The sequence below is a fragment of the Diorhabda sublineata genome, chromosome 6 (assembly GCF_026230105.1).
Source record: "Diorhabda sublineata isolate icDioSubl1.1 chromosome 6, icDioSubl1.1, whole genome shotgun sequence".
In the NCBI taxonomy this organism is placed as follows: Eukaryota; Metazoa; Arthropoda; class Insecta; order Coleoptera; family Chrysomelidae; genus Diorhabda; species Diorhabda sublineata.
The window spans coordinates 33,451,977-33,569,158 of record NC_079479.1 but is presented as its reverse complement, the minus strand read 5'-3'; the positions used below and the strand labels follow the sequence as shown (position 1 = coordinate 33,569,158).

General features: G+C 31.9%; 9 protein-coding genes across 16 annotated transcripts; 6 read left to right on the top strand and 3 right to left on the bottom strand.

Annotated features, from left to right (window-relative positions):
* Positions 1 to 28,334: 28,334 nt before the first annotated feature.
* LOC130445803 (nucleoside diphosphate kinase 6) lies at positions 28,335 to 29,298 on the top strand. The gene has a single exon (XM_056781687.1). The coding sequence runs from the start codon at positions 28,445 to 28,447 to the stop codon at positions 28,970 to 28,972; it is 528 nt and encodes a 175-aa protein (XP_056637665.1). The 5' UTR covers positions 28,335 to 28,444; the 3' UTR covers positions 28,973 to 29,298.
* Positions 29,299 to 29,450: 152 nt separating this feature from the next.
* Positions 29,451 to 33,518, top strand: LOC130445879 (uncharacterized protein PF3D7_0207100-like). Its single transcript, XM_056781766.1, has 4 exons — positions 29,451 to 30,114; positions 30,973 to 31,404; positions 31,594 to 31,977; positions 32,332 to 33,518. Exons 1-4 carry the CDS (start codon positions 29,451 to 29,453, stop codon positions 33,516 to 33,518), a joined length of 2,667 nt encoding a protein of 888 aa, XP_056637744.1.
* A 901-nt stretch (positions 33,519 to 34,419) lies between these two features.
* Positions 34,420 to 44,028, bottom strand: LOC130445796 (protein CREBRF homolog). 6 transcript variants are annotated; one of them, XM_056781678.1, is made up of 10 exons: positions 43,444 to 44,028; positions 41,641 to 42,044; positions 41,330 to 41,392; positions 41,219 to 41,266; positions 40,490 to 40,715; positions 40,175 to 40,395; positions 39,893 to 40,108; positions 38,816 to 39,049; positions 38,446 to 38,568; positions 34,420 to 37,463 (listed from the first exon to the last, which is right to left on the bottom strand). In XM_056781678.1, exons 2-10 carry the CDS (start codon positions 42,029 to 42,031, stop codon positions 37,366 to 37,368), a joined length of 1,620 nt encoding a protein of 539 aa, XP_056637656.1. In that variant the 5' UTR covers positions 42,032 to 42,044; positions 43,444 to 44,028; the 3' UTR covers positions 34,420 to 37,365. The 6 variants fall into 6 exon arrangements, with proteins under 6 accessions (XP_056637656.1, XP_056637654.1, XP_056637651.1 ...); XM_056781676.1 differs by having other exon boundaries at positions 40,490 to 40,754; positions 41,632 to 42,044; positions 43,444 to 43,922; XM_056781673.1 differs by having other exon boundaries at positions 40,490 to 40,754; positions 41,219 to 41,392.
* Positions 44,029 to 45,077: 1,049 nt separating this feature from the next.
* On the top strand, positions 45,078 to 52,820 carry LOC130445793 (centrosome-associated zinc finger protein CP190). Of its 3 annotated transcripts, none has more exons than XM_056781669.1 (17): positions 45,078 to 45,404; positions 45,614 to 45,911; positions 46,360 to 46,820; positions 46,873 to 47,017; positions 47,086 to 47,384; positions 47,989 to 48,322; positions 48,426 to 48,796; positions 49,078 to 49,378; positions 49,479 to 49,651; positions 49,781 to 49,917; positions 49,972 to 50,168; positions 50,263 to 50,444; positions 50,643 to 50,832; positions 50,915 to 51,118; positions 51,180 to 51,562; positions 52,326 to 52,454; positions 52,515 to 52,820. In XM_056781669.1, the coding sequence occupies exons 2-16, from the start codon at positions 45,632 to 45,634 to the stop codon at positions 52,419 to 52,421; spliced, it is 3,753 nt and encodes a 1,250-aa protein (XP_056637647.1). In that variant the 5' UTR covers positions 45,078 to 45,404; positions 45,614 to 45,631; the 3' UTR covers positions 52,422 to 52,454; positions 52,515 to 52,820. The 3 variants fall into 3 exon arrangements, with proteins under 3 accessions (XP_056637647.1, XP_056637645.1, XP_056637646.1); XM_056781667.1 differs by having other exon boundaries at positions 51,174 to 51,562; XM_056781668.1 differs by lacking the exon at positions 45,078 to 45,404 and adding an exon at positions 45,424 to 45,544 and having other exon boundaries at positions 51,174 to 51,562.
* An 80-nt stretch (positions 52,821 to 52,900) lies between these two features.
* Positions 52,901 to 55,434, bottom strand: LOC130445799 (protein farnesyltransferase/geranylgeranyltransferase type-1 subunit alpha). Its single transcript, XM_056781681.1, has 5 exons — positions 55,170 to 55,434; positions 54,976 to 55,099; positions 54,678 to 54,908; positions 54,409 to 54,609; positions 52,901 to 54,054 (listed from the first exon to the last, which is right to left on the bottom strand). The coding sequence occupies exons 1-5, from the start codon at positions 55,303 to 55,305 to the stop codon at positions 53,754 to 53,756; spliced, it is 993 nt and encodes a 330-aa protein (XP_056637659.1). The 5' UTR covers positions 55,306 to 55,434; the 3' UTR covers positions 52,901 to 53,753.
* Positions 55,435 to 56,226: 792 nt separating this feature from the next.
* On the bottom strand, positions 56,227 to 73,240 carry LOC130445794 (aminopeptidase N-like). Its single transcript, XM_056781670.1, has 13 exons — positions 73,123 to 73,240; positions 70,561 to 71,190; positions 66,954 to 67,259; positions 65,499 to 65,682; positions 63,521 to 63,683; positions 63,265 to 63,346; positions 61,501 to 61,675; positions 60,085 to 60,256; positions 58,730 to 59,192; positions 58,496 to 58,669; positions 56,836 to 56,982; positions 56,711 to 56,780; positions 56,227 to 56,477 (listed from the first exon to the last, which is right to left on the bottom strand). The coding sequence occupies exons 2-13, from the start codon at positions 71,181 to 71,183 to the stop codon at positions 56,274 to 56,276; spliced, it is 2,763 nt and encodes a 920-aa protein (XP_056637648.1). The 5' UTR covers positions 71,184 to 71,190; positions 73,123 to 73,240; the 3' UTR covers positions 56,227 to 56,273.
* Positions 73,241 to 83,483: 10,243 nt separating this feature from the next.
* LOC130445877 (uncharacterized) lies at positions 83,484 to 96,608 on the top strand. The gene is made up of 3 exons (XM_056781765.1): positions 83,484 to 83,513; positions 94,983 to 95,657; positions 95,727 to 96,608. Exons 1-3 carry the CDS (start codon positions 83,484 to 83,486, stop codon positions 96,606 to 96,608), a joined length of 1,587 nt encoding a protein of 528 aa, XP_056637743.1.
* A 2,137-nt stretch (positions 96,609 to 98,745) lies between these two features.
* LOC130445805 (Bardet-Biedl syndrome 5 protein homolog) lies at positions 98,746 to 101,492 on the top strand. Its single transcript, XM_056781690.1, has 6 exons — positions 98,746 to 98,809; positions 99,330 to 99,478; positions 99,536 to 99,585; positions 99,743 to 99,870; positions 100,358 to 100,595; positions 101,088 to 101,492. Exons 1-6 carry the CDS (start codon positions 98,760 to 98,762, stop codon positions 101,490 to 101,492), a joined length of 1,020 nt encoding a protein of 339 aa, XP_056637668.1. The 5' UTR covers positions 98,746 to 98,759.
* A 1,783-nt stretch (positions 101,493 to 103,275) lies between these two features.
* LOC130445798 (inward rectifier potassium channel 18-like) lies at positions 103,276 to 112,406 on the top strand. Its single transcript, XM_056781680.1, has 3 exons — positions 103,276 to 103,465; positions 104,211 to 104,360; positions 111,342 to 112,406. Exons 2-3 carry the CDS (start codon positions 104,215 to 104,217, stop codon positions 112,387 to 112,389), a joined length of 1,194 nt encoding a protein of 397 aa, XP_056637658.1. The 5' UTR covers positions 103,276 to 103,465; positions 104,211 to 104,214; the 3' UTR covers positions 112,390 to 112,406.
* The last annotated feature ends 4,776 nt before the right edge of the window (positions 112,407 to 117,182 follow it).

The following is a 117,182-nucleotide window of genomic DNA, read 5'->3' as shown; positions in this document are numbered from 1 at the left end:
TATTTTCAGCATGTACAACTTAATTAGATTAAAAACACAAATAATACGGTGCCGAAGTACTTTTTGAGCTGCTTGCTTTGCAATTTCTTCGTAAACGTATTAATTTAAAAAATTCTAATTTATCGCAGTTTCTAACAATCAATAACATTTTAATTTTCGTGTAAATATATGTCACGTTCGAACAAAAAGTCCTGTATTTCACTTTTTCTATTACAGGAACCTAGTTACAACGTACAAGTGGGTTGTTTCAATCAACAGGACACGTAGGAAGTAGTACCATTTCTATTTGTTCTTATCCACAATTATACATAAATTATTGAGTTGGGTATTGGGGTTTATGATATGCTAATTACTAAATTTATGAGTCTTTTCAAGTCTAACAGTTCTAAAATGTATTAAGTAACTCACATGTATAATGTTTACTTAGCCTTCGCCGATTGGTGGTACCATTAGGCAGTGCCGGATAAATGGGAACTAAGAGGGATAAGCGGGCTATAGCCTCCCCTATCGGGACACAGGATAACGGAGAAAAATTTATAGATATGTCATAAATTGAATTGAAATTTGATAACTGAATCTCAAAACTTAAAAATAGTTGAAGATGTTCATAGAACCGAGTACTGCTAGATTATAACAAAACTTTCGATATCAATAAAAAAGCTTATAGAGTTTCTCATATTTGTAGAGCTCAAATTAATGACCAGTCTTTCCATAAATTCGACATAAACCAAAAAATATCCAGACTATAGTTACATGGTCTGTGATAAAATCACTTTGAGTAAATTCAGCAAGATCTTCGGACCGAGTATAGTCGAGGATCTTGCGAGCAGCTTAAGCGCGCCAGATTTTTCTTATTGTTTCTTATTAGTCATCTTCATTAGTCGTAGTAGCTTCCAAGTTATAGTAACTTCAAGTGAGCTGTATCAAGTCCATTTATAAAAACTCGAATCGTACAGTGTGCAAGCCTTAATTTCTCGGCAACAACCTGTAACACACGCATGTTTCCAGTGATTACTTGAACGTGTGTATCACAAAATACAGTGACATTTCGGAAGTGAGAGATTCCATTGGGAGTGTTGGAACGGTTTCCACATTTCTATCAGCCTGTGCTTACCTTGTCGATGAGCTAAAGAGAATGGATTGCAAAGTTTCGAAAAAACCGAAACTGTAAGTACTACGTCCTACAACATGGGTAGCGAAGGATAAGAATCTATTTTTTTATTATTGAAAAAGTAAATTTGTTAGATGTATTCTACGCTCTAAACACCTCTCATTGGCTGGTAAACTCTTTATAATCCTGCAAGTAAGAATAGATAAAATTCAACAACCTAAAGAGTTTAAATTCCAGTTTAGTAAAAAACTGTGAAAGTTTTTATTTCTTATTGCCATGGGTTCGATTACCATTTTGCCCAGGGATCATATAAATAAATCACGTAATGCTTTATCTGATACGCTAAACTCCTTTAAATTTGCATACAAGTTGTACATAAATAAAATCTTTCATCAACATTTTATAGGATTTATTAAAGTGTCGTTATCCTTCTACACGACATATTTTATTTAACACCATTCGACAAGATCATCCTCGTTAAAAATATATAATTACAAACGATTATTTCGTTTCTGAATTATTTATAAAAATGTTTCCACTAATTTTATTATCATCTGTTTGGAAAAAATGAATTTGATGAATAAAACTTGTGTGTATGTACTTGGTTTTTAATAACTCTTGTTTATTTAAACGCCCTTATCCAGCGATTTGATAAGTTTACAATGTTCAAAAAATTTTAAAAGTGCATTAATGTTTTTTTTGAATCGCGTTGTGTCGTAAATTACCTTGTTTTAAATCGCGGTTTGTTAAACACAAAGAAGCAGCAATATGCGGCTTGTCGAGTTATCATACGCCTCGGACAAGCGCATTACCATATCTAATCATGAACAGAGAAAGCCAGGAGGAGCCGAACAACCGACAGGACATGGACATTTCTTGAACAACAACCACGGACGTCAACAGTCGTACGGATTTAGGGTACGATCATCATTACGAATATAAATACGTTCAATCAAAATGAACTGGTTTTGCATAAATTATACACTTAGTATTAAAACAACCTTCTCAACTTCATTGAAATGATAATTTTTCATAATATATCTCAAAGACTCGGTTTGGGCAACATCTGTTAGTTTTTGTCTTCACTTTTACAGACTCAAAATTGTTAAACCGAACTTTCTTGGTCAGAGAGTTTTCTTTCCATATTAGTTTTCGATTTTTTTTATAAATATGGTGCTTATAGATGTTTCAATACATTTCCTCTACTATTTTCTGTGTTTTGCCATCTTTTCTCGAAAGTTTATGCCAGTTTCTTTATTTTTTCAATACTATTATCTCTTCGTATTTTCAAATTCAGCCGTTTCTTATTTAACTTTTCTATTATAAGTTTTCATTTTATTACTTTTCTTAGTATTGTTTGCTATAAAAATTATTGTTCATTTTTTTGATAAATCTGTCCTTTTGGTTTCCATCAATCATTTAAAACTTTTTATAATTTTTAATCATCCCGCATATTAAACACTCATTAGTTTCCAAATTTTGTAGTTAGAAGTTACTATAAAAACCACATCGTGGACATATATACCTCTTGAGTCCTTTGTGTGGTTGAACTCCAACCTGACAGCTATAGAACTGCGGAAAAAATAAAATGAGGAAGGAAACAAGAGCACAGATGGAGATTACTAAAAAAGAATCGAGTAGGTAGAACAGATTTGAATAAAAAGGAGCTTACCAAACGGAAATATGTTCTATTCTATTCGATCGGTACCCCAAATAAATAAAAAATACGAATTTACACGAAAACTATAATACAAACTTTGTTTAAAACAGAAGTACTATATATAAAGCAAAAAAATATAAGAAAGATCGAATATGAAGAATAATATCACTACAAATTTTATTTAATTTACTTTGATTTAAACGCCTTTTGAGTGTAGATAGATAGAGGACGATTCAGCAACGAAACTCGAGTTTTATTGGATGTTGTATATGGCTTCTTCCACTTTATCCCCCGTAATATTTTGTTAATTTTTTTCTGTGTCTCAAGAGTATTTCCGAAATCAAAAAATTGTTCATGTATATGGGTTGTAAAATTATTTTTTCATTCACAATGTACAGTTTAGAGTTTGGACGTTCTTATAGAAAAACGCATACATAATTAATAATAAATAGTATAAACAATCGATGAAATTTGATTTTTTGGACGCCTCTGAAAGAGTGCCGACTCTTTACAAGGAATGTCGTCGATTGGAGTACCATCATTATTTAATTGGTGTGAGAACGATTCTCCTGGGACAATATTGACGTACAAGTTTGAGCACAGTGAATATATTTGACATTATCTATAGAACAATTTGTTTATTTATGTAACCCTTTAAAGTTTGCATACAATTTAGCGGATAAAGAATAGTTTATTTTATGGTACTTTGATTATAACAAATATTGTGTACGTGTCGTTTTATTATACCTGAAAATATCAATTTATGTTGGTAGGAATGAAAAAGACAAAAAGTTTGACACCTTATTTGTGTATGTCAATGTCAGATTTGACATATTCACATCGGTGTTGCCATATTTCAAAACTTAAGTAGCAACCCTCGTACACTGACAAGCTCAATAAATTGTATGGTAGTATGATGTGAGATTGCATTTGTCTTTGTCTAGATACACGTCAAATGTTAACTGACTGTGAATAATGTTTAAATCTCACCTTGTGTACAAATTATTTAAATAAATTTACAGGACCGAAGTTGAGCCAGTGGTTCGAAATTTCTTCAGTACAATTTTGTTTTCAACGAAATCCACTCAACGCGTCACTGAATTTAATCAAGGCCATCTCTTATTACGTCATTTCGAGTGAGAAATCAATCTAATCATGAATCGACTATTTGATTTAAAGGCTTCGAATTTCCTCAATATTATACACCTGCAATTTACCTTATTAGAATATCGGAAACGATGAATGAAAAAATAGAGACATGAGTGGTAATATTTGCGGAATTTACGCGATTTTCGATCGAGCTATGTACAATATTCCTCCTACGATCCTCATAAAGCAAAATTCGCATATTTTCAAATTAATTTTATATCATTTACATAACCACCGTAATTCTTTTCATTTGCAACTGTTTTTCGATTGATTCTAGTTTGTAATATAATCCTTCTGATTCCATTAAAGCCCTAGAAGACACGTTTACAGTACGTGAGTCTCAAAATTGTCTAGCAGTAACTAAAATGTAAAGTAAAATTCTTCTGGACATATTTTCTTTGATTTTCTCTTTGCTAGTGATCGTTTGAATAGATTATTTGTTAATTCATTGTTAGTTGTGGTCATTGGATTGATTTTTGTATCTTTTGGAATAGTTCTTTATGAATTGCTTGGTTAGTAACGTACTAGTAGACTCAACTTAACATTTTTGAATTGAAATGTTTGAAGAATGTTTGCTGCAGCCCCAGTTCTATTTTCATTCTAAATCTAGTCAAGTTTTTAAAATGTAATCTGAATTATACGATCGTATCTAGTTGATATTTCTAAAAAGATTTGACGAAACAATTTGTCGATTTTACAATTAAAAACTTCATGTGATAAAATAATTGTGTAATTTAAGAGATGCTGGTTGTGTTGAGACGACTCTGTAGAATGTTCAATAACTCACTCTTCTCCATTAATTCAAAATTTATCTGATGGCGAACAGAAGGCTTTGCGTGCGAATTTTAATATAACCAGTCATGATTATGTCTCGATTTCTGCAATACTTAATACTACGCTGTAAATAAATGTCAAAAAGTTATTTGCTTTCAGTATAATTTACGAGTTAAAGGACGAAATTTCGAATTTTTCTTCTATTATATCATCAGATGGTTCATTTTGACCGAAACGTTTTTCTTCTATTTTGATGAAAGGCATCATCCAATCCCGCTCAATATTTAAAGAAACATTTCTTACTAAATTATAAGACACCCTGTATATATTCTCTATATAGTTCCAGGCGTATAATTTTCGAATTTGGCTCTAAATACTGAAAAGTTAAAAAGTGTCGGGTTAGGTAAAAGAAGCAGCCATTATAAACTGTAGATTTTTCCATTTTCCCACTATTTCCAATGTGGGAATGTTTTGAAAATATTAATTAATTCAATTTAAATTCAAAAGTGGAGTTAACTAGTACAAAAACATTCAGTTGTTGAATGAGTGAAGATTAATGAAAATGAATGAAATTTTGTGCATTTTTGATAATTCAGAATCAATTTTCCATCAATTTAAAAGGGAATTTTAGTTTATTTTACTGACGTATGGAAATAAAAGAATGTTTATTATAAAATACTGATCCGATACAGAAAGTAGTTTTCCAAATTTTAATAGCTAAACAATTCATTATTATTATTATACAGGTGGTCTAAATTTCAATCTTAAAAACTCAATCGGATAACAGAACACGACAATGAAATTAAGTACTTATAAAAAAATATTTGTTTGTTAATACTAACCAACTAATAAAAAATTACTCAAAAACAGATCTCTTCCTATTTTGGAATTAGATGATAAATGGTTTGGTCCATTAAAGCCGATTTAAATCGACAGACAAATTTATCATGTTTTATTGGCCAACAACAAGAAGTTTCATTTATTTCAATAATAAATACACTGAAAAAAATTCAATACATGTAAAGTCGCGACGCCAAACTGCAAGTAGTGTAAAATACAGAAAAACTGTGAATGAAATCAAATGAAATAATAAAAAAAACTCAATTGTCTATTCTAATCTTTCTTTGTCGAGCGTTTTTTATTCTCAATTTATTACATTGTAACCATAGACAAATTTTCTAAGCTTCTTTAACATTTTTTTTAATTGTAAACCAAGATTGGACTACTTAGTAAGTATTAGACACAAACTGACAGTCACGCTATTTTAGCCTTCAGAGCTTGCTTGGGAAGTGATGCCACACAAATGACGATGACCTTCAATCGCACCTGGTCCAGTTTTTTGCTGATAAGGACCAGAAATTTGATGAGCGTGGAATAATGAAGGTGAGAGGAAGATGGCAAAAGGTCATTGAGCAAAATGGAAAATATATAATTGTTTTAAAACGATTCTTTGTTTATTTAATACTACAAAACTGAAATAATTTTATCGCCAACCGATAAATGAGGCCATCATTAAAAATACTTCTTTAATTTGTGAATAATAAAAGCAATTATTGTATTTAGTCTGTTTATAAATTGTTGAATCGGTATTTGGCAACGTGGACAGTAAGTTCCCAACTCTGAGAAATATTAAACTTGATAGGGCTTTCAGATAATTAAAGAGTAGACAGATAAGTAAGTGTTTAGTCCTAGTCCGCCTACGTGAAATTCTTGGTACGTCGACTGAAGAAATGCAGTTAATATTCGAGAAATTTTCAATCCAAGAAGGTCAGTACCACTACTAATCAATAATATTTGTGGATGTTGGGTTGACGTTACGGAACAGCTCGAGATATATATATATATATATATTTTTTTTATTTAGTAATATCTATACGCCGCACTATAACTTTAGATTAGAATTAGAAAGTTGATTTCGTTAATGTCTGGAAAATTTCAAAACATTTAACGTTATATCGTATCTATAAAGCTACTTCCATGCTAAATCATATTAAAGAAACGTCTTTGATAATATGATACCACGATAGATATACTATCGAATGATGAAACCCCGGTTACATACATAGAGGTCACCGCTAATCAAATTTTCATAGTTAGGAAAACAAAAATAATAGAAATACCTTTCAAGTATATCAAATATATCATAAAAACCATACAAGGAAGCAACAGAAGCATTTGACGTAACATACAACACTAAAACTGAGAAATTTTCATACCTCAAATAGTGTCATAACTCAAAAAATTAGAAAATCTTTTATTGTATTATTGGTACCAGGAAATTACCTCAAAAAACGTCATGTAAATAGTTTTTATTGCATTAACTTTGTCAGTTTTTGAGTCATCATCAGAAAAATTACAATAAAAGCCGCTTGACATGGTGCAAGACAACGTGCAAGGTTAAAATATTGCCTAGATGAATATTGCACGTTGCTTGACATTACGCAAGGCTACGCAACAAATTCCTAACCTTAAATTTTATTTAATATTTTATAACTAGTTAAAAAGAACTATAATAAAGCTGATTAAACAAGAAAAAAGTTGCCAGTGGATCATATTATATCTGCTGCCGCCTTGGTTCTGAAGCCTGATGGACAGATTGGTTGTTAAGCCAAAAATAACTAGATTTCTCCCTAGAACTGCAGCTTGCACGCAATAGAAATGGCACCAAGTCGATAATGTTGCATTTGCGAGGTTTTTCTTGTATAAAACAATCAGCTGAACTTTATCTGCGCTTAATCAAGAAATATTGCATCTTGCGGTGCATCGCACGTTGTATCGCATCATGTCAAGCGTCCTTAAAGTTTTTCACTTTATACATCTATCTCACACAAACACGATTCACTGTCTTAATAATAAAGAGACAGAATGTATTCCATTGAGGTTGTGAACACTTTAGAACGGAATGATTGAGAAAAGATCTTCCAATTTGAGTATTTGTTTAGCTTACGTTTGTGGATTGTTATTACTTGAAGAGATTTATATTTGGGGATGATATTTGGAATGAGAAATTAAGATGATTTTTATTTTTATATCGGAATACTTCAAAAAGAAATAAATTAGAAAATGAAAAGCTTTGGGAACATAGAATTATGTATGTGTAAATATTTCTGAATAGTTTAACCTTGAAACTTTATTTTTTTTTACAAGAAATTATTTTAAAATGTTCAAGGCTATGGAAAACGATGGTCGTATTAAGTACTAAAAAATAAAAATGAGATATATTCAGAGTAGATTACACACATGCCTCTCATGTAGTATTTGCTATAAATGCTCAGTTTTTTTTTTGATACTGAGATTTTTATAGCTGTAAAAAGATTTATTAAAAATTCTTCGTCAACTGGTTTTAACAGATAACTCGTTTTATTGCTACTTTAATCAATTATTTGCTTTTTATTGTAGCTATTTTATTTAAACCTATAAATTTCCAATGGTATCTTTATGGGTTGATATTACCATTTAGAAATAATACCTACTAATTAAAGAATAAGAAAATTGAAAATTCGTAACCAATATATCAATACTTATCGTCTTGACTTTAAGTTTTTTCTGTTTTAAAATTAGTTTTTTTTATAATTTTTGAAAGGCGTAAAAATTTGACGTTCCGACTACTTCAATCGTCATCAAAATATGAATAAAAATAAAATCGAAATAGAAATCTGTTTCAACAGAAAATAAATAAGTTTTCCTTAGTTTTTACATCTCAAGACTATTTAGAAACATAAACATATATGAAAGGTTTAAGAAATAAAGACTTTAGGACTAGAAGATCCAGCTCCATTTTTCATTTCAATTCATCTTATATCCTCTATCTGTTTCTACACCAACATTCACAATTACAATGTCTGACGCGCGTTTCGATAACCAAGTTATCGTCTTCAGACACTAATGGTAAACAATTTACTTTCAGTCTCTGAAGACGATAACTTGGTTATCGAAACGCGCGTCGGACAGTGTAATTCCCACTAAGAATTTGAAGAAGTAGAAAGATATGCATGATCGGTTTAAAGGGAAATTTAGAAATAACTCCAAAAAGTTTCATTCCTTAGTATATAAAACGAGATGACAAATGTTTGGGGTTTGTAAAAAGTGCCTTCCATCCTTCCATTTTCCTGGTAAGCTATTTTTCTATTTTTGGTGATGATTTGAATTTGAAATATGTCGCCGAAAGCAGAAATAAAACTGTTGTTTCGATTAACATTTAGTACTGTTAATGATTCAAGAGATGGCGCTTAAATGAAAACTCGATTTGGCTATCTGAAGGTTGACATTTGACATTTGACATTTTTACACGTCCATTTTAGAATCAAAACAACTCTGTACGTGAATAGAATGAAAACGTTTCTGTAGGACTGAATAGGTGGAACAATGAAGTTTACAAATTGTTGGTAGACATCCACAATATTATGTCAACGCCGTTCCGTGATTTGCTAGAAGCCTTAGTTTCACCTAACGTCATTTTTCATCTGACTGTGGACACGGCTGTGGAAACTGCAAATGTGGAGTTGAAAAACTTCACGAGCATCTTTAATCGCGATTCACGCGTGAAATAGGATCACCTCTTATATAATATCTTCAATAACTACTTGTTTGTGACCTAAGATTCGGAAAAATAACAAATATTCGAAGCTCATGGCGACAAATAGAACAATTAATGAAAAACACAAAACAATCTTCGACGTCTCTTATTTGTCGGTCTTCAGTTCCCTGCTACTGCAAACTTATTTATTCCATATTCAATATCCGATATATTATGTTTTTAATCATCATGTACAACGCAGCAGCGGTCCGCATCTATTTCAACTGTGTTGCCGTAGTCCAGATCAATTACGTAAAAGCAATTGATTCTCCGCGTGTAACTAGTTATAACGGTAAATAGACACTGAAGAGGTAATAAATGTGTTGAGTTACTGACAAGTAACTCGGAACCCCGTCGAGATATCTACAATCGGACTGAATATCAACTAGCTATCAAACAATCGATTGTAGACGCATCTCGACAATTGTCCGCCACCCACAAAACACTGACGAACTAATGAATGTTTTGGATTAATTGATATATTCTTCAGGTGATAGTTGATATCGTTAGATAATGAAGAATCATAAAAATATTTGTCGGTTGAGCTTTAAATAACGTATTAATTATGTATCAGTTGAATGAGGGAGATCCAAGTATCCAAATATTTTATTTCTTGGCACGGTTATTGGTTATTGGAAGCGTGTAAATGATCTTTTCTGCTGAATCTTGGTTGGTTTGTAGCAAGTACTGCTACATGAACCGTGCATAGCCGGAGGTTGCGCAGAAAATATCTATAAACGCTTCCAATAACCGTTTTAAGTACCGTCCCGACTAGCAGGTTGGAACAAACCTCAAGTATCGAAAATACAGTCCTAGAAAAGGTTCACAAACTATATCTGTTGGAATTCGTAATCTCTATTGCGCAGAATCGTCACCGTACCAAGAACGGTTTTTCGATGGCTTGGAACAAACCTAAAGAAACGTGAGTAATCGGCTGATTATTATTTTCATTCCTTTCTTCAATTTGCTTCGTCGTCTGTTTGTGAGTGAATCAGAAATCACTTCAATCTCTATCCAATTGAATTGAATTGAATTCCAATATTGTGATCAAAAAAACTCACTGTAACCATGATAATTTTATCCAATTGAAATAAGCACAATAATTTTCACGTGAAAATACATATTTCTGAGGAACATTTCAAATTTAACAATTAATTTATATCGTATGTTTATGATTTATTCGATTTTCCACGGAATAATGAAGTCTGAGTTTTGAAATTGCTATCAGTTTTTGTTGGCAATTTAAATATTCTCCGGTGGTTAATATTGGATGTAAATTTAGTTTCTACCAAACAACAATGTTCGCTCAGTACTTGAGAAGGTGCTAATCCGTTCTAGGATGGCATCAATAACGAAGCAGAATGATTTATTCAACTGAATGTGGTGTTAGCAGGTATACTATTCTCTACATCGACAATCGTCTTTGGAGATGGAAGAAAAACTTATTTTTCACTTAATCCACTGGTGGATTTACCAGAAATTTGAGTAGATTGTAGCCTCGGATGGCAGATTTCAAGCGGCGGCAAAATGTGTCCAGCAATTTTTTTTATTTCCAATCACAAAATTGAAAAAAACAAATATTAATCAAACTAAGATGATGTTTTTGAAGAAACAGCGATGGAATTAAGCGTATATATAGAAATGGAAAGTGATTAGTTCAGAGTAAGACGTTTCTAGTTATCTCATATCTGCGTTAGTAAAACGAAGAATCCTATTTTCATTTTTTACAAAATTGAGTGAGTTGTTACCATCAATTCTAACTGAAATGGTCTAGAAACAAAATTAATAACTTTCAAAGCTACCTTTCACTTTTTACTTCGTATTGCTCTGTGTACAATAAGCGTAAAATTGTTCAGGTAAGAGAAGCTTTTCTTGCTGGAAAATAGTGAAAAACTATTTACTATCGACTTGAATTCAAAAAATGCTTAACGCTTTATATTAATCTGTCATGGTGATAATGTAGTAACTATAAAGATTCTTTCCCAAGTGGTATAAATGATTTAAGACTAGAAATAAGGGAGTCAAAGACAAAGAACTGTCGTGACGTCCTTTGACATTGATAGGTAGAGGTCACATCTTGTTTTGATTTAACCTATTTTTACCAACAAATAAACTTATTAACGAACTCATATACCCTCAATATTGAATTATAACAAGATGTAACTTGATTGGGGATCATATCGTTTTCAAAAATATTCACATTAATGAAATCTCGAGGAAACATCCACTACACTGTCTAGATCCAACTCTTCTTCTTTTATAGTATATCTAGTGCCATTTTTTCATTCCCTACGTGTAACATTTTGTATTGGTTCAGCTCTCTACATAAAAGAGCTCTGGAAAAGATGGAATTGAAGACAAAAGTGAATTAAAACAAAGATTTCAGTACTGTAACGTTTATGAAACAATTTGTAAATAAAACGGCTAGAATAATATACCAACAGCTTCCTTCTTCATTAGTATAAAGCGTCGCTATAACCTTTTTTATTTCTAAAACATATTATGTGAATATTATTTTAATCAAGCTTACAGTTCTGTGAGGATCGAAACGCAGAATGAATCGGTGACGTTTTATTAATTTTTTTACAAATTATTTGACATGGAACCCACAATTTGTCTCGAGTCATAGACGTAGAAAGCTTTTGAGTCTGCAACTGTGTGGTAAAAGCATAGAACAACGATAAAAAATTGACAATTGACAATTGACAATTGACAATTGACAATTGAGCTAAGATTTTCGACTTCTTCTGGATGTACAATATCTATGACTAGATTCTGAAAAGCTTAATGCTGTAGAAAATGAACATGCAACACCTTCTTGGATATATGCGATAATTTTTATGGAATTAAAACAGTTTATGAATACTTCTTTCATTGTTATACAATACAAAATATGTTTTAGTTTACACAAAACATTGGAAATAATCGATTAGGTCAAAACATTCAAAAATATACAACTAATAAATAGTTATGAGCTTTCAGGAAATTATAGCTACCTACAGAGAGCAAAACATACCTTTGAAATTGAAATTTGAAAATTCCAAGGGTACCCAGGTCCTCAAATAAGGGTTAACTTCAAAGCGACGTAACTAGTTATTGTTTTACCTCTAGTGATGTAGCGTCACGTCTAACGGGGTGTTATTATTTTAAACAACACTTCAATTTACATCAATATTTTGTTGTAAATTAAACCTCTTGTTTAATTTAAATCAAAGTTGTAAGAATTTGGTTGTAACAAACTTTTTATAAGAGTGAGCCCAACTACGAAATATCAACCTCTCCTATTTAAGCAGCCAAGTACAGTGAACTTCTATAAGTGCATAAGCAAACATTCAAAACAAAAAAGATGTTTGACTGAATAAATAGTGCACCGTGTACTTTGGTAAATACAGGTAAAGATCATTGAAACCTTCCTATTTTTATCTTCGTATATGGGGATAACTGGAGCAAAAGTTTGTGCACTATAATACATCCACAAGATGAAAAATGTTGAATTATAAGTTAGAATTTTTATTTATACACATGCCTACTAATTAAGTTTGAACTCTATAACTTAAACCGTAACCTAACTAACTCAATAGGACTAAATTTTGATCTTTCTTGGACTCATTTTTAACTAGAATATTTCTTTTTAGGAATATTTTTTTGAAATTCCTTCAGACAAGATCTAGGAATCCAATTTATTCATCAGATCTATCGAGCATTGTAAAACAAAACCAACAAAGTATGAAAACAGAAAATAATATTACGACAATTAGATTTTGAAAACACTCGTTTTTATGTTGAGTTAACTGATATAAGCAATTTAAAAGAGTGTAATTTAAAAACGCAGACCTCCCTGTAGGACCTAACTTAGCACAAGTATCGAAAATAAAGGTCTCTACATCATCTTCTTCTTCGAGCAAAGCACGATTAAAAGATAAGATCAAAATTCAATATTTTATAATATACTGACGTAATAATAAATAACAGTATATGAGTATGTGTTTCTAAGAATTTTAATTCAATGTCTCCAAGTTCTTCGGCTGGTTTGAATGTTTTTTAGTTTATATAAATGATAATAGATGGCGTTAAAGATAGATTAGATATTTGTTCTAATTACAAAAAGCCTTAATTAGTTTTAATTAGATTAGATATTAAGTCACTTTTCGTGTCGTATCGAAATAATAAAAAAAATTTTTTTTAAATGAATGTTTCAACAGCTATGTTTTCTTAATTCATCTCTTATTCAATAAAACTTGTTCTTAACTGAAAAAATACGGCTTTAAACCTATTAACAATCCATAACGAGCTCGGTTGATGTAAAGGTGAAGCAATCATATTGTTGAATCGGCTTAATTTACATGATACGTAATTAATCCTAATTAATCCTGCCAAAATAATTGCATTCGTATTATACGACTCGATCATTTGACATCTCATCCAAAACCGAATAATTACACCCCACAGACTGTGCACACTGTTAGACCAGTTCGTGATATTATCATACAAATAAATGACAGAAAAAAATTTTCTTCAAAATTGAAACGGTGGAAAAGCGTTTGATTGTGTGTTTATTCGTCGAAGAAAAATAGTTAACTAAAACATAATCACGCCTAGTACACGTCATCAGGGTTAAATACGCCAAAACCGAGAATGTAACAGGACCGCACTCCGCAATTAAGAAATAATTTGCGGTTCCATACAGAAGATTAATCATATAATAAATAAGTATACACAATTATTATTATAAAAATATGAAATACAAACGTTGAAGTTTGGAATAGATATAAAGTGAATGGCCAAAATATTCGTTTAAAAATTTAAAAATATGGTTTCAACCTTTTCCTGGACATGTAGAATATACTTTCTTCATGAAAAATATTTTTTGAGTTCACAATGGTTCGTAAAATACTTTTTTCGCCATTTCATGGATAATATTTGAATTGTATTTATTTTAATGGTCTCTAATAATTTGTTTCGTTTCATTAAGAAAGCCATTCTTGAATACCTGCTTTCCTTGTTGCCATTATTGGACTTTTCTCAAGTTTCCTCGTGTGATACAAAGAATTATCTAATACGAAAACTCTCTTCAAACTTCGGTAGAGTTTTCGAAAACCAATTTTCGGAAGTGACCCCGTCCAAATACCCAAAACTCTTGATTTGCACCAAATATAGAAACAAAAATATGAAACAATCTTTTTAGAGACAAGGTTTTATTCAAATGAAATTATGATTTGTAGGTAGCCTTTGGTCAAAAACTAAGAAAGTCTGGCCACGTCATTAGAATTGGAAAGATTAATAGAAAGAAGAAGTAATTGGATAGAAAAAATAAATGTGGCAGGAACAGGAGATAAAAAAAGAGATAGGATGGAAAAAAATGGAAACAGATTTGGAGACAGAATCCCACGCAATTTTTCAGCTACAATAATCTTATCTGAAAAGATAGAAAAGAATCACGATCAAGCAAAAGCTAAATAATATTCCACTCAAATTAGATATTAGAAAATTTTTCGATAATTTTGTGTACTACAACTTTGCCATTTCTGAGTTTTGAAATCTGCGCGCTCTCTAGCGGCTTAACTATACAACGTACTACAAAATGTCTAATGGTAAAGTTGGAGTAAATTTGATTATCTACAACTCGTCTCGGTTAAGTTTATCGCTGGGACGCATAGTTTTCTCGCAAAATAGTGAAATAAGTGCAAAATCAGCGATTTTTGATTAATATCTCCGCTCGAGATTGCGGTAACTCGAATTCGGTTTCATACGTCCATTTGAGTGGATTATAAAAGAATAATTTTTGAAATTAAGTTAAACGCCTCAAATTTCTATAATTACTATTGTTTCTTTATTTAATATTCAATCCTTTTCCAATTTCCTCGAATTTTCTCCGTTTACGGTATTTGTAATATTTCTAAAAATCTTTTTGATAGGTCTATACTATTACCCGAATTAATACGCCATATTAGCAGTCTCTTTTGACTTCGAGGCATTAGCGTGGGATGGTGAAAGATACAACATGTGCTCATCTTTGACGCTGGCAGACTTGTCTTGCCAAATACGGCGTACTCGCTCAGCGCCAGGGATCTCCTCTTGCAACAACATTAAATTATATTTATTACCTATGGTTAAAAATTCAATGACAGATATGCAAAGTACCGCATATACGATCGAAAAAAATTTCATAAATTGCACCGAGGATTTCTTAATAGCAACGGAGAAATTAAAGAAAAAACATAGAACCATATTTGGTAACACACAATATGTGCCTGCCTTAAACGTTCAAATATTTCGCACCCATTATTTTCAAAATACTTATAGCTACTAACAGCACTTAGCCATTATCTAAACCAAATTAAATTAGTTCATAAAACTGTCAATAAACCACCCCTTTTCCTTATTCTTACTCTTGGCGTCCACCCCTTTTGTATAGCGTAAATTCTATGAATACTTCGGTAGCTGATTTTCCTTTTTTCTATCATATAACTCACAACCACCCTCACTTAACCCTTCTTGTAATAATTTCAAACCCCCAAGCTAATAAAAACGAATCTCTTGATTGCGCTTATTAAAGAGACATTTCTGGAAAGCTGGGAAATTCATTTGATCAAAATTTTCACCACAAGTACTACTCGGTTTTTCTTTTCATCGTGTATATAAACTGAAGAGGTGTTTAGTTTTCTTCTTCACGTGAATACGTCGCTGTAAGAACTGACTTCCTCTTCTCCATCAATTCTTCCATATCTAAACCCACTAGCTCAAATTATACACGTTAAACATACTCCTTGTCATGCTCTACATACAATAATGTAACTCATTTGGTTCCTATCATATATCGGCTTTGAAACTGCTGACTAACATACCAAAGAAGCCTCCTTCGTTACCACAATATAAATTCATTAATTCTCATTCAACCCCTTTGTAAAAGTTCTTCCATCTTTGGCCAGTTACTAATTTTTAAGATACACAATATTATTAATCCCATCTATCACGTCATTAACTGTTTTGTTATCGTCATTTTGTTCCTGAAGTAGTTTAAGAAAGTCTTGATGCTTGTTGTAGATTCGTGTAGAAGTGGACTGACTCAACCACCATCCTCTTTTTCCAAGTATCGTCGTACGTGGATAATCTGCTGCTTTCCTTGTTTTATTCGTCAACAATATAAATACGAATGTCGAGGAAAAAGCTTAATCATTTGTTAGTCATCTCAGAAGAATTATACCAGAGGTAAATGCGATTCACTGTGTTATCCACCGACAACATCTAGTAAACAAAAATTTGAGTGATAGATTTAACAAATCGCTTCAATTTGTGATTAATACAGTTGACAAAACAAGAAGCAATGCATTGAATACACGATGAAAACTATTGCATACCGTAGACGCTGGTTGTCGAAAGATGTTTATCAATTTTTTTTTGAATTTTTGCGTATTTGACAGATTTGCTCAAAAAATTTGATGAACAAAGAGTGTATTTTTTATTGGTAGACGCGAATTTTCACAGTTTTCAAACTTGTCGCTGGTGGAATTCCTTGATGAAGACATTCAGACATAAGTTCAACATTCGATTGCCGTGCATGATGATTTCAAAATCAGATTTGAGGATAATCAGTCGATGGGAATACCACCATGGATCATAAATTCTTTTGATGGAATCCCAAGAGGTGCTACTCGAGCACTAATGAGGAACTGAAAGTGACATTTATCGCAAATGTTTCTGTTATATTGATAATTTGCTGTTAATCCATCAAGTATCTCATTAAAATCCTATATTCGATTAGCCAGATTTGCTTATTTGATATCCACTCACAGCACAATCAATTAAAATTTAATTGGAAATATGTTTAGTTAATTTGATTATCAAATAATTAGCACTATCAAGCAATCAATTCTAGTCTTCCCACTGTTAATTCGTCGTTTTAATTCAGCCACAATGCCGAAGTAACCATAGAATTGAAAGTTGGTAGTAATTTAGCTGAGGGGGTCCACCGGATCCGGCAAATTTTGTAATTGGTCTATTAAACAAAAAAGTTTGGGGAATAATGGTCTAAATAATGTTCTGTTAACGATATATTCTAAGTTTAAGTTATATTTTTATTCACAAAAAGACAAACCCATCGAGGATTCTAGTACTTGCGCATTCGCCATATTTTTAAATGCATTTTTCTGCGACAAAACAATGAGAAATAATGACAAATTGGAATATTTTGTTTAATAGTTGATGTACTAACGGTATGTCATCAAACTAAACAAAAATCTGGTAACACAACTAACGTATCGTGTTGAAATTTTTTTGAAAAAATAATAGATCTAGTATGAAAAATCCAAGCACTTGTTAATGACGAAGTGACTTGTCTTTTAAGTTAACACCCTGTATAATCAATATATCTCAACATATTCATTCCGTTAAGTAAGTAAAATAGAAAACAAAGACGATAATATACATTTAGCTGACGGGCAATATATATTTATTATCTCTACGCAATATTTCGCAAAAAAAGGCAAAAGATTAATTATATATGCTCCAGAATGACCATAAATTAATCAGTATTTACTTAAAGTTTTACATACTGATATCGCTTAATAGCTTTTAATCAGTTTTAATCAAGCAACAAGTTATTAAATTACTATAAAATGGCAGTCGGGCTTTCGACGAGACGAGATATAAAATGCATTCCTTGGTGGGCTCCAAGGAAATTTCACATATATTGATTACGACCACAAGTCAATAATTGTTGTTATTAATAAAAGGTGAATAAAAATTCATACAATCAAGAAAACATCGTTACTGTTAGAATGTTAAGAAATTGCAACCAACTTTCCTTTTATATCTACTCATTTAATTGACGAAATTTGCGTAAATCTTTTTGTTTCTTCAGTATTAGAGTCAAAAACAGTTCTAGTTCGAGAACTAGAATATGGAAATTTGGAAATTTTTAACCAGGGTTAGTATTACACATTTCGAATCAGGAAATCTTATAAACCAATCTGTATATTATTCCACTGATATAAATATCTCTCTTTTATTAATTCTGTAGTATAGATTTCTTAGGATAGGTACTTAAAAAGGACTTAAAAATAATTGGAAACACGTTTACGGCAATTGATATGCAAATTTTCTTGTAAGTGCAGGTCAAATACTTTCTGGTGTAGCTTCTTGACGAGCTGCTGCTTTGATTGTTTTTTCCTATTATCTTCATAAAGAAAAACTGAGGAAGAATGTTGTGAAGAAAATCTACATACCAATAAATTTTCTTTCATCGTAATAATACGCTTTAATCAAACAGATATTGAAGAAATTAAGAATTGGTCATGATTTACTCATGAACTATGTTAACTTTCGCAAATAGCACCACCGTAGATAATGAACCAAACCTTTTATTCACGTGTATCCGATACCAACATTTTCAAAATATAAATTTTTTGTCATAATTTATAATATTAGTGCGTTTTTGGGACTCGCCGATTACCAGGAACAGTTGAATTAAAACTATTGTATCTTTTTGTTAAGGACCCCAAACAATTTTTCTGAGTATTTATAGTAACATAAATTTTGTTTATAACTCCACCAACATAATTAAATATCATATAATATACTAACTGAATCTCTAATTTGACGGTTGAAATTAGAAGAAAGATATTTATGTATACCTTGGAAAATCAGGTAAGATTTTTAAGTTCCTTTGTAGTCTGTTCTAATTAAATCTTAAACAAACACATAGAAATCAATTTTGCAGGTGACTGTACCTGTGCTTTCACGCATTCCAATAGGTACGGTAGAAAGATGAAACACGATTTGTATTCTGCCGAAATTTGTTAGGCCTTTAAGCCGCAGTCGGGGTCCAAACATTTTTATTTCATATTTTTTAACAAGGTTCTAGAGACAAACGGAAAGTTTATGGTTGATTTTTTGAAGATTTTATAATACAATTTTCATTTCAAATGCTGAAAAAAATCCTTCAATATTACGGAATAAGAATTCAAAAATGTTTACGCGTCATTGCGGTGCAGTGCAATGATTAATTGAACTTCATTCTCAACAGAATTCATTCTTGTTTATCAATCTTCAACCCTGCATAGAAGCAATTCCCATATCATTGCCCACTCCAACAGACCCTCCTTCTATAAAAATTTTCCTTATCCTATCAAATTCTGTCCTAGCTTCTTACGAAATTTTCTCTTTCTCTTGGTGGTCGACCTCTACTCCGTGTTTCTTACCCAATCAAAATATCTACAGGGCTGTAAGACAAAAATAAACATTTTAATATGACCAGTGCCACAATTCCTTTTGGTATTGACCAATTTCTAAGTTCTTCCTTGTTCTATTTAGTGACTAGGCTGGACAGAAATGTTACAGCTCTTAGTAAGTCCCAGAAGATTGATGATATTATCAGACACGGCTTCATGAAGGTTATTCCCATATCGGTCAACTGCTGACACAAGTTTTTGCTTCAACACCATCTTCTCTACAGAACCTGCAGTCGCTGGTGGTTTTTATTTCCATTCTCTCGAGGTGTTGAAGGTAGTCTAGTCTTCTAACTGTATTCCAAATAACTTTTTGATCGAAAGATTTCGTTATCTGAGACTTTCCGACAATACTTCAAACTATTTCCTGTGGGACCACTGTGAATATTCAGGAATTATATAACATATATAGATATATTTGATCTTCTTCCACTTGGATGTTGTAGAAATTTTCTGCTACTGATTTATGATCAATGGGATTTGATTTTTACAAAAAAGATGCTATAATTAAGTTTTGTGAAGAGCTTCAATATATATATATATATATATATATAGAATTCCTTGACTATTGGATTAGATTGTGGCCTCGTAGATCACCAAGCATTTATTCATCTAGACGATTTTTGGAAGATTAAATTTGCTTATAACTTATTGAAAGACTAGCATTGGACATTAGAGAGACTATGTATTCCAATAATAATTGTTGTTGTAAAAGAGTTATAGATTTTAGTGACCAAGGACGAAATGCATAAGGAATATGTAGCATATGCTGATAATTTGTCATAAAATATAATATACACCTTCATTTGTGGTTAAAGACATAATGTAATATTCTAATTTTACCGTTGCTGCTGCTGTATATAAATAAATATTTATATTTATACGGTCCAGAATGATTTATATTTTTTTATAATACTTGAGGTATTTTATTGTCGGCTAATTAATCTTTTGACCGCCATAAAAATAAAATATTAATACATCCAGTTTTTTAAGAACCTGCTGATCATTTTTGAAACAGAGAAACATTTACGACAGTGAGATTAGAAGCAGATGGTCTAACTTTGTGAATAGAAATTATTATGAGATATAATTGAATTATTAAGTGAATTTTAAATATGGAACGTGTCAAGATTTTTATAAAAACCAAAACGAACAGAAGAAATTTTATTGTTTTATTGACCGTCATTTGAATTTTTGTTTCTTTGTAGCAATTTTTTCATTTTAAATGAATTTCGGATTTCGGTGTCATTTACAAAAATACTGTTTAATCACCGTTTGTTTTAATGCTTTAATAAAGACTATAAAATCTACCGTTGACAAAACCTCGCTCAATACTTGCAAAAGTTTGAAGTAATCTGGTAGTTCAGAAGAATTATTAGAAAAATTGTGATCAAAATTATTACATTTTATCTATTAACTCGTTAATAGTAGAGTAAAATCTATTTCCATACTGAGAACCATTTCAATATGTCAAAAAGTGTCCGTTAAAAGGAAGCTAAGTAAGGTGGCGCCAGTTAATATTATTCTAGTAACTTCTCATCATCAGCTCATAGTCGATATCTCAACTACCTACTCTATAGACTTATAAGTCTGTGTTTCAAACAGTGAACTTGACTGATCGTAACTGATTATAAGAGTAGGATAGTAAATTAAATTCTTATTTCATAACTATCTCAAAGAAACCATTAATATACAAATTCATTTGAAAATTGTACATAAAATATATATATCTGCTAAATCATATCGTTTTAGTGAGGATTTGAATAATAATTTGCTCTTTTCAGATAAGTACTTTTCTCCACCTCTACCCTACATAGTTTCTACTCATAATTCTGTCATCAGTCTGTCATCAGTTACGTTCAGTCAAGTTCACTGTTTGAAACACAGACTTATAAGTCTGTAGAGTAGGTAGTTTAGATATCGGCTATGAGTTGATGGTTTTATAATTTTATTGAGCATGAATTTTAGGAAAAAAACTGAATTGAGTATAAAAAAATTGGGAAAAGACAAGGATTTGTTTAAGAAAATACCTAAGTTTATTTATAAACTTACTCGAATAATATTTACTTACTGATATAGTCGATAAATTGTTTAGACAACTGAGTAATAATTAGGTATCATATATCGTACATTTTAATTAGTAATACAAATGAAGGCGCCAAAAAATATATAATGATGTTATATAGTAACTATGTAATAAATCCGTACTCAAATGTGTTTTTAATAGAGCAGACATTAACCACGTTGCCAAACTAGTAAATAGCTTAGCCAAAGTGTATCATACATAAAGCTTCAATGAATAATTACTTATATAAAAGTAACATGTATAAAATTACCACATTATATTAATAAATAAATCTAGTTACTTCAATGGATGGCAGATTTCAAATTGTGTGAAAATGTTGGTTATGCAACCACAATTACATTAAATGTAGGGAATCTTTTTCTATATTTAGCTACGATATAGATTTCAATTTATGTGGAAGACATTCGAATCGTTTATGTTAAACAAATACTGGCAATTATGATAATGAGGTGATTTAATATTTTATATTCCACATATTTTTGTATTTAAATTAAAACAAACAAAAATTACTTATGCTTATTATTAAAAATGAGCTCATTAGTATTGTATTCTTATGTACTTTACTTGAAATCACAACAACAATGTTTTTTTAAGCAATTTGTCATTTTTTTTTAGATCATTTTCCTCAATTTTCGAATACTTTATTTTAAACAGTGTTCTATACAAACAGGGTAAAAGAAATGAAAGCGATTTTTTTATTTAATTTGCATATGTTGAAACCCATCAAGATCTAAACTTTTTGTATTTATAGAAATATATTTTCAAATAAAGTTGTATTGTTCCAAAAAACTTTATTATAACTTATATACCTCTCAACAGTTCATTTTTCGATTAAGATTCTGTATCTTTTGATCTAACCAATGTGGTAAAATATATATATAAATCTCTTTATCATAATTTACCATAAAATGTGTATAGGATGGTATTTGGGTGCAGCAGCTACTCAAAAAGGGTGGGAATTGGGCATAAGGGCGGTAAGATACAAGAATGGTGAAATGTAAAACAACGTTTTAGAAAAACATTCTTGTTTTTGTACCATTTCTAATTTTGCATACTAACATAAAATAGTAAGAAGTTTCTTACAATGTTATACTGGCAAGTTTATACAGAATGTTGATGGAAAAAATTCGAGAGTAAGTAAATGATGTGACAATTTTCAATGGATGATTACGTATGTTGATGTAGTGTGATTGACGAAATAAATAATTCCTTGGCTACTATCGGGAGACCAGGGGCGGCTCATGCCCAATGGTTAACAATCCGTAGGGGACAACTTGTACAATTCAAAGTATTTTCAATGAAAAATCACAATTTATGATAATTTTCTTCATAATGTCTCTTTATAGCATGTAGAACGATCTACAAATCTCCTAAACGATAAATTTTATCGAGTTAAACAAAGAGTTTGCTTCTGTTAAAAAAAATTATGTACGAGAAAAAAGTTTTTATGTCACACCATTATTCTCACTCCCGAATTATTTATTATTATGTCCCGGAACACTCTGTATATCAATAAAATTTCGAATATTGTTGAAGGACTATTATACATATTTATAAATTCTATAAATTATTAAAGAAAAAAATTAATACAGTTTTTAACACATAGCAGTGATCATAATTTTGAAAGAATAAAAATAAACAAATAAGTGAATAGAGGCTCGCAAAGGTTGCGTTTTGAAGACGACCCGCGGTGCCGAAAATGTAAATCATGGGCATGGGTGCCCCACGATTCATTCCAATACCTTATGGATTTTATTATTTACCGGCAATTTTTGGCATAGCGGCGCCTTTGTTATAATGAACAACACTTATGAAAACGCATTAATATTCAAGCCTCCAGGAACCATTATGGGTTTTGTCTACATTTATCATAATATGTATTTTAGAAATAATTAATTATGGGGTCCTGTCGACGTATTTATATTTTCATCATTTTATTATTATTTATGAACAATAATGATATCACGTTTGAGAGACTTTGTTCTCGAAATGGAGTTTATTGTCTGTTAATTGAATTTCTATTTCTTTGTTGCAATTTCCATATTTTTAATTTAAATAAGAAAAATACAAGTCATTATTTTGTTATTAATAACATTATTTTAACTATTTACTTTCAAATTTACGAATACAACTGAATATTTTAATCATACAGATAATATGTATGAAATGACCACACTGTAGTAATAAATGAATTCAGTCACTTCAAGGGATGAGCAGATTTCAAATTGTGTAAAAAACACCTTAGAAATGTTGGTTATGCAACCACAATTACATTACACGTAAGGAACCTTTTCCTATATTTAACAGCGATATAGATTTTAATATAAATGGAAATCATGCGAATCGTTTATATAAAAAAATACTAGCATTTGTAATAATGATATGATTTGATATTTTACATTCAACGTATTCTTGTATTTAAATAAAAACAAACTTCTTCACCAATCTGTCATCAGTTACGGTTCACTATTCGAAACATAGATTAACCAACTTATAGAGTAGGTAGTCGGTGGTCTTGTTTGTGAAAAAGAACAGCCAACAGTAATAGTGGCCTAGTTTCATATCCAAAATCGATATTGTTATAGAATATGTACTACTTTAAAATTAATTAGAATAATTTGTCATTTTATCAAACATTCTTTGTAACGAAACCCGCGTCTGTCGAATTTATTATCTATGTAGAGGAAAAATATGCATCTATAAACGACCTTCCAAAGTAGTAGTACTTCTGTTTAATTTTTACTACAACTTAAAGTGTAACATCATGGTATGAAATGAACGTAAACTGGTTGTATTTGAATGTAGTTGGCTTTTGTCATCCCAAGATCTTTGACATTTCGACGCAGGTACATAAAAAATTCCAAGTTAAAGGTAATGTGCTCACTATCAAGAACCAAATCATTCCAAATACCTTTACACATCGTCCAACCCTTATATACCTTCAACACGTTACTACCAACATCTATTTCCTTGCCAATAGTGAATCAAACAAGAAATAGGCATACGATACATCCAGAACTATTGAACAAATTGTATTACCAAAAATTATCGTCTTCTCTTTGCAATTATTATTCTTCTGAAAAATACCAGAAGTACTTGAAAGAATACGTGAAGAAGCAAAAACAGATTCTTGTAGAATATTCTCTTAGTAATGATCAAAAGCCATCAGCGTCGAAATATTTGAAACATAGAACTAAATCACCTCCACGGAAAAGAATTAAAATTAAAAAAGTAAAACCTGAAGAATTCAAGCTGTATGAAACTGGAAAAGCAGATCCTAATCAGGTAGAGGTTAAACAAAAACCTAAAGGTGAGATAAAGTAAACTGATAAACTACCATCCTGTACCCAATATCCAGTTTTCTATCTTTTGTAATATTTGATGGTGCAGTAGAGCGTCTTAATTTCATTGTTTGTCCCTCCAATTTTACTTAAATCTAATTTTCTTCGCTCATATTTTCTTTATTTTTGGTAAGGTTATCTTAACTGCTTCAAAGACTCTTCCCAAATAAATAAAACACTGTTCTGTTATATTTTTGTTATCTGTTCTATAAAAAAAAACTACGTATGGTATGATCTACTCCATCTGCATCCTGTTATTCAACTGCAAAGGATGCTGAGCTTATTATACCTTGTGGCATAAGCGTCAAATTTGAGATATTTCTCAAAACAACTGAGTGGCCGTTTGAGCTGTACTTTAATATAATGGATTGAAGCAGCAAGCTGAAACTTTGTCTACAGCTTGTTCATAATGGTCACTGACGCGTGCAAGAATATTTTTACTCTATTTACTATATGTGGTCAAAAAAAATCGACTGAACTAGGTATTAGGAAGACATCTGTTAAATGTTGTGTTGTATTAGACGTTGACTTCCGTATTTAAGCAAATCGTTTGGTATTTTGTCTTGTCTTGGTCTTTCAGATTTCCTTTCATTCGTCTCAACTAGCTCATTGATACCTAGAAGATATTTTCTTCGAGGTATTAGCACTACTCCCTTGAGGAAGCTAAGCGTTTAATGTTAAAATGTCTTAAAATTATATTCGACAGAGCAGTGACCGATCACCAGTTTTATTTCGTTTCTGGACATCACTAGCAGTTTCTATAACTTAGCCGCTATGGTTATGAATCTTTTGGATTGTCTTGGGCCTAGAGCGTTCCTCCAGTAAAACAGTTGTCTAAATTTGTTTAAAATTAGTTTTTAAAACTGTTAGTTCAAGCAATGGAAACGAAAATAACCGACTATTATAACGATTGCTAAATATTCGTCACCTGTAATCTACTATTACATTTTGTTTCAGCAATTACGATTATAGAATTGATTCTTCGACAGAAAAGAGATGAATTTAAAAGAAGAAAAGGAGCCTGCGTCATTTGAAAAGGGAATATATCAATACACCAAGTGACATCATAAAATACAATTCTGTTCTTTTAATTTGGAAATAAAAAGATAATGATATTAATGTTGTAGCATTTATTACTAAAACTATTCGCTTTATCCTACAAAATGGCGTTATTGTTAGCGTAGGTAAAGGATCAGTTCCCAAACAAACTGTGTTCGTATATGTGTTTAGCGATAAATTTTGGAACTAATCGCGAGTTTAATGTTGTTATCAGACATCTCAAGAAGTTCCTCGGACTTCTTAACTGTTATGAATCTTTTGAATTGTCTCAAAAGTGTTTTTGTAGGAAGATTCCATCTGATCCAGTAGTCATCAGTTCAGTTCGATGTACATGTGACTTATGACACCGCAGCAGGACTATGGTCCAAAAGAGTATTGCCTGGTATTGTTGTATTGGTATTAATGCTTTCATAGTGCCTTCACACATTAAATAATTTAAAGCCGCTTGACTATGTACGAAAGTGCTTTCTGGTAAGGTTTCTATCTAGAACTCCTTGGCAAATACGTTTACTGCTAGCAACTCCTTGAAACATAATTAGTTCTTTTCCTAATTTTATATCGAGCTTGCATTCTGGTTCAAAAATACCCAATTCAGCTCCTTGCACTACCTTCGAATCATCATTATTTTGCGGAGATATTTATTGATTTATGATTGATGGTCACAGATTACCAGTTTAAATGGAATGTCTGTGTCCATCATGCTCCATAATGTCCATTATACTTCTCCGTATATTATAAGGTGAAGCTTCTAAGGCTTGTTGACTCAATGCTCAATTTATATTTTCGATTTCAAACATTGTATCTCTCCCACTATTGATATTAACAAACAAATTATAATCGACTAGTCCTGTAGATTGTGCAAAAATAGTAATTAATCGATGCATTTTACCCAGACTGCGGAGCATTTATTTTTGTGAAATTTATGACTGTCTTATTTGTTAAATAAATGAGTAGACCTTGAATTAAATGAAAAACAATAAATTAAAGAAACGTAGTTATTCCTACCTGGGGTCATATAATATTCTCTCGGAATCTGTGGGGCCGATAATTGTTTTCGACCGAAGTCTAAACGCTTCTGAAGAAGAATGGTGTTAATGGTAGTGCCTTTTTAATTTGAAAACAAAAAAAAAAGTTTTACGTCTTGTCATAAAAAGAAAATGTAAGTGAGAAATTATTTTTCTTTATATTTAAAGAACCCTCAGCACTAAAGTTCGTTAGTCTACAACTTCAATAAATAATATAAAAACCACATGGAACATGCAGTTAGCAGTTATTAATACAGGGTGTTCCAAGATTTGATACAAAAAATTCGGAAGTGATTAGATGACGTGAAAATAATGTTGTGGTTCATATAAACCTTGATCGGTCGATAGGACGTGGTAGTTTAATTATTTGGACACCCAAATCTCATATCTAGCTTGATTAGATTTTTATTTGTGCGGCCGTTTACACCAATAGACCGACGCCAAGAAATAATATGATCAAAAGGGTAATTTCAATGTCAAAACTGCTGTCCTACCCATCTGTCATGTATAAGAACATAATGGGAGGCATAATTTTTGTTAAACCTTCTATAAGAAGCTATTAATCCTCTTTAGAGGATTGCTATTGCTTTATAGTTTAATTTCTGTTACCATCGTATACTTACCTATTGCAGCTGTCACTTTCAGTACTTCAAAATATAGTGTACTCTGCACTAAATGTCAGTATTAGAAGAAATTCAAGCCATAAACTTCATCCTGTCAGGTGCATAATGAACATAGAGTTAATATTAAATATAGAGAACATGACATGTAAGAAGAATCATACTAGTGGAAGAGAGACAAAAAGCATCGGTATACCCATATATGTAATACCTCGTAAAGGTTGCGCTTGCTTGAGAATGCGCAGAACCGAGCTGGAGCCTCGAAGGATAGAGAAACCGTTATCAATATGTCTTTCTTACTCGGAACAACTTCCACTTATAGAAACTATCCATATAGAAGTATTAAATATATACCATTCTCTACCTCTCTTTACTCGCTTCTGATTGGTGTTTTATGTATGAAGTTAATCTTAAAGATCCAATTAGAATAAAGTGGAGAGAGAGAGAGAGAGAGAGAGAGAGTGATATACTAAAGTACTATTCTACTCTATGCTATATTTTGAATAATGCTGCTGTTAACATTATCAAAATTTGTAGAACGTATATCCAAGTAAAAGACATATTAATTATATTGATTTTTATTTATCCATATATTATGTATTTACGGGATAAATATGTATACAGATAACAGGCTACTAAAAAGCAAAACGAAGAACAGAAGTATGACATCAATGTAAACAAAGCACATATTCTATGGTAATAACTTCAAGAAGTGAGGTTAAATTGATGTTTACGTTGTTTTTTTAATAATTAATCTCATATATAATCACAGCAACTGTTATAACGATTAATACGATTTTGAATACCAAATGTGGAAATGACTGTTTCTTGTAAATTACAATTGACATTAGCCATAATCAAACCACACATTATAAAAAATCCAGTTGCGACATCTCAAATAAGGGAACTTTTGATATCGTCAAATTTCAAGATTATCAAATTTCTTAGGAAAACAATATCTCTAAAAGAAGCTGAAATTTTTTATAGTGAACATAAATATAAATTTTTTTATAACAGATTAGTTAGTTTTATGACGAGTGGTCCTAGTGATATCATGATATTGGCAAAAGAAAACGCTGTTAAAGATTGGCGAGAACTTATGGGTCCTACCAAAGTTTTCAAAGCACAATTTGAAGCCCCTAAAAGTATTAGGGGACAGTTTGGATTATCAGATACAAGAAATGCTAGCCATGGATCAGATTCTGAAGATTCTGCTAAGAGAGAAATAAAAATATTTTTTCCGAACTTTGATATTGATTATTGGTATGCACAATATGAACCAGTATTTCGTTCCAACAATATTAGTTTTGATACAAAAAATTTTTTGCACATTCCTTGTAGGTAAATAAAAGTAAATGTGTTATTTTTTAGTATTTATTTTATAATTTATTTCAGTTTTTCAACAACTGTGTTAAAAATTTTCATTCAAAAATTTAGACACAATTTTATTGATTTATTAATTGCAATAATGTAAACATGTATGATAAACATGATCTTTGTGTAAGTGCTTGATATGATTTGTTTTTTTAACAAAATTAATCCTCTTGATACAAAAAGTTCAAAGAGGCTTACAAAACATCATATCTACCAGTAAAACAGTAGAAAATCATTTTTGCTTATAATGTTGGATGATTATGTACTGTCTGTAAACTGCATGTCAAATTAATAAAGAACCGTTGTCAAAATGATATGTTGAAGATCAAAATTATTTGTGATTGTATTTATTCTTACAAATAAGAATCCATTCTAAGTAAGGATAAACCAGATTTATTTGGTAATGAAGATAGATATTAAGGACAAAATGGAAGTTTAGTATCTTGAATATGAAGTCCTTTGGTAAATCTTTAGTTACAGCTATTCAAAAAATCGATTCCATTTGCTCCCAAGGTAATTTACGAAATCCCACCAAAAAAATTCATGTTGTATCGAGAAATACTTCTTTTTCTAATGCTGTTCAATTGAGGAAAAAACGATATTTACAGAAAACAAAAAATCTGCGTACCATTCACAAGGTACTTTCAGAAAATTTGGAAAATTATCAAAGAAACTCTTCATGGGAGAATCTCCGAACGTATCTAACTGTATCAAAGGAGATTGATAATCTAGATTCTGTAGATTACTTAGATAAACCTCAAGTATCAAATTCGTGTATAAATACTGAAACAGGAAAACTTAACAAGAAAGAATTTAATGTAGAAAAATATACTAAAAGTCCATATTCTACAATATCTTTGGCAAAAGTTATGTCTAGCAACGAGACACGAAAAGAACCGAATTCTAGTCAAATTGCATATACAGTTTTAAGTAAAGTAAAAATTGTAGATTCTCATAACATATCAGGAGATATTAAGAAACGAGTGAAATATAGAGGACAAAATATGAATGAAAATAGTATACACTTAAATAATAGCAAAACAGAATTTAAAAATAGTTCAAAGTCTAGCATTCGCTCAACAAAAAGTGGACTAAAACCAGTAAAAGACGTAGGTGAAAATTTAAAATATGCCAAAATATCAAACTACAAAATAAATAAGACAGAATTAAATAAATATCAATTTTTACGTTCAAAGTATGATGTTAAAGAAAATTATAAACCATCCATTAATTTTAAGATAGATGGAACTTCAAAAACATCTATCAAACCGGAATTTCGATTAATAAAAAAAGGATTAGAACAAGATACTAGAAAAAATTTTAAGTATGTCAAACTCTCAAACTTGGAATCAAACAAATACCAGAATTTAACCAGTTCAAAAAATTGTATTAAAAAATTTTCGAAATCATCTACAAATTTAGATATAAATAAGAGTTCAAGTACACACATGAAACATAAACTTCGGTCAAAGAGAAAAGAATTAAATTTAGTGCCTATTGAACATTTGCAACGAACTAAAACCTCAAAATTAATACAAAATAAAACGGAATCAAACAAATATGAAAATTTTTCCCATTCCAATATTGCAAGGATTTATGAACCATCTATAAATTTAAAGAAAAACAAAACTTCAACTACATCTATTAGGCCAGAAACACCAATAAAAAAAGAATTAAATACAGGAAATTTCAAACATTCCAAAATTTCCAATTTTGAAACTAATAAAATGGATCTAAACAAATATTACAATTCTGTTCGTGGAAAAGACCATATTAAGCAAATTTTTAAATCATCTACAAATCTGGACGTGAATAAGCATTCAATTACATCAATTAAAAGAGAATCAGGAAAAGATACAGGCGAAAATTTGAAATATGCCAAACCCTCAGACTTGAAAATAAATAAAATGAGATCTAAAAAATATCAGAATTTTGTTCATTTGAAAGATGATATTAAAAATGATTTAAAAGCATCTACAAATCTTGGAATAAATAGAACTTCAAGAACATCTATTAGACCAGACCTTGAATCAAAAAATGAAGAATTGGAATCAGAAAAAGGTACAAGAGAAAAGTTGGATTGTGACAAAATCTCAAACTTTAAAGTAAATAAAATAGAATCAAAATATAATAATGCTATCTATCCAAAAGATGATTATAAAAGAAATATTAAATCAACTGTTGACCTAGAGAAAAATACAAAATCGTATACATCAATTAGTCCTGAATATCTTGCAAAAAAAGGATTGGAACCAGGAAAATATACCAGAGAAAATTTAAAATATACAAACTTTGGAATTAGTGAAAAAACAACAAACAAAGATAAATATTTTGCTCGATCGAAAGATGATAATAAGAACATTCATAAATCATCTACAAATGTAGAAATGGATAGAAATTTAAGTATATTTATTAAGTCAGAACGTCGCTCACAAAAAGAAGAATTGAAGCCAGAGAAAGATACTAGAGAAAATATAAAATATACCAAACTAACAAGCTTTGACATCAATAGAACGCAAACAAATCAATATAAAAATTCTACCTATTCGAAAAATGATAATAAACAAATTCATAAATCAACTACAAACGTAGAGATGAATAGAATTACACGTATACCCGTTAAGCTTGAATTTCACTCAAAAAAAGAAGAATTCGAAACAGAAAAAGACAATTTAAAATATACCGGACTCTCAAACTTTAAAATGAATAAAATGGAAACAAACAAATATAACAATTCAGCTGAATCAAAAGATGATAATAAAATCCTGAAATTAACTGGAAATCTAGAGATGAATAGAATTTCAAGTATATCCTCTAGGCCAGAACTTCGTTTAAAAAAAGAAGATTTGGAGCCAGAAAAAGATGGTAAACTCTCAAACTTTCGAATTTATAAAATGAAAGCAAACAAATATAATAATTCTGTAAAATTAGAAGATTATAAATCATCTACAGATCTTGATACAACTAGAAATTCAAGTACGTCCATTAAACCGGAAGTTCGAATAAATAAAAAAGAACTAAAATTGGAAAATAATAGTGAAAATTTGAGACAGACCAAAGTCTCAAACAATAAAATAAATAAATTGGGATCAAATGAATATCAAACTTTTGTCTATTCAAAACGTGATAATAAAAAGCTGTATAAATCAACTACAAATCTAGAGATAAATAGAAATTCAAGTACATCTATAAGACCGGGAGTTTTTTTGAGGAAAAAAGAACTAAAGTTAGCAAAAAATAGTGAAAATATAAGACACTTTAAAGAATCGAGAAAGAATTTCGCAAATTCAAAAGATGATAAATTTTTTTATAAATCTATTACAAACATAGATATAAATAGAAATTCAAGTCCATCAATTAGGAAGGAACTGCCCTTAATAAAAGAAGAATTGGAGTCAGAAAAAGATATAGGAGAAAATTATAAATATGGGAAAACGTCCAATATAAAAAAAAGATCAAACAAATGCCATACAAAAGATGATATTAAAAATTTTTTCAAGTCGTGTACAAATCTAGAGACATACATTAAGCCAAAACTTTACTCAACCAAAAAAAAGTTAGTAGAAGACAATAGTGAAGAGTTGAGGCAAGCCAAAGTCTCAAACTTTGATAAAAATAAAACGGAATCGAACAATAATAACGATTTTACTTTAAAAAATATTCATAAACCATCTACAAATGTAAAAATAGCTAATTCTACGAATTATATTAATCAAAATACTGAAAGGCAGTTGAAAGATGAACAAAAAATTGCACCACAAAGTGAGAAAATATATTCCAAATCAAATTTTAACAAAACCGCTTGTAGATTAGCATACGAAATGGCAATTGCTGAAGTTAATAACAATATAGAACAAGATTTATCCTCAAATAACCTAACGTGGGCAAAACAGAAAATAATTGCAAAGATGCAAAATTTGAATAAAGAATCCCATTATAAAAATGTAGCACGAAAGTGGAACAACCCGCAGATTTTACAACAAAACCTTCCACTAAATCCTAAACTACAATCCACACCTAAGTTGATCAACATTAAAAAAAATAAATCAGTAAAAGAATCATCAAATTTGCAAAGCCCAGTTGTAATAAACAATTTTTTAACTTTATACAATAAAGTTAAACATTCAAAATCCAATATGAAATATCAGGTTGTCTTGAGTTGCGCACAACCTACAGTAAAAATTAATGAACAATTAATATCGGATAATAAAGAAGCTGCTCAATCAAAACGAACGACAATATTAGAACTTATGCTAAAACATAAAAAAGAAAAGGATTGCTTCACCCCTGGTTATAGTTTAAAATATAAATTGTCCTCCAAATTTCACAATAATCAAACAAATGGTCAATTCTTCAAAAGAGATTCAACTGAAAGGTTAAAGGAGAATCCAATGATTGGTTCGAAAACCAGAACTAAAGGCTTAAATTTCTATCGACCAATAAAATCATCATCAGTTTTGGAACATATTTTATCAAAAAAAGATCCAAGGGTATATAGCAGTGCCAGTGATTGTTAAATTATGTGGAGTGAAAAATTTTGTTGTCTATTTGTAAATTTAGCTGATAATAAAATGTTTCTTCAACATATTTAACTATAATTCACAAATTAAAAATGGTACATTTCAAAAAATATCAACAAACAAGAAATTTATGTAAAAATATTTAAAAAAAAACCTCCTAATTTCTATTTTTGTTATTTATAATTATACCATGAAAATTGGTCTTAATTTTACTCTATTAAAACATTTGCAAATTACCAAAAAGAAGAAATACAGAAGATAATAGAAAGGTATAATAATCATAGAAACATATAGTGAATCTAAGTTGAAGTTAATGATAATAACAATAGGAAAATAGCAATAAGATGTTTTTCAATACAACTGAAGAACAAGTTCAAAGTTATATGTATCTAGGGGTAGTTTACAAGGAAATCGGTGACGAGGGAGGAAATGTAGAAGCAAGGATGATGAAGGGGAATAAACAGATGGAAGCAGTGAAAACGTTAACATCTTTCCCAAAAAATCTACAAATTCAGAAAACAGTTCAGTTAAACAGTGGATTCTTAACAAAGTAAAGAGAAGTTATATAGGAAAGGAAGAATACTGGGGGGTAAAAAGGAGGTAGAATTATAGCTGAGAAAAAATAATAGAATACAGAATTAATTTGGAGAAACAGAACTAAGCAAAATAATAAAATCCAAAAGAATATTGTTGTGAAGGTCGGTTACAGAGAATGCCAGATTGTAAAGCAACAATAAAATGATTGACATAGAACAAGAATGAAGAAGACAAGGGAAAAAATGAGACCTAAAAGAGAGAGTAATTCAGGACTGGTAAACAAAAGCAAAAAATGGAAGGGAATCACATCAAAGCTAAGGGTGTAGCATCTAGTCAAGTACAAAAAAAATTAAACTCAATATGTACTTAAACATATATTATAAGTATTTAAAAATAATTTATACATTTTAACGATTTACAAAAATAGGCATGTCTCAAAATTAATAAAACAATCAGGTTTCCGAATAAACAGTAACCGTTAGTACTTACAGCTTTCGAAATATTAGAAAACGAAAAGTAATATGAATTACTCATTCAATGATAAATCTATAAATAAACAATTATTTAAATATAAATAACTAATCAACATAATAATAGAAAATTTATAACAATAAAAATATTTTTTTTTGGTTTTACTGTGTTAGCAGCAGCCAAAATATAGAAAGATCTGAAAAAAACTAAAACTCAATCCTTCGTTTTACAACCATATTCTTCTTTAACCAGTGCTACGCTCCTTTTAGAACCAGGTACATTTCAACAATCCACTATCAATCCTTTCTGTCCTTGAGCATGGTGTCTCCAAGGTCGAACCCCTAACTAGATCAGATCCGCCTCAACGTCCTCCAACCAGCGAAAGCGCGGTCTTCCTCTTAGTCGCCACCAAATCTGGCTCGCCAAGCATCTATCTCAGCTCAGTATTTCTCCAGATCGTCCACGCACCGTTCTCGCAAACAGGACCAAAAATCTTTCACAGGATCTTATTTGTTGCCGTCATAGTCCATGTCTCTCACCCATGTGTGACTACTGGTATTGTAAACTGTGAGCTTTGATCTCCGTGAAAGTCGCTCTTGGACTGCCCAGAACCATCTGTTTCCCGCAGCAACTCTTGTTGTCACGCATCATCTTCAGTTATCAAGATTCCAAGATATTTGAATTGGTGGCACATAGGGAAGCGATGTTCTCTGAATTGGAACGTGGTTTGAGGTCCTTGAGGTTCTCATGTGCTATGATGTCAACATCATCCGCATAGACGAGGCGCTGTGTGAGCCTATTGCAAATAGTTCCTCCGGGATTCGTTCGGATGCTCCTTCCAACACCTTCCAGAGAGTGAAAAGTGGTTTTACCACCATAGGGGTGATAAACCTATTAACAATTTCTAATTTTATTTCATGGATTTCAATGTTAGTATAAATAATTTAGATTTGATGTTTTTTTATTTGAAAACATTGAATAATGTTGGACAGGACATTCATAAATGATCATGTTAGGTAAAAAAAATTTACATTGAAACAAACTTAAAGTCAAAAATGTATATAAGAACTAAAGAAAAGTGAACATTTCAAGAAATTTATATTAATAAATACATTAGTTGTTTGAGAAAGATTCAAACAATAAAAAATGTTACAAAAAAAACGATCTGCTTTATACAAATTCAAAGTATAATTCAAACGCTGTAAGTACCGTTACTAACAATAAAATATGAGTACAACTAAAAACATTTAAAATCTTGCATAACAGATATACATATAAAGTATGTCTAGAAAATCTCCTGCTAAATGGTGACTACATAACCTAGTCCCTATCAAGATTTTATTTCCCTAAATATCACTAAGCCCCTGTTTTTTCAATTTCGCATCAAAGATTATATGATTTTTTATATTTACCACATTGTCGCTTACTTTTAATTTGACGATCGTGCTAAGAAACATTTCTTTTCATTTGTTTAGGACTGCCAGATGAAATTAAAACATAATTCATATGATTGAAAGTGAAAATTATCACATTTAGTTATTTTTTTCTGAAAAAACTCAGTGCTTACAATCGTCATTTACTCATCGTGTCATAACAAATATATCACTTCTCACTAACACTTAACCTCAATTCCCAAAAAAATGTATGGATATCGGTAATAAAGGCTGTATTTACCAATATTAGATAGTTTCAATCTAAAATAAAAACACAGTCATTGAAACCCGGGACACTTTCCCCCGATTTTTTGACGCATTCATTTTCTTTCCTGTCCACATAACAGGAAGTCCTTTTACATAAGTAGTTGTAAATTTTGTTTCCTTCTTTCTGATTTGTTACAATTCCAGTTATGACACACAATAACAGTGGTTTTACTTCGATGGGACATACTGTTTTATTCGCCCATTTTCAAGAAAATCAAAATTGTTTTTATGTTTGAATAACATAATTTGAAATATTTATCTTATTCATTTAACATTATTCCGTTAAATGAATCAAGGTATGTAAATCTGAATTTTAATACCTTTATTTAAAAAAAAAGAAGAACTTTGATCAGACAAGAGGTTGAATAATCGATTAACTGTAAATGTAAAATTCTCTAACTAGATTCACACTCCCAGGTCCTGTTTATTTCAGAGAAAAACTGTTAACTATGTCTCAGCATAAATAAGCGCCTTTTCAAAATGGTTCACTTGTTTAGTCGTCAAAGTTTAATTGGATCTTAAATTGTATGGTATGAATTCATTTAAATCTAAGTACACAGCGATTTTGTTTAATAAGCAAATATGTAACTAACCTTATGTTTTTTGGGTTTTTGTAATATAATAACATATAAGTCTCTATATTGTATACTTTGTTAATTGTATTGTGTAAACATATAGAACCAATAAAGACGATTTATTATTATTATTATGATGATGATATTATTATGATTATGATTATTAATCCTTCATTTATTTATTTCACTGGAACGCTTGTTTATTACTATTAAATATCGAGCTTAACATCACTTTTTCAATAACCACAAGTTTAACTCAATTGCCGTCCAAAATAGTGACATCGAATGACTAATTTATGATATAATGACCAACAACAACCAAAAGCGCTTGAATATAATTAGTTGTTATTATTGGTAACGACCAGTTTATTCGTTTGAAACTTGTTTTAAAAAATGTGTGGTAAATAAACTTATTAAATAAACATAAAACGGCATCTAGTACTAGTAGTTTGGGTTCAACAAGGGATTTTCCAAACACTCTGTATTTGTATGTACCACAAAGTAGTTACCACAGAAAATGCACAATGAGATTTGGTTCATTCGTATACATTTTTTTTACATCTACAAATCTTCTGTAAACGTTATAGGTTGTGCATTGCCTTTAAATTTATCCAACACTTTGTTGACGTATTCTGTTGTATGACCTGCTATCTTTACCTCTGAAACAAAAAGTGTAAAGTACAAATTTTCAGAAACTAAAGGACTAATAGTTATTCATTTTCATATCTTGACAATATTTCAATTTTCAAAAATTAAAATACAGTATTATATAACAATTTTTTATCAATATTATAGAAAAAAATAGATTTTATAAAAAAGATTTTAAAAAATAATCTAAATAACAATGAATGAACCTATTTTAATAGCCATATTTATATCCTAAGGTTAACAGAGTCAAATCTCCTTTCCGATTTCATTTGAGACAAACATTTTCCATATATTAATGAATCTAACAACAAATTGTGATATGTGGTCAAGTATGATATGCTTGGAGAGTAAATGGGAGTGAAGGGGACATTATGTGATCCTAATATGTCAAAAATGTACTTTTGATCATCAAGATGAAATCTTTTGGTAGCCCTCTTCATTCTATTAGTGACCCACTACCATTTGTCATATACAGATTTCACAAAACTTTCGTTTTCTTTTCCATGTACTGAGACAAATAATGCGGCTACTGGTGGTCTTCCCAGTCCAACTGATCTCTAAGAAACTGTAGTCATGTTATTCAATGTGCTGTATAAAATGTTTGTGAATAATGTAGACATAGTAATCATTGGTTTTAGTGCTCGAAATCAACTCATGCAAATTGTGAGGCAACTACTGATTACATCCCAAAAAGTCTCGTTTAGTTCAAAGCTGTTACCTGATCATACTGTTGCTGAGATTTTGAACTCTTCAAGGTAATATTAGATGAGCAAATATCCTTTATGAAAGGGAGTGAAAGGTAGTTATGATATGTGAAAATAATACTTGTGTGTATTTAATTAAAATATTTTAATTATCACCATGTCAATGAGGACCTCCAAATTAATGCCACCCCATACCATTACTTGATGGTATTCGGTAAATGAAAAAAATATCAGTTGATTTTGTTGGGTAGTGTATTTTTATATATATATTTTTTTTCAGTGTACTTACTAGCTATATTTCTTAAATATTTTTCCACGTTAGCTGTGAGTTCTTCTTGTCGTTCTTGAGTGTTTTCTGCTAATTTCGCTGACAAAATAAGTTTGGCTTGACTGATGCTATTAATGAGGCGTTCTACAAAATAATTCCGAATTAAACATTTTGAAATATCTGGTATATATAGATAACACCCTTAGTTGAATAAAGATGTGAATCAATATTAAAATATTATTTTTCTTTATAGATTTCCAGAAACTTTTGAACTCCATTCTGGTTTTTCAATGACAATTCACTGAAAGTTTATTGGAAATTAGGACTGTTTATATAAAAAAATATTTTTAATGAACTGTAGTTTTTCAAAATTAAAAATAATTTTACTTACTGTGTTCATATTCCAAGCCATTTAATTTGATCTTGTTAGCTTCGTGCTGTGCCTTTTTCTTTAGTCTACAAGCTCTGGATGCTAACTTATTTTTCTCTTTTCGAGATGTAGGTCTTACGTTGAAAGGTAACTCACTAACTGGTGTCATATCGTTAATTATTTTACCAAGTTTTTCAAGCTCCCTCCCAATAACATACAATTTCCTTGCATTAGGTGTCAAGTCGTTACCATCACCTAATAAAATTTTTATATAAAAAAATAGAGGAAGATATTCTTGAAATTAAAAAAAAAAATTATACCGATTAGAAAACAATTTGAGGTAGGATTTGAATATTGAAGTAAATTTAAAACATTAAAAATTAATGCCAGACAAAGCACTGTATTAGAAAGAGGAAGTCAAAGAAAATTGATAAAGATAGTTATGAAGAGAAAAAGTTTGTATATAAACAATCCAAAGAAATATTTGAGAATAAAACAAGAATTGAAAAGAGGATGTGAAAAGTATGAATACAAATATGAAAAATCACCAAGAAATAAAGTAGAAAAAATGGAAAAAAATGAGATGAAATTTGAGCATAAACTAGGTAAAAAAAGCCAAAAAGAAGGTGAAATTTGAGAAAGTGTATGCAGTTTTAAATAAAAAGAAGAAAATAGCTAAAGATGGCGGAAAAAAGTGAACAAATATTTATATTTGGAAATTATTATGTTGAAAATTTAACATGAATTAATTTAGGTAATTGTTTTGTATGTATTAACAAAATTATTATTAAAATATCAAATAATTAAATCAATAAAAAAGCTAAAAAATAAATAGGTTAGGTTTTTAGGAGATTTTAAACAATAAATAGAAGTGAAAATGTATTAATAGATTCATAGAAACGATTTTTTAATTCTTATTTGGAATCCTCTCAACTTTAAATACCTTTGACAAGCTCTTTTTTGCCAACAGGTTTTTCCAAATATTTCAAGGCATCATTATTAAGGTAGAAGAGTAATTATAGAAACAGATTTCTTTTTCCTTTATCTGTCTGTCATAAAATTTTAACATGAAAATAAGGGAAATCAAATGCAACGAACCTTTTCGAGCCTTTCCGCTATGTTTGATACCTCTAACAGAGCAATCAGGACTAAAGACAGGATCGGTAACTTCATGGAGTCGATGAGGATCTTCCATTTTGCTTTTCATCACCAATCTTTGTCCTTTTGGTCCTTTAGCTTGAACATTATACTGCCAGAAGTATCTTTCTCTTTTATTCGAATGTTTGAGTTGCCTATCTTCATCCTCATCTGAATCTAGCATAAACAAAAATTGTTAATTTCTTTTTTGGTGGAGATGTTGTGGTATTAATGGAATATTACCATTTTCTGATGAAAAATCCTCATAATGGGCGTCGCTGTCTTCATCAGATTCTTCATCTTGAGATAAATCTGGCGGATCTGGGCTTAGTAGACCACCTGTCGACAACGAAGACGTCGAACCTGCTTCAACTAAAGAACTGGTTGATAACAAGTGCTTCCTAGGTTCGCGTCGTTGCCATATTTGTTCGAGTCCTAAATGAGTTGGTGCTGAAGAAGATAATCTGAAATCACGGTATTAAAAATATTTCTAAACATAATTGAGACAATTTTTTTTTTGATAAATAATAATAGAACTAAACAAATTTTGTTGCTTACCTTGAATTTGTCGTCCTACCTAATCTATTATGTACAGGAACTAATGTACGTCTTTCTGGAAAAGACTGTCCCAATATAGAATGTTCAGGTGAACCGTAGGGATCTTTGCTGACTAGAAGCTCTTGAAGCGTGCTGTGCTTTTTCGGAAAATTTGATACGTTCGATGGCGATGATAAGGAGTGAACAAGTGATGAGTTCGAACTGTTCTGACTCTCTGGAGACAATGCTGAAACCGGCGTTTTGTACTTGTAATTATCAAAATTACCTAGAAAATAAGCGATGCATACAATTAAATTAAGTACTAGAGCAGTTTCGACTAAACCACCCTGTAAATTATATAGATAAGTACAAATTTAAACTATCGATCAATCTTCATGACATTCATATTCATTCCCATTTCCTATCAAATACACAACAGTCATTCCTGATATTCCTGAAAACCTGCAGGATCTTCCATATTAAGTTATAGAAAATTCAAAGTCCAATAGAAACAAGTTTAAAAAATAAAAGTCTACAATACTTTCTTTTTCAATTTCTCTTTAACCCTTGAGAATTCACCAGATTTTTATCGCTGACTCAACAGAAAAATGAAAAACAAAAGAAATAGAGCAGAAAATTTTGATAAATAATAAAAAGTGTTAAATTAACTGTAATTTACAAAAAAATATTCATTTTTGACTAAACTATACCTTCCAAATATAATAATCATATTTTACTGGCCATACTTACTTGTAGGTACACTAGATGGTAAATCCAAGTCTCTGTGGTAAGGTATACCTTGAGGAAGGTAAGATGTAATAGGATTATTGTTAATATGGTGAGTCATATTCTGTGAATTACCTTTCTCCAATATAATATAAGTGTTTTCTTCAGGAAGCAATAAATCATCAAAGTTTAGATCACCTAAAAATTCTTAATTAGTTCTAATTCTATTCTTACCAGCAGCTATAGAAAACCATGCAAAAAACTCATCAATAAAATGAAAAAAAAAATAGAAATTAGTTTATTTACAAATGTTTTTTTTTCAAATTTAAAATATTCACTTAGAATAACGATTTGAATGAAATGAGTGTTGTGGTACTACAATATGTATTAAATGTATAATGAACAGATGACTTATTAATAAAATAAAAATAAATTACCATTTTTACCTAAAAAATTTTCGTCGTTGGCATTCAACTCTGCTAAAGTAGGTCCTTGGATTAAATCAGCCTTATCCACTTGGAAGATATCATCTTCATCCATATGTATAAAAGCTTCTGATTTAAGCATCTCATCATTGCTAATTAATCTACTCAAAGACCAAGCACTACCGTCATATACGCCAGGAGTTTGTAATTGAGTATTTAATCCCACATCAGAATATAAAGGTGATTGTGAGTTTTCAAAATCGGGATTAAAATCTCTGTAGTCATTAATATCTCTTCTTGACGGTATAGGAACACTAGCCGACATATTTATAGTTGTATTATCATTGAACTGTGGTTCTTGCTTTATGGTTATACCGGGATCAATGAAAAAATCCTTGCTGAAATCACTCATCGCAAAGTAAAAGCTAAAAATTAATAATTATCTTTCAATTTAACTTTCACAGTTGAAACATCAATCAAAACAAAATTTAAACCATAAACAAAAAAATTTACTTGTTATGTATTTGGATAATTCATTTATATTGCAACTACTGTATTAGTTTGTTTTACAAAACTCATCTTAATATATAAAGAAGGTTGAAGACAACAAGTAATCTACATGTATTTTTCAGTAAATTGTTTGTATAATTGATTACATCCTAAAACTGAAGCAACATTTTTTGAAGTTAAAAATAGCAAAAATACAATACTAGAGGTAGTATGGTTGGAGAAGAGAGAATAAAGAGATTAAATAACAAGCTCGAAAAAGAAAAAAGCAGATAAAGTTGCACTGAAGGATTAAATGTAACTAAAGATATTATATATCATTATAAAAACCTTGTAGATAACAAAACAGAATAAAGATCCCATAAAAAGGAATGCAAAGAAAGTTTAATGCTTTAAAATTGAATTATAATAAGAAGAGAAGTAAGTAATTACAACATTTTAAAATCATTCCAGTATATTTCATCGACTGCATTTGAATATCCTAAACATTAATTTTATGAACATTAGTTTCATTCTATCAAATATAAAAATAATAGTAATAAATATAAATGGAATATCAAGAGACTAGAGGCCTTCATGGATCTGGTAAAACCAAACTTGAGATTAAAAGGCTATAAAAGATACAAAGTCAATGTATTTACTATATCATTGAAGAATTTGTGAGTCAAATTCCAATCCTAGTTTTTATAATCATTTAGTTGTACCAAAAGCAGTAATAGAATTCAATCTAGAGGTTATTGTAGGGACAGTTAATAATTTAGGTATTATAGAATGTTTATTTCATTCATACTTTTAAAAATACCTTTTTGTAGATGTCTAATGGTTGTAACTAGTAGTGTATGTGAATATTTTGAAAATTAAGTTGTACATAATCTTAACAACATATTAATGGAATTTCTATTAGGTTTTCCACATTAATTGCATTTTTATTCAACAAACTGAAAAAATATTTTCTTCATTAGGTAAAAGAAGAACAATGAACATACATTAGTAATTAATAACTATGCTAGCTTTTTATTGTCGATGTAATAAATTGATGCAGCATACGCCACTGATCTGTATTCATACATTCTACACATTCCTTTGTTTATGTTTTTATTTAGTTTTGATTTTTTTATGTTATTAATATTTTCCAAAAGATTTAGATTCACGTACAATCAACAAAATTAATAATAGTCTTGAAAATCAATAACTCCTATTACATAAATGGTTTCATCTCACTAGTGACGGACACTACATAGAATGTAAACAAAAACATTATCCACGCGTTGAATGTCGTACACAACCTTCAAAAGTTGCAAAACGAAGATGACTTACCTTATTTTTATTTCGACAATATAAATATTTTACTATTTGTTCGCACAACAAATAACTAATTTATAAATAGTCGAAATCGGGAACACACTATCAGACTACATACAAATTTAGTCCACCATGCTTTTTAGTTGCTTATCATGACTCGACAATCTTTATAGAATATTATTTTTCGCAAATTCCTATTGCAAATTACAGATCAGTAGCAAATAAAATCCTCAATTAAACAGCTTTTGAAAGCTGACGTAACACTTTGAAATATTATCAATACTTAAAAATTAAACGAGTTTATTCTGTTTAGTTTATCACTTTCAGCTATAAAAATCTTGATAATTCACAAATTTCACCTCGACACTGTGATATTTAATTCGCGAATAATAAAAGCTGAGGAGGCTCGTGTACTGACGTCGAATATAACGTCAGTTATATATGTCCTTCAATTCGCACAAACACTGGCACGTGACAATAACAACTCGTCAAGTAAATAAGGAAAACGTTAGTCAATAAAAACATTTCTTCTTATAGAAGGAACTGGAAATTCTTTGAAATGACAGAAATGACAATAACTTGATAGAAATGAGGTAAAATGAAATCTACAGTGCTGCCATCTCTAATTTATTATACCCTATCATATCAAGGTAAAATGAGCCATAGGCGTTTTATAAAGAAAAAATAAAGGGCTAATGATTAATATTAATAGTATACTTGACATTCAAATCTTATGTGCATTTTAAAATTATAATGGTATTAGATTTTAAAATAATGTATACAAATTTCATATCCAAGATCAATATAAATTACAAATGTTTCTGTTGATTTTGACCGATCATATTGGAATATTTATTTTGATTAAATAACTATGCATGCTTGATACATAAAATCATTATATTTCCACATTTTCATCATTCATATATTACTATAACGAGGCTATTCTCCCATCCCCTGCCTTTGTCTATATTATTACACCGTGTTTTTGGAGTGCACTTAGGGTTCTACACTGCTGTAACTGTGTTTAAAGAGACTTCGATAAAATCAAAACGAGAATCTGATTGGATGTAAAAAAGCATGACAGGAGGAACTTTAGAAAATCATTCAAGGTTTAAGAAAGATATAAACTTTGATTTCTGTAAAATTTCTGAAATAAAACAATTAAAATCCTGCGGTGTGTTACAATACAAACTATAGAAAAAGGAATTAAATAGAAAATAAAAAATGACTTACAAGAATCGCAGTTGATTTAATTAGCAGTACTTATTTGTACGAGCTCAAAGATTGTGGTAGATCTGCAATTTTTACTGTGTCGTTAAACATTGGTAGCTTTAGCTAGACATAAAAACACAGCTTAAAAGTGTAATGTCAAATAATAATATGAGCTATGAAATAAAAAAGTTATTTTGATACATAAGTACAATTTGATTTCTTTTTAAAAGTAAACGATTCATGAAAGATACATTCATATAACATAAGTATCAGTATTTAACTTTATTATCGCCTACAATTATTGAATATCATTTTTTTATTGGAATTGTTATAAATTTACTATTTTAATTTTATAAACGCCATCTCTATTTTATAAACTTCACCAATCATTGATTTTTGACTAAATATGCGACGGAGCACTTCCCGCACTTCCATTATGTCGTTTCTTTTCGGTCACAATATGGCCGTCTTGGAATTAACTAGCAAATTCACATAAAATTTTTAAAGTTAAAAAAGTGAATTTAATTGGAAAAGAAATTAAATTAATTTTTGAATATACATTAGTACAATGTGCGATATTCGAAAATAATTACTTTTGGGTACAAGCATAAAAATAATTATTTTAAATGAAAAAAATTGAATTTAGCGGGTTATAAAGCACCACCTGGAAAGAGACATCGACAACAGATGCAATGGATATTTTTAGTTATAAATGTTTGGAAGCTTGTGATAAGATGGAGCTAATATTTTAGAGATAGGAAAAGGTCAGTTAATTTCAAATCTATAATTCGAAGTACCAAAATTTTGTAACTTATCGCAGTTGCTTCTATAAACAATGTGGTATTCACATTTACAATACACATTTGTTTCATAGGGTCACCTATGACAAGAGACGCCGACCAATGTATGCCATTTTACTCTTGTTTTTAAAAGAATAAATTCAAAATCAGTTGAAGTTTTAAATAAATTTTAGGTTAATATTTAAGCTAATATGGTTGAGCAGGGAAATAAACAGGTTAGAGTAGACAACTGGGGAACCTTTTTCCTTCAGCGTCTTCAAGTGTTTTTCGCCAAAACAGATTACTGCGATTTAACTTTGCAGTTTAATGGAAATGTCCAATTGAAAGTTCACAGATTGGTTATGAATGCCTGTACGGAATATTTTAGATTTCTAGAGGAAACTTGTCCTGCAATGGAAGATAACACTATAATAATGCCCCATGATCTTCAATCTGATGTTATAGTTCCGATAGTAAATTTTATGTATACAGGTAAGTAATTATTTGAGAATGAATTAACAACATCAAATTTTATAATCTAGATGCTTTTAAATATCAAAATAGTCTTGAAAGTTGACTCCTTTTAACCTTTTCATTGCTTTTTTACCAAACTTCCTTTGTTTCTCATTTGTATTCATTCCTACCATAAACTTTTCAGTTTAAAAGATATCAAAATAATGTAGATATAGAGTTTGAGTTATTCAGATTAGTGATTATCAGGACTATTAGTCAGGATACCTTCAAATCTCTCTTGATAATTTTTTTTGCTAATACTAAGATTATTTATTTGTATTGGATTGAATAATTGATGTATTATGCAATATTAAGTATATACAAAACCCTTTTTCTTTAAATGATTTGATTATCTGGATTTCTGATTAACAAATGCCAAACAACTATTAATATGGTCTTATCTCTACTGTGTTTAAAAACATTCTAGGTATGTTGGAATTTCATGTATCTCTCTATGAAAAACTATTCAAAGCAGCGGAGATAATGAATATACACATTTTAACTAAACTACTTGAGGCACAAAAAATTCCACAAAAATCTGTGAGGCCAAAATCTGATCCTCCTCAAATTAGGAAGCAGCAACCAATAAAATCACCTAGATTATTGGAACTTCCTACTCCTTCATGTTCATCAAGTAGGAAGATGTGGAAACGAAAACCAGTTCAACAAATTGGATCTCCTGTTCCTACAACACACCCTACTTCTCAGTTACAATTTGATCAGAAATGGTCTAATGTTGTATCTGATCCATTAGCAGATAATACTCCCAAACCTACAAGATTTGAGTGGCCTGATGACGATTTGCCGAATATGGGTTTATTAGATACTACTTTTGAGGATATTTCATATACTAGCAAGCCTTTACTAACCAAAGAAGAGGAGGAAAAAGTGAGATTTTTCATTTATTTCATATTTCTTCAATTGATTTTGATCTTTTTAGATTAAACCATCGTTCGATGATCTTAGAAATAATGTTGAGCTTCCCAAAAAGATGGTTACAAAACCCACAAGCAATGAAGTTAATTTAAAAGAAATGGAAGAATTTGCTAAAGAACAGAAAATTCGAAATGCCATGTTCGAAGAAGGTGAGACATTCTATTTTTGCTTATCTTTATTTTTAAGAGTGTTATTTAATAATTTTTTTTTTTTTTAGTTGGAGAATTTAATGATGTTGGACAAAAAAGAAAAAATGAACCAAATTCTCCTTTAAAATTTGCAGCAAAAAAAATTAAAACTAACAATAAAGAAAATAAAGAAACTACAATAAGTGTAGAAACTGTATCTACGACTGATATAGACCACACTAAAATAGTTACAGAAATATTGAAAAAGTATCCTGATCTTGTGAAGAAAAATAAAAACATAAAATTGAAAATTATGCCGGGAAATAAAGAAACTAGTGATAATAAGAAGATAACTGCTGTTGTTGAGCCTGCAAAATTATCACCACCAGTAAGTTTACCCCCTCAGCCATTTAATCCTTATTCACTCTTCAGAGTTTCTCATTTGTTCTTACTTATTTCATGATATCCAGTATCCTTAATTCACACTTATTGTTTTCATCTTGTTTATGTTGTTTTTGCTATTTGTTTTTCTATGTTTGTTTTGGCAAACAAAAAAATTTCCAGTCTTGAGTCCGTAAATCAAAAGTCTTTCAACTTATTATAGTTGTTTAATTTAATTCCAATGTGTTTACCAAATTGAATGCAAGAAACAGTGGAAGAAAGAAAAACTTTGTTGTTCAATTGAACCATATAACCATTATAATAGGTTTGAAAAGCAATATTCACGAAATAAAAGTCATTCAAGGAATTTTTGATGGTTAAATGTTTAATATGGAATACTTTTTGAGATGAATCTGTTGCACTTAATTGAAACAAAAGCACAAAATTATTTTTATTTAAATACGGATTACCCAAGTTTTTTTTTAATTTTTTGAAAACTATAAATGCACCTAATGTTTGATTTGCCCTTAAAACCCCTTATTTACTATATATTTTTGGTCACTTTTGACCTGAGCCAGCCAATTTCATAGTGGTTGAATTTTTTTTTCAAGGCACATATGGAAGTAAAGATACAGAAACATCAATATCAAAAACAACCAGCAAAAAAACCCAAACTAAAACCAGTCGAAGATGAAGATGAGGGTCCTTGGGTATGTAAAAAATGCCTTGGTGTTAATGGTGGAGTCCATGAGTTTGTACTTTATTATCTCTATCGCAAACATATGACTGATGTTCATGATGAAGTCTTCGATGCCCAATTATGTAAATATTGCGGACGTAGATGTCGAACTCATAATTTGATGGTGTATCATTTGTATACAAAACATACTTTAAAACCACCCTCTTCATATAACTTCCCTAAATGTAACAAATGCGCTTATATAGGTAAGACACTCCACTATTTATATTTAAAACTAGACATCATTAGGAATCAAATGAGCTGTTGTATATATTTTGACAAACTTTGTTTTTAATTTGTGAATTTTAGCCATTTCACCTGCTAAACTTCTCAAACACAAAGAACTCCACGACGAAAATGAAATGCAATGTCAAGATTGTCAATTGGCGTTTTTATCGGCCCAATACCTAGCCACGCACGTCAGAATGACAGGACATTATAGTAAACCCGGCAAAGTTTGTTACGATTGTCAGTATTGCATGAAAAAACTCCAATCTGGTATTGCTCTTTTTACACACGTTCGGAAATGTCACATAACCGAAGCCAAAAGAGATGGTATAGTTTGTCTAGATGAAGTAGAAAATCTTGAAGATTTAGAAGACGATGAAGATGATGATGATGAAACTGGGGAATATATTATTCGTGAAAATATCAATGAAAATATGATACAGAAAGACAAGGTACAATTATAATTAACTTGATATAGTTATTATTTATTTGCAGCTATTCAGGAAGTCCTAAAATTATATATTTATATTTGTATAGTTGTAAATATCGTAATAATGTTTTTAGTAAAAGAATTTTTTCAAAGCCTCAATCCACTTACTAGAAACATTTTAAGATAATCGACTCACCCTGTATGTTTATAATAAATTGTTCTGGTTAGTTTTGTTCCTTTTTCTTCTGTAATATGATATTTGCTTGTTTTGTATTTAATAGATTTTTAAAATATATTTTGTAGGTGAAAATAATATCGAACGTCAAAGTTTCCCACAATCAACAAAACGCACATGATGGTCAACAAACTCAGTTGGTACCAATTGAAACTAGTTCTGAAGCAGAAGCTTTAAATAACGTGGTGTCTGGTATAGGTACTGGATTGAATTTAGTGGACATTGTGGTTTTAGATGAAAATCAACAGTACATATTGCAACAGGATAGTCAAAACGAACAAGCTGAATTTATCATTCCAGATTTAGCACATGGACAACCTTTCTCTGGACAGGTTATCACCACACAGGATAATACCGTTATCCAACAAAGTGAGATTACAATATTTAATTTGATTTTAGTTCGAGAGGAAATTTTATTTCATCCTTATGATATCCTGGTAAATTATAATGTAATAACTTTCAATTCCAGGTATGATTCAGAGTAGTACTGGGGATATTACTTCAACTGATGAATTGGTTATGGTGTTGACTGATCATGATTATCCTGATGGACAAGAAGGAGAGAATCCAGATAATTCTAATATAGTTGTATTGTACAGCCACCCTGTAGACGGACAGGAAGGACAGTTTATTACATCTCAGGTAGTACTTTTGTACAACACTTGATATATTTGAAATTTATTAAACTAGGGAAGCATATAATTTAAATCTAGATCTATACCTATTTCCTTTTAGTATCAACTTTTTTGTATTGGTAAAAATTTTTTTCAGGGTAACTTATTGGTGAATTCACAAACAGGTATGTTGGAGCTTAGGAATTCTTCTGCCATTGCCTCAACAACATCGAGTCAAATGATTGTAACGAATTCTATAGATACACCAATCGAGTCTATTGAAATGATACAGAGGTAGGTGGAAAAATGACGTGCTTTAATCACTCTAAATTGAATGTTTGGTTATAGAGAAATTGATAATCATACAGAACTTAAGCAAGAACCTTACTATGAGGAAGAGAGAAAATCAAATACTCGGTGTGAAATATCTAATCCACCACAAAGTAACGTGCAAAATATCGATACTATTTCTGTTACTGAAATTGAACAGTTACCGACAACAGATAAACCTGCAACAGAAGAAGAATCCACAATAGTGGAAACAGGTATAATATTCAAAATTGTGTTACTTAATATGATAATACTGTTTATTTATATTAGGTTCTATTTTTTTTCATTTGATATTTTTCTCTTTTACAGAAATACCCTGTCAAGAGTCAATCGAAGAAGCACAAGAACAACATCAAGAAGTTTGTGAAGAAAAAAATACTGGAGACCAAGACCAAGTAGATAGTACTCTAGAGGTGAGTACTGAAGAATCTATGGAAGTCAGTGATGTGGAACATAAAACAGCAGAAACTGAATATCACGAAGAAAGTATGGTAAGTTCATAATGTACAGGTAAAAATGGAAGCAGGTTCATTTACTGCATCGATTGATTCAATTAATTAAAATCTGGGACTAACATAATAGGAAACTTTTTTCAATACAGGCAGTTTTTTGCTAAATACTTCTCAATTTTAGACAAACTGAAAGGAATTGATTATTAATTATTGATGTAAAATATTTTTTCCTTTTAGGAACATGAACAAACTATACTTCCTGAAAATGAAACAATTTCCGACACCCCACAAACAATTGAAACACCTCAGGAAAGCGAAGAACAAGATAACGGTTATGAAGAAAACACTAATGATGAAGAGGTCGATGTTCCTCCTGAAAAGTCTCTTAGTGATGACAACAATGAAGAAATTTTCAATGATACATCTAGTATGTTTACTTTTTGTGAATTTAGTATACAATTATATCAAATATTTTATAATGCAAGACGTAAACAAAAAATCTGCATTAGTTTCAGATGAACCTTTAAAATCCGACGAGGAAAAAGAGCAGTCAGAAGTGGAGTCGCATGATCAAGGCGAACCTATGGAAGTGGATGGACAAATAGAGAAGCTCGAACATATTGAAATTGTCCACCAAGATGATAATATAGAATCTCCTCAAAAAATACAAGCTGCAGACAAAGAAGTACAGGAATCTACAAATGAAGATCTCGGTAGTTTATATATTTATTTACTTATATTTTAATTTTAAAATGTTACAAATATTAGTTTTAGAACCTGGAGGTGACCAAGAGGAAAGTGTAAGAAATCCTGAAGAAAATGGACTAGATGTACAAGATAATACGTCAACAGTCGAAGTTGAAGACACTGAACATACTGAAATTGAAATGGAAGAATCAGAGAAAGAAACTCAAAATACAGAAGAAATCTCACAGACCACACAAGAAAATGGAACGATTGCAGAACAATCCCAAATTGATGACACAAAAACTAAAACTGATGAAGAATGTACAATACCTTCTTCTCCCAAACCAGTCCACAGAAAGACATCCACAGATATTAATAAAACAATTCTAGATGATTGGGAAGATGATACAGATTCTCAACAAAGCGAAAAAGTTGCCGAATGCGAATCTTCAGAATCGCAGGATGTACAAGTAAATATTTGTCAGTTAGTCCTACAATTCCATGAAATTTGAAATTTAACAACCTTCTAATATAATCTTTTGACAAGTCTAATGTAAAATACAAAAAATGATGTTGCTTAATCCAGTTATTTATAAAGATTTCCTTGTTTAGCTTAACAGTTGTTTCAATGATTGTTACGAGGTTTAAATTTATCACTAGAGGCGCAGATTTAGAATTAACTTTTCATATTAAATTACACTACTTGATTTGTGGCTTTAATACATAATCGTCATGGTTGAAATGTTTTCTTTACATATATATATATATATATATATATATATATATATATATATATATATATATATATATATATATATATAATATATGTATATAATATATATATATATATATATTATATACATATATATATTATATACATATATACATATATGTATATAATATATATATATATATATATATATATATATATATATATATATATATATATATATATATATGCCACAGTTTGAAGTCACTACCATACTACCATTTGATACAAACCACTGTTTTAGAAACTTTTTCTCCAACAACATAGTAACTAGATGAAATTTCTAGAACCGTTGGTGATATTCATACTGAACACACTGTGTAGACAGTATAATTGTAGTACTAAGACACCTTGATATTTTCTGCTTCAATCTGTTGGTTAGCCTATAAGATTCCCAACCATATCAAACGTGAATTTTTGTTTTTTTTTGTTTCAATATACTTTTTATGGTTAAATTTTGTTAGGTTTCTAATCAGGAAACTATTCAGAGTGCTGTAGATAACGTTAATAAATTAATGGATGATTGGGAGGAGGAAGATGAGGAAGAAAAAAAAGGTTAATTTGAGGAAACATTATTTTCGTCCTGTTATAAGGTAATCTAATATAGTGAACTTGATATTTACAGGATATTTTATAGATCTTATATTTTTTAGGCGAGTCGTCATAGTAGCTTGGGAGGATTTTTTATTTATAATCTTTTATATGAAAGGTCGTATTTCATATATTTTTTGCTTCAATTATACATCCACATATTTTTATGCTTTTTTTTGTGATTATGTAAAAATTTTACTTTTTGAGTTGATGTTTGAAAAAACAAATATTTTATCATGTATACATTACGCATTTGTATAGAATATACCTTTTCATTATTGTATATAGGATTATATTAAAATAATATGTAGTCCAATTACTTTTTTTTTGTAATATAAATGGATAAACCATGTGTGTAATTTATTTAAACTCCCAGTATCAATTCTATGTTCTTGCACTATAACAGGGTATTATGGAACATTAACCAAATAAAAATGAAAAAAAAACATTCCTCAACTGATTAAGTTTACTTTCTCACATTTAATTTCCAATACTTACATTTAATTCACAAACACCAATTGTTCAAAATATGCTTTAAAACACATAAATGTAAATATATAAAATTAGATGTTTAAAGTATGGTTGTTGAAAATATTGGTACAATCGATGCTGGCACTTAAGTCAAAACTTGTTTGTTGAAAGAGGGTCAGCGAGATTAAAACAATCTGTTACTTCTTTCTTCATTGATCATAATTAAGATTACTTGGTTGGACATCAGCTTGTGTAATAATCAATACCAGGGCTCATTTTGATGTAAGAAAATCAGTATCTGCTGATACAGTAAGGCCTGAATTCACAATAAACTTTAATTTGAAGTATGACATTAATATTCAGTTGAAAGCATTAAAGAAACTATAAAAAATTGGAAGTTGGACATAAAAAAATGAGATAATCTCAAATATTGACTCGATAGTACTTTTAACTTCAACTACAATTTGTTATTATTTCAATTTAAAAAAATATATATTATGAGGATGTAATGAGTTTTCAGAAAATGTTGCGACGACAAACAAAATCAATATTTGTTCTAAAAGTACATAAAAAATTGGTAGTTTTACCAACAGACCTGGATTTCATCCCACTGTACCAATTTTTGTAGAATATCCAGTGATTACAGTTTAAATTGAAACATCACATTTCTAATAATACAAGCCATCAAATTTTTGCAAACAAAATCATTCTAATTGAATAAGTATACCTGAAACTTTAAAAACTGATAAAATATGTATATACTAACTTGTACTGGAAATGTTTATAATTATTAATAAAGTTTCAGATTTACAACTATCAGTTTTAGTTCTTCAATTGCCACTGGTGCTCGCACCGTCATTAGATTTACCACTGTTCTGAAGCATTTCTAACATATGTTGCCAGTAATTTGCTCTTATAGTGTCATATTTGTTAATTAAATCTTCACACAATTGTTTGGCTAATTCTAATGTATACTTTGAATCACCAGCACCTTCAGTTATACATTCAAAGCACATATCCACAATTATAGCCAATAGAAACGGAGATCTATTTCCTGATTCATATAGAGTGTTACAAAATTCAGTAACTTTTTTATTTGTACTTAGTCCTCCTTTGTTATGCAGTAACAGCCTGTAAGTTAAAAACAGTGTTATAGAGAACAATATCAGATAATTGGACAATTAAAAAATAACAAAACCATAGAAGAATCGAATTAATAAAAGGAAAGAAATTAATTGAACTCATTATTCTGCCATTGTAGACCACTAGGTGGTAGAATGGTTTCGATACCTAGGAGATATATTAAAGTCAGTACACTTTGCCACAACACCACTACAAAAACACTTGTTGATAAGGTGAGATATGAAGTATCAAATATCTATTTAGTGAATGTCAATATTACTAAAATATACTCAATTCTTCAATAGTTCAAGAAAATTAATGTTTTCTTCGAGAATCTAAGCTTATATTTTAAAAATAAATTACCCCCTTAAATAATTCCATGCACTTTCATTTTCCGTAACATTTTTAATGTGAAACAAAGTGTAGTCTATTTCTTTATCTAGAATTTCTTCAGTAAATCCTGTGGTATTGTTTATAACAAAATATCTTTGATTCCAGGCTGAATTGTTTCTAACATCTGTAGATATAAGTTCATCGACATAGTCTAATTCCCCATCAAAAAGTCTAAAAAAATATATTTTCCATTAAAAACTGTCAATATTCTGACAATAATTCGAATATGGATTATTTACTTAAATGTTTTTATAACCCATTGTCTGTGTTGCCAAGCGTGGTAGTTCTTGGCATCTTTTAGTAATACAGTTTCTGTAAATGCTTTCTCCTTTGATGGATCTTGTAGAAGTTCTACAAGAATTTTCCTATGATGCCAAACTTGATAGTTCTTCGACTGCCTTAAAATAACTTTTTCAATGTAATTTAATTCTTCATACAAATCTTTTTTCAATCCTTTGAGAATATCACGTCTAAAACCAATAAAATATCTTGTGATTATAACTTTTTATAAATAAATAAATAAATTCGGCCATCTACCTATATTGCCATACAGTATAATTTGCAGGATTTAAACTTGCAGCAGTTTGTGTTAATTCCAGCGCACGTTCAGATATTTCTTTTTTCTGTACAATTGCTCGGAAATAATCATAGCAATCCATAACTAAAAGTATTGAGTTCATATTCAATTTAACAAGAAAAATTATTTCTTTAAACTTTGTAGGTTAACTTACAAGCTTCAGTATAATCAATTGCTACTACAGGTTCTTCAGCATCATCTTGTTTTAGAGGAGTTATATCTTTCCATTCCGGCCTATCTCGATATAAAATGTGATTTGTTTCATTTTCATCACTACTTACGTCGCTCATTTTTAACTAATAACAAATAGCTAATTTTGATTAGACTAGATTCGAATTATTAGTAATAATTGGCAAATGACGCATGTCATACTTGACAGTTCTCTATTCAGTTAATTAAACAGTCATGAGAACTGTTCAGATGCTATAATCTTGAATCAGGTAGATCACCTATCAGCCGATTGCGGAGCCTAACACAAACTATCATAGATTACTATCAGAGTTTCTATATATCACATTCCGTTTTCGTTGTAAATATTAAATTTAAAACTCCGCCTATAAAAACTTTTATTTTTTTTATTTTAATAGGTTTTTATGAAAATGAACCCAATCATGATCTGAATGTTCGAAAAGTAACCCGTAGATTTAGTTTTAAATTTAAAATTTCCACCGAAAACGTAACAAGACATTCGGACTAGGATGATTGAGGATCTACCTTACCTAATTCCGGATCATAGTTTATACTAGGATGCAAAGGATCCTAATGATTATCGACGCGATTCCTTTGATCAGCTTCTGAACGACATTGAATGTGATCCAGATTACTTTCCGAATAATCAGTTCATGATTGGCTTTAACCAGATCGTAATTTCGGAAAACTCAGTTTAATTTTAATTCTAACTCTTGATTCCATTCATGTTCTCATCTAAATGAAAGTTCATGATGATCGATTTATAAAAAACTCAGGAAAACTACACATTTTGTTTTCAAATCGCGACATATACTAAACTAGTACACACTGATAAAACAAGTTTAAATTGCTACACTGATAAAAATACTTGGTTTCTTATCTCATTTATAAGTTATACATATTGTTTAGGTATGTAAGACTGCTCAATTCACTATTGATATACCTTTAGAATAAAGGTTACAAATAAAATTAATAGATTTAAGGGTTGGGACCGTTTGCTACATTCCAAATCAAACAAAATATATTTGAACATTCTTTATTTACAATATTATGATAAATATGAACATGTTTACATAAAGATGACAATGCTTAGTAACAAAGAAATACACAGAGCAGATGTACTGGAAGCTGAGTTTGGTAATCCAAAATACTTCATTAGGTCTTTTTCAACAGTGGACTTGAATTTTAATTTTTTTTCTATCGTCTGTAAGCCCGACTTGATAGACGAACTTAGTGATGAGCTGTTTGGTTGCTGATTATAGAATTTTTGTACCTGAAAATGTTCACATACTTCTCATATTCATTCAAAAATTATAACCACTAGAAGACTGAAGGACCAGCTGAATAATTTTCTTCCCAAACTGCAGTTCACCATATAAAAATTATTTTATTTCTGAATTGTTATATTCATAACTGTATAAAAAATTAATTTACTTGTTGTCTTCTCTAAACGCGACAAGTTTAAGCAATTATTTAATAGTAATTTACATTATTAACTATACCAACCTTTGCTAGTTGATTTTGATTTGTACACATTGATACTATTCCACGGAAAAGTGACATTCCTTTTGTATAACTGAAAATAAATGGCAATAAATATTCATTAGAAATTTTTTATGATAACAACTTACTAATTCAATATCTGCTCATAGTTTTTAGTAAAATAATCGAAAGCTATATCTACACCATTCGGATTATTTTTACAAACTGTAGACCAGACCGTAGTGATATCTTGAAGTCTAATTACTGAAGATGAATTAATGGATTGAGTTAAGAATCTGAAATAATACAAAATTTGATACAGAATAACAAAATAAAATCTAGATTAATCCACAAACCATCTATTTATAGACGTTTCACGCAGATGGCTCAAGGTTGCATCATTTTTTATAATTCAAGTTCAGAGCCCTAGATGGATCTGCTAACATAACTATATATCAAGTTAGCGAATTGGATAATTTAATGTTGGTAGACAGTGTGCAGTTTCTCTTAATAACTCATTATTATTGTTTTGTGCTTTTGATTAGGTATGTTAGTAGTGGTTAATTATTAAAAATAATTTTAGATAAATGTTGTGTATAACTTTAAAAATCTATTAATGTGATGCATTTGTTCCCAAATCCTTATAAGGACTTAAAATGTTTCAATAGTTGGCTGCCGGCTGTAAACAATAGTAAATTAACTGCAAGGGACGTATTATCAAGTGATGGAATTTATTAAAATTGGGTCTAATTACTTTGTATATAACATTTTACTTAGCTTTTTTTGTAAGTAATATTTTGGTTAAAAATATTTATATATTTTCTTCAAGTTTTATTTTTACCTTTCGAATAAATACACATGTTAAGTTTAGATTATTATTATAATTTAAGGATTATCATATTACTTTCAAAAGCCTTTTTGTCTACATTTTACTTGAGTAACGAAAAAAGTGCTGTTGAAATAACTAAATAATATTTTTCTTGTAACAAAATTACAATTAATAAATTTCCAAATTCATTTTTTTTCATAATAGTTCTAAAAATTCCATCTTTTGTGATATTTATCTTGAAAATATCATTAGCAGCAGTATGAACTAATTCAGATAATTCAAATTACGCGTCACGAATGAAATTAAATTTACCAGTATTTTATGAAGAAAGTCAATTCGGTTAGAGCAAATAACATTGTCGTGATCCATCTAAATATAGCTGATCTGTGGATTTATCGATAATCGATTAGTCAGACATGGGAAGCTTGATGCTAGAACAACTGTACCCACCTAGTTGCTTACAGACCAATTTTTGAGCTTTACTTTTTAAAATAGGAAAGTACTTACAAGGTGTTTGTTTGCTACATAGACAGTTTGTGGTAAATTGAAATGCTGTTTGTACATATTCTTGCACCCGAGCGCTACGTGAGGTAGAAGCGCCTATGCATCCAACGGATAATGTTCAATTTATGAGTTTATATTTCAATCAAAGTGTTTTCAAGTTTTAAAGTAAGTATTCTCTATTATTTCTATATGATTTGATACTTAATAATAAAAGTTTCATACTTTCCCATTACCAAATTTAGTAGTATCTGCGAATTTGGCATCTCTATAACATCAGTTGTACAATTTGTACGTCAAAATAAAAAAATTTTGATTGAATATTAAAATTTTGTTGATATTGTTACGAACTCGTCCCCGACATGGACCGTGAAGCCGGTCCTGTCCGGTTATAATGGAAGTCTAAAGATTGGCGAATGCGGCGGCTTGAGTATGTTTTTTATAAACAGCGGCGAGTTGTTTGTATTATATTTACTCACGTTTCAAGGTACTTATTGTTACTGGTGCATCCTAAACTGTTTAATATGTCCCTAATTTCATGGGGTTGATCGATTTCGTGTAGTCTGTTCCATAAGAAATTCCAATCTTCTTGTATGTTTGAACTGTATCTAATAGCATTGCAATATACGAGATATCTTTGATTCGGGTGAATCCTGTAAAATATATTTTCGATGGAAACTTTAATTTTATCAGTTAAATAATAAATCTCTTACTTAATTTCATTACGTTTAAATTGTTGAAACAGTTTCGTAGTTTCTAATATACATTTTTCTTGTCCACTTGAACAAACTGTTGTCCACAACATGTTGAATTTGAGAACACTGATTTGGTTTATTGTCGTCCAATTCGTAAAAGATACCGAATTAATTATATTTTCGGTCAATTCAAGCACCATATTATTCATCTTTTTCCCCAATATGGAATCATTTCCAAAAATATTTTTTACTCCATCCAAACCTTTTATTGCCGCATACAATGGATAGTAAGATGTTTCGTTTTTCACGTACTGTAATATTTTGAATACTTCGGAATATTCCATTTTGGTTGAACTGGCCAAATTGAGGATATCATCTACTATTTGTGCTCTATCTAAATCTGAGAATTGATTGATATCAGATTTTAGTGCCGTCGTTAATCGCTCTAGCATGATTCTGTCGTAATGAACTCTGTAGTAACCTAAAAGAAATATTCAGTAGTTAAAAATTTGTGCCCGATGTACTTGAATCAACCTTCCCAGATGTACCGTTGGCACCACTGAGTTTTTGGCGGTATATCATTCCAAACAGCTGTTTTCTCTACCAAATAAACAACAAGTGATTTAAAGTAGTGGTGAACTTTAGTTTATTTAGGTATGTAATGAAGATTTACTACAAGTTGATGTTTTTGTTTAATTCGTTTAATTAAAATTAAAAAACCTTGTGGGTAAAGTCACTTCGCAGATCAACGGGGTTTCCTTGTCCACCTAGTTTTCTTGTTTAATCTTCATTAAGTTACTATTTTTGAATATAGGAAAAAACACTATGCTTTTGTATTTTTGTTCTCGAAACAGATACTCCACAAGAAAGAAGTGTTTTCCATTTTTTCCCAAATATTTGTCAAGTGTCTTCTAATTTTTTTGGTGTGTGTATTAAAGTTTTTATTTAACCATCCTTTATTTTCATTAGGTATTTTTAAAGCGTGATCTAAATGAGTTTATCGAAGTTTGGTGTAATTCAAGTTTATGAAGATTTTTCTATATAAAAATAAACTAAATGGAGTAAGTTTCAACCTATAAAGATAGGAAAATGGTGCGAGGGCAAATTACAGATGTATAAAAAATATTAATTCAGTAGTTTGGGATCATAGTCGCACAAATGATTTTTTTTCTGGAAAATCCATCTACAAATATCCGAAATTTCATTGTAAACCTCAAAAATTGATTGACGGTATTATGTAACTAGAATCGGATGATAATGTAAAGTCAAATAAATATTTACGCCTTCCAGTATTTTGTACAATTATGTAAAATAAGAATATAAAACATTTTACTTAACCAGTGATTGCATCAATTTATAAATGGATTACTAACCTTGTGAATTATGATTTATAACAATCCAACCGTTATCAGATAAAACATTACTCAACTGCAAGGATCTGTTTGGTTTCAACCAAGCTGTTTCAAACGTTTGACTTCCAGACAATTTATAAGTGATGGGTACATACCATTGCTTATCATCAAAGTTTTCATACGAAAATCTTTTCTGGAATAAATTTGATAATATAAATATCTACTTCTTCTACTGAATTATTATTTTTTGTATCCTCAGTATCCCATTCAGGAAACCTCAGAGTTGACAAAGGGGCCAAGCTTGGATATTCCAGCCTTGGTCATTCGTTGACAACCCAGGCTTGGACCAAGGTTGGGTCAATCCTGGTTAACCCACCCTTGGCCATTCATTGGGGACCCAAGCTTCGGTTGTGGTTAGTATATATGTTAATTTAAACATTATTATATTAAGGATTGTTAATTTTGTTGTAAATAGTCACAAAATTTAGTTAGAATTTTGCACAATCCATTTCTCCATGTTTATAAAAAAGTTTCTAAACAATCAGTCATACCATTTGTATGTCAACTGTACACTGTTCAGGTTTTAGAACTGTACCAAGTTTTTGTCCAATATTTTCTAACTGTTTACAATACGAATAATTTATTTAGCATAATCAGTTTTAAAAAATTTTGAATTTGGTGAATTTATTTCATCTAATGGGTCTTAAATGCTGGATTGTACTGTCTGAAGGACGTCCTGATAAAGATTGACGAAAATCCAATCTTTTTTTATAAAAATAATGAATAAATTGAAAGGAATGTATGCATTCAAGAATTCCTGTTCAGCAATCAATAGTTTCTGTTAAAAAAATAGAAACAAAACAAGGAGTTGCATTTGACAAATCGTTTAAAAGAAATAAAACTTGAGTTTAGGTTTCATACCTGTTTGTTCATACAATTAAGCCGGTACTACACGATGCGTCCAATGCTTCCAACGTTGGCCATTGAAAATCGATTTTTTGACTCGATTCAAAAGAGTACCTAACATTGAACTGAATGAACGAACCAAAACTTGTGGTACAACTACACACACTTCTTCTCCTTGTACGTTTTGTATGAAAAAACAATGTTGCTAGTAACATCCAGTTTATTTTGAAGGAATCTAGTTTAGGTGTAGTTCCAGTATTCCAAATGTTCAGCCAACGTTGGAAGGCGAATGTTGACGCATCTTGTAGTTGCAGCACCGCATCCAGTCTTCCTTCCAATGTCCAGCCGTACGCTGGAACGCGAATGCTGGTGCAAACGTTGGAAGCATCGTGTAGTACGGGCTTTAGATTAAAAACTTATCAGAAATATAAATATTGATACAGGGTAACAATTTGCATTTTTTCTATGAGAACAAACCTACTTACAAACAATGTTTTATATATCAAAAAATTATAAAAAATAGAACGTTACCTGAGTAAGAATGACATTACTACCGTTTGTTTGGACTATGACAATCGGATATCCGCTTTCTTCGATCCAATTTTTTATAAATTCAGTAAATGGAATTGATTCTCGTAGAGTTCCATTCGGTATAACTTGAGTAAAAGCTTCCCACAAATCGTCAGGAGTTGTGGATTCAAAAACACTGAAATTAAAATTATTTCGCTAATAAAAAATCAATGATATTGTTAATGATTTTATTGAAAACAATGTTTTATCTATCGCATTCTTCTCAATATCGGAAATGGTGTCAAAACTTTCTCTATTTAGTACATTTTTTTATGATTCGGGAGAGTCAGAAATCGAATAGTGCTAGATCTGCTTGGTAGAGGGGATGAGAGCTGATATGTCAAGTTTTAAGGACTCTATTTTCTGACAACATTTTGTAAAATTTCCAGAATGTACAGGTTGAGACTGTTTGAAGTTTAAAGACATTGTAATTGTTCCTTATCGTTAACCATCTCTTGTAAACAGTTGTTATCAACATAAACTTGATGCGTATTTTTTTTATCACACATTATAGTCAACGAAAAATTACACTACAGCCACCGAACTATAGAATATCAATGGAAAAATTGACACTTCAGGTTTTTTTGTTACATAAAGACATAGATTTTTTAAAAAAGTACAAAAATTACTAACACTTAGAGAAAATATTCTGGTAGGTCCCTATTAACATTCGTCTAAATTGAGTTATCCAAAGAAAAACACGTAAATTAGGTCAGAAAATTATATAAAACTTTCCCAAGACAACTGGAAGTGACTGAAACAAAATAATAATTTTTTTCTCGATGGGAGTACATCAAAACAAATAAAAATCATCACAAAGTTCGTGTGACAAAAATAGTGTTTACCAGTGTTATTTATGAGCTCTACAGTTGGCCAATAACCGTATCTGACATACAGTTATAACCAAATAAAATCGTTGTACGAAGTCTGGCTATTAAATAACGAGACTGTTTACGAAAAAGGGTTTCATTATAAAAATTATTCTACATTCGAATGCTCCCCTTCAATATACTCCCCTCCCCTCGCCACACACCTTTCCATACGTTTTTTTCTTGGATCGAAGCAGTGCTGGAAGTCTTCTATGTTGAGTGCCTTTAGGAGCTCTGCCTTTTTTGGCTTTACCGCTTCCATCATCTTAAATTGGGTCTCTTTCAAATCAGATTTTATCTTGAGAAACAAAAAATGTCGCACGGTGCCAAATGTGGTGAGTACGGTGGGTGTTTGAACACTGGAGTGCGCATACTGGGCAAATATTGCTTCCCAGATAGCGCGTTATGGGCAGGTGCATTGTCCTAATGCAAAATCTGGCAGTTCGAACGAACTCGTTCTCGCAGTGTTGCCAAAACTGACAAATGGTAAGTCTGGTTGACAGTTTGACTGTCAACTGTCTCACTAAAGCGCTTACACCACTCAAAAACACGCGCACGAGATAGAGAATTGTCCTCATAGGCGTTTTGCAACAATTTATAGCACTCAGTCGGAGTTTTTTTTCAATTTAACGAGAAATTTGAGATTAATACGTTGCTCCTGTTCGTTTCAAACCGCTACTGCACAAATACTATAATAGTGACGGAAACGTGTTTTGGGACGTGCATGGACGACGACATATCTAGACACCCAATGCTCAAACCTACCCGTCTAGGGCGCCCTCTAGGCGCGCAGTCTCGTTATTTAATAGCCAGACCTAGCAGAACGATATTACAATGTATTTATAAAAATACTTACTTATTTTTTATATACTGACGAAGAGCCGACTGAAAAATGTTTGTGCCAACAAGATTCTCAATCATCCGTATTATACATGCGCCTATAACAACAAATACTTCAGCAAAAGACTCAAAGGTTTGTTGAAGTTGTAGTTAATAAAAAAAGTTTGAAGAAATTCAAATCAAAGAGAGATTATAAATAAAAGCAGTCTAGGCAAAAACCTAGGGTTATAAAGGACAATTTACTACTAAAGATGTTAAAACACAACGCTTACCTTTATTATAAGATATTATATCGAATTTGTTGCTTATTTGTTCAGGTGTCCATGCTTCATGGATCAAAGAATTATTATTAGACGTCCCATCTTCTAGTAATGCGCTGTATTGTTGGTCAATAATAAATTGTTTATCCATTTCGTAAGTTCCCATACCATCGATCTATAAAACATTCTTATTAAAGGATATTCTGTATTATTCAAATCATTAACATGCCAGTGGATACTCGTGGTAACATTTATTTCAACACATTTAATTAACTTTGTAGTGGATGAACGAAAATTCGTTTTAATTTTCCCGCTCGATTTAGACGAGTGCGCATCCAAATGCCAACGGACGCCATGGAGCCTCCATTTTGATCTGTGTATAAGTTACAGCGTTGTCAAGTGTATTTTCTACTAGAAAGGGGATTATGCATCAAACGCTGTTGGGTTTGTTGTTACAGCTGATTTGATACAAACAGTATTGCAGATTATTTTCTGAGGCAAATTGCTCGTGTTTTCGAGATTTTAATTGCATTCGAGATTCGAGATTTTGCAGTTTTAAACCAGTACTTAGACCTATATTATATATGTACAAGGTTTTTCCGGAAAATACTGATAAAAGCTTAATAATAATTTGAGTATATTTTTATTATACCACATTACTTCATTTGACGCTCTAATTCAATGTTGAACGTTGAAATTCCACGTTAAAATATTCGACGCAATTGTCATAGTGGTTTATCAATTTTAAACTAGCTGACCCGGCAAACTCTGTTCCGCCTTAAAGTCAATAAATAAGCCGATTTTCGAATTTACTAAGTTTTTTTATTATGTCCGCTCCTGGCTCCTCTCCAACTCAACCGATTTAAATGGTCAAAAGCTCAAAAGAAAGAGGCTGTTTAGGCGAGTGTTCTTAAACCAAAACAAACTCTGTAGCTATATTAGAACCTGAGATATAGATCTTTGAATGTAGAAAAATTGCCAAAAACCTACAAAAATCCATAAGTCCACATTGAATGTCCGCGCCTAGCTCCTCTCCATCTTAACCGATTTAAGTGTTCAAAAACTCAAAAGAAAGAAGGTGTTTCAGCGAGTGTTCTTAAACAAAACGAACTCTGTAGCTATATTAGAACCTGAGATATAGATCTTGGAATATACAAAAATTGCCAAAAACCTACAAATCCATAACTCCACATTGAATGTCCGCGCCTTGCTCCTCTCCAACTCAACCGATTCAAATGGTCAAATGCTCAAAAGAAAGAGGCTGTTTCAGCGAGTGTTCTTAAACCAAAACGAACTTTGTAGCTATATTAGAACCTGAGATATAGATCTTTGAATGTAGAAAAATTGCCAAAAACCTACAAAAATCCATAATTCCACATTGAATGTCCGCCCCTAGCTTCTCTCCAACTCAACCGATTTAAGTGTTCAAAAACTCAAAAGAAAGAAGGTGTTTCAGCGAGTGTTCTTGAACCAAAACGACCTCTGTAGCTATACTAGAACCTCCTGAGATATAGATCTTTGAATGTAGAAAAATTGCCAAAAACCTACAAAAATCCATAACTCCACATTGAATGTCCGCGCCTAGCTCCTCTCCAACTCAACCGATTTAAATGGTCAAAAGCTCAAAAGAAAGAAGGTGTTTCAGCGAGTGTTCTTAAACCGAAACGAAGTCTCTATCTTGAATAGAACCTGAGATATTGAGGATAGAACGTGTGTATGTGAAAAACTCCCATAAGTAATGTACAGGGGGAAATCGCATTTGAGTATAACTTGAGAATGGTGAAAATTAGATGGAATCCGATGGTTGATGGCTGATCTGTGCGTCAATACCTTTCATAAAAAAAAAATCAAGCAAATCGGTTGGGTAGAACGCCTGAACGGACTCGGAATGGAAATAATCAATTTTTTTAATATATAAGATTATTGAGCTCAAAGTATCGTTTATTTTTTTAGATAAAATATTGTATGTTCGTTGAAATAATAGACTCACCTGATGTAATATGAAATATTGAAAATATCTAGCAAAACCCTCGTTTAAAAACACGCTATCCCACCATTTTGTTGTTACTAAATTCCCAAACCACATGTGAGAAAATTCATGAGATATTATTGATAGAATTTGTTGTTTATATATATCACCACTCAAATTTTCGTTCCACAATAGGGTTAATTCTCTGCAATATTAAAAATAGTGGGTCAGAATCAAATTATAATTAGAGAAGTTTTTCGATAAACTGTATATCTATTTCTGATAATCTAACATTGTTATCAAATGTGCCCAAATAAGGAAAATTGTGTTAATCTTCGTTTTATGGGGAATATTTTTCACGGTGTAAAACGACCATACATCAAATTTGATGAACCGTATACAATGTTTGTCAAAAAATAGGAATTTTACTTTTTATTTCGGAGAATATTGACCGAACAGAAAATTAATCAGCCAGATATCTGATATTATTTATCAACCACGAAGAATGATTATTTTTATTAACTCTAGATTAGAATTAGTAATATACTTGTGACTATGAAGGAGAAAATGTTGATGTACGAACTGAGAGGTGTACATACATCTACACCAGACCTACCCCAAGCTCATTTATTCATTGAGATCCACCCAGTACCCCTGATTCATTATTTCTTCGAGATTGCCTTTCCCTTGCTTTGTTATAGGCTTCTCTCTTGCCTATTCTGCCTATTCTTGTCCGGAAAATACGTAGTTTAACAATAACTTCATTTTATAGGCTACAGGCGCCGCCGCGAGACTGCACTTTTGCTGTAGCCAATCGCAACAACTTCGAGTCAGAGCGTGTTGGCTTTGAGCTCTCTCTTTATCATTTATTTATTGGGATTCACCCAATACTCTGATTTAGTATTACATCGGTATTGTTATAAGTTTCTTTCTGGTTCTATTCAACTTTTGTTTTATTTTATGTCGACATCTTCTCTTGGGAATTGTCTTCTTCCCATTCTTTGATCACTTCCTTGTCTTTAAGCATAAAGGCGTCCCATATCTCCCTATATTCGATGATTTTTCGATTATTGTCTTAGGGATAAGTTGTGCGAGATCTTCCGAAGTTTGCACACCAGTAGAAGTTGTATACGTCCTTGTCCTATCCATGTTTTGTCAGATAATAGTTTAAGTAACCATACTTTCTTTCTGCCCAGTTCTTCACGCTCCTGATTAAGCTGTGGATTCCTCGTCTTCTAATGTCGTTGTTTCATTTATTGTGTCATCTTCGTAGAATTTCTAGGCTAATGTTTTATATACCACATTAAATTCTTTATTCCTGGTATTATAATTATCGTCCGAAATGATTTTATATGACATATTTCTAATAATAAAGGACGTTCAAATTCACGCAATTTGTACTGATGCTAAATATAGCATTATCTTTAAAAGCGTATTGAACAACAAATCTGAACAGTACAAAATTATTATTCTTACCTGTACGTTATCATCCCCCAGTTTTCCATAGCACCCGCTTCAAATTCTGGTAAAGCAACTTGCCCCAGTTTTTTAATATTAGTTACATTATGATAGTAATTGGTCCATTTATCTAAAGTTTCTACGATTTTAATCCCGTATTCCAATGCGAGCTCTCGATCTTTAATCGTAGAGTTTCTCGAACAAACTTCGAAAAAAGTACTACCAACTATACGTGAAGTGCACGTGAATTTAGTTATTGTAAATGCTAACAAATAGGTTGACATGCGTAACGTTTCTGAAAAGGTTCTTGTGGCTATTTGATTTCTAAAATATCAAAAGTAAATTGAATATGGATACATTAGTTTACCAAAAAAAATCTAATATCTACTAAAAAATGTAATCATTGAGTTTTTAATGCTCTTTTCGATATTCGTATCCTAGAAATCCCGATAGAGCTGTCTGCTTTCCCTGCACTTTGCTTCCTGAATTTTCCGGAAAACTATCGAGGTGCCTATGGAAGAAGCGGAGCTTTCGTCCCCCTATTGCACCCCAAATTTTTCAATTATAGCAAAGGATCCTCTATAAGTTCGATACAATTTTTATTTCTGAGTAAATTCTGCATAGGGTAAACCAGGCAAACGTGCCCCACTCGCGAAACTCAGTGAAGCATTTTAAATTTGGCGCTTATTTGATCCTAGCTTGTCAGTGTTCCAAGTATGGCCGCGATGTAAACAACACTGTGCTGGTTTTTATTTAGTTTTAGTGAGAAAAAGTGATTAAAAGGTTTGTATGACTACATGAATTTGTTTTATATCTATTTTCACGTTGATTAAAAGTATTTGCTCCATATTATTTCGTGTTTATAAAGTTTTTATCGAAAACTAACCTCATTTAACTTTTATTTGCCTATAATTACGTTCCGTTTTTCGTAACAAATTTCAGAATTATTTAAGTGGGGCACATTACACTGTACATCGTCTAATGCGCCCCGATTTTTTTCGGCTAATGTGCCCCATTTGGAGATAATTCCTGAATTCTTATTTTGATTACTTTTTAATATTTTTTTAGGAAATGGGAAAGGTTAAAGCTGTTGATCCAAGAAAATGGACGGAAAAAATATGCAGAAGGCGGTGGAGGATGTAATAAATAAGAAAATGGGAGTAAATGAAGCGAGTCGTTTATATGAAATACCTTCGCGCACATTGCGAAGACACATCCTCAAGGGTTGGAGGTCTAAGCAGAGAATTGGAAGACCTTCTGAATTGGGATATGAGAACGAACTAAAACTTGTAGCTCACATTAAAAAGCTTGAATCCATCGGATTTCCCTTGGAGCCATCGAGACTGCAGTCTATAGCTTACGACTTTGCTGAAAATCTTCGATTGCCACATCGATTCAATAATGAGAAGAAGTCAGCAGGCTGGGATTGGTTTCAAGGATTTATGAAGCGTCATCCAGACCTGAGTAAACGTAAAGCAGAAGGCCTGTCATTGGCAAGAGCTAGTGGTATGAATAGACAGGATGTCGATAAATATTTTGAAATGTTGTTGAAGGTATTGACTGATAACGATTTGATTAGTAAACCAGAAAGAATCTACAACATGGACGAAAGCGGAATACAAGTTAACAATAAAACTGGACGCGTAATTGCTAGCAAGGGTGCGAAATGTGTAAATACTGTAACCAGTACCGAAAAAGGTGAAAATATATCTTTGATTGCGTGCTGCAATGCGGAAGGTACTTTCCTTCCGCCTATTTTGATACTGAAGGGTAAATACAAAAAACCGGAATTTTGTGAGGTTCTACCACCTGGCTCAAATGTATACATGAATCAGAAATCATCTTACATCAACGCTGAACTATTTTTGAAGTGGATGAAAGAGCATTTTATACCACGAAAGCAAGATGGCAAGGTTCTTCTGATTTTAGATGGGCATTCTTCGCATTCCAATTCATATGAAATGTTACAATTGGCATCTGAAAACGATGTGATTATCCTCTGTCTACCAAGTCATACTACTCAGGCTCTTTAACCATTGGATAGAAGTTTTTTTAAGCCATTCAAAAGTTACTTGTCTAAAGAAGTTTCCACTTGGTTTATCAACAACAAAGGCCGACCTTTTAATCGATACCACATTTCAAAAATGATTGGTGATGCCTGGTTCAAGTCTGCTATACCAGCAATTGGCGTTTCAGGATTTAAAGCGACAGGGATTTGCCCTTGTGATCCCAATGCTGTGCCTGAATATTTCTTCAGAATTTCTGATGCATCAATGGGAAGTATTCAGAATAATGATGATTCGCAAGCAATTAATAATCATTCATGATTTTTATTTCGATTTTTCGAATAGTGGGGCACATTTGCCTGTTTTACCCTACCAAAGGTTTTAGTAGCTGAAATTTTACTGAGAATTTCTTAACACGTGTGCAAATATATTTATCAGTACTAATATCTTCATACCCCCGTCGTTATTATATAATTTGTCTTTAGGGATTTTTTAATAAAACATTTTTATTTATTAATTGTTTAGAACGTATCTTCTTCATAGATCTGCAAAAAGTATTTGACCGGGTTCAGTTAGAAGATGTTGTACTACAGATGAGTAACTCATACCTTAATCAAAGTCATAGAGACTCACTGAGTCCACTCCTTTTCAACATAATTATGGATGAAATAATAAAGCAAGTACGCAGATTGAAAAAAAAACGAAGACGACCTCCAAAGGCTGTTATATCGCTTCAATTGCACGCCAAAATCTCTAAACACGATTGTTTCTGCCTCCAAAACAAAAAGCCTGACAATATCAAAAATATTTCTCAGATGCAAGCTGGTCGTAGACGACAAAATAATCCAGCAAGAAATGGAATTCCGGATATGGTGATATTGATTTAGAGGTAAGGCAGCAAACAATAAAAGCAGCCGGATGTCTGAACGACACTATATGGAAAAACAAATACTCAAGTATCGAGTCTAAGTCAAGTAATATGAAGTAGGAAGAAGAAGAAGTAACTTCTTCAGACATTTTCCTTCTGTCGATCACCCTCAACCTTCGATCTTGCCCTCGATTAATAGTTGCAGAAATTAATAGTTCGTATTTCGGATTCTCGTTGTTTGTTTATCAAGTCTTTGTGTCTCTTCATTTGCTAGTCTAGCGGTCCAGGATACTCCAAGGATTCTGCGGTATATCCACATTTGGAAAGCCTCTAATAAATTAAATTCTATCCTTGTTCGATTTCCATTATTCCATACTATAGAGAAGCTCCGAATACATAGTATTTGATGAATTATAATCGTAGATTATGATCGAAGCCTTTCGGGTTTCTTCGATGTGGCATTTCATGTCCAGTTTCCAGAAAGCCTCATGCCCGAATACTTAAATTTTTGCTTTTTTTACAAAATCTACACCATCTTCTTATGCGGTGTCTTCAACTCATACATTGAAAAAAGCGAGTTACTTCATTCCTATTTAGTTTTTTGTATACTGACCAATTACCAAAACGGATACATCGGTATCTAAATAATGAGTTGATCTATAACAAGTTTCATTTGAGACTTATAAATTAGGGTTGGCAATGGCAACAGGGGTGAAATATAAAAGTTAACATTTAACCTTTTTTTACTTACTCTTCATCAAAATTATCCACAAACCCTGGCGTATTCGAAAAAGCTACGAAACCCATTGGATACGAAATAGACAACGCAAAAGTAGCTTTATACTGAGGTTCGTCAAAACACGGAAATACTCTTCTGGCATTTGTCGCTTCGAATTGTGTAGCGAGTAAGTATTCTACTGTACCGTTTACCGTATATTGACCCACGTACAATCCATGTAAATTGACTGTTTCCACTGTTCCAAAGTACTCTATCTCTAAATCATAATCTATTCCAACCGTTATGTTTTCCGTTAATTTTACTGTTAATATATCGGTAGTATAATTAGTAGAAACATTATTAATAGCTACCGTGACATTTTCATTGTATTTCAAAGACATGGAGGAAATATTAACAGCAGAATGAAGATGCACAACATCTGTTGGTTTAGTCACTTGGAACCTTATAATTACTGCACCAGTAAACGTGTTACTTTCTCTAGTTAATACTTCGGTAGGTATTGAAAGCATAATTTGATATCTTGAAGGGATGGAAGTATTTGGCAATCGATAGTTTTCATAGATACTACCGTAAACGTCATTTCCAGTAAAGAAAATTATGAATAACGTGATTAAACGCCACATTTTCATATCCATCTATAAACTGTAAACGAAAATCGTACAAAAAATAAATAAAACCAAAAAAAAAAGTTTGACAATTAAATTTAATTAGTTTTACTTTGTCTATTTCTACTTGAATTTTGGTACTGAACGCTTCTGTACTTTGACGACATTTTGATTTCTTACTAAGGTATTAAACTAGTAAAATTTTCTACTTTTGTTGCGTGGATGTGTATTATAACAATCCTTCGAATAAAAATAGGTAAAGTAAAAGATTTATTATTACAGCAGCAAGTATTTAAATTGTTATTTCCAGGTTGGTTATCTTTAAGTGAAGAATACTTATTGTTTCTTCTAAATTTACTCTTACTATTATTTATCGTTTCTCCCTTGAATTGTCATTCCAACGTCATTCACCACAATGGTAATTTATTTCTAATTATCTCAATTCGGTCTTTTGAATTTCATTTGAAACGGTTAAGTGTGAATCCATCCCTGCTTGTCAGTTTCTTACCACAGCCGCTTGAGGCGCAATTTCACAAGTGAAGTTTGAACCTCAAACGTCAGTTTAAACTTCAAACGTCAGTTTAAACCTCAAACGTCAGTTTAAACTTCAAACGTCAGTTTAAACCTCAAACGTCAGTTTAAACTTCAAACGTCAGTTTAAACCTCAAACGTCAGTTTAAGCCACAGATATTGATTTTTTTCTCGTTTTGTAGGTGGCGTTTACAAATACACTTCGTTTTTAAACTTGTGTTTAATATGAAAATATGAATTCTAACCTAGCTTTCCCACATTTTCCACGTTTTTACAATATTAATTCGAGGAAAGTGCTTTGATTTTGCTGAAATGATTGATTATACTTCATATTTGATCGACACGATGATGGTAATGATGACGAAATTACCAATATTTTTTGTTTATAAACCTTTCTTAAACAATTAAAATTGAAAAGTGATATAAACCGTTTTTTTTTGTATTCTCTATTTCAACAGATAAAAAATGTTTAAAATAGAGTTTAATCCATGGTTTAAACTTCAATCTAGTTTAACCCCAAGTTGTAAAATAGCACTTTAGTGAGCGATTTGGAAATTATTCAGTCAAGGACGGATCGTGTTATAAATTCGCTCAACTGCATATTCCTCAACCTCCAAACATTCTTGCCTTGCGAGTATTTCATTCTTATACGAGTGTTGATACATCCCAAGTAACAGCCGATGCTTTTTCAATCCTTCAGCTACCAGCGATAGCCCCCGAGGTTTTCCCTAATAATTACCTTGCCATTTTGAAAATTCTCCATCGCTATTAGGTGAAACCCTCTTCTATATCCCACCTCGCCGATGTTGCTGATTTTCTGCGGTTTTCCTGTAACCTGGTGAACCCGATTATCAACCAAATGGCCGACTTCAGTCCACGCTACAATACCCTCAGAAATCCACCACAATTCCTGCCCCGCAGACGTAATTTTTTTTTATATTAGGGCTAAATCTTTAGTATTTCTCACTCTACAAGAATAATGCTTCATCCCACTCAAAAACAATCCAACGAACGTCTCTTATGTTTGCTAAAATAACTGCCTTTTCCACCAGATTTAACATTGGTTGAAATTTGTAATAAAAGTGAAACAGATAAAAGTCATTGCGAAAAAAACCTTCCAGATATTTTTCCAATCAAATTTAGTTAATTAGAATAATCCGTATGTTTGTGATTTAGTTCATGACCAACCTTTTTTGGTTAGTACAAATATTAGAATGTGAAAAGTGTCTCCAGCTGAAAAGGTTTCTGTGTGAAATATTTGAAATTTGCGCCAAATAAAAATAAATTTTGATAAAGACCGAAAAAGTCGAAACGTCAATTTGTACCTGTTCTTTTAAACTGATTTTCTGTCGAAAGAGACCTTAAATTGAGACGATTCTTAACAAAAAACATAAGAAAAGGACTAGTAAGTGAAAAGTTGTGGAAAATTAAGACTTACCTAACAACCAGGACTCTACTAAACGACCTAATAATCAAACAGAATGAAGGTAATGACAGTACTGCTTATCTTATCTAGAAATAAGAGACAGTTGTAAATATCGCATTAAACATTATACAAACTAATTTAATGCAAATTTCGTGAGGTATTCATAAATAAAAAAAATAAGTAAAATATTTTGAATATACAGTAGAACTCCAATTATCCGAACTCCGACTATCCGAATCGCCGATTATCCGAATCACTTTCAGAAAAAAATTTGTCCAAAAAAAGTCTAAGTGACGCTAAGACGTGCGTGGAATAAACTGAAAGGCCTACCGTCTGAGAAGAACAAAAAAAAGAATCTGAAGAAAATGAGAAACAAGAAAATGGAGAGGATGAAGATGATGCAGATGCGTTGCCACTAGAGGAAATAAGAAAAATGATTGTAAAAATTCCTGGTTGTACAGAAGTAAGTGACACCTCTGACCCCGGTTTTCAAATTCTCAATGATGATGAAATTGTTGAAAGTGTGAGAGAAGATGTTGAAGTGGAAGTGGAAGAAGAACTTTCTGCTGATGTTGAAGTAGACGCTGGACCATCAGCTAGTGAAGCATTTGCCGGCCTCGAGACTGCTTTGAAGTGGATGGAGCGTCAGCCCGAGTGTGACCACTTGCAACTGCTCACCGTCAAGCGAATGCGTGACCTGGCTGCCCTAAAACGGATGAAGAACGCAAAACACCTTACATTGACGGAGATGTTTGAAAAACAATGATTTTTATTTCTAAACTTGTACATAAGTACATTTTATTTATATTTAAAACATGTGAAAATATCATGTTTCTTTCATTTAATTCAATAAAAAAATAGTGCAATATCAAAACTCCGATTATCCGAATATTTGATTATCCGAATGGGTCCCGGTCCCCATTAATTCGGATAATTGGAGTTCTACTGTAGTAAAAATATCATTTTAGTTCAGTAAACAGAATGTCCATCTTCGGAAAAGAAAGTTAAACAAAATTTGGAGGTTATAAAAGCAGATAATAATGAAGTTTTTTTACCGTAATTTTTAATGCCCAAACTGTCTAGTTAATAGAAATAAAAACATATTATTGTCAATAGCTGTGCGTCATTTTTTTACATAAAATGCCTAATTAAATGTGCGAGCTGGTCTTGATTAAACAACACATTCTTCTTATCCGTTTTTGCCTGATGTCTTCGCTCAAACTTTGGAATAAGTTCGCATAATACTCGCCGTTGATAGTTTTTGCTTTCCCAAGATATTCAACGAAAATTATGCCACGCGAATCTCAAAAAACCGACGCCATGACCTTGCTTGCAGATGGAACGGTCTTTGCCTGCTACCAAACAAATACTAGACAACGTGGCATCTTCAAACTTGAAATTTATTATGTATAAATTATGTACCTTCGAATACGGTGGTATTTTTCAACCACAGCCATCTCTAGGTCAGATCAGGTACTTCGATAAATTTCACTTCATATAATTTTATTTAATCCACTTAATAAACTGAATTATAATGTTTTTTTCGAAACCAAAACATACACATCCTTAACAATACATTTTAATTTGGTTATTTGTTTACTTGATAATGTAAATAATTTGATAAAACTTACTAAACAGATTTTTATTATAGCAATGCTGTTTATTATACAAATAAAGACATTAGACAAGTAAATTCATACCAATATGTACACAATTAATACAATGTTTGAATATTTGAACTCATTTATTACGAAAATTAGAATTTTCAGTCTAGTTACACTGCCATTATCTCATTAAAAGTATCAAAAATCATTCTATAACTCCATTCTTCAATAACTGAAACTAAATTGGTTGGTTGATAATTTTTTAAACGTCCTTGAAACTTCATATTCCAGGATACGTTGTCCTCAAAATATCTTTCAGCATAATCGAAGTTTTACGAACGTGTTTCTGCCGTAGAGCCGGTCCTGCCTAGATGTAGTGAAATTCTAAAATTCGGCGAAGGACAATAAATCGCGGAATCGCGGAAAAGCGATTTATTTGAATGATTTCTTTCAAATAATTTTGTTTTGTTTCTTTATTTTTTCTAGAATACTTAAGAATTTCGTTTGTACATATAAGCGAATTCGTTCAGTTCAGTATATAATAAATAATCGTAATGGACAAAACTAATTTGTAAACTAATCGAAGAATTTCAATAAATTATTTTAGTGATAGTGATAAGTGAATTGTTATGAGTTAGTTAAGTGTATATAGTGTTTGAATAAATTAACAACGTAAGAGAAATTATTTATTAATTCGTTGTGTCAATCTTTTTTGTCCATGTCAAGCGCCCTTAAGGCCCATTTTAATTACATGCGAGCTACAATACTAGTAAATGTTTGTGGTGAATTTAACCTTTTTGGTTGACTCGTTATTTTTAATTATGGAAGGTAGAGGTAAGGAGAACTCTTCCTTATGGGGTTTAATCCTCAAATGTGTCTGTCTGGAAGCGAAAAATAGTGTATGGACTTCTGAAAACGGGAACCCATCGATAGACTTCAAATTTTTATCACACACTAAATGATTGTATCTAAAAGGATTTTTGGCGTCTTGTAAGAAAAGGGAAAGGAATCAAAACTCCACAAACTCCTTCATCCATTATTTTGCAATATCTTTCTTTAGGTAAAAATCCGATTTTCTTGCACCTTGCATCACGATTTTTGAACTTGTTTCTGCGAGAGAAATGAATAAATTTTATCCACCAATTTGATTATTATTTATCACTGAATATTTATTATATTCTTCTTTTAATTTTCAATTTTGTACTTTTATGGTTTTATAAAAAGTTTTGAATTTCCAAGTAAACTGTTATTCTTAAAATATTCAAGTGGAAATCTTTTGTCTATATATCAATTTCGCATCTCCGATGTCGTCACTGAAATTTCGATTTCTTTCACTTTCATAGCCTTGAGCGGTATCGAAATTTATTGTTTTTTATGCTGTCTGGCTTGGGTTAGGTACAATGTGACATATGACATTATTTCTCGAATATCTAGTGTTACATATCTTTGTGGTTTTCACAAGATTAATAACAATGATAAATGAATGTCAAATATCTAATCCTGTCGAGACAATAGCTAACAATATGACTATATTATCTAAAAAATTGCAAATTAAAGAAATGATATTTGATGTTTTGAAACAGAAAAAAGTAAATAGTGAATCAGCATTCTAAAGGAATGTAAGGTGCCCATAGATATGATCACGGATCCCATGTATTCCAATATAAACAACAATGGACAAATGCATTTTCCCAGATACTCACTAGTATTGATGGCTCGAAAATGGAAAACGGAAAAGTTGGGACGGGAATATATGGCACAAGGACCAATTGGATCAGAACGCAACTACGGCGATGCAAAGATATTTATCAGATAGCAGAGCAGCCCTTCGAGTACTTGAATAGTTAAAATTGAATCAAAGTTAGTACAGGACTGCGCCAAATCTTTGAACTCACTGGGAGCAATTAATTAAGTTACTCTAATGTGAATTCCTTGACACACCAGAGTGAACGGCAATGAAGAAGCTAAACTCCTTTCATAGGATCACCAGTTATAAAAAATGGGAAAACGAGAAGACATCAGAAACATGTATAGAGACCCCAGGTCTGAAACTATCGAAAATATTTCTTTCTTATTCCATCAACTGATTCCCAAAGGTTCTTTCTTGAAGCAAATATGAGTTAAGGAGAGTAACTGATATTCTCGTTGCATATTGTCAAATGAACTACCATCTGAAGAGAAACTCCCGAACCAAAGGAATCTGTGGAACACCTCCTCTGTGAGTGCGAAGCTATCCATCAACAATCGAAGATATTTCTTTCTTATTCCATCAACTGAATCCCAAAGGCTCTTTCTTGAAGCAAATATAAGTTAAAGAGAGTAACTGGTATTCTCGTTGCACATTGTCCAATGGACTAGCATTTGAAGAGAAACTCCCGAACCAAAGGAAACCGGGGAACACCTCCTCTGTGAGTGCGAAGCTATCCATCAACAGTCGAAGATATTTCTTTCTTATTCCATCAACTGATTCCCAAAGGCTCTTTCTTGAAGCAAATATGAGTTAAAGAGAGTAAATGGTATTCTCGTTGTACATTGTCCAATGAACTACCATCTGAAGAGAAACTCCCGAACCAAAGGAATCTGTGGAACACCTCCTCTGTGAGTGCGAAGCTATCCATCAACAATCGAAGATATTTCTTTCTTATTCCGTCAACTGATTCCCAAAGGCTCTTTCTTGAAGCAAATATGAGTTAAAGGGAGTAAATGGTATTCTCGTTGTACATTGTCCAATGAACTACCATCTGAAGAGAAACTCCCGAACCAAAGGAATCTGTGGAACACCTCCTCTGTGAGTGCGAAGCTATCCATCAACAATCGAAGATATTTCTTTCTTATTCCGTCAACTGATTCCCAAAGGCTCTTTCTTGAAGCAAATATGAGTTAAAGGGAGTAAATGGTATTCTCGTTGTACATTGTCCAATGAACTACCATCTGAAGAGAAACTCCCGAACCAAAGGAATCTGTGGAACACCTCCTCTGTGAGTGCGAAGCTATCCATCAACAGTCGAAGATATTTCTTTCTTATTCCATCAACTGATTCCCAAAGGCTCTTTCTTGAAGCAAATATGAGTTAAAGAGAGTAAATGGTATTCTCGTTGTACATTGTCCAATGAACTACCATCTGAAGAGAAACTCCCGAACCAAAGGAATCTGTGGAACACCTCCTCTGTGAGTGCGAAGCTATCCATCAACAATCGAAGATATTTCTTTCTTATTCCGTCAACTGATTCCCAAAGGCTCTTTCTTGAAGCAAATATGAGTTAAAGGGAGTAAATGGTATTCTCGTTGTACATTGTCCAATGAACTACCATCTGAAGAGAAACTCCCGAACCAAAGGAATCTGTGGAACACCTCCTCTGTGAGTGCGAAGCTATCCATCAACAATCGAAGATATTTCTTTCTTATTCCGTCAACTGATTCCCAAAGGCTCTTTCTTGAAGCAAATATGAGTTAAAGGGAGTAAATGGTATTCTCGTTGTACATTGTCCAATGAACTACCATCTGAAGAGAAACTCCCGAACCAAAGGAATCTGTGGAACACCTCCTCTGTGAGTGCGAAGCTATCCATCAACAGTCGAAGATATTTCTTTCTTATTCCGTCAACTGATTCCCAAAGGCTCTTTCTTGAAGCAAATATGAGTTAAAGGGAGTAAATGGTATTCTCGTTGTACATTGTCCAATGAACTACCATCTGAAGAGAAACTCCCGAACCAAAGGAATCTGTGGAACACCTCCTCTGTGAGTGCGAAGCTATCCATCAACAATCGAAGATATTTCTTTCTTATTCCGTCAACTGATTCCCAAAGGCTCTTTCTTGAAGCAAATATGAGTTAAAGGGAGTAAATGGTATTCTCGTTGTACATTGTCCAATGAACTACCATCTGAAGAGAAACTCCCGAACCAAAGGAATCTGTGGAACACCTCCTCTGTGAGTGCGAAGCTATCCATCAACAATCGAAGATATTTCTTTCTTATTCCGTCAACTGATTCCCAAAGGCTCTTTCTTGAAGCAAATATGAGTTAAAGGGAGTAAATGGTATTCTCGTTGTACATTGTCCAATGAACTACCATCTGAAGAGAAACTCCCGAACCAAAGGAATCTGTGGAACACCTCCTCTGTGAGTGCGAAGCTATCCATCAACAATCGAAGATATGTCTTTCTTATTCCGTCAACTGATTCCCAAAGGCTCTTTCTTGAAGCAAATATGAGTTAAAGGGAGTAAATGGTATTCTCGTTGTACATTGTCCAATGAACTACCATCTGAAGAGAAACTCCCGAACCAAAGGAATCTGTGGAACACCTCCTCTGTGAGTGCGAAGCTATCCATCAACAGTCGAAGATATTTCTTTCTTATTCCATCAACTGAATCCCAAAGGCTCTTTCTTGAAGCAAATATAAGTTAAAGAGAGTAACTGGTATTCTCGTTGCACATTGTCCAATGGACTAGCATTTGAAGAGAAACTCCCGAACCAAAGGAAACCGGGGAACACCTCCCCTGTGAGTGCGAAGCTATCCATCAACAATCGAATATATTTCTTTCGTATTCCATCAACTGATTCCCAAAGGCTCTTTCTTGAAGCAAATATGAGTTAAAGGGAGTAAATGGTATTCTCGTTGTACATTGTCCAATGAACTACCATCTGAAGAGAAACTCCCGAACCAAAGGAGTCTGTGGAACACCTCCCCTGTGAGTGCGAAGCTATCCATCAACAATCGAAGATATTTCTTTCGTATTCCATCAACTGATTCCCAAAGGCTCTTTCTTGAAGCAAATATGAGTTAAAGGGAGTAAATGGTATTCTCGTTGTACATTGTCCAATGAACTACCATCTGAAGAGAAACTCCCGAACCAAAGGAATCTGTGGAACACCTCCTCTGTGAGTGCGAAGCTATCCATCAACAGTCGAAGATATTTCTTTCTTATTCCATCAACTGAATCCCAAAGGCTCTTTCTTGAAGCAAATATGAGTTAAAGAGAGTAACTGGTATTCTCGTTGTACATTGTCCAATGAACTACCATCTGAAGAGAAACTCCCGAACCAAAGGAATCTGTGGAACACCTCCTCTGTGAGTGCGAAGCTATCCATCAACAGTCGAAGATATTTCTTTCTTATTCCATCAACTGAATCCCAAAGGCTCTTTCTTGAAGCAACTATAAGTTAAAGAGAGTAACTGGTATTCTCGTTGCACATTGTCCAATGGACTAGCATTTGAAGAGAAACTCCCGAACCAAAGGAAACCGGGGAACACCTCCTCTGTAAGTGCGAAGCTATCCATCAACAGTCGAAGATATTTCTTTCTTATTCCATCAACTGATTCCCAAAGGCTCTTTCTTGAAGCAAATATGAGTTAAAGAGAGTAAATGGTATTCTCGTTGTACATTGTCCAATGAACTACCATCTGAAGAGAAACTCCCGAACCAAAGGAATCTGTGGAACACCTCCCCTGTGAGTGCGAAGCTATCCATCAACAATCGAAGATATTTCTTTCGTATTCCATCAACTGATTCCCAAAGGCTCTTTCTTGAAGCAAATATGAGTTAAAGGGAGTAAATGGTATTCTCGTTGTACATTGTCCAATGAACTACCATCTGAAGAGAAACTCCCGAACCAAAGGAATCTGTGGAACACCTCCTCTGTGAGTGCGAAGCTATCCATCAACAATCGAAGATATTTCTTTCTTATTCCATCAACTGATTCCCAAAGGCTCTTTCTTGAAGCAAATATGAGTTAAAGGGAGTAAATGGTATTCTCGTTGTACATTGTCCAATGAACTACCATCTGAAGAGAAACTCCCGAACCAAAGGAATCTGTGGAACACCTCCTCTGTGAGTGCGAAGCTATCCATCAACAGTCGAAGATATTTCTTTCTTATTCCATCAACTGAATCCCAAAGGCTCTTTCTTGAAGCAAATATGAGTTAAAGAGAGTAACTGGTATTCTCGTTGTACATTGTCCAATGAACTACCATCTGAAGAGAAACTCCCGAACCAAAGGAATCTGTGGAACACCTCCTCTGTGAGTGCGAAGCTATCCATCAACAGTCGAAGATATTTCTTTCTTATTCCATCAACTGATTCCCAAAGGCTCTTTCTTGAAGCAAATATGAGTTAAAGGGAGTAAATGGTATTCTCGTTGTACATTGTCCAATGAACTACCATCTGAAGAGAAACTCCCGAACCAAAGGAATCTGTGGAACACCTCCTCTGTGAGTGCGAAGCTATCCATCAACAGTCGAAGATATTTCTTTCTTATTCCATCAACTGAATCCCAAAGGCTCTTTCTTGAAGCAAATATGAGTTAAAGAGAGTAACTGGTATTCTCGTTGTACATTGTCCAATAAACTACCATCTGAAGAGAAACTCCCGAACCAAAGGAATCTGTGGAACACCTCCTCTGTGAGTGCGAAGCTATCCATCAACAGTCGAAGATATTTCTTTCTTATTCCATCAACTGATTCCCAAAGGCTCTTTCTTGAAGCAAATATGAGTTAAAGGGAGTAAATGGTATTCTCGTTGTACATTGTCAAATGAACTACCATCTGAAGAGAAACTCCCGAACCAAAGGAATCTGTGGAACACCTCCTCTGTGAGTGCGAAGCTATCCATCAACAGTCGAAGATATTTCTTTCGTATTCCATCAACTGATTCCCAAAGGCTCTTTCTTGAAGCAAATATGAGTTAAAGGGAGTAAATGGTATTCTCGTTGTACATTGTCCAATGAACTACCATCTGAAGAGAAACTCCCGAACCAAAGGAAACCGTGGAATATCTCCTTCTTAAGTGCGACGTTATCCATAGACAAAGATAAAAACATAATTTTATCAACGAAGGTCCTGATGACAACAATGTCGACAAAGATTCCATCTTTTATTATCTGTTACAGAATTTATATTGAGTTCTTTTAATAATTAGCATTGGAGGTGCTCGTTAAGCAGCAGATTTATTACGCTTTTATATAGTATGAATCTTTACAAAACTTCTTGGTTTTTGGCAAGTTAAAAATAACTTACAAAATGACACACTCTATTATAGTATATTATTATTGTTATGTTAAAAAGCTATTTACTCGGTATTACACATGCGCTGAACTAAATACATCGAATTTCTCCAGTGAAATGCGTCAATTTCTTGGACCGTAAGGTTATATGACTTATCGTAAGTCATGGAAAGAGCGTGTAGAATACCCTGCCCCTGCTTTTATCTATTTTTTTATTTCAAGAATGGGTCAGTTATACAATTGTATGATATTCGAGTTAAAAGTAAAAAAATGATATTAAAACAATTTGGAATTTATAAAACTCATCTTTCAACTAATGCATCAATTCAAATAAATCAACTTTTACCATCAATACAACAAATTTAAGTACTTGCTAATTATTTTTATACTAAACCACGTTTCAAACTTCTATAAGACATTTTATAGAGAATGTTATGTCTCAGTACAAATAATAAACTTACAAGCGCGTTTGGGATATTAGTTAAATTTAAGTAGTTACTAATATATCACCTGCGACGTGAATTTATTCAGAAATTAAGGTCACCACCGAAGAAGATTCTTCAAGAATGTATATTCCCCAACAAACATGATCTCAACCGGTGAAATCAAAAGTTAAATTGTTTGTATCTTCAGTCTCCTGCGAACGGTGCTTGTGGGTGCTTTTCTCTTTGTGTACCATCTTACTCTTGGAGTTTACTTGAAACGAGATGCGTTGGGTAAGGAAAATATTTTTTATTTTACCTCTATTTCATTACAAATTTTCTTTAATTAAATTAGTCATTTATATTTTTCAATAATCACGAGCATCTGTACGTTTCTACCTTTATTTCTTTTACTTTTAATCTTTTATTATGTTTTCGTTGTTGTTTATAATTCAAAACATCTTTTTAACGACAACTTTATCATAGTTTTACATTATTTAATCTTCAGTTGCTTTTTTGCCGTTAGTTTATTTATTTCTGTGTAAATTATTCGTCACCTAGACTTCTTTGTCCTTTTTTAAGATTTTATCAATAAATTTGACTAAAATTTTTTTCTAAATCTTTACTTTCATATCGTAGTATAGATTTGAAATTTCAAACTATTATCGTATTCTCATTCTCTTTGGAATGTTTTTCTCTGTCGATTGCTTTCTACAAATCGACGATGAAAAAGGATAAATGAAAGAAAAATATCAATCGTAGCTTCCTAAATTGAAACACATGGTTTTTCTCACGTTTTTGAATACATCTTGACCCCAAAGAATAATTTTTACCGAAACTATTTTGTGGCATAAATCAAATGTCTAGTTAGTTACTTTAACAATAGGTAGAAGTATGAATGATTTATTTTTCGTGGGTTGACGATGAAATTGCTATCTATTAACAATGTTTGACTTCAACTATCAATCAAATAAATTGCCGAAGGTATATAAGCAGGTACGTATCACCTTTGAACGTGCTGTTGTAATATGTAAAAAAAAATAAGATAATTATAGTAATTTTTCAGTTTTGTATATTATTGCACCACTAGGTAGATTTCAGTCTTGCGCCGATTTATTAAAATCACTTAATTATAACTTTCTTTCTACATTTTATAACTTCTTGGTTTCTATAGACTTGAATTCAATCAATTTACTGTATTTTCGTCTTTTTAAATTACTAATAACTGAAATAACTAAATCTTATTCGTTTGATGTTATAAAAATTTTATTAGTAGAAATTTTATTGATAATATTCAACAATAACGAAAGTAATAATAAAAAAATTGTTAATTAACTTACTAAGTTGAATGAAAAACGAAGAAAATCGAAATTCGGAGGTAAGTTTTGCACTTTGTAGTTTAGGGTAAACAATAGATTGATAGGTCAAATTGTTACCAAGACCAATTCACGGCCTTTACAACCATGGTCTCAGAAATACTTGACCCAACAAAGAAAACGCGAAAATTTTGGAAAAGCTGCCGTTTTTACTTGATTTTTTCGCTCAAACTTTGCAATAAGCATAATATTCGCCGTTGATAGTTTTTGCTTTTTCAAGATAGTCAATCCAAATTATCCCACGCTTTCCCTACATCCTGACCTTGCTTGAAGATAGAACGTTCTTTACTTCCTCTGGAGCTGGTTCTCCAATTTCAGTTCATCATTTTGATTGTTATTTTGTTTCGGGTGTTAAGTGATGGACCCACGTTTCATCCAAGTTCATGACGATGCTGTTTTTGTTCCATTATAAGCAAACGCGCCAAATTTCCAGTTAATTAGCGCATTTTTAAATGCCTACTATGTCTGCTAACTCACGCACTTTCAATCGACGATCATCCAGTACCATTTTGAGGATTTTCTTCAACATTTCTGGCGTCGTTACCTCATTTGGGCGATGACCAATTTTTGTTCACCATTGATGGCTGTTTAGTAAATACTTCTTGATACATATGCTGAATAGATAATGTACTTTCTATTAGAGTGATATTTTTCAAGCAACTACCCCCATCTCTAGGTCAGACCAGGTACTTTTGGAACGATCCTCGTACACCGTAGATCATCTAATTGATACAAATATTTGTTGTTTTTGGGCGTATTCGGTTCCCAGTATATCGTGTAGTGGACTAAAGTTTGATATAATTCTATTATTTTTAAATAATTTCACAAGTCAGCCATGTTTTTGAAACATCTTGATTATAGATACAATTATATTATGTTAACAAACGAGAAAACATTCACATAAATCTATTTTCTTCTAGTTCGCTCGATATATAATTACGAAACACAATAATTTTCTCACTTCACTTCACTGAAAGTTTATATTTTCGAATATAATTTATCGGCCGATTTAGTAAACGTCGAACAGATTTAAGTTAACAGAAGTTTCAGTCTGGTTTTGAATATTTATATTCAATAACAATATAAATAATACATATATATGTATAGATATATATTTGCATCAAATATTTTAAAAATAAAACAGGTATACAGCATACATTAGACTCCACATTTTGATTCCAACGTGACGTCACGTCGTGCGAGGGATATCGCGCGTTGCGTACGCATAGACAATTTATTTTGTCTATTCTCCTTACTTTCGAAACCTCTGCCTAAAAAACAACCACAATCCCAGCCCTGAATAAGAATCGTTCATATATTAGGGCTATTTTTGAAATATATCACGAATTAAAATGGCCTTATCCCACCCCAAAAATAACCTAAAGAGTCTCCCAGACTCTTTCATCAATATACAACTACTATATAAATTTATATTGTCTTAGCAAATTGGAAATGATTTAATTCCGTTTTAATTTGATATTTTGTAGAATTTTTTAGGAATTGCCCATTGGTGACCGTTTGAGAAAAAAACGTGAAATTTTAAATGTTCGTCGTATCATTATCATATAGTGTCACTACTTTAGTAATCGATAGTTATTGTGAGGAGAAAGCTAACATTTGACATTCAACCTTTGGGCGTTTTCGTTTCTTGTTTAGCAAATCTTTAGCAAAATTAGAAAACGATTCATATCGTATACCCATACAAGGTTCAAAAAAGCCACCAGCTACAAATTCATCTGTTAATAGTTAGTTATTCTTCAAAGCATATCATAATTTATAAAAAGACATGATTTATAAAAAGACATGAAAATGAATGAATAAAAATGTTTTCACAACGACTATGAGACACAGATGTATAGATAAATAGATTTTCTGCGACCTGAAAGATCTGATCTAAACAATCTCTGTCTATCAAATTAATAATGTTGCATTTGGTATATTTCACTTTTATGAATAACTGAAGTACAATTTTCCATCGAGGAAATGTCTCTTTAAGCTAGCAGCAGCATTTTTTTCCACCAGAGAACTATGAAATTTTGTAATCCACAACAAGAATCGTTTATCAAATAAACAAGATACTCTTTCCCTACTTGTATTATGAAAATCAAAATGATGATCGTGTTTAATTAAATGTAAGAAGAATTTAGATTAGTTCGTAGATATGACCTACACGTACTTACCCATAAATGCTTTCTAGCACGATTAATTTCGTTTAGATGACAATCGAATAATGTTTCCCACGATCATTCGCTTTTTTACTCATCTTGACTAAAGAATACAAGTTTCATTTCACTCAAAATTATTCTCTTTAATTTAGTTTTATAAATATTTCTACCTACATCAATTTCTGGCAACTTTTATTTCAAATATCGCATGTTGTGGCATACCTAGTCTAACAAACAACAAGCGAAATTAGACTGCTACATTATCGATACATAAAAAACTGCCGATTTCCGTTTCACCTAACGATGACGAGATCAAATCGCAGTTTAAAGCGAGATTTATATCCAAATGACAGTCATCAGTTTTTTAGAAAATTTTATTATTTTCCTCCACTATTACTTCCTTCCAATTATGTACTGCATTCTTCTTAATATCATAAAATCTAGTAGATTTAGGTCCTCGTAATATGTGTTATACCTGAACCTCGCCACGACGGGATACCACAACAATAAAACAACTTATTCCTTCCATTGGAAGGATCTCATGTTTAAGTATCACTTATTGACAGGCTACGGACATTTCCTGTCTTCCTGTCTCTTCTTATCCTCATAGGTTCTTTATAAAGTTGCATTTAATCACTTCCTACCTATTCCACGTTGATTTCATGGTATTATTGAGTATGGATACCGTGGACCTCTATGCAAACAAATGCGGTTAGTGGATAACATTAAATGCTGGAAAATAGTTTATTTGGGACATATAATGCGTTGTAGCCGGCTTAATATCCTCCAGTTGATTATGATAGGTGAAGTTGAAGGTCGTAGAGGAATTGGAAGGAAACAAGCCTCTTGGTTGAAGAATATGGAATGAGAGAAGCAGGACAGTTATTTAAAGACTAGCTCAAGATATAGAGAGCTTTGCCATGCTGATCGTCAACGTCAAAGGGAGTAGATGCGGCACGCTAAGAAAACAAATGCCGGAAATAGCTTATTTGGGACACATAATGCGTGATAGCCGGAAACAAGCCTCTTGGTAGAAGAATATCAGAAAATGGACTGGAATAAGAGAAGCAGGACAGTTATTTAAAGACTAGCTCAAGATATAGAGAGTTTTGCCATGCTCTAAGAAGAAGATTGAGTATGACCAGCATAAAAGTGCTTACACAGCTCTAGGTCTGCTTGTTCTCATTTATTTTTCGATGATTATCTCAGGGTTAAATCATCTCATATATTAAGAGTGTGTTATCTCTAATCCTCTTCCTACCAGAAAGACATATATTGGTCTATTCTGTTTTAGAAAACTACGGAAATACAATTTTATCTTGATAAGATCGTTATGTGCTTCCCTTCAGCCCTTCAACCTTATTAGCTTGTGGATCCATCGCTTTATGATCTGTTATATCACATTACGAATGTTTCTTCCACATCTTTTTTGTCGTTGCTCTTGTTTCATCGAATATTCCACAGCCAGAAATTTTGTGGTGACCTTGCTGGAGCAGTAGGCTTCTAATTCTCAAATCGCTTTGATTCAGCTTAGATCTCGGACCTGTAGTCAGCATTATAAGATGACTGAGACTTCTGATGGGCTTTTAGAACTTCAGCTTGGTTATACTGCCTTCGTGTTACATACGTCTAGGAAACATTTTGTAAATAGTGAACGATGATTCTCTTTCCATGATTTCCATTCAATTTTTTCATTCAATTTTTTAATGATATTGGTACATAAAAAAACTTTCACATTTTTCAATGATATAATTATTGCATAAGATATTGAAAATCATCTTATTAAAATTATATAAAACCAGCTCTTAAAACAACTATATCTGTTGAAAATTTAAGATTTATTGAGGATGTTCTTATAATATGTTAATATAGTTGTGACGAAAATCATAGAAATATTTAATGAACAAATTATGAATAAAAAATATTAATTTTTAGTTGGAGAGAGTTTCTCCTACTATTTTTCACCTTTCATCTATTCTAGAATTCTTTTGAAAGTCCCAAAGAACCGTTTTACTTGCTACTTGAACATAATAGAATTATTATTTTCAAGTGTTTAATTTTTTTCAATTCGTAGTTAATGGATGTTCGCGACCACATTTTTCATGGCTTCTCTATCTCTAGCGGTATGGATCAATGTCTGAATATCTTGTATACCCGTCCACTGCCTCACGATCCGTAACTATGACATCCTCTTCCTTCCCAATCCTCTCTTACCTTCCATCTTGCCCTCGACTATCAGCTGAAGGAATTGATATTTATGGCCTCGCATTATGTGGCCAAGATATGCAATATTTCGTTTCTTCACGATGTTAAAGAGTTCACGGTCTTTATTGATACGCCTGAGAATATCCTCATTCCTCACTTTGGCAGTCCATGGTATCCAGGATTCTACGATATCTAATACATTTTACACATTAGACCTTTTTATATGTTTTACTTCATAAATCGTGTTGATTTTGAGTCTTTTTTTAGAAAATGTGTGTATTAAAACTGAATTTCTACTAAACCTAACCTAACCTAAACTAACCTTTTTTTTTGTTTTTAAATAACGACTTATCGCACTTCCACAGCAAATAGTTTTGCTGGGAAACTTTCACCTCCACTGCGGGTTCCTGCGTCGCGGTGGGGCTCGGACGGGTTGTATGTCCTCTGTTAGTCGCTTTCATCTTAACTCCGCTCATTAGTCATTATGGCACCATTAACAAATATTTCTTCATAGTGATGAGCTGTCTTTCTTGTGGTTCCTTCTTTTCTGTTTTGCTCCCTACGTCCCCTGCTGCATGCAGGGATGAGGAGTTCGGGTCTATCTATTATCTTCTAATGTTGCTGTGTGTTTGGACCTCTTTGTCTACTGTCCTGTTCCTTTCTTTTTAGAATTTTTTCCACCATACTCCCATTTAAAATCTGCTTCCATCATGATCTGCACTATATTTTCTGGTCGTAACTCAGCTCTTACTGTTATTTCAGACAAGTTTCTAATATCCGGCCACGCAGGACATCTGAAAATTGTGTGCTCTGCATTATCTATCTCCGAGCTACAGTATAAGCAGAGGTCATTTTCAGCTTTACCTACTCTCCTAACATAACTTTGGAAGGAGCCATGGGCTGTCATTGTTTGGGTCAAATAGTATCCAATTTCACCACAGGATCTCTCATACCACGGCGTAATATCTGGTAGTAGTTTGTGAAGCCACACGTCCTTGTCGCTGGCGTTCCAAACCTAACCTAATCTAACCTAACCTAACTAAACACCTAAGATCGGGACGATTTATCAGAAAACAGAATATAAAACACAAGACAAACATAAAATATCTTGAAACGTCGAAACAAGAGCTTGAAATTACCATTATAAAACAGAATAAACATGATTCTACTTTTTTTTTGTATATTGATTACAAACTTAGGAGAAAGCTATAAACCTCCTCTGGATACCATCAAAAAGTGAAATTACCTCAACTTCTACTGTACGTGTGTATGTCATTGAGCTCCTACAAAACGGCTGGACCGATTTGAATGAATTTTTTTGTATGCGTTTGGGTGGCGCCCTGAATGGTTTAGATTCACAAATCCGCTACAGTCGGTATCCAGATTATTTATCTATACTCCTACTAAACAGCTGGGGCTAAACAAGTGGGGGCCTGATTGATTTAGATTTACAAATCAGCCCGGCAGATGGCGATGCAGTCAGTATCTAGGTTATTTACCTAATCCGCAACTAAACGGCTGGATCGACTGAATGAGTTGTTATGTATGAATTCAAGCCTGGAAAATTCACATTCTTAAATCAGTAAGGTAGGTGGCGTTGCATTGATTCGGCGCGAACAACTGTTCGAAACAAAAGATTGTACACGATATAATTAATTTGTCACCAGATGGCACTGGAGAAACGTTTGTCATACTTTTGCGCGTGTATAGCATAAATAAGACGACAAAGGTTAAAATAGAAATATATGGAATGAGATCAGAACATATCTAAATGAAGACAAGTTATATTTATATCCTCAGAATGACCTTGAAATGAAGAATATAAGTTAAATATGTGTAGACATAATCTTGGAATGAGGTTTATTCATACCTTTATATTTTAGAAAATTGATAATGAAATTTATCTAAGATTAAAAGTAATTTTCTACAATAATGTGTTAGTTTCTTTTATTTATAAAACGTTATATTGAGAGATAGTCGTGAGAAAAAAAGTCATATATTTATTCAAAATCAATTGCTCAATTTCCACACGATAAATTGAGTGAAATTGCAATTAATTACTTCAGCGAACGTGTTTTCAAAAACAATCATAAGATTTCTTTTCACTCTCATTTATTATAATGATTTATTGATCTTTCATTATAACGACCGATTAATTGGTTATGTGTATAGGTATTTCAAAAAATATATGTCTTATTACCATATTACAAAAAGATAATAATAGGAATTACGTGGAGAGGACATGGGAAAAACTATCAAAAAAAAACAAAAATTATCAGATCAAGGATTGTGAATGTAGTCTAATAAAACTTGCCTAATCCATTTTTTTTTCATAATTATTTATATAATTAATTATCTTTTTATTTAAGTACGTTTCATAAATATGTTAACTAGTTTGCATATTTTCAGACAATGCATGTAATTCGAATGTTCAAATTATTTAATGAAACGTAAAATGTCTAGTTACATCATTTGAATATTCATTGTTAACTATCTCTTTACAAATGTATATAAATTAAAAAATTGATCTACTACCATTTATTTTCGATGAAAATATTGATGTACAAACATATTTGTTTCAAATTTCATAATTTTCATGTTCAAATTCTTCGAATATTGATGCTAAATAGTTTTCCTTGATTCATAATTATCCCATCATCGGAAAACTGTTTTAAAGCTTTTCGATTCACTATTAGACTGTTCTTTCGCTTCAAAATTGTAGTAGTTGATCCAAGTTCCATCTTGTATCATAATTCAACGAAAAAATTTGGTTTAAACTCTCCATAAAACATTTGAAAATGTTCAATACTCGTGTTTGCAGAATTACTCTCGTCCTTATCTAATATTAATACTGTTATATGTTCTTATCAACAATTTAATGAGAAAAGTGCAGCTGAAATCTCTAAAACATTAATAAAACAGTCATCCACAACCATTTAATGATTTTTTTGGACTTTATCGTTGGTTTTTGCTGTTTCTCGTCGTCTGGAACCCACAATTATTTTCAAACAGTAACTGTACATGCAAAATAGTCAAATTTTTTTTAATTTTATTTATAAATTTCTTTATTTTCATTTTCAAGTTAAAAATTTTAAGCAGATAACATTCATATACTCATTAGAACCGAATTAAGTCGAGTTGACTCTAGTTTATGAGGTTTTATTTCCAACCTATTCATCTAACACACCCTGTATGATATGGAGTTGATCATTGAGATTTTATAATTATTCAGCATCCTTTACAATTGCGTAAGTAAGCTAAAATATACGTATAATGTTTTTTTAATTAGCGTAATTTGGACAGCTACTGTTTCCTTTCATTAAGAAGCCGATAATAAGAAGATTTAATTAGTGATACGGTCCTAATTTAATTCTTAAAGAAAACAAATGAAAATAACTCTTTATTATCTAATAAAACTTTGTAATACGAAATAAATTATTATTTGAATATCTAGATAAACAACTGAAGAGCCAACTGTCAACTGTCTGCTTACGATCATAGATCTTCAATCAGAACTACATAGATATTAATAGGTGCATGATAAAATCTAATTGTCTATGATCTTTAAAGAAAGTGTCACGCAATTATTTCATATTGTCCAACACCAACAAGACATATTGCAATATGAATACAATGACTTAAATAATGTAATGAAATATCATAGATTTGTTCAAGATTATAAAAAATGAATTGGTATTGTTGCTGTCAAGTTGGAATACGTCATTAATACGTAACGAATAGAATAGAACGACTCGTGAAAAATAGCCTTATATGTTCAAGTAATCAACTATACTTTTTTTACAGTCGCTTTCTAAAATTATATTCAGTCATACTTGAGAGTTATTATTCCATAAATGGACTTTCTTTGAGAATGCCGACATTTAGAAAATGCGACATTTCGATTCCGAAAACTGAAAACAATATAATTCAATACTTAAAACATTTAAAATTATTTCAGTCGGTAACGTTTGAATGTCGAATTTGTTTATATAATTTTATGGGTGCAGCAGGTGCATCCTAAAATTTCACTTTGAAGAAAAAGTCGCATTTTAATAATTAAATCCGACATGGTTGTTTATGTCCGGCACTTATATTATTTAAATATTTTCCTTTAGTACGGGATTTGGCGGTAAAAATAAGGAATTTTCTAAAATATTTCTTTTGTAAATTAGAGAGATCAACAAAATTAATTTCGATTACGTATTTTAATGCAATACTTAACAAAATTTAATGCCTCATATAGATTCCAGGAGAAATCTCAACACAAAAAGAGAATTTTCTGCAAACAGGTTTTTTCGGGATTTTAACTTTTGATACGTTTGTTTCTAGCTCCGATTTCTTACCACGAAAATAGTTTATTGAAGATATTTAGATTTCTTTACTAGCAAACGCTGAGTTGTACATCAGGATCAGCTGTTAAGAAGGCGAAGGACCACTAGGATTAGATCTTTTCTTGTCGAAGAAGGAAACGCAAGAAGGCAAGAGTATATATACTTTTAGCCAACAGATAAAACCTCCAGAATCTCCTATAGAACTCAGGGTAGAAGAAGAAAAACTGCGACGCGAACGAGGATAAAAACCTGTCGAATTGACAGGGGGTGGTGGAATGTTCTTTTTCGCATCCATCCGAGGATTTATCCGGGGGTGGATGCTTAGAGGAACGGACCTTCTCACGCGCGTGCGTGTGTGTATTTGGATTTGCATATAACCTGAAACTATCTCAGAAAATGTGGTACTGCCCAACAAACCATTTCTTGGTGCTTCCTCAAATGTTATGACACTTACTTTAAAAACTTACCAATACTTGTAACAAAACGGTGAACTAAGTCAGTACAATACGCCGAAACCGGATTCAATATTTCAAATATACTGTTCTGTTGAGTTAACTGATGTCAACTATAGCCTAGAAAGATAAATACTTAGCAAATCTAGCATACAACCAAGCCAAAAGCACAGATGGGGGATGATAAGACATAACAAATGATCTTCCACTTTATTGATCAGGGATGCTATCAAATACAGTTTCTTTCTACAAGGTGGTAGGTTCAAATGCTTGAGTATAACAAACGCAAGGCCTTTCCGAAGAAGAATTTATAAAGTTAATGGCTTGTAGGAAAAATGTTTGACCTTTGCTGATTTTCGGCTTGAAGTTGTTACAACTTTGTATAAATTTAGTGAACCGTCGAAGATGAAAAGCCTGCCGATATATCGAAAACGAATTTCAATCAAAACGTCACTGGCCTGTTTTCAAATTGGATATCTTTGAAGACCAATTTCATGACGTGCATAAAAATTGAAATATATATAAAAAAACTTCATAATTAATAGTGTAAATACTTTTATTGACTGGTTGACAGGTATAGAAAACCACAAAATGTCCAAATTTAATATTTTTAGAGGTTAGAGTTTCTATTGAATGTAGCACTCAAAGTTAATTCAACCGAGCAAACAATTTCTTACAAGTTTAGATAAAATGACAATAATAACGTCCCGTACTTGTTACCACCTCGTTTAATTTACATTATTACGCATTCATTCATTATCAAAGAAAGTGTAAACTCGGAAGAAACTCGTTTCGACAGATGGGATGAAGCAAATCGAAACATATGCACAAATATAAACAACGATCATCAGTAATGTTCTCAAGACGAAAGTTTTATGATTCAGAGAAAGTTATTACGTCGCCATATTGTCTTTTCGCTTTATTTATACTCATAGTTCAGTAGTAGTTTAGTGCATTTGTGTTTCACGTTTATACTATACTAAGTTCCGGATTCCACAGTTTCATGCTAATGCAATCAACATTTTTTGCCAATAGAATGACAGTTTATTATAAAAAAAATACAATTTTTTGTAGTAACAAAAAGTTATTGTTTGGGTGGATCGACTATTGATTGTCTGTAATGAAATTTTTCGTAAAAAAACAGTTTGCAAGATTTTCTAATCACTTTTAGCAGTAATTTTTCCGAAAAAATACGTCCGATTATTTGGGGTCTTATTAGGATACGCTGTAAAATGAATCCAACAGAAAAATTACATGGAAAACGTGTACAAAAAAGTTTTTTTTTGACAAATTGTTTCTCTTGGGTCACGTATGAAATGAAACATAAAGATTTTTAATGAAATCTTGGTCAGAATCAATTCGTGACCATCGCAATTGGAAATTACTGTGATTACACAAAAAATAGCTCAAATTCAATTAGAAATTGGTCATAAAAAGAAACAGAATCCTCATGAAAACTAACAACATAATTGTCGGCAATGAAAAAAGTTTTGTGACTCCAGAGAAACATACCATACAAAACAACCCTATTTAAATTTCTTAAATAAAACCAAATTCAACTTAATATTACAGTATTATAATAGAAAAATCAAAACAACCCTGTTTCGTAACGTCCATAGCATCATCAGAGTGTTCTGGAGTCTGATAAATAGATCACACACATCCCTACAGATTCAGAACCATCACCAATGGCATGATCCTTTTCATACCCTTTATTTGCAGCATTTGCATCCACCCTTTCAGCTTCATGATGGCTAAAAGCATAACAATGCATTAGCCTTGCAAAAAAGCCACGTAATGTTAATCAAAAAAGCTTTATTTTTACCGAAAAACTTTTGAAACTTTGCATGCCGTGCAGCTTCAATATTATTTTAGACATTTTAACAACAAATTAATAACAACGTGTGTACCAAAAAAATGTAGTTACCCAGCAGAAAAACAATAAACACACCCAATACCACTAATAGTGATGGACAAAATGGCCGACCAATGAGAGCTCTTCCCGTGGCGTGACATCGATCACCTGATCTCAAGTCTTCGCCCTATTGGCCAAGATACTCAAAGTCTACTTCTTTCGATCTTGAGGACAATTAGTAGTAATGGAAACTGATTTCATTGTCTTTTTCTGTACATTAATTAACAAAAATTGTCGCAAATAAACATTTAATTACGGTTTATGATAAATAACGTCATCAAATTATTCGTCGGTTTGATTTTTGTATCTGTAGTATTTGCTTCGTAATAATCATTTTAATTCTTAATCTATTAGTGCTAAAAGAAGGAAAAGCTTTTATTGAATAATATTTTTTATATTTCAGATACATGTGATAACAGTTTGTCTCACTATTTACTGTGCATTATCAAAAGAGAATGAAAACAGAAATGTTGATTCAGACTCTAATTTGAGGCAAGCACTGCTCAAAGCTTTAACAGAATTGGAGAACGAAGAGAAAGATCGAAACGAAAATAGTGTACAAAACGATTCGAATGAAAATGTGGTAGAAAAGGCTTCAGCTTTATCACTTTCAATAATTTCCAATGGAGAAACATCAGCAGCATCTCAAACGTCTCCATCTTCTACAACAGAAAACGTTATAACGAGCTCTACATCAGAATCATATAAAGTACTTCTTCAAAAAAGCCAAGCACTCCGACAAGAAACCATAACGACTATAGAAAAGAAAGAAGAAGACGACGAAAGTATTTTAACGAGTGCTTCTAGTAATTTTGGAGATCAACAATTTGGTAAAGTAAATCAAGCTAAAAAGAGCGAAAGATTTACTAATCAAAATTCAATAACATTCAACGAAAAACCATCAACTAAAATCAACAAAGTGGAAACAACTTCATTAGCTCCAATAGTTTCTACTGAAGAAAACGAAGCTAAGGTAGAAAATGTACAATTCTTCTCGGCTCCTTTAGTAGCGGCATTCACCGTTCACCAGGACGAATTAGGTTTACCGAAAAAAGTTGAATCTATATATCGATCCTCTGTATTCAACAAATCACCAGAAGAAATGATAATACAGAACGAACAACGAATTCAATTCATCAAACAACAGGAACAAGCGAAACTAGCTCAACTACATAAATTAGAGGAATTGGGAAGACAACAAGAAAAATTTCAACTACAGCAAAAGCAGAAAGCTTTAGAAGACGAAATATACAGATTGAATTTGAATTTAAAACAACAACAACAGTTTTTCTTAAGACAACAAGAAGAACTTCGTACTAGAAGTAATATCCAACCGTTTATTCCGATTTCTACGCCTTTATTGACCACCCCGACACCTCTGTTGAATCTAGTTCAACAACCTCCTCTTCTATCTTCACCTAATCAAGTGTTTAAATCTCAAAGTGTAGCATTACAACCTAGTTTATCATTGGACCCTATCGTTCAAGTAGGAAAACTACCACTGAACGGTCAATTTCTTCCGGTTAAGGCGCCACAAGATTTCAGGACACCTTTCCCTACCTTAAATAATTTCTCTCCTCAAACGTCGAGCTTCAATCAACAATTTCCCAACTTTAATCAGAATAATCAAAACGGTAACAGGTTCTTTAGACAAAATACTGGTTTCGGTAACTTTGGCGTCAACGATTTTAGCAAAAATACAAATTCGTTTTCATTTACACCTTCCCAACAGATAAATTTCGATAATTCAGTTGATGGTAACAGATTCTTTAGGCCCAATCAAGAATCTGCTTTAACCAGACCACAATTCTTACAACCACCTCAACCGACTCAGTTGCAAAATAATCGATTCCTAAGATCAAACGATCAATTGAAAAATTTACTTTACAACTCTGGTGCTTTGAGAGGAAAATCCCATGAAGATCTTAGTTTGATAAGCAAAGTATTGTCATTGAATCATTTCAATGGACGTAATCCAGGAATTTCTCTAAGACCCGAGCTTCAACCGCCATATGTGGGACGTTTTTGAACGACAATTTGAGAAATTATTTATTTATTTTCCAGTCAAATATTTAGTCATTTATTTTAAGGTTAGAATAATATAGGATTGCCATCTTCAAATTATATAACACGTGCTCAAACAGGTTCACAATTTGAAAGCTTTGAAATTCAAAACATATTTAGTATTTATTCAGTAGTTTTTTAAATATTCAGATAATAAGAACATTGGATGGTATTAAAATAAGTCCCTAATGACGTATGAAACATTTATTACATTTTCCCCAGTATGCTGCTATTGAAAATTACGTGTTCTATTTGGAACCGATTAATACCAATACAAATATGAATATTAAACTATGATTTTCATCAAAAAAACCTTTGAAACAATCATGTAAATTTCAAAGATTGTGTCTGCTAAATCAAGTCTTCAACATAACCTTAAAAAAATAGTCCAGTGGTGACAGATATGGCGAGAAGGGAAAAATTAATTGACGTAGTCCTTAAAATGCATTTTTAAGTGGAATCCAATGAAATGACCATTGATAATTCACACCGTACATTTGTAACCAAACTTAATGGATTCATACAATAGGTCAACACCGTATCTACTGTCAGTACTGCCACTACTATATCGGATGATTTTGACAGCTGCCACAGAACACAAAATAAGTTATTTGATACTATAGACAGTTTCTATAAGTAGTTGTTCCGAGTAAGGAATACAGAATGACAACGATTTTTCTATCCTTCGAGGTTTTAGCTCGGTTCTGCGCATTCTTAAGCATGCGCAGTATAGATAAAGTATGACATATGACATTTGCGACACGTGTTGATTTATAACATAGTTCAGAAATTTTATAAAAATCTATCGCCTAGAAGAGGATTCCAATTGAGAACAATATCTGCTGCATTATGAGGTGGAATACCTCATAATTGAAAAATTCTTAGCACAGTTGTTCCTTGTACGAGTTTAAAGAGTCCAGAATGGATTTTCGTTAAGGCCGCTTGACGTAATGCAATCGAGCAAGAAATTGCGAGCAAGTCTCTGTAAACAGTAAAAGTAAACAAATTTCTAACCTCAAATTTTTATTAATATTTTGTTTAACTTAACAATGAAAATAACGAAGCTGTACGAAAGTCAGCTGATCTGTTAAGCCAAAAGCAACTTGCATGCAATAAAAACGGCACAAAACCGATAATGTCAAGATCTTGCATGAAACAATCAACTGTACTTCATCTGCGCATGCTTTTCATCGAAGAATATTACATTGCTTCGATCATAACTTGGGACAATCTGTAGATCGAATACTAATGTTGGTTGAGTATTCAAAAGTACTTTTGGTATATTCCAAAACATGGAACAGTCTATAACACAACCTAACCTCAACCCAAGTTGTTTGAATATCGGGCTGTTCAAAGAAACATTTACAATATATATTTCAAATTAATTTATTCATAAGAATACTTTTAAATTGTTGTATGTACAAAATATACATTAGTTACATATACAGTTATGGCTACTATATTTTAATGAACTGTTGAAATATTTGTTTCATTTTCTTGTCATTTTTATTGTAAATTTTATGTATTTAACAGTGTATTTAGTATGTAATATAATAAACATTGTTTTGTTAACATTTTTTGTTTTAATTTATGGAAAGGAAACACAAAATTTGAAATTCCACGGCAGTGGATTAAATTTAAATGAAATTCAAAGTCTCAGTGGTAAGTTGCTCAATATCGCTGCTGTGTCCACCAAGAAGGTGACCTCTTCTTCTTAACTTAACGTACATTGATCATTTCTTATCCTCAGAAAGCATCGGACGCTATAACATTGAACAATTAGTCTTCATGTCTAACATTGTCACATAATCAATAATTGAGTAGGTTCTGCTTTATTTTGCGTAGAAAACTTTCAACGCTAGAGAGATAACTATCATTATATATTCTCTTTTATGTGTTGAATTGTTTTAAAAATTGATTGGACTAGAAATAATTTGAAATAAACTATATTATAATGATGAAATGTACGGCCAAAACATTCCCATGTGCTTGCTTTGTATACAATCATCAAGTTACCGAGGCAACTTTCTTAAATCAATAAAACATGTAATATATTGTTGTAGATTCTCATTCAATCTTTTAGAATTCTGTATTTAATACAATTGTTTTCAAAAAAATGGCATTGACGTGGGAAGATAAAGAAGTGCGATTTGATATACCGTATTCGTAAGTATATTTTTGTGTCTCTCATATAAAATAAAATAATAAAGGTCAAACTTTTGATTCTGATGAAATAGAAATAGAATCAAGAAATGTTTGACCGAATTTGGTTCGACAGAAACGCCTCCATTCGGTGGTATGAAAGTCTTACTTGGAGAAAGGGGATGATCGGCTCCGATTTGAAAGGCTGACTACGGCCCTACCTAGGCTATCTCGAAAATTTTCTTATATTTTCGTTATTTTCAGTTTCCTCAGGATCAATAACACATTTTCTATGCATTGTATATACGAGGATGGTCCCAGAAGTACCTGGTACAACAAAGAAAACACAATAATTTTGGTAGACCACTGCGATGCTGGTATTTGCAGGTTTTACTGCCTCGTTTAAACTCTAGGTACTCCTGGAACCATCCTCATACAAAACTCCATCAGGATTCGAAGTGGGTAGTAGATGAATTTTATTTAAAAATATCGAAATATGGAAATAATGTTTTGCTTTTTGTCTGAGTTCAAATTTGTTTTATAGAAGAATGAAGCTTATAAATGGTGAAAAAGTAATAGACAAATTAGATAATATAGAAGATACTAAAGGTAACAGTGGATACAGAGGAAAATTCATAATTACTAATATTAGAATTCTTTGGTATTCGTCGACAAGCCCGCGTATAAATTTGTGTAAGTTTATACGTAACATTTATCGCAGTAATTTTGAATATAAAACTTGTTTTTTAGCTATCGGATTTGGTGCAGTTTTAAGTACAAGTAACAAAATAGTAAATTCCGTAAGTTTATCTCTATTATTTTCTATTTTTCCATATTTTGAAGCCATTAGAGATACGGAATAGTTATTGGAGATTGTTGACCATTATGTTAAAGCTACTCTTTTGAAAAAATAATGATTTTTTACTAGAATCCATTAATTTCAATTTCAACTTCCAGAGACTGCGCGGTACGACTCAAGCACTACAAATTTTGACGGCATCTAAAGGCACTAGATACGAATTTATATTTACCAATTTAGTACCTGGAAATACCAGACATTTTACTTCAGTCATGGGTGTACATAAGTAAGTACGTTCCTAAACAAACTTCGTCATGCAAACAAAACATTACATCAGTTGAATCGCGATAAGTTTCCCAAGAGAATGTTCTGATTAAGAGCTTTGAAATGGTCAATGAGATTTAAATTTTCAGAATTTCAGATGGAACCATCCTTTAATCGCCGCATATGTCCTGCAGGATCATACTTTCAATTAAATTTCCGGTCTTACAGATTCGATTTAGAATACCAAATGCGTACACTTTCTTGTTTTACAAAGTTTTCCTATTTCAATCGTCCTGAACCGTACAACGAACAGTATCTATATCTGGGAAAGGGTTTGTTGTTATTTTGAAAGAAAAAATCACCAGGAAACGCCTTGTGCGAAAAGAATCTCATTTAAACCAAATCTCAATCGTAAATTACGATGGGAAAAAATCTAAATTTTTCGATGTTCATATTTGGCTTTTCGGCTAACAAATTTGCCGACCATTTTGCTGTTTTCAATGTTTTAGAGCTTACAATTCATCAAAATTATACAGAGAATTAAAACTACGAGGGGCGGTTGTATACAATAAGCAATTAAAAATACTTCCACTAGAGCAAGTTATATCAACTGTTCATGGTGTATGGAACTTATCTAGCGATCAAGGGAGTCTTGGCACCTTTATAGTAACGAATGTTAGATTTGTATGGTTCGCCGATATCAACGAAGGATTTAATATATCATTACCATTCCTACAAATAGATACGGTAAAGTTTATCACTTTTTTGTAGAAATTAGCATCATTTTGGCACTTGGACTTACGTAGTTTTATTGTTCTAACAAGGTTTTTATACCCCTAATTCTTCCTTATTTTCCATTTTCCTTCTTCTTTGGTAACTTCCTTATTTAGAGCATCTTTCAAATATCTGCATCTGCATGACCAACGAATTACTAATGGTTATCAATTTTTTTTCTAATTCAACTAAAATACCTTTTAAATTATGTTTTTCGGAAATATTTATATGTATACACCACCCCACAACCCCTATTAAATAGTAGGGAAAATACACACAAGCTTGCGTTCCAAATTAAAAAGTTCAGATAAGGTTTCAACTTCAGTAAACTGTCTAAAGTTTCTTGGTACCAAACCAAAGTTTCCACAGGGTAACACCTAGATCTTTGATTCAAACATATGGGTTAAAATTTCTTAATGAAAGATAAGGTATTACATTTTGAAACGCCATTTAGTTTTGTTTTAGATTTCGATTAGAGACTCGAAATTCGGAACGGCTCTTGTCATCACCAGTTCCGAAATAAGCGGTTTATACGTATTGGGCTTCAAAGTAGAACCAGAAGAAAAACTCAGGACACTATTTAAAGAGCTTTCGTCTTTCCATACCGTCTATACTACAAAACCTATTTTTGGTGTCGAATACAACTGGTCATCCGGTCAAGTCGAGCACAAATTTAATAATATTGTCGATGAATTTGAACCTTTTGACGAAAATAAAAATGAAATATCCAATTCGATTTCTAACTATTTAGCAGACGAAGGACATACGAAGGATAGGATGCCGGTTTTTAATTCTGAACTAGGACTTGCTGTTGAAACTATTAAAGAAGGTTATACTTTGCAAAAGCTTTGGGAAGTTATACCTTCCTAATGTTATTTTCAAGAGTTTGAATTAATAATAAATATAAAATATAATAAAAAATATAAATAAAGAAAAGTTACTTTAATGTAGTATAAATTCGATACAAAATTATCCAATTTTTTGGAAGCTTTTCTTCTTGAAGTTGAAGGGAGTTGCACCGCCAACCAGTACCAGGTAAAAACTCCATTCATATTTCTTTTGTACCTGTATTCCTACGTGGAAACCGTCGTTTGGCATTACTTCCTGGAGGGCATTAGCTGATTCGCTCTTTCTTATTGATTATTTTAATACTAATTGTGTTAGTATAGAGATCTTGCTGTTCCAAAACTGTATTTTCACTTCGCTCTTCGTGTCGCAGTTCTATTATATTTCTTTTTTCTTCAGATATAAGCTTTGCCTCGACCAGTGTCTCAGGTTTCAAGCTAATGTCGGTATATATCGAATCTTGAGCATTCAAAAATACAAAAGTCATTAATACGAATGCTATTCCAGTTGTTAACAGATATTTGAAACATTCATTTTAATCAAAAAATGGAATTAAATTATTTTCGTACGATGGTTTTTTACGACTTGGATTAAACCAACAGCAGTGCGTCGATCAACTCGCTTCGACTTTTGGTGATGAAGCACCATCTCGAGCCACCCACATCGATGCTGTGCGTAAACTGAGATTACTTGGGTATCAGTTCCACTCGCATATATTCAATGTTGCATGAAAATTTGGCTGATTTGTTCTCTTTGGATATCACATAATTTGACAATTGCTTAAACAAAAACTCGCGTCGATTGGTGCCAAAAAATGCTGAATACATTGGATCGCCGTACTTCAAACGACGTCTATAATATCGTGACAGGCAAAAAATCGTGTATCTATGCATATTAACCCGAAACTAGACTAATAATCGACTGAATGGGTCTTCCAAGTTGAGCCGAATCCAGCAAAAGTTCGAAGCAAATGGTTACACGTTTTTTGGAAATAATTCAACATTCCATTAGAGTAGAACGGTCATTTCTGAATGGTATACCAGCATTTGTTTGACAAAAGTGTTTGAAAAAATCGATGGAATCAAACGCAGATAACGAATCATTCTCCACCGCGACAAATCGATATTTCACACATCAATTCAAACAAAAACGATTTTAAACAGTCAAAAAATCGAATTAATGGGTCATCCGCTATACAAACCTTGTTTGGCACCCAATGATTTCTTCTTATTTCCTCAGATCAAAAATAAATTGCGAGATGTCAACGTTTTTCTACACCCGAACAAATGAATCATATGTTTTTGAGGTATCTGTTAGGATTATGGATTAGGTAACGGTGTATTTATGTAAAAAAACTACATACTTTATCAATTGGAAGATTATTTTTTTCTAGTACAGTTTCGGAGGTATGTCCTTACAATGTTAAGGATCAGAGAGAACTAACTACCTACTATCTAAACTTGTTGGGTTTGTATTATCGATTTTACCAGGTTTTATGATCTTTATTTTAGGAAACACCAAAATACATTCTTCTACAAGGCTTAACAGATGTTTTAAAATAGAAAACTTTACTTCCAAAACTATATTTTGCATTCAATATTCCCAGAGTACAATTGATTGATTTCAAAAGTAGTGTACGTGGACTCAACATCAATAATTTATTTGTATGTAATGTCGACAAGTATATTTCAAATTTTTTCTTTAACCATAATTTAAAAATTCAATTTTACTATCAAAGAATTAATGTTATGTTAGTGACAACCCACACCGAAATTTATATAATAAACACCGACCTCAAATTAGGATCATTCCTTTCTTCACAGTAAATTTGAGTTAACGAGATAATAAAAGAATGCAAAATTGTTACAATCAACATTTGACTTGACTTAAATCAACTTAAGATGCTGCAGAAAAACTGAAATATTTAGTTTTGTTGTTGGAAGTGCGTTAAAAATGTTCGATACTATCAAAATATTTTAAATAACTTGATAACAATAGTAAGTATAATATTTTTTCTAGTATAAAGTCAATTATTAGTTTGAGTAATAATAAAAAATCTATTTTTCGAAATAAATTGGCTATAAACTGATTTCAGTAAATGCAAACAAGAATATAAAAACCTAATATTCATCCAAGGAGGTCCTCCACATTTCCTATTCGCTATAATCTGAATAAAACATTCGATTCTTCATTAATTCGCTCCAAATATCCAAACTACTGTATTCATATAGTTTTTTATAACGTTTATCACGTTTACTGAACTTCAAATTTCTTCTAATTCTCAAAATATCTCAATTCTTCATCGCTCCATATATTTTTCTCATAATTTCCTGTTCCAAAGTAATGAATAATGTTTAAGAAATTTTATTAGATTTGGCAACGTTCTCATTCATAAAATTTACACTTCTCGCAGTTATATTTATTTAAAATATGTTCTAAATTAACGTAATAATTTATTTCTATTTTTTTAAAAATATATGGTAACAGAATGTAACCAAAATTAGATTCTATAGAATTTTCAGTTGTAAATAAACCTTAATGTTCAAATAGAGATTGATTTTTAAGGTTAGGTTATTTGGCAACATTTTTATTATATTAACACGATTTCATTAATAAAATTTACACTTCTCAGTTGTAATTATTCGAAATATACTTCAATCTCCCAACAGAGATTGTTTCTTAAGGTCTACCTGTTATAAAACGTTTGTAGTTGTATTATATATTCATATAACTATTTTTCAGATAAATGAATCCGGATACTATAATAATTGAACGTGGTAATGAAAACAAAAAAAGAAAATTCGATTCAGAAGTTCAAATACCAATGAAAACCGTAAAACAAAGACCAAGAAAACAGTATTTATTAGTAGAGAACAACGATGATAATAAAAGGTACAGTTTATGATAAAAATTCAACGATACGTCATGTTGCCAAGTTTAATTCTACATCTGATATACTTGAAAATAAATATTGCACAGAACAATTTTTGTAATAGTCATTTAGTAATGTTCCAGATTATAATACTATAGATATATCACTGTTTTGATGTCTCTGGAAACACCTCCTTTACCTCGTACACTTGAATCGGTTATGTTTTGATAGAGGCATCGTTTGAGTCGAGATAGAGTCTTCAAAATCGATGTCAGACAGCTTTTCTATGCTGTCCTTTATTCCTTATCATTCCGTTTCTCCATCTTACTGAGACTGTATTATTTAATCTGGGATAATGTTTTCTATTGTTAGTAAATTATCAATATGAAGAAATTATACAGCGTATGTTAGTTCAAGAACCCAAAAAGATATTTCAGTAAATTATTATTAAACTTAAAATGTTTACAATACGTTTTCCAATTTTGTACATTCTCCTTCCAAAGAGGCTCCTTCATATACATCAAGAATAAACGATACATTTGCAAAAAATTTGACTAACGTATTCCCAGAAGTTTTTGGCGACACCTTCTTGTGGACACTGTTCTTGTGGCATCTAGCAAATTTAACTTCCTTGATCTCACCTCTAGATCTCGCAGGTATATCAAGACTTAAAAGTAGCCACAAATTCATTCACAGAATGATTCTATTCGATAGTGAAGCATACAGGGCTTTACAGTGAATTTTATTAATAGAAAAGAGATTATTACTATTATTATTAGATTCCTACGTGATGTTTTTGATTTTTCTTTTCGGGATTCTCAAAGAAAAAGGTTTATATCAAACTTATTGACACACTACAAGATGTAGTACCACATGTTTATGCTGCAATGACATCTGGAATAGAAATTTGTGTGTAAATAACTAGAGTATACATCTGATGGACGTTATTAGGTTCAAGTTGGATATACCACACAAAATAAACGCAACTAGAGCCATAAGAGATCATTGTTCGATGACCTTGGGGGAAAATCTTGGCTGAAAATGAAAAATTATTGTCACGAAATGCCGATTAGAGCCCGTGAGGGTGATTTTTTCGATAAATCATTTCCTGGTTCCATGAGAAAAGAGTTCAAATATTGAATTATATTTTAAACGCAGCTAGAACCATAAGAGATCATTATTCGATGAACTTGGGGGAAAATTTAGGCTGAAAATAAAAAATTATTGTCCCGAAATCCCGATTAGAGCCCGTGAGGGTGATTTTTTCGATAAATCAATTCCTAGTTCCATGAGAAAAGAGTTCAAAGATTGAATTATATTTTAAACGCAGCTAGAGCCATAAGAGATCATTATTCGATGACCTTGGGGGAAAATCTAGGCTGAAAATAAAAAATTATTGTCACGAAATCCCGATTAGAGCCCGTGAGGGTGATTTTTTCGATAAATCATTTCTTGGTTCCATGAGAAAAGAGTTCAAATATTGAATTATATTATAAACGCAGCTAGAGCCATAAGAGATCATTATTCGATGACCTTGGGGGAAAATCTAGGCTGAAAATAAAAAATTATTGTCACGAAATCCCGATTAGAGCCCGTGAGGGTGATTTTTTCGATAAATCATTTCCTGGTTCCATGAGAAAAGAGTTCAAAGATTGAATTATATTTTAAACGCCTCTAGAGCTATAAGAGAACATTATTCGATGACCTTGGGGGAAAATCAAGGCTAAAAATAAAAAATTATTGTCACGAAATCCCGATTAGAGCCCGTGAGACTGATTTTTTCGATAAATCATTTCCTGGTTCCATGAGAAAAGAGTTCAAAGATTGAATTATATTTTAAACGCAGCTAGAGCCATAAGAGAACATTATTCGATGACCTTGGGGGAAAATATCGGCCGAAAAGAAAAAATTATTGTCATGAAATCCCGATTAGAGCCCGTGAGGGTGATTTTTTCAATAAATCAATTCCTAGTTCCATGAGAAAAGAGTTCAAAGATTGAATTATATTATAAACGCAGCTAGAGCCATAAGAGATCATTATTCGATGACCTTGGGGGAAAATCTTGGCTGAAAATAAAAAATTATTGTCACGAAATCCCGATTAGAACCCGTGTGGGTGATTTTTTCAATAAATCAATTCCTAGTTCCATGAGAAAAGAGTTCAAAGATTGAATTATATTATAAATGCAGCTAGAACCATAAGAGATCATTATTCGATGACCTTGGGGGAAAATCTAGGCAGAAAATAAAAAATTATTGTCCCGAAATGCCGATTAGAGCCCGTGAGGGTGATTTTTTCGATAAATCATTTCCTGGTTCCATGAGAAAAGAGTTCAAAGATTGAATTATATTTTAAACGCAGCTAGAGCCATAAGAGAACATTATTCGATGACCTTGGGGGAAAATCAAAGCTAAAAATAAAAAATTATTGTCACGAAATCCCGATTAGAGCCCGTGAGAGTGATTTTTTCGATAAATCATTTCCTGGTACCATGAGAAAAGAGTTCAAAGATTGAATTATATTTTGAACGCAGCTAGAGCCATAAGAGAACATTATTCGATGACCTTGGGGGAAAATCAAGGCTAAAAATAAAAAATTATTGTCACGAAATCCCGATTAGAACCCGTGTGGGTGATTTTTTCGATAAATCAATTCCTGGTTCCATGAGAAAAGAGTTCAAAGATTGAATTATATTTTAAACGCAGCTAGAGCTATAAGAGAACATTATTCGATGACCTTGGGGGAAAATATCGGCCGAAAAGAAAAAATTATTGTCATGAAATCCCGATTAGAGCCCGTGAGGGTGATTTTTTCAATAAATCAATTCCTAGTTCCATGAGAAAAGAGTTCAAAGATTGAATTATATTATAAACGCAGCTAGAGCCATAAGAGAACATTATTCGATGACCTTGGGGGAAAATCAAGGCTAAAAATAAAAAATTATTGTCACGAAATCCCGATTAGAGCCCGTGAGGGTGATTTTTTCGATAAATCATTTCCTGGTTCCATGAGAAAAGAGTTCAAAGATTGAATTATATTTTAAACGCAGCTAGAGCCATAAGAGATCATTATTCGATGACCTTGGGGGAAAATCTAGGCTGAAAATGAAAAATTATTGTCACGAAATCCCGATTAGAGCCCGTGAGGGTGATTTTTTCGATAAATCATTTCCTGGTTCCATGAGAAAAGAGTTCAAAGATTGAATTATATTTTAAACGCAGCTAGAGCTATAAGAGAACATTATTCGATGACCTTGGGGAAAAATCAAGGCTAAAAATAAAAAATTATTGTCACGAAATCCCGATTAGAGCCCCTGAGAGTGATTTTTTCGATAAATCATTTCCTGGTTCCATGAGAAAAGAGTTCAAAGATTGAATTATATAATAAATGCAGCTAGAACCATAAGAGATCATTATTCGATGACCTTGGGGGAAAATCTAGGCAGAAAATAAAAAATTATTGTCCCGAAATCCCGATTAGAGCCCGTGAGGGTGATTTTTTCGATAAATCATTTCCTGGTTCCATGAGAAAAGAGTTCAAAGATTGAATTATATTTTTAACGCAGCTAGAGCCATAAGAGATCATTATTCGATGACCTTGGGGGAAAATCTAGGCTGAAAATAAAAAATTATTGTCACGAAATCCCGATTAGAGCCCGTGAGGGTGATTTTTTCGATAAATCATTTCTTGGTTCCATGAGAAAAGAGTTCAAAGATTGAATTATATTTTAAACGCCGCTAGAGCTATAAGAGAACATTATTCGATGACCTTGGGGGAAAATCAAGGCTAAAAATAAAAAATTATTGTCACGAAATCCCGATTAGAACCCGTGTGGGTGATTTTTTCGATAAATCATTTCCTGGTTCCATGAGAAAAGAGTTCAAAGATTGAATTATATTTTAAACGCAGCTAGAGCTATAAGAGAACATTATTCGACGACCTTGGGGGAAAATCAAGGCTAAAAATAAAAAATTATTGTCACGAAATCCCGATTAGAGCCCGTGAGAGTGATTTTTTCGATAAATCATTTCCTGGTTCCATGAGAAAAGAGTTCAAAGATTGAATTATATTTTAAACGCAGCTAGAGCCATAAGAGAACATTATTCGATGACCTTGGGGGAAAATATCGGCCGAAAAGAAAAAATTATTGTCATGAAATCCCGATTAGAGCCCGTGAGGGTGATTTTTTCAATAAATCAATTCCTAGTTCCATGAGAAAAGAGTTCAAAGATTGAATTATATTATAAACGCAGCTAGAGCCATAAGAGATCATTATTCGATGACCTTGGGGGAAAATCTTGGCTGAAAATAAAAAATTATTGTCACGAAATCCCGATTAGAACCCGTGTGGGTGATTTTTTCAATAAATCAATTCCTAGTTCCATGAGAAAAGAGTTCAAAGATTGAATTATATTATAAATGCAGCTAGAACCATAAGAGATCATTATTCGATGACCTTGGGGGAAAATCTAGGCAGAAAATAAAAAATTATTGTCCCGAAATGCCGATTAGAGCCCGTGAGGGTGATTTTTTCGATAAATCATTTCCTGGTTCCATGAGAAAAGAGTTCAAAGATTGAATTATATTTTAAACGCAGCTAGAGCCATAAGAGAACATTATTCGATGACCTTGGGGGAAAATCAAAGCTAAAAATAAAAAATTATTGTCACGAAATCCCGATTAGAGCCCGTGAGGGTGATTTTTTCGATAAATCAATTCCTAGTTCCATGAGAAAAGAGTTCAAAGATTGAATTATATTATAAACGCAGCTAAAACCATCAGAGATCATTATTCGATGACCTTGGGGGAAAATCTAGGCTGAAAATAAAAAATTATTGTCACGAAATCCCGATTAGAGCCCGTGAGGGTGATTTTTTCGATAAATCATTTCTTGGTTCCATGAGAAAAGAGTTCAAATATTGAATTATATTATAAACGCAGCTAGAGCCATAAGAGATCATTATTCGATTATCTTGGGGGAAAATCTTGGCTGAAAATAAAAAATTATTGTCACGAAATCCCGATTAGAGCCCGTGAAAGTGATTTTTTCGATAAATCATTTCCTGGTTCCATGAGAAAAGAGTTCAAAGATTGAATTATATTTTAAACGCAGCTAGAGCTATAAGAGAACATTATTCGATGACCTTGGGGGAAAATATCGGCTGAAAAGAAAAAATTATTGTCACGAAATCCCGATTAGAGCCCGTGAGGGTGATTTTTTCGATAAATCAATTCCTAGTTCCATGAGAAAAGAGTTCAAAGATTGAATTATATTTTAAACGCAGCTAAAACCATCAGAGATCATTATTCGATGACCTTGGGGGAAAATCTAGGCTAAAAATAAAAAATTATTGTCACGAAATCCCCATTAAAGCCCGTGTGGGTGATTTTTCCGATAAATCATTTCCTGGTTCCATGAGAAAAGAGTTCAAAGATTGAATTATATTTTAAACGCAGCTAAAACCATCAGAGATCATTATTCGATGACCTTGGGGGAAAATCTAGGCTGAAAATAAAAAATTATTGTCACGAAATCCCGATTAGAGCCCGTGAGGGTGATTTTTTCGATAAATCAATTCCTAGTTCCATGAGAAAAGAGTTCAAAGATTGAATTATATTTTAAACGCCGCTAGAGCTATAAGAGAACATTATTCGATGACCTTGGGGGAAAATCTAGGCTAAAAATAAAAAATTATTGTCCCGAAATGCCGATTAGAGCCCGTGAGGGTGATTTTTTCGATAAATCATTTCCTGGTTCCATGAGAAAAGAGTTCAAAGATTGAATTATATTTTGAACGCAGCTAGAGCCATAAGAGAACATTATTCGATGACCTTGGGGGAAAATCAAGGCTAAAAATAAAAAATTATTGTCACGAAATCCCGATTAGAGCCCGTGAGGGTGATTTTTTCGATAAATCATTTCCTGGTTCCATGAGAAAAGAGTTCAAAGATTGAATTATATTATAAACGCAGCTAGAACCATAAGAGATCATTATTCGATGACCTTGGGGGAAAATCTAGCCTGAAAGTGAAAAATTATTGTCACAAAATCCCGATTAGGCCCCGTGTGGGTGATTTTTTCAATAATTCAAATTCTAGTTCCATGAGAATAGACTTCAAAGAATTATCACAGTAACGATAAAGAAACAAAAAATTTTTAACTGAAAAGATTAATTTTTAAGCACCCAACGTGTTCTTTCTAGTCTTCTGAACGTCTTCTTTCGTCCATATCTCCAACGCCTGTTTCTTCATCAATATCTCTCTTTATCCTGGCTCTAGAATGCCACTCCACCTCTTTCATGGTCGACCTCTACATCGTGTCTTAATTGGAGATTTATCTCTTGCTATTTATACCAGTCTATAGTCTGTCATTGTGGGTTTATAGACTAGACTAGTATCAAGGACAGAACATCGGACCAACGTATCCGTATTACAAGAAATTGGTCCACTTACAAGGCTGCTAACCAGAATAAACCGCATCTATCTGCAGTACCTGAGACCAATGGAACGATTAGAAGGGAAAGTAGAAGGCAATCGCCCAAGAGGCAGATTTCCAACTAGATGGGTAGATCAAACAAAACCCTTGATAAATATGAGAATAAATAAGGCCGAAAAGATTGGAAGCACAGAAGCAACTGTTGAATGAATGCAGACACTTCATCCATTAGAGGATAATGGAAAGAGGATGAGGACTTATATGTTGCTGTGATACCCATTCTTTAATGTTATCTACATCACATTATTGCTTTCGTGGTCTCCAAGAGTTATTATGTTTTTGATGTTTCTGGTCTTGTTTCTGACGTATAGATCATTATAGGTCTGATTATCGTGCCTTTGTTTCTACTACGTTCTGAAGACATCCCTCTACCTTATTTGCTTTAGTTACTTGTCCTCTAACTTCGTCTTCTACGTTTCTATAACTGGTTTTATCATCCATTTCTTCTATTATTATATTTTGAATTAGAATGTACTTTATTTTAGTTAACAAAATCATTTTCAGGAGTAATTATTCCGTAAGAGCTGTATCCAAAACTGGAGAATGTAATATATTTCCATCAAATGTAGAAAAAAAGAAATTTCTTCGTGATTTTTTCACAACATTAATCGATATGAAATGGAGATACACACTCGCAATAGTTTCATTGGGTTTTATAATAACTTGGACGCTATTTGCTATCATTTGGTGGTTGATAGCAATATACCATGGAGATCTAGAGGAAAATCATCTCCCGATGCACCAAGCTGCTTCGAATTGGACACCTTGCGTGACGGATATCCACGATTTCACCTCTTGCTTCTTATTTTCAGTGGAAACTCAACAAACTACAGGTTATGGTGAAAAAAGACCAACGGAGAAATGTATCGATGCCGTAATATTGATGTGTATTCAAAACGTAGTTGGTCTAATTGTAGACGCTTTTCTTGTAGGCGTTTTCTTTGCGAAACTTACCAGACCGAAACATCGAACTCAAACAATACAATTTTCTAAATGCGCCGTTATTTCCATGCGAGATAACAAATTGTGTCTTATGATAAGGCTCGGCGATATGAGAGAAAGAAGTCGAATAATAGAAGCCAAAGTGAAAGTTCAGATGGTTAAACAAAAAGTTTCTAAAGAAGGCGAATATTTTTCTAATTATTTGATGAAACTGCCTACTAATATAGACGATTGCGAGAACGATCTACTGTTCATTTGGCCAATGACTGTTGTCCACGTGATCAATTCCTCTTCGCCGCTATATAATATATCCAAAAACGATTTACACAAACGACATTTCGAAATAATCATCAGTTTAGAAGGTACTATTGAAAGTACAGATCAAAAAACGCAAGCTAGATCCAGTTATTTAGCCGATGAGATCATATGGGGTTACAGATTTGCCTCAATGATATCTATTTGCACCAAAAGGAATGGTTATAAAATTGACTATACTAAATTTGACGAGACTATTGAAAGTAGCACTCCGAATCAATCTGCTGCCGAATTAGATCTTTTAAAAAGTGGATGTAGTTCTGGTATCAAACATTTAATGAGAGAAGTTCAATAAATTTGACTACATCTCTAGTTTTATCTTTTTTTTTTAGTATTCGCTTCCATCTCCTACATTAGTCCAGTCATTTTAGGTTTTATCTGCGGAAAAATTACTAGCGAGTCGAATTTTTGTATACACTTTTACTACGGTGTTGTAATGAAGTTGTGAAAAAAATTCTAGCCAGGTTTGTATTTGATAATATACTGGATAAATATGCTATTGAGTTAATGAAGGTAAACTGTTCACCTTAAGTCTCTGAAGACGATAATTTAGTTATCGAAACGTGCTTCAGACAGTGTAATTGAGAGTGTTGGTACAGTGGTAGTTTAAACAGTGTGTTTAGTACAAATTTTGAGAGACAAATCACAGATGTTAGTTGCAAAAAGCAGCGTCGTTTTTTCAGATAGAAGACAAGAAATTTGAAAAGTAACTTTCATAGAACTGTTTGTTTGTTTGTTAATGTGTGAGAGTGGGCAAAGACTTTCTCAAAAAATAATCTTTACAAAAAGTTTTAAATAGTTAAATTACACCTTGGAGACGAGCAGCCAAAATAATTAGAACAAAAGGATATTTAAGTGGAACCAAAAGGAAAAATCGTTTTTAGATGATAGAAAATTGATGTTGAATCAAAGAGAAATAATCATAAATGATATTTTTTATTTAATACTGAAACAATGCTTTTTCAATGTAACTGCTGCTCGGTAGGGTGAAATTTTTGATTATTTTTTTATAACATTAGTAAAATTTCATCATTTCTATTTATAAATGACCTTACTACAATTTCTAATCGAAAGCCAACAAGATATCATAAATTCGAAGTATTTTCGAATGTAAATAAACAATTTCGTTTTGAAAGGGGGAACCAAAAACCTCATTCTGTCCCTTTTACAACCAAAGGTTGTGTCTTTTCAAAACCATTCTTAAAATTCTATTGACTTACATTTATCAAAATATCCAATTCTGTACAACAATAGCATCAAATATCAGGTAAGTACAAGTTACACCTGACAACAAAACAACCCTTCCTAAACTAAAATGAAACGTTATACCACCAGTATTTGTAATTTGATAGTTAGTTTTCAAATAAATGTGCTATGCTAAATATAAATACATTTAGTCTTATAATCAGTCTAGAAATATTCAAGTTGTTGCAAATAATATTGTTTTCAAAAGTGTTAACGAACTCAAAGGTAAAAAAATATTATTTATGGTAGATTTTATTAGTAATAAATCTAAAATTGTCAAATTTTACACTTGATATTCAAAAGACAGGCCTATTTGAATTTGATTAAATATTTATGCACACATAAACCCTTGTAGTGTTGATATCCAATGATTAATTTTGATTAATTACATTTCTTTATTCTATCTGTCTTAATTTTACAGAATTGTCATCAGTTAATCTTTCCAGATTTCTAGTATTAATTATTATTTTTCAGTTTATTTCCAGTTTCTACTAGTTGCAATCTTTTTGTTATTTGTTTTAAATATCTATAAACCCAAGGCACACGTTTTGGTGTATTATTTTTCTTTTAATGTAAATACATGTTTTTTTGCAAAAGCCACTTTTTAATTCATCTAATTCCCTTTCTATTATTGTCCTTAATCAGTTCTTTAAGATCCTTTCATGAACTAACAGTACTATCTACTACATCTTCGTCACCTTTTTCAACATTCGGTTCGATACCCACTTTCCAATTATTCGTAATTTTCTCCTCGTATTATAGTTAGTGTAGAAGCTTTCAAACATTTCTGAAATAATACCTGTACGAGGATGATCCCAGAAGTACCTGGATCAACAAAGAAAACAAAATTTTTTCCAACATTTCGATTCTTCAAAATAGGCATTAATTTCCGACATCACCTCTTCATTGTTGGAAAATCTTTGATTACCGGGCCATTTTTTACAAATGTAGGTACATTTAGTAATCCGAGGTGGCTTTATCTGGCGAATAGGGTGGCCATTGCAATAACGGATGTGTGAGCTGGTGCATTGTCTTGATGAAACAACACTTTCTTCTTAACCAAATACGGCTCATTTTGCTTGGTTTCTTCGCTAAAAAGTTCGCATAATACTCGCCGTTGATAGTTTTTAATTTTCCAAGATATTCAATGAAAAATATCCCACGCGCATCCCAAAAAACCAACGCCATGACCTTGTCAGCAGATGGAACAGTCTTTATCTTCTTCGGAGCCGATTCTCCCTTTTCAGTCCATTGTTTTGAATCCCCTTTTGTTTTGGGTGTGAAGTGACGGACCCGCATTTCATCCATGGTTGTTATTTCTGTCAAACATTGCCAACAAGAATTCGATGGAAACTTCATCAAGATGCTGTTTTTGTTCCATTACCTTTAATTTCATGATAAAAAATTTGTAATTCATTTCTTCTAATTGAAGTATAAACTATTGCTATAACATGGAAGAATAGTAGCTATTCATTAACTATTTTCAAAAATATTTTTCAGATCATCATGTACTATACAAAATTAATGTTTTGTGGATTTTTCATTGCAATATTTCGCGAAACGACCACAATTAACCACGATATATTTAAAAAAGAAATATACTGCGGCAAAAAATTAGTTAACATATTAACACAATTTTGTTTAGAACTTCCGACTCATCATCATACAGGTAAGCGTAAAGATTTAATATCTCCGTCCGGGAAATCGACCAAACCAGCACATGGGGTATACATACCTTTGTTGGTTCAATCGACCATTTAATGGTACAAATGCGGGTATACTTTCGAATTTGCGCGTTTTTATGGAAGGTCTTCTACAACAACAACTTCTAGTTTAATATTTTCCCTCAGTTTTTGGGAAGAACTCCTGGAGGTTCGCAAGGAAGTCACTCTAAATTGGAAGCCTCTTCTCTATGTCGTTCGTATAAACATACATATCAGAGTTATAATTAATTGTCTACTGCACTCTACCTGAGAAGACCAGCTAAAACAACTCACTTTTTTCTATATAAAAGCTATTGAAATTATTAGAGCAATAAAGAAGTTGCTTGTTTAAAAGACATCGGGTCTGGAACATCGATTCTCAACCTTTAAAAGTGGATTGCATTATTCCAGAAGACTGCAAACTTTTAAGAAATATTATAAACTCGAACTTCATTTTTTTAATCCAAAAAAAGTGATGCAAAACTCTACTTTGAACTGTATTCTAATGAAACAACTTCTGAGCTAGACAAAATAAGGGCAATCGCTGAATAAATTTTGAATCTACATTTTTCCAAACTCTTTTGTGAATATCATCCACTTTTCATCACCTTTTTTATGCCATTCAACTTCCAAATAAATTGAAACCAGTTACGATGAAACATAATTTTGAAATTATCATCAATTTTTTTATGGATGGTCCAGGAAGCAAAAATTTCTGGTCAATGAACTCAATCGCTGGTATAAAAAATATTATAGCCAAATTAGTATTTCGGTTCTGCAGACCATAAGTGTCGGAATATATTGTAATATGGTGAATGGTATCGGATAAAGTCTTTTTTTCAATACACATAAAGAAATTTGCTCGGAATCACTGCCACCAATCGCTTCGTGTCACATAAAACAACTTCAAATATCACTGGAAGCACTACAGTCCTCAATGGTTAGATTATATACGGATAACGTACTTTGATGTTAAATATGATACAAAGGACACCTGCTGTGAGTCAAAAACAAGTACCTGTTTGCTTTGATCTTCTTTAACTTCTGCTTTGAGTATTATAGAAAATAGTGGGAAAAAACTGAGTCAAAAAGTATACAAATTTCAAAATGACCAAACTTCGACATGTTTTTAACATCTTACTACAGAGATAATGTGTTTAATTTCATTTTTAGCGATATATATATATATATATACTATAGTAGGTAGATACCCCCAACAATGAACTTTAGTCTACGTTTATTTACAGGTGTTTTAGTATTAAGTCGAAATAAGAGACAGGTTGTTAAGGAATGTTGTAAAAATAAATGTTCTTTAAGCTATTTATTGGAAAATTACTGTGAAAAAGTTAATACGTAAGTAAGCAACTTAATTCTAACTATAAAAAATTAGTTCAGTTGTGTTAAAGCACTATAAAGCAAATAAATATAATGAGAGATAATTCAAAAGTTCGCAATGAAATTAATGAGTTTGATCAATGCTTTATTAGTAAGCAAATGTACAGAAGCTTGTTTCAATCCACCTAATGCGTGATTCTTGCCTTCATATCACTAATTCCTTATCAGGAAATAAACAAAAAAGTTTGATTAGATTTTTGGTGCGAAAAATTTCTAAAAGAAACAATTTATTCGCGACAAAAACTGTAAAATCTTAACATCTGGCTCCTATTAGAAGTCGAGGAATGGAGAATTAGGCAGCAAGAAGTGGAACTGTGAATCGTAATGATCAATTCGTTCATAAAATATGATTGGGTTTAAATCGGTTCTCATTAAAACTGATTAGTGACATGTCTCTGTACACAGAGCAGACTCAATTGTGACCTAAACCTGATTCAAAAAGAAATAATAGTTCATTCAGGTTTATAAGAGGGCCCCATCATTTGGAAATCATTCTGTATTTTTTGATGTGTTGATATCACAAATCAAACGAATTGATATTATTTTGTGAACTTTTCCGGGTTTTCGAATTCCTTAAGGGGGCCCCGTCATTATTTTAGCCCCGGGCCTTATAAATCTTAATCCGGCCCTGGTTTTACCGATTCTACCACGGCAAAAGCTCCTCCGAGCAGTGTTGCCAGAGCTAGTAGAATTGTACAATTTTAGTACATTTTAGTAGGTATATTTTATACGCTAGTACATTTTT

Excerpts from the sequence above, each read along its gene's own strand:
- LOC130445803 (XM_056781687.1), top strand. The coding sequence starts at position 28,445 with ATGACTGTTTCTTGTAAATTACAATTGACATTAGCCATAATCAAACCA.
- LOC130445879 (XM_056781766.1), top strand. The coding sequence starts at position 29,451 with ATGAAGTCCTTTGGTAAATCTTTAGTTACAGCTATTCAAAAAATCGAT. Across the intron at positions 30,115-30,972 it reads AAAACCAGTAAAAGACGTAG|CATCTACAAATCTTGGAATA; the intron begins GTGAAAATTTAA and ends ATGATTTAAAAG. Across the intron at positions 31,405-31,593 it reads AGAAATGGATAGAAATTTAA|AGATGAATAGAATTACACGT; the intron begins GTATATTTATTA and ends CTACAAACGTAG.
- LOC130445796 (XM_056781672.1), bottom strand. The coding sequence starts at position 42,031 with ATGAGTGATTTCAGCAAGGATTTTTTCATTGATCCCGGTATAACCATA. Across the intron at positions 41,393-41,631 it reads AAATTTTTTAGGTAAAAATG|GTGATCTAAACTTTGATGAT; the intron begins GTAATTTATTTT and ends AAGAATTTTTAG. Across the intron at positions 38,569-38,815 it reads TGGCTTGGAATATGAACACA|AACGCCTCATTAATAGCATC; the intron begins GTAAGTAAAATT and ends ATTATTTTGTAG.
- LOC130445793 (XM_056781667.1), top strand. The coding sequence starts at position 45,632 with ATGGTTGAGCAGGGAAATAAACAGGTTAGAGTAGACAACTGGGGAACC. Across the intron at positions 49,918-49,971 it reads TCTATTGAAATGATACAGAG|AGAAATTGATAATCATACAG; the intron begins GTAGGTGGAAAA and ends GTTTGGTTATAG. Across the intron at positions 51,563-52,325 it reads CAGAATCGCAGGATGTACAA|GTTTCTAATCAGGAAACTAT; the intron begins GTAAATATTTGT and ends AAATTTTGTTAG.
- LOC130445799 (XM_056781681.1), bottom strand. The coding sequence starts at position 55,305 with ATGAGCGACGTAAGTAGTGATGAAAATGAAACAAATCACATTTTATAT. Across the intron at positions 55,100-55,169 it reads AATTGATTATACTGAAGCTT|TTATGGATTGCTATGATTAT; the intron begins GTAAGTTAACCT and ends CAATACTTTTAG. Across the intron at positions 54,909-54,975 it reads TATACTGTATGGCAATATAG|ACGTGATATTCTCAAAGGAT; the intron begins GTAGATGGCCGA and ends TATTGGTTTTAG.
- LOC130445794 (XM_056781670.1), bottom strand. The coding sequence starts at position 71,183 with ATGGATATGAAAATGTGGCGTTTAATCACGTTATTCATAATTTTCTTT. Across the intron at positions 65,683-66,953 it reads TGGGGGATGATAACGTACAG|AGAATTAACCCTATTGTGGA; the intron begins GTAAGAATAATA and ends TTAATATTGCAG. Across the intron at positions 59,193-60,084 it reads TATAAATCATAATTCACAAG|GTTACTACAGAGTTCATTAC; the intron begins GTTAGTAATCCA and ends TATTTCTTTTAG.
- LOC130445877 (XM_056781765.1), top strand. The coding sequence starts at position 83,484 with ATGAAAAACGAAGAAAATCGAAATTCGGAG. Across the intron at positions 83,514-94,982 it reads AAGAAAATCGAAATTCGGAG|ATACATGTGATAACAGTTTG; the intron begins GTAAGTTTTGCA and ends TTTATATTTCAG. Across the intron at positions 95,658-95,726 it reads AATCTATATATCGATCCTCT|GAACAAGCGAAACTAGCTCA; the intron begins GTATTCAACAAA and ends ATCAAACAACAG.
- LOC130445805 (XM_056781690.1), top strand. The coding sequence starts at position 98,760 with ATGGCATTGACGTGGGAAGATAAAGAAGTGCGATTTGATATACCGTAT. Across the intron at positions 99,586-99,742 it reads GTAACAAAATAGTAAATTCC|AGACTGCGCGGTACGACTCA; the intron begins GTAAGTTTATCT and ends TTCAACTTCCAG. Across the intron at positions 100,596-101,087 it reads CATTCCTACAAATAGATACG|ATTTCGATTAGAGACTCGAA; the intron begins GTAAAGTTTATC and ends GTTTTGTTTTAG.
- LOC130445798 (XM_056781680.1), top strand. The coding sequence starts at position 104,215 with ATGAATCCGGATACTATAATAATTGAACGTGGTAATGAAAACAAAAAA. Across the intron at positions 104,361-111,341 it reads AACAACGATGATAATAAAAG|GAGTAATTATTCCGTAAGAG; the intron begins GTACAGTTTATG and ends AATCATTTTCAG.